Source organism: Salmo salar, chromosome 24 (genome assembly GCF_965601325.2).
Source record: "Salmo salar chromosome 24, fSalSal1, whole genome shotgun sequence".
Taxonomy (NCBI): Eukaryota; Metazoa; Chordata; class Actinopteri; order Salmoniformes; family Salmonidae; genus Salmo; species Salmo salar.
This window is the reverse complement of record NC_138314.1, coordinates 39,800,001-39,940,000: the sequence shown is the minus strand read 5'-3', so window position 1 is coordinate 39,940,000 and position 140,000 is coordinate 39,800,001. Positions and strand designations below refer to the sequence as shown.

At 44.3% G+C, this 140,000-nt stretch overlaps 5 protein-coding genes across 10 annotated transcripts in view; 4 read left to right on the top strand and 1 right to left on the bottom strand.

Moving 5' to 3' along the window:
* The window catches only part of LOC106585833 (histone H1), a 906-nt gene extending 405 nt beyond the window's left edge, over positions 1 to 501 (top strand). The window contains exon 1 of the mRNA XM_014172504.3: positions 1 to 501. This exon is cut by the window's left edge and continues 405 nt beyond it. Coding sequence (XP_014027979.1) covers positions 1 to 208 — 208 coding nt within the window. The 3' untranslated portion in view covers positions 209 to 501.
* A 24,352-nt stretch (positions 502 to 24,853) lies between these two features.
* On the top strand, positions 24,854 to 27,975 carry mpeg1.1 (macrophage expressed 1, tandem duplicate 1). The gene is made up of 2 exons (XM_014172502.3): positions 24,854 to 25,421; positions 25,767 to 27,975. Exons 1-2 carry the CDS (start codon positions 24,957 to 24,959, stop codon positions 27,465 to 27,467), a joined length of 2,166 nt encoding a protein of 721 aa, XP_014027977.1. The 5' UTR covers positions 24,854 to 24,956; the 3' UTR covers positions 27,468 to 27,975.
* Positions 27,976 to 28,570: 595 nt separating this feature from the next.
* prf1.5 (perforin 1.5) lies at positions 28,571 to 31,795 on the top strand. The gene is made up of 3 exons (XM_014172505.3): positions 28,571 to 28,986; positions 29,802 to 30,333; positions 30,700 to 31,795. Exons 2-3 carry the CDS (start codon positions 29,807 to 29,809, stop codon positions 31,721 to 31,723), a joined length of 1,551 nt encoding a protein of 516 aa, XP_014027980.1. The 5' UTR covers positions 28,571 to 28,986; positions 29,802 to 29,806; the 3' UTR covers positions 31,724 to 31,795.
* A 14,683-nt stretch (positions 31,796 to 46,478) lies between these two features.
* Positions 46,479 to 57,444, top strand: hpgds (hematopoietic prostaglandin D synthase). 5 transcript variants are annotated; one of them, XM_082968363.1, is made up of 5 exons: positions 46,479 to 46,723; positions 49,035 to 49,127; positions 50,165 to 50,274; positions 52,334 to 52,432; positions 56,127 to 56,967. In XM_082968363.1, exons 1-5 carry the CDS (start codon positions 46,585 to 46,587, stop codon positions 56,262 to 56,264), a joined length of 579 nt encoding a protein of 192 aa, XP_082824489.1. In that variant the 5' UTR covers positions 46,479 to 46,584; the 3' UTR covers positions 56,265 to 56,967.
* On the bottom strand, positions 57,441 to 86,007 carry LOC106585835 (SWI/SNF-related matrix-associated actin-dependent regulator of chromatin subfamily A containing DEAD/H box 1A). 2 transcript variants are annotated; one of them, XM_014172506.3, is made up of 23 exons: positions 85,508 to 86,007; positions 84,939 to 85,065; positions 84,564 to 84,711; positions 84,381 to 84,447; positions 84,089 to 84,180; positions 83,412 to 83,519; positions 81,270 to 81,348; positions 80,616 to 81,115; positions 76,165 to 76,361; positions 75,515 to 75,605; positions 73,552 to 73,651; positions 73,293 to 73,352; positions 72,940 to 73,015; positions 63,718 to 63,853; positions 62,678 to 62,809; positions 60,640 to 60,735; positions 60,243 to 60,360; positions 59,675 to 59,790; positions 59,304 to 59,492; positions 58,999 to 59,117; positions 58,593 to 58,775; positions 58,154 to 58,263; positions 57,441 to 58,005 (listed from the first exon to the last, which is right to left on the bottom strand). In XM_014172506.3, exons 1-23 carry the CDS (start codon positions 85,617 to 85,619, stop codon positions 57,944 to 57,946), a joined length of 3,018 nt encoding a protein of 1,005 aa, XP_014027981.3. In that variant the 5' UTR covers positions 85,620 to 86,007; the 3' UTR covers positions 57,441 to 57,943. The 2 variants fall into 2 exon arrangements, with proteins under 2 accessions (XP_014027981.3, XP_014027982.3); XM_014172507.3 differs by lacking the exons at positions 75,515 to 75,605; positions 76,165 to 76,361.
* Positions 86,008 to 140,000: the final 53,993 nt, after the last annotated feature.

The window sequence follows — 140,000 nt, the reverse complement described above, 5'->3', positions numbered from 1 at the left end:
TAAAGTCAAGAAGGTGGGGGCCAAGAAGGTCAGGAGAGCGTCACCCAAGAAGGCAGCGGGCGCCAAGAAGTCCCCAAAGAAAACCAAGAGGAAGAGTCCCAAGAAGGCCAAAAGACCTGCAGCAGCAAAAAAGCCCAAGAGCCCCAGGAAGACCAAGCGCAGAGTCGCCAAATCCACCCGGGCTAAAACTGCTCCTAAGAAGAAATAGGCCTACGGTAGATCTACTCGATCAGTTACTCGTGGAAGACCGTGGAATTTATTTTCCCTGCACAGCTTATTAAGAGGCCTCAAGCGCATTTGTACATCCGAAGAATCCATCTCATGAACTTTAATAAGTTTTCTTAGCAGTTTTTTTGTCCTGACAGTGGACTTTGTTTTTTTTTTACAGTGCTGACACTGTTACCTATCTTGCGCTAGCTTTTCATGAATGTGGCGATAGGGGAGGCTCATGGATATTATTGTAAAAAAAAAAAAAAAAATTATTTAATTTAAATTGTTGAATGTTTTATTGTGGAATCATTGAATTTAACCTATATAGGCCTACTGTAAATAGTAAATGAATGATTACAGGTTGGGAGCCTGGATTCCATTGCATTACTCAATTGCGAAATTGAATAGTACCATCTAAACCAAAATAGTCTACAACAGTTGTTCAACTATGTCAGTCAGATAATTAACACGAACATATGTATAGTGTGTTTTAAAGTTTTTAATGGCACGGAAAAGTCGTCCTACCTGATAAAACAGTTGAACTACTGCTAGGCCTAGTTCATATTTATGCACGAGATGCAACGTGTGAAGAGAGTGAAGAGTTAGGCGGGTGTTTAAACCATTAAATCATAAGTGTATTATTGTAACTAAAATAACACATTATCAATCATTATTACCAATAATTAACTAGGCATCGTAGACCTATATGATATTATCATTCATTAGGCTGTAGGTATTCGCAGTAGGCCTATTAAAAACGAGGCTACTGAAAACACTGAAATTACTTTAGGGTTTGTAACAACATACAAAAATAGCAATGTTTTATACAGTTTTGGAATACTTAAATAGTCAAAATGAACCCAAATTATTTTGGCGCCTTTCATATATTGGCATAATGTTAAATCATATTTTGCGCGCGATGCAGACATGGCCTATTCAAACGTTAGAAACATTTGCAAAGGTTGTGACTGAAATGGCTTGTATGCTGCATTGAAACCAGTTCAATGTATTCAAATGATTTGCGGGTAATTTTTATTTACGCTCCCTTTGAGCGCTTGGAGAAGATGCAATGTGTAGCTTTACGCACACCATTACGTACTTCCAAGATACGTGTTGTGCATAGGCTACGCGCAACAAGCCTAAAGACCACCTTTTGGACAGAGAATATTGCGTAAACAAATGTACACGTGGAGCATGCCAGCAGCCAATCATTTAGCAGCACTGATATTGAGTAGATGATTGCAGAGCTTAACCTAATCATGGCTGACAACATTGAGTGGGATAGGGTGTGACGCGAAACATCCGTTGGTGCTGTTATCTAATAGCAAAAACAGGTTCTCAGGGTTAGTGTGTGTGAACACATATCGTCAATATATCCTACCTCTTCACAATGTTTTACCTTTTATTGATGGCCATCAGTGTTGACATAAGATCATTGAGAGGAACGAAATCATTATCATCTCATACTCTATAAAATATGTTAAACGTCATGGCCCTGACAAAGCCGTTGATCATTGGCCTTACCTCATCTTTTCTCTCACCTCACCACCGAGTAAATACATGAAAAGTATTGGCATATAATTCGGCAAATTGACTGAAAGCGCTACACTTATAAGTTACAAATATTTAATTGTGATTTGAAAATCGGCTAATTTAGTGATATGGGTTTTATATTTTGATCGTTTAAATAAACGAATGGTTATGAAGACACAGGAGTTGCCAAATGTCATTGGGGGACAAACGTCGATTGGTGACGGGCGACTCAGCTTGCAATCTGCTGAAGTCATGAAAGCGCTTCGGCGGGATTTTCATTTGGGTGTAACCTTTATGCAACCAGATAACAATATCAATGAACAAACCGTGGACGTGACAATAACGTTTTCTGGCAAGTTGTAGGCTACAGAAATGCATTTGGCACACCCAAATGGCGCATTTTTCGTACCGTTGAGTCAGCCTAGAACCCAAAAGCAATGGCAAGATCCTCCCACTGGCTGTACCGGGGAGAAAGATAGAGGCCTAGCTTGACAGGAGATTGTTAACTCTACATAACATGTTCTTACGGGATCAGGAGCTTCAAATCAGTGACACCATTCTGAAGAGGGAATGCAATGTTGTGTGTCCATTTGACAACAACAAGCATAGGAAATTAGTTTACATGATCTGCTCAAGGTTGGCACTTGTATTGGTCATTACTGGTAAAAAAATACACTACATTACCAAAAGTATGTTGTCACCTGCTCATCTAACATCTCATTCAAAAATCATGGCCATTATATTATATAACATGTTATAATGTTATATAACATCCTCCACTCTTCTGGCACTAGATGTGAAACATTGCTTGGACTTGCTTCCATTCAGCCACAAGAGCATTAGTGAGTGTGAGCGTTACTGAGCACTGATGTTGTGTGTTTACGCCTGGTTAATAGAACAGCATTCCAATTCATCCCAAAGGTGTTCCATGGGGTTGAGGTCAGGGCTCTATGCAGGCCAGTCAAGTTCTTCCACACCGATCTCGACAAACCATTTCTATATAGGCCTTATTTTGTGTACAGGGTATTGTCATGCAGAAACAGGAAAGGGCCTTCCTCAAACTGTACCACAAAGTTGGAAGCACAGAATTGTCTAGAATGTCATTGTATACTGTAGCATTAAGATTTCCCTTCACTGGAACTAAGGAGCCTGAATCATGAAAAACAGCTCCAGACCGTCATTCCTCATCCACCATCTTTACCGTTGGCACTATGCATTGGGGCAGGTAGCGTTCTCCTGGCATCCGCCAAACCCATATGTGAATATGAATTAACATGTTCACAAACACACCATATCCTAAAAACAGGACAGCTCAAAGTAAAATGGACAGTAGCCTATGGAATGAAATTAGGCTACTCATGACTGTTGTCTGGGAGTTTCCCTCATTGGGCTAAACTGTCATGATAATTAGCGATTTCAAGTTTGTAGGCCTATTGGTCAATTCCTGATCTGATCATGAAGAAAAATACGAACTGCACTTTCCAAGAATGCCGGGGACGCTAATCATTTCCCCGACCATTTCTACCGATTTGCGTGCCAATTATGATTTTCAGTTTCATTTCAATAATAACATTTCTCAAAATCATTGTCGAACGGTTACAGAAATAACTTAGAAGCTCAGCTTATTATTAGTGGGGGTCAGAAATCAGACAACGTTTCCACGTCGACAAAGAGAACGGTTAATGACTAATTAATACACGCATTAACAAATGAATGTAACCAAATAATGGCACATTTACTACTGGTGACGTAGGTAATGGGGAATTTACAAAAATCAAAGAGCAAACAATTCACACCATGCAACAATGAATTCACACCATGCAACAATTCATTCACACCATGCAACAACTCATTCACACCATGCAACAATTAATTCACACCATGCAACAATGAATTCACACCATGCAACAATTCATTCACACCATGCAACAATTCATTCACACCATGCAACAATTCATTCACACCATGCAACAATTAATTCACACCATGCAACAATTCATTCACACCATGCAACAATTCATTAGCAATAATTGTCAGGAGTCAGCTGAAGGCATTCTGGAGAGCGGAGTGCTTTCCGGAAAGCTGAGTGGATTCTCCAGAGAGATGTTCCTAATTCTTCGCCACCCACCTTTCCCCTTCTTCTTGTCTCAACTTTCCAAATTATAATCAAGACACATTATGTTTACACATATTTTAGATCCTTTTCACTGAAAAGCAACTCAACAATCAGCTAGGCCTACGATCCTCTGTGGCTAAGTCATGCTCTCTGGTCAAGTATTTTTAATGATTTTATTTACACTTAACACAAATGTAAACGAGACATGTTAATGAGCTGAAATAAAACATACCAGGAATGTTGCATAGGCACAAAAAGCTTATTTCTCTCAAATTTTGTGCACAAATTGGTTTACATCCCTGCTAGTGAACATTTCCCATTTGCCAAGATAATCCATCCATCTGGCAGGTGTGGCATATCAAGAAGATGATTAAACAGCTGGATCATTACGCAGGTGTACCTTGTGCTGGGGACAATAAAAGGCCACTCTAAATGTGCTGTTTTGTCACACAACACAATGTCACAGATGTCTCAAGTTTTGAGGGACCGTGCAATTGGCATGCTGACTGCAGGAATGTCCACCAGAGCTGTGGCCAGAAAATTGAATGTTCATTTCTCAACCATTAGCTGCCTCAAATGTTGTTTTAGAGAATTTGGCAGTACGACCAACCGGCCTCACAACCGCAGACCACGTGTATGGTGTCATATGGGCGAGTGGTTTGCTGATGTCAACATTGTGAACAGAATGCCCCATGGTGATGGTGGGGTTATGGTATGGGCAGGCATAAACTACAGACAACAAACACAATTGCATTTTATCGATGACAATTTGAATGCACAGAGATATCGTGACGAGATCAGATCCTGAAGCCCATTGTCGTACCATTTCAACACGCCGCCATCACCTCCTGATTCAACATGATAATGCAAGGCCTCATGTCGCAATGGTCTGTACACAATCCCTGGAAGCTGAAAATGTATGCAGTTCTTCCATGGCCTGCATACTCACCAGACATGTCACCCATTGAGCATGTTTGGGATGCTCTGGTTCAACGTGTACGACAACGTGTTCCAGTTCCCGCCAATATCCAGCAACTCCTCACAGTCATTGAAAAGAAGTGTGGACAACATTCCACAGGCCAGAATAGAACAGCCTGATCAACTCTATGTGAAGAAGATGTGCAGCGTTGCATGATGCAAATGGTGGTCACACCAGTTACTGACTGCTTTTCTGATCCACGCCCCTACCTTTTTTTAAGGTATCTGTGACCAACATTCCAATCTGTATTCCCAGTCATGTGAAACCAATAGATTAGGGCCTAATGAGTTCATTTCAATTGACTGATTTTCTTATATGAACTGTAACTCAGTAAAATCGTAGAAATTGTTGCATGTTGCGTTTATATTTTTGTTCAGTTTATTTCTGTAAAGACAGGAGTTACACACCGCCTATGGTAGCTGATATTCAGAGCTTGAATAGCCAAAATTATTAGACTTAAGTCTTCGTCAGGTATCAGGACTATAAAGCCAATACAACTGCCTGTTTAACAAAGGTAGGCTACCACATGGATAGGCATTCATCAAAGTACATTGTGGGCCTCACACTGTATAGCCTAGGCTACTATTGTACTTTGTGGAGACAGGAGAGAGGCTATATGTTTGTCTCACCTAGCGCAGCATATACACAACTGTCCAACAATTCATTTCTAACTGATCATTATTCAAAGATGCACCCTCCTGAACAGCCACCATATGTCATGGCATGAACCATAACATTTTACATCCGACTGGAATTCACTATTCATTCAAGATAAGCATGAATACAGTTTAGAACTTCCATTCAGAATGTGAAACAAGACCATTGCAAACTTGATATATGTTAGGAAAATGGACAGTAGGCCTCTGCAGGGTTTTGCTACCATCTATTGGACAGTATTTGGGTCATATCCTGATTCAGCCATTTAGGGTGGTATAGTTGTCCTGATTAGGTATGTACTGTACGAGCCAACACATTGGTTTCCAAATGTAGACATCATCTTATTTGGTCAATCATGGTGATCAGATTAATAGCCATTTCATATGGGCACCAACAGTATTAAAGAGTCAGCTGGTTTAGCATCCAAAATCAAACTGAAAGTGATCAGACTACACTATAATTCACACATATAGCAACAACACATACTGTAACTGCTAAAAACCCTTACAATTATACACTTTACCTTAATTTAACTAGGCAAGTCAATTAAGAACAACTTCTTATTTACAATGACAGTCTACCCCAGCCAAACCCAGGCCAATTGTGTGCCGCTCTATGGGACCCCCAATCACATCTGGATATGATGCAGCCTGGATTTGAACCAGGTACTGCAATGACACCTCTTGCAGAGAGATGCAGTGTCTTAGACCACTGAGCCACTCAGGAGAACCAGATGAAACCAGATAAACAACACCAAGGCCTGATCTCTTGTTATTGAGTATGGCTCATACCACAATATGACATACTGTAAGCCTACAGTTTGAAGAGAAAATCAAACAGCTAAGGAGCAATCTGCAGTCAATAACAGTAACAAAGCAGATACCCCGTCACTGTTTCGGTAAACAGCTAAGGGGCTGGAAAAAACTTAACCACTCCCGTATTCATAGACAGGGATATAAATGCAAGGACTAACCATACATGATATCATAATTATAGTTTTACAAACAATGGAGTAAAACTATATTATATTATGTTTTCTGACAACATTTGAACTAAGTTATATTGTTCAAGAATCAGTAGGTATAATTCATTAAAAGTCCAAAATCCCCTTTAACTTTTTTATATTTGATTTTCAGCATACATCCAGTATATTTTTTGGGGATTGGGCAATGATTGATAAGACTACATGTTGTTATCTCACCTTGTCACATATCTTTTATAGTAGGCTAAATTATTCATTTTTACTGGACCACTGTGAAATCCCCTATGAATCAAACCTGAATTACTGTTCCAAACATGCATGAAACTCCTTTACCAAGATTGGTTCCTCTTTCACATCCTAGTTTCATATCTGCAAATCAAGTCTGATATTTTCTCTGCAGTGATCTTTAAAATAGTTATCAAAAAACATTGTTCCTCTTTGACACAATGGTCTAGTTCATTATATTTTTATTTTTATTTATTAGCGATCCCCATTAGTTCCTGCCAAGGCAGCAGCTACTCTTCCTGGGGCTGACAAAACCAAGGCAGTTATACAATTTTAAAAGCATTACAATACATTCATTACAGAATTCACAACACACTAATAAGTGTGTGCCCTCAGGCCCATACTCCATTAACACATATCTACAACCCAAAATCCATGTGTACGTGTATGAATAGTGCGTATGTTATCATGCTTCACAGTCCCCATGTTCCATAAGGTGTATTTGTATTTGATTTTTAAATCTGAATCTACTTACCTGATGTGGAATAGAGCTCCATGTAGTCATGGCTCTATGTAGTACTGTGTGCCTCCCATAGTCTGTTCTGGACTGTAAAGAGAACTCTGGTGGCATGTCTTGTGGGGTATGCATGAGTGTCTGAGCTTTGTGCTAGTCATTTAAAAAGACAGATCTGTGCTAATGTCAGAATATCAAATAATGTGAAAAGCCGCACTGAAGTCTAACAAAACAGCCCCCACAATCTTTTTTATCATCAATTTCTCTCAGCCAATCATCAGTAATTTGCAGTACATTTGCAGTCAGACTTATCTCGCATTCCTTTTCCCTCATCCCTCTCAACCATACCATCTTTAAATTCCTCGTCAATCCAAGAGGATTTAAACGTTTTTACAGATGGTGTCCAAGATGGAGTAGCAGTCGGACTTGTGTTTTGTCTTGTCCCATCCTGTCCCGTGTATATATCATTTTCTTCGTATATATTTCGTATATACACTGCTCAAAAAAATAAAGGGAACACTAAAATAACACATCCTAGATCTGAATGAATGAAATAATCTTATTAAATACTTTTTTCTTTACATAGTGGGAATGTGCTGACAACAAAATCACACAAAAATAATCAATGGAAATCCAATTTATCAACACATGGAGGTCTGGATTTGGAGTCACACTCAAAATTAAAGTGGAAAACCACACTACAGGCTGATCCAACTTTGATGTAATGTCCTTAAAACAAGTCAAAATGAGGCTCAGTAGTGTGTGTGGCCTCCACGTGCCTGTATGACCTCCCTACAATGCCTGGGCATGCTCCTGATGAGGTGGCGGATGGTCTCCTGAGGGATCTCCTCCCAGACCTGGACTAAAGCATCTGCCAACTCCTGGACAGTCTGTGGTGCAACGTGGCGTTGGTGGATGGAGCGAGACATGATGTCCCAGATGTGCTGAATTGGATTCAGGTCTGGGGAACGGGCGGGCCAGTCCATAGCATCAATGCGTTCCTCTTGCAGGAACTGCTAACACAATCCAGCCACAAGAGGTCTAGCATTGTCTTGCATTAGGAGGAACCCAGGGCCAACCGCACCAGCATATGGTCTCACAAGGGGTCTGAGGATCTCATCTCAGTACCTAATGGCAGTCAGGCTACCTCTGGCGAGCACATGGAGGGCTGTGCGGCCCCCCAAAGAAATGCCACCCCACACCATGACTGACACACCGCCAAACCGGTCATGCTGGAGGATGTTGCAGGCAGCAGAACGTTCTCCACGGCGTATCCAGACTCTGTCACGTCTGTCACATGTGCTCAGTGTGAACCTGCTTTCATCTGTGAAGAGCACAGGGCGCCAGTGGCGAATTTGCCAATCTTGGTGTTCTCTGGCAAATGCCAAACGTCCTGCACGGTGTTGGGCTGTAAGCACAACCCCCACCTGTGGACGTCAGGCCCTCATACCACCCTCATGGAGTCTGTTTCTGACCGTTTGAGCAGACACATGCACATTTGTGGCCTGCTAGAGGTCATTTTGCAGGGCTCTGGCAGTGCTCCTCCTGCTCCTCCTTGCACAAAGGCGGAGGTAGCGGTCCTGCTGCTGGGTTGTTGCCCTCCTACAGCCTCCATCACGTCTCCTGATGTACTGGCCTGTCTCCTGGTAGCGCCTCCATGCTCTGGACACTACGCTGACAGACACAGCAAACCTTCTTGCCACAGCTCGCATTGATGTGCCATACTGGATGAGCTGCACTACCTGAGCCACTTGTGTGGGTTGTAGACTAGGTCTCATGCTACCACTAGAGTGAAAGCACCGCCAGCATTCAAAAGTGACCAAAACATCAGCCAGGAAGCATAGGAACTGAGAAGTGAAGGTGTTTGAGTGAGAAAGAGGAGAACCTGTAGTGAGGTAACTACGTTGTGAAGATGAAGGTGAATCTGTAGTGAGGTAACTACGTTGTGAAGATGAAGGTGAATCTGTAGTGAGGTACACAGGAGTACACAGGAGACAGGACACACAAGAGACAGGCAACACAGGATACAGGACACACAGGAGACAGGAAACACAGGAGACAGGAAACACAGGAGACAGGATACACAGGACACACAGGATACACAGGAGACAGGAAACACAGGAGACAGGACACACAGGAGACAGGACACACAGGAGACAGGACACACAGGACACAGGAGACACAGGAGACAGGACACACAGGACACAGGAGACACAGGAGACACAGGAGACAGGACACACAGGAGACAGGACACACAGGAGACAGGACACACAGGAGACAGGACACACAGGACACAGGAGACACAGGAGACACAGGAGACAGGACACACAGGAGACAGGACACACAGGAGTCACAGGATACACAGGAGACAGGAGATAGGACACAGGACACACAGGAGACACAGGAGACAGGAAACACAGGAGACAGGACACACAGGAGACACAGGAGACAGGACATGGCAGGTAGCCTAGTGGTTTGAGCGTTGGAAGGTTGCAAGATCGAATCCCTGAGCTGACACGGTAAAAATCTGTCGTTCTATCCCTGAACAAGGCAGTTAACCCACTGTTCTTAGGCCGTCATAACGATTTGTTCTTAACTGACTTGCCTAGTTAAATGAAGGTAAAATAAAAACACACAGGAGACAGCAGACACAAGAGGACAACAACAACGGAGGTAAACAAATCAATCAAAATAGGGCTGCTCTGTTTCCACTAGATTCTCTGCAATGTCCAATTATCTGCCAGTGAACGGTAACCATTATTCTGTTGCCATCAAAGCATTTCTCCTCTCCAGAGAGACGGATGAAAGCCATACTTAGGGTTTTTTCCATGAAAACCATTATATTAAAAGCTTGGGTATGCACTAAAGACTGCAGCGATGTGAGTAGTTCTTAATCTTGTGCTCTTGTTTTCCTCATCCTGTTTTCCATGATCTACTAGGCTACATCTCTCTCTTCCCCCATACGGTCCCAGTAGGCTACATCTCTCTCTTTCCCCATACGGTCCCAGTAGGCTACATCTCTCTCTTCCCCCATACGGTCCCAGTAGGCTACATCTCTCTTTCCCCATACGGTCCCAGTAGGCGACATCTCTCTTCCCCCATACGGTCCCAGTAGGCTACATCTCTCTCTTCCCCCAGACGGTCCCAGTAGGATACATCTCTCTCTTCCCCCATAGGGTCCCAGTAGGCTACATCTCTCTCTTTCCCCATACGGTCCCAGTAGCCTACATCTCTCTCTTTCCCCATACGGTCCCAGTAGGCTACATCTCTCTCTTTCCCCATACGGTCCCAGTAGGCTACATCTCTTTCCCTATACGTTCCCAGTAGGCTACATCTCTCTCTTTCCCCATACGGTTCCAGTAGGCTACATCTCTCTTTCCCCATAGGGTCCCAGTAGGCTACATCTCTCTCTTCCCCCATACAGTCCCAGTAGGCTACATCTCTCTTCCCCCATACGGTCCCAGTAGGCTACATCTCTCTCTTCCCCCATACGGTCCCAGTAGGCTACATCTCTCTCTTCCCCCATACAGTCCCAGTAGGCTACATCTCTCTTCCCCCATACGGTCCCAGTAGGCTACATCTCTCTCTTTCCCCATACGGTCCCAGTAGACTACATCTCTTTCCCCATACGGTCCCAGTAGGCTACATCTCTCTCTTTCCCCATATGGTCCCAGTAGGCTACATCTCTCTCTTTCCCCATACGGTCCCAGTAGGCTACATCTCTTTCCCTATACGGTCCCAGTAGGCTACATCTCTTTCCCCATACGGTCCCAGTAGGCTACATCTCTCTCTTTCCCCATACGGTCCCAGTAGGCTACATCTCTCTCTTTCCCCATATGGTCCCAGTAGGCTACATCTCTCTCTTTCCCCATACGGTCCCAGTAGGCTACATCTCTTTCCCTATACGGTCCCAGTAGGCTACATCTCTTTCCCCATACGGTCCCAGTAGGCTACATCTCTCTCTTTCCCCATACGGTCCCAGTAGGCTACATCTCTTTCCCTATACGTTCCCAGTAGACTACATCTCTCTCTTCCCCCATACAGTCCCAGTAGGCTACATCTCTCTCTTTCCCCATAGGGTCCCAGTAGGCTACATCTCTTTCCCCATACGGTCCCAGTAGGCTACATCTCTCTCTTTCCCCATAGGGTCCCAGTAGGCTACATCTCTCTCTTTCCCCATAGGGTCCCAGTAGGCTACATCTCTCGCTTCCCCCATACGGTCCCAGTAGGCTACAGCTCTCTTCCCCCATACGGTCCCAGTAGGCTACATCTCTCTCTTCCCCCATACGGTCCCAGTAGGCTACATCTCTCTCTTTCCCCATACGGTCCCAGTAGGCTACATCTCTCTCTTTCCCCATAGGGTTCCAGTAGGCTACATCTCTCTCTTTCCCCATAGGGTCCCAGTAGGCTACATCTCTCTCTTTCCCCATACGGTTCCAGTAGGCTACATCTCTCTCTTTCCCCATAGGGTCCCAGTAGGCTACATCTCTCTCTTTCCCCATAGGGTCCCAGTAGGCTACATCTCTCTCTTTCCCCATAGGGTCCCAGTAGGCTACATCTCTCTCTTTCCCCATAGGGTCCCAGTAGCCTACATCTCTCTCTTCCCCCATACGGTCCCAGTAGGCTACATCTCTCTCTTCCCCCATACGGTCCCAGTAGGCTACATCTCTCTCTTCCCCCATACGGTCCCAGTAGGCTACATCTCTCTCTTTCCCCATAGGGTCCCAGTAGGCTACATCTCTCTCTTTCCCCATAGGGTCCCAGTAGGCTACATCTCTCCCTTCCCCCATACGGTCCCAGTAGGCTACATCTCTCTCTTCCCCCATACGGTCCCAGTAGGCTACATCTCTCTCTTTCCCCATACGGTCCCAGTAGGCTACATCTCTCTCTTCCCCCATAGGGTCCCAGTAGGCTACATCTCTCTCTTCCCCCATAGGATCCCAGTAGGCTACATCTCTCTCTTCCCCATAGGGTCCCAGTAGGCTACATCTCTCTCTTCCCCATAGGGTTCCAGTAGGCTACATCTCTCTTCCCCCATAGGGTCCCAGTAGGCTACATCTCTCTCTTTCCCCATAGGGTCCCAGTAGGCTACATCTCTCTCTTTCCCCATACGGTCCCAGTAGGCTACATCTCTCTCTTTCCCCATAGGGTCCCAGTAGACTACATCTCTCTATTCCCCATACGGTCCCAGTAGGCTACATCTCTCTCTTTCCCCATATGGTCCCAGTAGGCTACATTTCTCTCTTCCCCCATATGGTCCCAGTAGGCTACATCTCTCTTTCCCCATACGGTCCCAGTAGGCTACATCTCTCTCTTCCCCCATAGGGTCCCAGTAGGCTACATCTCTCTCTTCCCCCATACGGTCCCAGTAAGCTACATCTCTCTTTCCCCATAGGGTCCCAGTAGGCGACATCTCTCTTTCCCCATAGGGTCCCAGTAGACTACATCTCTCTTTCCCCATACGGTCACAGTAGGCTACATCTCTCTCTTCCCCCATACGGTCCCAGTAGGCTAAATCTCTCTTTTCCCCCATACGGTCCCAGTAGGCTACATCTCTCTCTTCCCCATACGGTCCCAGTAGGCTACATCTCTCTCTTTCCCCATACGGTCCCAGTAGGCTACATCTCTCTCTTCCCCCATAGGGTCCCAGTAGGCTACATCTCTCTCTTCCCCCATAGGGTCCCAGTAGGCTACATCTCTCTCTTCCCCATAGGGTCCCAGTAGGCTACATCTCTCTCTTCCCCCATAGGGTTCCAGTAGGCTACATCTCTCTTCCCCCATAGGGTCCCAGTAGGCTACATCTCTCTCTTTCCCCATAGGGTCCCAGTAGGCTACATCTCTCTCTTTCCCCATAGGGTCCCAGTAGGCTACATCTCTCTCTTCCCCCATACGGTCCCAGTAGGCTACATCTCTCTCTTCCCCCATACGGTCCCAGTAGGCTACATCTCTCTCTTTCCCCATAGGGTCCCAGTAGGCTACATCTCTCTCTTTCCCCATAGGGTCCCAGTAGGCTACATCTCTCTCTTCCCCCATACGGTCCCAGTAGGCTACATCTCTCTCTTCCCCTATACGGTCCCAGTAGGCTACATCTCTCTCTTTCCCCATACGGTCCCAGTAGGCTACATCTCTCTCTTCCCCCATAGGGTCCCAGTAGGCTACATCTCTCTCTTCCCCCATAGGGTCCCAGTAGGCTACATCTCTCTCTTCCCCATATGTACGATATGTTACAGTCTAATGAATTCATATGGGAATGTGTGGTTGCCTTTGTGTGTGTTTAGCCTATTACAAACGTCATGTGTTTCTGTGCACCTGTGTAGTATTTTACTATTAGGCTGCCAAGGCAACGACTCCTCTTCCTGGTGTCCAAACAGGAAACCAATACAACACATACAATACATAACGTCTTGTTTAGTCTCGGATATCAAATCAACGTTTATTTGTCACGTGCGCTGAATACAACAGGTATAGACCTTACAGTGAAATGCTTACTTACAGGCTCTAACCAACAGTGCATAAAGGTATTAGGTGAACAATAGGTAAGTAAAGAAATAAAAAACAGTAAAAAGACAGGCTATATACAGTAGCGAGGCTATAAAAGTAGCGAGGTTACATACCGACACCGGTTAGTCAGGCTGATTGAGGTAGTATGTACATGTAGATATGGTTAAAGTGACTATGCATATATGATGAACAGAGAGTAGCAGTAGCATAAAAGAGGGGTTGGCGGGTGGTGGGTGGGACACAATGCAGATAGCCCGGTTAGCCAATGTGCGGGAGCACTGGTTGGTCGGCCTAATTGAGGTCGTATGTACAGTGAGGGAAGAAAGTATTTGATCCCCTGCTGATTTTGTACGTTTGCCCACTTACAAAGAAATGATCAGTCTATAATTTTAATAGTAGGTTTATTTGAACAGTGAGAGACAGAATAACAACAAAAAAATCCAGAAAAACGCATGTAAAAAATGTTATAAAATGATTTGCATTTTAATGAGGGAAATAAGTATTTGACCCCTCTGCAAAACATGACTTAGTACTTGGTGGCAAAACCCTTGTTGGCAATCACAGAGGTCAGACGTTTCTTGTAGTTGGCCACCAGGTTTGCACACATCTCAGGAGGGATTTTGTCCCACTCCTCTTTGCAGATCTTCTCCAAGTCATTAAGGTTTCGAGGCTGACGTTTGGCAACTCGAACGTTCAGCTCCCTCCACAGATTTTCTATGGGATTAAGGTCTGGAGACTGGCTAGGCCACTCCAGGACCTTAATGTGCTTCTTCTTGAGCCACTCCTTTGTTGCCTTGGCCGTGTGTTTTGGGTCATTGTCATGCTGGAATACCAACCCATTTTCAATGCCCTGGCTGAGGGAAGGAGGTTCTCACCCAAGATTTGACTGTACATGGCCCCGTCCATCGTCCCTTTGATGCGGTGAAGTTGTCCTGTCCCCTTAGCAGAAAAACACCCCCAAAGCATAATGTTTCCACCTCCATGTTTGACGGTGGAGATGGTGTTCTTGGGGTCATAGGCAGCATTCCTCCTCCTCCAAACACGGCGAGTTGAGTTGATGTCAAAGACCTCCATTTTGGTCTCATCTGACCACAACACTTTCACCAGTTGTCCTCTGAGTCATTCAGATGTTCATTGGCAAACTTCAGATGGGCATGTATATGTATTCTTGAGCAGGGGGACCTTGCGGGCGCTGCAGGATTTCAGTCCTTCGTGGCGTAGTGTGTTACCAATTGTTTTCTTGGTCACTATGGTCCCAGCTGCCTTGAGATCATTGACAAGATCCTCCCGTGTAGTTCTGGGCTGATTCCTCACCGTTCTCATGATCATTGAAACTCCACGAGGTGAGATCTTGCATGGAGCCCCAGGCCGAGGGATATTGACAGTTCTTTTGTGTTTCTTCCATTTGCGAATAATCACACCAAATGTTGTCACCCTCTCACCAAGCTGCTTGGCGATGGTCTTGTAGCCCATTCCAGCCTTGTGTAGGTCTACAATCTTGTCCCTGACATCCTTGGAGAGCTCTTTGGTCTTGGCCATGGTGGAGAGTTTGTAATCTGATTGATTGATTGCTTCTGTGGACAGGTGTCTTTTTTACAGGTAACAAGCTGCGGTTAGGAGCACTCCCTTTAAGAGTGTGCTCCTAATCTCAGCTCGTTACCTGTATAAAAGACACCTGGGAGCCAGAAATCTTTCTGATTGAGAGGGGTCAAATACTTATTTCCCTCATTAAAATGCAAATCCATTCATAACATTTTTGACATGTGTTTTTCTGGATATTTTTGTTGTTATTCTGTCTCTCCCTGTTCAAATAAACCTACCATTAAAATTATAGACTGATCCTTTCTTTGTCAGTGGGCAAACGTACAAAATCAGCAGGGGATCAAATACTTTTTTCCCCCACTGTGCATGAATGTATAGTTAAAGTTACTATGCATATGTGATGAACAGAGAGTAGCAGCAGAGTAAAAAGAGGGTTTGGGGGGAGGGGCACACAATGCAAATAGTCCGGGTAGCCATTAGATTACCTGTTCAGGAGTCTTATGGCCTTTTTGTCCTAGACTTGGCACTCTGGTACCGCTTGCCATGCGGTAGTAGAGAGAACAGTCTATGACTGGGGTGGCTGGGGTCTTTGATAATTTTTAGGGCCTTCCTCTGACACCGCCTGGTGTAGAGGTCCTGGATGGCAGGCAGCTTAGCCCCAGTGATGTACTGGGCCGTACGCACTACCCTCTGTAGTGCCTTGCGGTCAGAGGCCGAGCAATTGCCGTACCAGGCAGTGATGCAACCAGTCAGGATGCTCTCGATGTTGCCGATATCCGGATATCCGGAGCTTCGTAAAATAGACAACGGCACAAGGCACTGGGGAGGATGTCGACTTCTCTCAGACATTTTTGAAAGGGGAAAATCAATTATTCCAGGGAGGCTCCTCTTCAGACAGACAACTCTCCCAACAAATCACACGTTTGGGTAGACGGGGCTTTAAATGCGGGTGGGAATTATGCTCAGGATTAGCTAGGGCAGCAAGCGGGTACGGCAGTGACTTTACCGACGTGCTTTCCATTTTCGACTTGTCCTCTCTGTCCCAACTGACGACGCAACTTGTGCAGATGTATTAAGCTGCAAACCGTCTGTCTAGAGTGACGTATTGCTCATGTTTTGTTTGTGTGTGTTTGGATGTATACACTGTGTACCTTCTCTGTGCGTAATGTGTACAAACGAGTGAATTGAAGTGTCCAAGTAGTAGCCTGTGTTCCAGAGATGGAGCGATGCCTACAGCTGTGTGTGTGTGTGTTGTGGGGTGGCAGGTAGCCTAGTGGTTAGAGCGTTGGGCCAATAATCGTAAGGTTGCAGGATCTAATCCCCACGCTGACAAGGTAAAAATCTGTTGTTCTGCTCCTGACTTGCCTAGCTAAATGTGTGTGTAAATTTTTAATCAAGTTATATTTGTCACATGCTTTGTTAACAACAAGTGTGGACTAACAGTGAAATGCTTACTTATGGGCCCTTCCCAACAATACAGAGAGAAAGATAATAGAAAAGTAAAACAGGTAATAATAAATACACAATGAGCTGGTAACTTATACACAGGGTACTGAGTCAATGGTAGCTTGGCTCCTTACACAGGGTACCAGTACTAATGCATGTTAACATCAGAAGCCTCCTCCCTAAGTTTGTTTTATTCACTGCTTTAGCACACTCCGCCAAACTTGATGTCCTAGCCGTGTCTGAATCCTGGCTTAGGAAGGCCACCAAAAATCCAGAAATTTCCATCCCTAACTATAACATTTTTCCCGACAAGATAGAACTGCCAAAGGGGGCTGAGTTGAAATCTACTGCAGGGATAGCCTGCAGTGTTCTGTCATACTATCAAGGTCTGTGCCGAAACAATTTGAGCTTCTACTTTTAAAAATCCACCTTTCCAGAAACAAGCCTCTCACCTTCAGCCCCTAGCTGTGCCCTGGACGCCATATGTGAATTGATTGCCCCCCCATCTATCTTCAGAGTTTGTACTGTTAGGTGACCTGAACTGGGACATGCTTAACACCTCGGCCGTCCCACAATCTAAGCTAGATGCCCTCAATCTCACCCTAAATCCGTAACCATGGGCACCCTCATAGATATCATCCTGACCAACTTGCCCTCTAAATACACCTCTGCTGTCTTCAACCAGGATCTCAGCGATCACTGCCTCATTGCCTGCGTGAGTAATGGGTCCGCGGTCAAACGACCACGCCTCATCACTGTCAAACACTCCCTAAAACCCTTCAGCAAGCAGGCCTTTCTAATTGACCTGGCCCGGGTATCGTGGAAGGATGTTGACCTCAGCCCGTCAGTAGAGGATGCCTGGTTGCTCTTTAAAAGTGCTTTCCTCAACATCTTAAATAAGCATGCCCCATTCGAAAAATGTAGAACTAAGAACAGACATAACCCTTGGTTCACCCCAGACTTGACTGCCCTTGACAAGCACAAAAACATCCTGTGGCGTTCTGCATTAGCATCGAATAGCCCCTGCGATATGCAACTTTTCAGGGAAGTCAGAAACCAATACACTCAGTCAGTTAGGAAAGCTAAGGCTAGCTTTTTGAAACAGAAATGTGCATCCTGTAGCACTAATTCCAAAACGTTTTGGGACACTGTAAAGTCCATGGAGAATAAGAGAACCTCCTCCGAGCTGCCCACTGCACTGAGGCTAGGAAACACTGTCACCACCGATAAATCTACGATAATCGATCATTTCAATAAGAATTTTTCTACAACTGGCCATGCTTTCCACCTGGCTACCCCTACCCCAGCCAACAGCTCGGCAGCCCCTGCATCAACTTGCCCAAGCCCCCCCTCCCTGCTTCTCCTTCACCCAAATCCAGACAACTGATGTTCTGAAAGAGCTGCAAAATCTGGATCCCTACAAATCAGCTGGGCTAGACAATCTGGACCCTCTCTTTCTAAAATTATCCACCAAAATTGTTGCAACCCCTATTACTAGCCTGTTCAACCTGTCTTTCATATCGTTTGAGATCCCCAAAGATTGGAAAGCTGCCGCGGTCATCCCCCTCTTCAAAGGGGGAGACACTCTAGACCCAAACTGTTATAGACCTATATCCATCCTGCCGTGCCTTTCTAAAATCTTCGAAAGCCAAGTTAACAAATAGATCACCGACCATTTCGAATCCCACTGTACCTTCTCCGCTATACAATCTGGTTTCCGAGCTGGTCATGGGTGCACCTCAGCCACGCTCAAGGTCCTAAACAATCGATAAAAGACAGTACTGGGCAGCCGTCTTCATCGACCTGGCCAAGGCTTTTGACTCTGTCAATCACCTCATTCTCATCGGCAGACTCAATAGCCTTGGCTTCTCAAATGACTGCCCCGCCTGGTTCACCAACTACTTCTCAGATAGAGTTCAGTGTGTCAAATCGGAGGCTGTTGTCCGAACCTCTGGCAGTCTCTATGGGGGGTGCCACAGGGTTCAATTCTCGGGCCGACTCTTTTCTCTGTATATATCAATGATGTCGTTCTTGCTGCTGCTTGTGATTCTCTGATCCACCTCTACGCAGACGACACCATTCGGTATACATCTGGCCCTTCTTTGGACACTGTGTTAACTAACCTCCAGACGAGCTTCAATGCCATACAACACTCCTTCCATGGCCTCCAACTGCAAGTAAGAACTAAATGCATGCTCTCCAACCGATTGCTGCCCACACCCGCCCACCCGACTAGCATCGCTACTCTGGACGGTTCTGACTTAGAATATGTGAACAACTACAAATACCTAGGTGTCTGGTTAGACTGTAAACTCTCCCTCCAGACTCACATTAAGCATCTCCAATCCAAAGTTAAATCTAGAATCGGCTTCCTATTTCGCAACAAAGCCTCCTTCACTCATGCTGCCAAACATACCCTCGTAAAACTGACGCAATGTAATTTACAAAATAGCCTCCAACACACTACTCAGCAAACTGGATGTAGTCTACCACAGTGCCATCCATTTTGTCACCAAAGCCCCATATACTTGATAAGAGAATTATCTATATAGAGGTAAATGAATCAATAAACCATGATGAATTATTAGTCATACAGCATGGTTAATGAATAATCAATGTAATGATCAATTGTCACGACACCTACGGAAGGTGTCGCCCCTCCTCGCCCGGGCGGCGCTCGGCGGTCGTCGTCGCCGGCCTACTAGCTGCCATCGATTTATGTTTCACGTTCTGTTAGTTAGGCCTAGGTTAGTTGCGCACCTGTTTTGTGTTAGTTGTTAGTGGGGAGGGGTATTTAGGCTAGTTAGTTAGGTTTGTTGTTTGTGCGGGATTGTTCGTTGGTCAGGGTGTGTTTTTCATGTGGTTCTGTATGTTTGGAGTTACGCTATTCCTTTTGGGCTGTGTCCCTGGTTACGTTCTTTTAAGGGTGGTGCATTACTTTTGCACACCTTGCACTCCATACCTTGCATATTTTTCCGTGTGGATATTTTTATTAAATTCATTAACGGAATCTTTCTGTCTCCTGCGCCTGACTCTTCGGAATCCACAAGCCACCCATTGTGACATCAATGTAGCGATCTATTGGTCTGATTAGTTCCAGAAAGTCCAGGAACCACTGGAGAGGGAAAGAAATGTGTGTATGCAATTAGTATAGAGAGCAGGGGACAGATGGTAAAGGGAGTAAAACTTCAAAGGGTTCCTAACCTTGAGGGAAAGGAACAGGCTGAGCTAGGCAGTGATAACAGTGTGAGAAGTCAATGGGGGATGCAGGTCACCAACAGTTTGTGTGTAAATGCATGTGCGTAAGTAAGCAAGAACTATAAAATGACTGTTTTGTTATCCTGACCTCAGAACGTTCTCTGAATAAAGCTACAGAAATCTTTTGCAGAAAGCTGAGTCCTTGCCTAATTATTTAACCCATTGTCTTACAAACCTTGGCCATTAGTCAAGGCGAATTGATTATTTATTATTATCATTAAGATATTAAATTCCTTTAACAATACTACCCACCATTCGACCTGTATACTCTCGTTGGCTGGCCCTCACTACATATTCGTCGCCAAACCCACTGGCTCCAGGTCATCTATAAGTCTTTGCTAGGTAAATCCCCACCTTATCTCAGCTCACTGGTCACCATAGCAACACCCACCCGTAGCACATGCTCCAGCAGGTATATTTCACTGGTCATCCCCAAAGCCAACACCTCCTTTGGCCGCCTTTCCTTCCAGTTCTCTGCTGCCAATGACTGGAACGAATTGCAAAAATCACTGAAGCTGGAGTCTTATATCTCCCTCTCTAACTTTAAGCATCAGCTGTCAGAGCAGCTTACCGATCACTGTACCTGTACACAGCCAATCTGTAAATAGCACACCCAACTACCTCATCCCCATATTGTTATTTATCCTCTTGCTATTTTTCACCCCAGTATCTCCACTTGCACATCATCTGCACTTCTATTACTCCAGTGTTAATGCTAAATTGTAATTGTTTCCACCTCTATGGCCTATGTATTGCCTTACCTCCCTACTCTTCTACATTTGCACACACTGTACATAGATTCTTTCTATTGTGTAATTGACTCTACGTTTGTTTATGTATAACTCTGTGTTGTTGTTTTCGTCGCACTGCTTTGCTTTATCTTGGCCAGGTCACAGTTGTAAATGAGAACTTGTTCTCAACTGGCCTACCTGGTTAAGGTGAAATAAAATTAATCAGTCATTTTCTTAATGAATGCATGCTTATTAGTAACTGGGATAAACAATTTCATAAATGTGTCAAGTGCAACGTCTGTTTGCTCCTCATTACACACCACGGACCAACAAATATTATTTACATCAACAACATAGGATTCACTACAAAACATATTGTATGACCTCTTATACACTATATTAGGCCCAGCCTTTGGAACTTTGGTTTTCCTAGATATGGCTACTATATTGTGATCACTACATCCGATGGATCTGGATACGGCTTTCAAGCACATTTCTGCAGCATTTGTAAAGATGTGATCAGTACATTTTGATGATTTAATTCCTGTGCTGTTTGTATCTATCCTGGTGGGTTGACTGATAACCTGAACCAGGTTGCAGGCATTGGTTACAGTTTGAAGCTTTTTCTTGAGTGGGCAGCTTTATGAAAGCCAGTCAATATTTAAGTCACCCAGAAAATATACCTCTCTATTTATATCACATACATTATCAAGCATTTTCACACATTATCCAGATACTGACTGTTAGCACTTGGTGGTCTATAGCAGCTTCCCACAAAAATGGGCTTTAGGTGAGGCAGATGAATTTGTAGCCACATTACTGCAACAGTATTTAACATGAGATCCTCTCTAAGCTTTACAGGAATGTGGTTCTGAATATAAACAGCAACTCCTCCACCACTGGCATTTAAGTATTTTCTGTAAATGTTATAACCTTGTATTGCTACCACTGTATCATCAAAGGTATTGTCTAAGTGAGTTTCAGAGATAGTCAGATTATGAATGTCATCTGTTATTAGCAAGTTATTAATTTCATGAACCTTGTTTCTTAAGCTACATATGTTAACGTGGGCTATTTTGAGCACTTTTCTGGGATGCTTGCTTGTTTTCATTGGTTTACTGGGAAGCTTAGCAGAAGTAGATATTCTTATGTTATTTATGTTAGTGCAGGGTGAGCTGCACACAGTGGACTTCCTACTAGGGCACACCACCTCATTGCTGACAGCATAAATCTACTGTAGTTCATAGACAAGTGATTGCTGCATACAATAGCTGTAGGATCAGCAGAGGCTTTCAGGGCAGTTAGATGGACATAAATTAGGTTACTTACATTGTGTCTACCAACGCCTCTGGTATAATGTACATTTGGTAAAGCATTATGATGACAGCGACACAATGGTAGAGATTAACTGAGCTGGGCTTGGGTCATTGATAAGTCATTGTCTCAATGCAGCCTTATAATGCTGTGAAAGGATCCAGGAGCCTAAATAATTTGGGTGGATCCCATCTTCCTTATGAAAACATGTTTTGTTTTCAAAAGGTATCAACATTTTCAACAAAAGTTATGCCCATTGAGCTGCAATAATCACATAGCCAGTTGTGAAGAGAAAGAATCCTACTAAAGCGTTCAATGTCACAATTCAGAGAGGACACAGGACCAGATATGATTGGTCTTTTAATAGTGTCTAGCAGAGAGTCAATCAGCTCTTTGAAATCCAGTTTCAACTGTTCTGAGCTGCCCTTCATAATGTCATTAAAACCCACATGGACTACGATAGAATCGATATCCATGTCCTGGCGTAGTACATTCGGGAGCAGTTTGGTAATGTTGTTTGTATCCGCTCCAGGCCTCTCGTTGGGAGTTTAGGCTGCTTAGCAGTAGGCCGCTATCTTCGGCTTCCACCGCTTGAAACATGCGACCATCATTGATTGTCATGCTCCTCTTGCTGTGCTCCTTCGACTCCGCTATCAGATGGGGGAGGAGAGGCAGGAGATGGCTTCCCTGGCGAACGAACTCCGGGCAACACCGGCCAGTTGTATAACGACAAACGACAAGACGGAGATGCATCCAACCTGCTCAAACGCCGTCCAGCCACCAGCGTAGAAAAGGTAAATATTCCACTCCGCGTTTTCCGAAGTTTCTTACATAGGCTGGCTAAGTGTGTGATCAAGGAATTCTCCTCAAATCTATAATCCTCTGCAACCAAACAATTGCCTCATTGAAAATCTGAGTGATCCAGGTTGTCCCGAAACAAAGCGTAGTAGATACAGTTCTTACAATGCTGGAACCATTCATTTACCTCTCCAGATGAAGAGGGCTCCATTGGAAAACTCATCTATGACTAACTTTGTTAGCTTGATGACTAACGTTAGCAGCTTAGCTAGGTTAGCGGCTCTTTCAAGCAGACTTTAACCTGTCAGTTAAGCAGGATTCCGGGATAAGAAATAGCGGTCCTAGCTGTTAAACGCAAACTGCGTCGCGGAATCCATGCAAAACAAATGAGGTATTTAAGAGTGTTTGTTTTAGTTAAAATAACAAACCGAGTGTTTCCAGTATACAATGTTCAGCTGCACGCACAGGTAAACACACAGCATAGACTTTAGACCATTATATAAACTATAGTCCTTCAATCAATGACAGATATACAGTCAGGTCCAAAATTATTGTCACCCTTGATAAAGATGAGCAAAAAAGTATGTATAAAATACATAATACAAATACTGAGCTTTATTGTGTGCTCATAAAAAAGGGAAAATTATACATTACTCAGAGAAAGAGAAGTAATACTCTCAAAAGAGAGGGGTCAACATTATTGGAACCCCAGTTTTCAATACCTTTTAATACCTTACCTTGTGAGGATAATGGCACTGAGCCTTTTTCTAAAATGTTTTATGAGATTGGAGAACATATTGGGGGATCCATACAGATACATTCCTCCATACAGATACATTCCTCCATACAGATTGTTTCCAGATCCTTGATAACCTTTGTCTGCGCATATGGACTGCCCTCTTCAATTCATACCACAGGTTTTCAATGTGGTTCAAGTCCGAAAATGTTGATTTTGTGGTTCATTAACCGTTTCTGTGTGGATGTTGATGTGTGCTTGGGGTTATTGTCATGCTGGAAGACCCACCTGCAGCCAAGTTTCAGCCACCTGGCACAGGCAACCAGGTTTCTGGCTAAAATGTCCTGGTACATGGTAAAGTTCATGATGCTGTTGATCTTAACTAGGGCCCCAGGACCAGTGGAAGCAAAATAGCCCAATACAATCAAATATCCAGCACCATAATTTACAGTAGGTATGGGGCGCTTATACAGTGCATTCGGAAAGTATTCAGACCCCTTCCTTTTTCCCACATTTTGTTATGCTACAGCCTTATTCTAAAATTGTTTTGTTTTTTAAATGTCCCTGATCAATCTATCTCAATACCCCATAATAACAAAGCAAAAACAAGTTTTAAGAAACTGAGATATCACTTTTGCATAAGTATTCAGCACTTTGTTGAAGACCCTTTGTCTTCATTTGTATGATATTACAAGCTTGGCACACCTGTATTTTTTTAGGCAAGTCAGTTAAGAACGAAACCTCAAGCTCTGTCAGGTTGGATGGGGAACATCGCAACACAGCTATTTTCAGGTCTCTCCAGAGTCTGGGCCACTCAAGGACATTCAGAGACTTGCCCTGAAAGCCACTCCGTATACAATTGTATTAGTATAAAATAATATAATTTCCCATTTTTTTGCATACAATATAGCTCAGTACTTGTATTCTAGATTTTATAGTCTTTTTGTGCTCATCTTTATCAAGGGTGCCAGTCATTTTGGACCTGACTGTATATGCTTGTGCATGACTTGATTGATCATAATGATGGTCAATTTAATGATGGTCAATCTGAGGTACTATGTTTTTTTTCAGAATGATTAACATTTTGTGATGGTATCATTATCTGCTTTTAGTGTAAGTTAAATTTCACTTAATTGATTTAGATGATAGCAACTTACACACACACACACACACACACACACACACACATATACACCTTTCAGAAAGGGGAAGTTTTTACCAGTAAATAAGGCAATTATTCAGACTGGCAGTGGCTTATCTGAAAGCTGTTGTGATTGTTCTGCATTTTATTTGAGGAAACTGAAAGTCAAGTTAGCACTGATAATGTGACCGAAACCTACTATTACCACATCCGCTATTGAGAATCATCATATTCTTTCAACTTGTTCTCACAGCACCCACATATGACATAGCTATGGCATCTGACATAGCCCTGGGTCTGACAGCGTTCACCTTGCTAATACTCTCTCTGCTCCACCAGTGTGTCCCTCACCCACTCACTCCTCCGAATAATGGACTTCGTAAGTGCCGCACCAACTTGTCCATTCCAGCCCTGGAGGTGCTCCCAGGCGGGGGATGGGACAACCTGAGGAACATGGACATGGGACGAGTCATGAACTTCAGCTTCTCCCAGTGCCAGACCACGGAGGACGGATTCTACCTCATCCCGGATGAGGTTTTTGTCATCCCACAGAAGCTCACTGGTGTGGAGACCAATTCTGAGATCATCAACACTTGGCTGGAACAGCGCAGCTCTACGTCTTTCTCCATCAACTCGGACGTGTCCTTCCTCTCCGTGCTCAATGCGAAGTTCTCCATTGAGAATCAGCGGGTGAAGACTCACCAGGTCCAAGGGAGCTCTGTCACCGCTCGTGTACAAGTGAGTTTCTCCATAAAGAAACAGTACTTTTTTTAAACAATTATTTATCTATTTAATGTCATGTACATTCATCTCGGCAATGATAAAATCATTTATGTTTTGACATAGTTTGTAGTAAGTCTCCCTTGAAAATAGATTTTTAAAAAGAGAGAGTGGAATATCCATGTATCCATGTCATGTTATTACAGTAATCCTGTTCCTTTAAGGCTTTCTGAACAGTCAGTACTAGATAGTGTTCCTTATCTTAGTATAGTTTGATCTCTAGATTAGCAATTGAGGACACCTAACCTCAAGGTTATTTCCTGGTTAAAGGTGAAATAAAAAAACCTGATTGCTCCCTTCCAGGTGCGTAACTTCCTATACACGGTAAAGGCTCACCCTGACTTCACTCTGGATGGCCGCTTTGCCCACCAGGCTGAGGAGATCGCAGATGCAATAGAAAACAACCAGACTCGACAGGCAGCGTATTTATCTGAGAAGATGGTGTTGGACTATGGAACCCATGTGATAACCAGTGTTGATGCAGGGGCCGCCTTAGTGCAAGAGGACTATCTCCGTTCATCTTACGTGTCCGACAGTGAGACGGCAAAGTTCTCTGTTTCGGCATCGGCAGGTCTTAACTTCTTTGATAAAGTCAAATTTGACATTGGCAGTAAGGACGCACAAGAGACATCCGAGTCACATAGTTATCAGGGCAACATCACCTACTCCATAATACAGAGCCATGGTGGTGCTCCCTTCTACCCAGGCATCACTTTGCAGAAGTGGCAAGAGAGCACCAAGAACAACCTGGTGGGCATCGACCGGGCAGGACTGCCTCTGCACTACTTCCTCAACCGGATGACCTTCCCCGATCTCCCTGAACCAACCATTGGCAAACTGGCACTGTCTGTTAGTCAGGCCATCCAGCGCTACTATAGCATTAACACACACCCTGGCTGCGTTAAACCAGACTCCAAGAACTTCAACTTCCAAGCCAACATGGACGACAGCTCCTGCGAGGGTCCGGCCACCAACCTCAGCTTCGGTGGGGTGTTTCAGCAGTGCACCATGCTCACTGGGGATGCAGACCCAATCTGCCAAGCCCTGGCACAGAAGAACCCAGACACAGGCTCTTACTCATGTGGTCAGCCCTACAAAGCCACCCTGTTACGCTCTGAGGTGAAAGAGGAGAGCTACAGCACGTATGAGTGCCACAGGCATTGCCATGGCTGCTGGCTGCTTTTAACCTGCTGCGACAACGTCTGTGGAGATGCCTACCATGTCCGCTCCGCTCGCATTGACACCTACTGGTGCTCCACCAATGAGGCAACCCCAGAGTACTCAGGATACCTCTTTGGGGGACTCTATAGCCCATCCCTGTTGAACCCTCTGACCAAAACTAAGAGCTGCCCTCCAAACTTCAACATTCAAATGAAGCTTCTGTCCAACGGTCTGATGATCTGCCTGAGCAATGACTATGAGACTTCCACCAGGTTTTCAGTCCCCTTTGGAGGCCTGTTCAGTTGCCAGTCTAACAACCCCCTTGCACAGGATCAACCCCGTTGCCCTCCCCAGTTCAGCCAGCACCTGGCTACTGTTAGTGATGGCTGCCAGGTGCTCTACTGTGTCCAGTCTGGCTTGTTCACAGGTGGCCAGCTGCTGCCTGTACGCTTGCCACCTTTCACTCGTCCTCCACTGATCAGCATGACTGCCACTAACACGGTGGCTGTGATGACCGAGGGAGATCGGGCGTGGGTCAGGGTGGGACAGACCAAGATGTGGAAGCTGGCCAAGGTGACAGAGATCCAGAGTATGGTGCAGGCGTTCGATCCAGCCTCGGGACAGATGACAGGGGGGCAGAAGTCTGGTGTGGCCTTTGGAGTAATTTGCTTGGTTGCCTTGGTGGTGGTTGGGGCTGTGCTGCTGGTGAGACGGAGGAGGGTCTCAAGGTTTGGGAGGGGGAGAGGATATGAGGAGATCCACAGCGAGGGGCAGAGTGAGGGAGGTGTGGAGAGTCAAGAAGAGCAGGGCTCTGAGACAATGACCCAGACCCTGTTGCCATGAGACCACATTCCACACAGTTGACATATTAAGAAGAAAACAGCTTTGAGATAACTGTGCTGTATTGTATAATGAACCTCTCATGCTTGCTTTCCCTTTACGATCAATAATCTAAAATACCGGATAGGTATAAGGTGGAAAATGCACAAATTTACTGCGACGCAAATTATTTAGTAAAAGACACCAACTTCCTGCCTTCACCAGGGTTTTACTACACAATACATTAGTACACAACACCATACAATACAATACAACACAATACAATAGAACACAATACAAAACAATACAACACAATACTGTTAATGAATGTATGGCAAAAAGGGTGAAAAAAATCTATTGACCTATTTTTGATGTTTTTAGTTAAATTTTTATCCTGTGGTTATGCTTTCATGCTTTCCATTGAGAATGTTTTTACTGAAATCTACTATGATTCAATAGCGTTATTGTTTTCTGTTATAACATTTTAATTTGTGTATGATTTGGACATGAAAATAAAACAACTAACACAATATTCATTGAAGTTACTCATCTTGTCAAATGTCACAGCTGTACTTTAAAAGACGCCAACAAGGGTTCACTATAGGACATTATAGTCTGGTGACCTCTAGCGTGTTTTGACAGACATCGCAGTCCCCTCAGAATATTTATTCTCCTTAAAGTATTGTGGTGGGGAAGTGGAATACATGAATATACATGTAACCAAAGCAGGTCACATGTATCTTGATAAACTGTATAATCTCTCAAGACTCTAAGTGAGACTCATCATTGTAATTTTTTATTTTATTTTTGTAAAATACAATTGCCTAATTTGCTACCACAACACATATCATCTTAAATCTTCCTCAATAAAGCCTTCCTAATTTCCCCCTGAACATAAAAAGACAATGAAGAAGCTGAGGACAAGGAGTTGATTTTGTTGTTAGTACACAGACAGACATAAATATACAGTCACATACAGACACACACACACACACACACACACACACACACACACACACACACACACACACACACACACACACACACACACACACACACACACACACACACACACACACACACACACACACACACACACACACACACACACACACACACATTGAGCTTCCTGTAAAGAGGCAGAATGCCCATGCCACTCTGAGTCTTGTGAAAACCTTCCCCCACACTCATCTGGGATTCATACTGTCAGCTTGTGCACATCAAAACAAAACCACTCAGCCGTGGAAATCTGACCAACCTCAGGAAGAGAGGCCTGGAGAAGGGGAAGTCCCTTAGCCACACAATGGCCTTGACATTCAGCACAGCGAAGAAGCATTCCCCACAGAACCAGATATAGGACCAAGTGTTATTCGGTTCATAGTTTCTTATGGATGTCAGGAGGAAGCAGCAAAACAACATTTTGTGCAGAAGCAGGCAGTTTTTACAAGAGAAGACAGGTCTCGTGAAATTCCAAAGGCAAAGCACTACTGCTGACTGAGAAGAGCGGGTGAGACGAAAACAAACACAGTTGGATGATTTAAAGGTAGGAGTGCGTTTCGGCGAGTGTGCACGGTTCTATTTCCACTACAGCTGCAGGCAGAGCTGCAGTGAGATTCTGTGCTCCACTTAGCCTTTCAGTGTGGAGGAGGTTATTGGTGTGCCCTCATTTAGACACAAAACAAGTGTAGAACAATATACAACAACACTGTATATTATCTTTGATCTTTGGTAATCTTTGCCCCGTTTGTGAATCCGTATGTAATGTATGTTATTTGTAACACTTTTCTAGAAGGAGCAGAGGGGCTATGGCAGAGGGGCTATGGCAGAGGGGCTATGGCAGAGGGGCTATGGAAGGGAGGCTATGGCAGAGGGGCTATGGAAGGGAGGCTATAGCAGAGGGGCTATGGCAGAGGGACTATGGAAGGGAGGCTATGGCAGAGGGGCTATGGCAGAGGGGCTATGGCAGAGGGACTATGGAAGGGAGGCTATGGCAGAGGGACTATGGCAGAGGGGCTATGGCAGAGGGACTATGGAAGGGAGGCTATGGCAGAGGGGCTATGGCAGAGGGGCTATGGAAGAGGGACTATGGAAGGGAGGCTATGGCAGAGGGACTATGGCAGAGGGGCTATGGCAGAGGGGCTATGGAAGAGGGACTATGGAAGGGAGGCTATGGCAGAGGGGCTATGGCAGAGGGGCTATGGAAATATTAAAATAGTTATGTTTTGATTTAGAAGATGTCGTGAAACATCACTCAACATCCCATTGCATTGTGGAGGCATTTAGATTTTTTAAAGAATGTAGACTGTTTGCAGTACAAGAAAGTTTTCCATTCCTGATAATAACCTCTGTAAATTCCAGGAGCCATGGCATTCCGAAGTCTCTTCCTTTATACCTTGAGTCTGCCCGTCCTGGTGCAGATGCCCAGCAGCAGAGCCTGTAGGACTGGATCGGGGTCAGAGTGTGAGAAAGCCCCCTTTGTGCCCGGCTACAACCTGGCAGGGGAGGGCTTCGATGTGGTCAGGATGCGTCGTAAAGGGGCCTACGTCATCAACGTCAAAGCCCACCTGTCTGACAACCACACATGTATTCTCTGTGAGAACCGCTTCCAGAAGGGACAGGTCCAGAGGTTGCCTTCTGCCGTGCTGGACTGGCGTCCATTGAGCAGCTGCAGCAAGCAGCTGTCCAGTGCCCTGCACCACTCAGTGGACTCCCTACTACGTAGCTCTAGCTCCCTCATAAACAACAACTGGGGTATGGACCTGAGGCTAGAGACTTATGGCAAGGCAGTGCTGGGGGGCAGCCGCTCCGAAATGGCCAAGTTTGCCAGATCCCAGCACAGTGTGGACAAGGCCACCTTTGCCACCCATGAGATCAGCTGTACATACTACAGGTAGGGAAGGGCTTTATTGTTGACAGCTGTTTTCTATAAACTAATCTATCTCAATGTCACTAAATAGATTAAATATCTATGCTAAGGTTAATCTGTGTCGTTCTATTCGCATGAATTATTACAACGCATATGACAACATTATGACAACTTACTGAATCACTAATCATTGCAGTATACAGTATCGTCTATCCTGGTCCCAGATCTGTTAGTGCTCTATAGCAAACACCTATGGTGAGTGTCATGCCAAACATGACAATGACCATGGGAGTTGGCATGAGACAGCACAAGCAGATCTGGGACCAGGCTGAGTATTGTCAATGAAAAGGGGTTGATGTAGATCCACATGCCCCGTTGTTGATTTTCCAGTTACAGGCTGGTAGACCATCCGGACCTCAGCGCTGAGTTTGCTAAACATCTCAAGAGACTGCCACAGGGGCTTGACAACAAGAGCAAATTGCTGTACCGGCGGATGATCGACACGTACGGCACTCATTACATCCGTCAGGTGCAGCTGGGTGGTAGGGTGAGGCGCGTCACTGCCTTCCGCACCTGCCTGGCCACCCTGAAGGGCTTCTCAGAGTCCGAGATAAAGACCTGCTTAAATGTTGAGCTGAAAATGGCCTTAGGCTTCCTCCCAGCAAACGCGTCCTTCTCCAACAAATGTGACGACCTCCTAAAGGGGAACATGAGCATGGGCTTCTACCAGGGGTTTATGACCCACAAGATTGAGGTTCTAGGAGGGGAAAAGTATTTTCCCGATATCTTGTACCATCAGGACCCATCCCAAGCATACCATAGCTGGATGAACAGCTTGCATGATAATCCAGGTGTGGTCTCCTATGCTATATTCCCCCTGCACAACCTGGTTGATGATCCAGAGGTTAGTGCCAACCTGAGGAGCATGGTGGCAGAGTACATTGACGAGAACAAGCTTCCTGTAGACCAGGGGGAATTTAAAACCTGCTCCCCGGCCCCTAACCTGGATCACAACTGTTGTCCTCTACGGGCAGGCCGCGGGACTCTCAGGGTAATGGTCCACAGAGCTGCAGGTTTGAGAGCAGATACCTTCACAAAGACTGATGGCTATGTTAAAATATGGTACAATGGCATGTATGAGGAAACAGATACTGTCATGGATGATAATGATCCGGTATGGAATGCCACGTACAACTTTGGCTCAGTGGAGTTTGGTCATCAGCTGCTGTTTGAGGTTTGGGACAGAGATGTGCTTTACAATGACATGGCAGGAAGATGTTTGGTCTTCCCTGAACGAGGAACTCATTCACACAGCTGTCAGCTAAAGAAAGGGGTTCTGCACTTCACTTACAGCTCTGAATGTGACGCCCACTTAACAGGCTATAGGTGTGGACGGTACTCTCCTAGTACATAAGGTTTTGGATCGAAAATACACCTGGGTCGTATTCATTAGTGCACACCGTAGCAAAACATTGTGCAACGGGGGGGGGGGGGGGGGGGGGGGGGGGCACAAGCGTTTCTTATTTGACAATAATAAGAGTGTTAGTCAAAATGTTGACGTGTTCCAACCCTGGCCTGTATCAATAATTGGTGTTTATTTTAGGATAAGGCCGGGATTCAATACAAAGAGCATTTTGGAGTGTCGCCATTAAAGTCAATGATCCAGTTTCAGTTGACAGAGATCACATTATCGGCAATAGCTGCAAATGTCCGCTAATTTGGAAATAACCTTAAATGTCAAGCGAGCTACAACGTGCTTCGGGGTTGAATCCCGGCCTTGGTCAGCCTTTCTTTATTCCTGTATCTATTATATACTTAGAAATCCATACCAATAAAGTAGATGAACAAAAGTATTCACGTCTCAGGTTTTTTTTCAGTAATGAACACAACAATTATTTCTTGTTTGGCCATCTCCAGGTGAATCAGTTACAACAAATATTGCCATATAATATTTTTTTCATGCTCTAAATTCACATGCACCATCAGGATAAATCCATTTGATTTCAATCACTTCTTGACAGCACCCCTTTCGATTTGAACGAAACCTTCCATACATATGTACCCATTGTAGAAGTGCTCAGTAAGTGACTCTTTGGACCTGAATGAAAAAACATTCAAGACATAAAGGAAAAGGTTGATATAATTTAAAGCTTCGAAACAGGGTTGTCAAACTGTTTAATACATTATTGAAAAAAAAAATACATATATTTTTTTTTAAATTTCATTTTGTAGCCTTAAATGTCAATTAGGCTGATCTAAAAACGCGGTAAAATTCGCTTTTGTATCTTCATTTGTTTTTGTGTTTGAGGGGGGGTTTGTATAATCTGAGGTTTTGAGACGTGCCCACCATCGGCTGAGACAACATGCCCTTCATGTTTTGGCTGATAACTGTACAAAATGGTAATCAAATATAAATTTGGACTTTCAAATGGTACCACAAAGATGGTTGGAGGACCACACATCAGAGAATGTTGACTTGAATGGGAATATCTGTTGTTTTACAATATACAGTCAATCCTCCATAGGAAACCTATTGAAATCCTAGAAATATAGATAATAGAATAGAGATGACCATTTAAATTGACATTCGACAGTGGGTGGACCGGCAGCCATTTTTGTGGTAGAAATTAGAAGTTAAACTGTAAATTATTTTATTTCTATGATTGAAATGACACCAATCCTGCACTCAAGTTGTGTCTCTCAACCAATGTCGGGCACAAAAACCTCAGATTATGTAAAATAGGTAAACTACAACATATGCGAATATGAAAAAAATCAAAGTTGATGAGATTTTAGATAATTGACATTCAAAGGTTAAAAAACTCTTTATTTGGGGGGGGGGTTTAAGTGCCTTGCTCGTGGGTACAATGTCAGGAGATGGTACATGGGAGAGTTCCAGCTGCCAGTTCAGTTCCACACCCATTTTTGTGTCGCCCTAGGTCTGAATCATTGTAGTCATGGCAGCAGACCCATTCATTACTCCTGTAAGAGTCCTAGAGCAGTGCTTCCTGATCCTGGTCCTCCTAGGGACCCAAAGGGGTGTGCACATTTTTGTTTTTGCCTTAGCACTACACATCTGAATGAAATCATCAAAGCTTGATATATTGATCATTTGAATCAGCTGTGTAGTGTTATGACAAGCATAAGAATGTGCACCCCTTTGGGTCCCCAGGACCAGGATTGAGAAACAGAGGCTGGAGAGGCAGGACAGCTGCTGGAAGGTTGCTGGTTTAAGCCCCGGGCCAGGCAACACAAAAATGGGAGTGGACTGGAACTGTCAGGTGGAAGGCTGCTGGTCATTGATCACATGTACCATCTCTTGACATTGTGCCCTTGAGCAAGGCACCTAACCCTCCAAAATTGTTCTCCATCCAGGGGATCTGCACTGCTGCTGACCCTGTGTCAACTTGTGTGTATATCTTGGTGTTGGGAGAGGACACATTTTCCTTACAACCAATGGATTGTAAAGTGGTATTAAATTCCTTTTTGAAATCATCTACATCTCTATCCTGCATATTGTCCTTCTAGAGAGGGATAGACAGCACTGAGAACGTAAGCTGGCTCCCCATGTAGTCCACTCCAGGAACAAATATGTCTATCATCAAAAAAAAAAAAAACGAGAACAAATTAGATTCCCCTGCACAGGCATTTGTTGAAATATATCAGCACAATGTTGGTGGGAAAACATTTCACTTTGTTAATGACCCACAAACCCCCAAGATGAATTTAAATTGCTGGCCTAGGTAGCCGATAGTGTATGAGTGGCTAATGAATTGCCAAATCGTGCTCGAAGTTACTCGACCTTATGCATGCCACTTTCCCCCCCCAGATTTCAGTCTTAAATAGCTCGTAAATAAGATCTACATTTCAATAAAAAAAGGTGTGGATTGTTCTCAATCCACCCCTGATTCAGAATATACAATTTTCGTAGTAATGGCATGCTTGGTTCAATAGTTATTGATGAGAGGAAACCGAGTATCCAATGTATACCATGGCATTGTTGAATATTAGTTTCTGATTGGCTTGAAGGACATTCTAGAGAGAGCATTATTTCCCTATAATGCACGGTATAATTCAATGGCTATGAAGTTCATTCTTGGTCAGTGTATGTTTTGTTATTTTGATTTCCGAATCAAAACAGAGAATTGAAAAACAGCTTGTTTTATTTTTTATAGTGTCAAAATTGGACATGGAAATAATGGAAAAAAAATATCAACGAAATGTATTACATTTTAGATTTTAGTTTTTTTTCGTTCATACCCGGAAGTACACACCCCCTCATAGGATATCCAGAGGTTTAGGGGGGGTGTCTACAGCCTAGGTTGGCAACACAAAGAATGGATTACATTTACGTCATTTAGCAGACGCTCTTATTTATCCAGAGCAACTTACAAACTGGTGCATTCACCTTATGATATCCAGTGGAACAACCACTTTACAATAGTACATCTACATTAGACTGTGGGAGTGTGACAGGAAGATAAAATACTCATGTTAGCTAAGAGGAAGAACTTATTATGAAGTTAGCATGCCAATAGAACAAACTCAACTACATCTGAACAAAGTTGGCTTGTTATAGCTGGCTAGTTAGCACTAACTGGCTATTGACTCACTGGCAGGCTGGCTAGCTAGCTAGCCCTACCTGGTTACTGGCTATAGTCATGCTAGCTAGTAGTACCTTTACAAAGAAGATTGCAGTTTTGAAACTGCAGTTGACTGTGGTATGTTGAATGCAGTGATTGCAGAATAACTGCAGTTATACTGCACTCAAACTACAGTTACACTGCAAAGTACTGCAGTAAAAAAAAGTGTTATTTTAGACGCAGTATTTGCAGCATACTGTAGTTATACTGCACTCTTTTTTTCGTAAAGGTAGCTAGTGGAAATAAGTTAGACCTTGAACCTGCTACAAGATGATGCTGCCCAGCCAGAGCTACCTGCTGCAGAAACGTCAGATTTCTCCATGACTTCCTCTAACTAACTTAGGTAGCTCTTTTGTCGGCTGATGGTGTTTATTGACTGTGAAATAACGAACAGCAGTTACCGTACATGGTTACCTATCTGTCACTTTGCATAGCTAAACTAGCTATTGCTTACACATACAACAATGTCCAATTAAGATATAGACAATGCTGATGTATGTGAGTTCTGATTGTTCCCTCAGGAGAAAAGCACAGTATGGCATCTGAGCAGATCATCATCAACTTGATGTAGTTACATCAGCCAATACAGTAAGTTAAATAAGCTTTTTAATTGGTATGGGTATACTTCACCAACATCCTTTCCTGATCAATGAAAAGCAGAAGTAGGCTATACTCTTCAGTTGTGAACACGACTATTACTGTGACAATTGCCCTACTTCTCTGAATGTATATACAGTAGTTGTAGAATTTTAATTTGATCACACTGTTGTTAGATGAAATGTCCTGTACAGCAGGAAATGCAAACTTGTAGATGTATTCTAGGTTTTAAAAGGCTTCTAAAGTTTTGTAATTTCCACGTTAAAATGTCAGTTGATTTTCCCTAAAACTAAAAATGTATCAATCCTCACAAAACATGTAGTTAATTATACTGAAAGAAAATATAAACACAACATGCAACAATTATAATGATTTTACTGAGTTACAGTTCATATAAGGAAATCAGTCAATTGAAATTAATTAATTAGGCCCTAATCTATGGATTTGACATGACTGGGCAGGGGAGCAGCCACGGATGGACCTGGGAGGGCATACTTGGGAGCCAGGCTCACCCAACTGAACAAAATTGGCTTGCAACAGCTGGCTGGCTAGCTACTCGTGTGCATGCAATTAAGGTGTTGGCTTGACAGTTGCTGGATATGGGTTCGAGTCCCGGTCGAGGCTACCCCCAGAATTCGCTACAAAATACTTCCATTGTTGGTTTCATTGACCCTCCCCTTTATCTGCCCCTAATTGACCCATTTTTAGCTACAACTACTCGTGTAAAGGCAGTCAAATATGGCTGAATTGTAGTGTATGTGGGTCTTTTTTTTGTTAAATAAAATGGCCAATGTGTGTCATCAGGGTCAATATTTCTAAACGGTTTGATATAAATTTGCATATGATTTTCATGCAGCTTCACACAGTCTCAGTCCTGGCCAATATGCCACCCTAGGCAAAACATTTTTTTTTTATAGGCTATACAGTGTCGGCCCACAATGCTCTTTAATGCCTGTCCATGTGATAGCCTACCATTTGTTAAACAGGATGTTGTATTGGCTTTATAGTCCTGATACCTGACAAAGACGTAAGACTAATCATTTTGGCAATTCAAACTCTGAATATCAGCTACCATAGGCGGTGTGTAACTCCTGTCTTTACAGAAATAAATCAAAATCATTCAAAATACTTCACCAGAGAGCATGACTTAGCAACAGAGGATCGTTAGCTTCTTCATATTTTTTTTGCGGATTGTTTCAAATCACAAGTGAGTAGACCTATGTCGCAATTTGGGCAGCACTTGTAGCATACAGGTGTGCCAAGCTTGTGGCGTCATACTCAAGAAGACTAGAGGCTGTAATCTCTGCCAAAGGTGCTTCAACAAAGTACTGAGTAAAGGGTCTGAATGCTTATGTAAATGTAATATTTAAGTTTGTATATTTTTAATACATTTGCTAAAATTTCTAAAAACCTGTTTTTGCTTTGTCATTATGGGGTATTGTGTGTACATTGATTACATTTTTTTCCCCACTCATCAATCTGGAAAAAGTCAAGGGGTCTGAATATTTTCCAAATGCACTGTATCTCTCGTCTAGCAATAGATACTGTTGTTTTGGCTGTATAGGATCATTTAATAAGATTACCAATGGTTAGCTAGGTTAGCTAGGATATATCAGTCAGCGAACCATTTACGGTAACAGCAGTTCATTAATAAGTCAATGCACACTAAATCTTATAATTGAGAAATCGGACCCTTTCTTGGTACTGTTGCACGGTATGGGCAGCTTTTAATCAATGAAGTAATGGATAATAGATTCATAGAATGGAGTTAGAAGGGTGGCCTGCTTTGAAAGGACAGGAAGTGTTGTCTGTGCACTTCACTAGGCGTTCCATATTTAAGCCCACTCACATTTGAACATCAAAATATCATGTTGTTATGTGGTTTTATATTGAAAAACAACTAATCAAGCCGTTTTCACGTTCCCCATTGCTCCATTTTAACTCGGAAAACAAAATATCAAAACATACATGGACAGTAATTTTACCTCAGGAATCTTGATTTAATGTTGTCCATGGAGAAGGCTAATTATCCTGACTGCTGTAACAACATAAATTCCTGCACTCTGACTGTTGTTAAGTCTCATGCAGTATCACACAAGCTCTTTATCACTTGAGTGTCATTCAGAAAATTATTTCCTGAATCAGACAATGTTGCGGGATAATGTCTCCACATAACTAAACAGCTAGACATCAAATACGCATCAAACAACTATTATGCATGTTTATTGAAGAACCCTGTTAACGACCTTTTCAATATTCTTTTATTAATCGTATTGAAGTTACTCAATCACATATATTATTTTGGATATGTGTGCCCATGAAAATTGTTTTCACACCGTAACATAGGGAGATAGGAAATGTTACAGTACACTTTAGAGATCTCCATACAAAAGAGTCCAACAGCAATGTCCAGGAATTTCACAGGATCAAGGTCAGTGTGTAATTGAAATGTTAAATGCTTAGTATATGATATAACGACAAACAGCAGTATCATAAATGTAAGGAAAGGTAGTGTTTTATGTTACCCGATTTTTGCCAATCTGCGAAGACCAAGCATGAGAAAGGGTTGATTCAACTCATACTTTTTATTGAATGTATCTATACTGAACAAAAATATAATTGCAATATGGAACAATTTCAAAGATTTACTGAGTTACAGTTTATATAAGGAAATCAGTGAATTGAAATAAATTCATTTGGCCCTAATCCAGGGCTGCCCAACCCTCTTCCTGGAGATCTACTGTCCTGTAGGTTTTTAGCCCAACCCTCTTCCTGGAGATCTACTGTCCTGTAGGTTTTCAGTCCAACCCTCATTTAGCATATCTGATTCAGCTAGTTAAGGTCTTGTTGAGCAGCTAACTAGTATAATCAGGTGTGTTAAATTAGGGTTGGACTGAAAACCCACAGGACGGTAGATCTCCAGGAAGAGGGTTGGGCAGCCCTACCCTAATCTATGGATTTCACATGACTGGGAATGCAGATATGCATCTATTTGTCACAGATACCTTAAAGAAAAGGTAGGGGTGTGGATCAGAAAATCACCATTTGCCTCATGCAACGCGACACATCTCCTTCACATAGAGTTGATCAGGCTGTTGTATTGTGGCCTGTGACATGTTGTCCCACTCCTCTTCAACGGCTGTGCAAAGTTCCTGGATATTGGCGGGAACTGGAACATGCTGTCGTACACGTCAATCCAGAGCATCCCAAACATGCTCAATGGGTGACATGTCTGGCGAGTTTGCAGGCCATGGAAGAACTGGGGCATTTTCAGCTTCCAGAAATTGTGTACAGGTCCTTGCGACATGGGGCCATGCATTTATCATGCTGAAACATGAGGTGATGGCGGCGGATGAATGGAACGATAATCATGGGATCTCTGTGCATTCAAATTACCATCTATAAAATGCAATTGTGTTCGTAGCTTATGAATGTTCAATTCCCTGGCAACAGCTCTGGTGGATATTCCTGCAGTCAGCATGCCAATTACACGCTCCCTCAAAATGTGAGACATCTGTGGCATTGTGTTGTGTGACAACTGCACATTTTAGTGGCCTTTTATTGTCCCCATCACAAGGTGCACCTGTGTAATAATCATGATGTTTAAACAGCTTTTTGATATGCCACATATGTCAGATGGATGGATTATCTTGGCAAAGGAGAAATGCTCTCTAACAGGGATGTAAAACAGTTTGTGCACAAAATTGGAGAGAAATACACTTTTTGTGCGTATGGAACATTTCTGTGATCTTTGATTTCAGCTCATAAAACATGGGACCAACACTTTACAGGTTGCGTTTATATTTTTATTCTTTATCTTAATGAATTCACATGAAAATAAAAAGGCTAATTATTTTGAATGACTTTGTAGCAGCTCTATTACAAGAACTTGTATCCCAGTATATAGAAAGACCCATGCACAGAATACCCCTGTTGTCCACTTTTTAATCCACTAGATGGCAGTCATGTGCTACCACCTCTACTGAAAGTTGACAGATGGATTTTGCAGTTTCAAAGGGTAACGTGAGCATAAAGCCCATTTCCCAGTATTTTTTTATTTTTTTTAGCCTAGAGTAAAACGCACCAATCCCATTCCTAATTTAAATGTAGTAAATCTCGCTCATTTGCCCCTGGTCATGAAAATGAGCCATATAGGTTGACCTATTTGCAACTTCAAATCAAATGTTATTAGTCACATGTGCCGAATACAACAGGTATTACAGTGAAATGCTTACTTACGAACCCCTAACCAACAATGCTGTTTCAAAAAAACATATACGAGATAAAAGTAACAGGTAATTAAAGAGCAGCAGTGAAATAACAGTACCAAAATGTTCTTGCTGCTCCAACAGGATATCCTAACGATAAAAGTGTACACCGCTAAAAGTAGAGACTGGGTTAAAAAGCTCTCGTACGGTGTTTGACATCAATTTGGTGGGTGCTATGGTGGCCCAAAAGTTCCATGGCCACAATAAAACTAAATGATGAATGAGAATGTAATGGTAATTTTAGTGCCAAGTTGGAGAATAGTTTGCCCCACTATGGCTCTGTCCTTACCTAGACCTACTCAGTGTAATATTTCTGTTGCTGCTAATGGATTTAAGGCTGGTTTCCCAAACACAGATTGAGCCTAAAATCAAGATCAATGGAGGTTATTGATTGAAAGGGCTTTTTAGTCTAGGACTAGACCTAACCTGTGTCATGGAAATCTGCCCTTAGGTAGCCTTTAATTGCATCTAGTTGTCTTCTTAATTTTCTATATTGTTGTATCTGTTCTCGTCATTTTACGGTTGTATTGCTCGCTTCTTGAGAGAATAGGTTCCATGTACTAACACTACATTTAACACGTGTTCTAGTAGAGATACATCTATAATATGACTTGTACTATCGATTTATTTTTATCTCTGTCAGTGTGACATCTAGTGGCTTTTTTGGGTACTTCAATTATCCACTGATAATCTCTTACTCTTATCTCTTACTCTTTGTGTGGCCTTGTCTGTCCACTATTGTTCGTGGAGGTACACTTAAAAACGACCACTGCAGTGCTATAATATAATGAAATGTGGGGTTTCAAGTAACTAGGGGCGGCAGCTAGACTAGCTGTTAAGAGTGTTAGGCGAGTAACCAAAAAGTCGCTTTTTCTAATCCCAGAGTAGACTAGGTGAAAAATCTGTCTGTGTACGTGAGCAAGGCACATAAACATAATTGCTCTGGTAAGTCGCTATGGATAAGTGCTGATATTTATTTTCTAGTTCTTTAATGTAATTCATACATCACATCCGTCCAGAAATGATGAGAACACACACACATCGGGATCTGGCTTTTCCTGCCTCACCATAAACTCTCATCATTGGCCACACAGCCTTCTTTAATGATCTTCATTGGAGCAAATAGAGGATCAGTTTTGCTTTTACTATTTTGTGTTAACAAGGGAGACCTGGTCAGTGATCCTCAATCTGCACTGCGCGTCTACCGTGCGCTTCGAGGAATGCACACACCTACATTCCGCCCCTCGCCATAACTTTTATGTGTAAGTGTTTGTTGGTTGTGCCTGTAGGTTTGTAGCCTGGCTGACGCGACCCACGTGACCACAAAGTGAGGAAGAGCTCTGACTCACTGGTCTGGACAGGAGGCTGTTTGTTAATGCAATATTCGCTCAAAAATTGTGCGGACACATTGATTGGTTCTCTCAAATTATTTTTTTTGTCTGAGGGGTTGAGACCTCTCGTTGTTTGGATTTGAAAATCCAACAGTTGTATTGGAAAGGGGCGATCGGGGCCTGTGTGTGGCTCTGCTTGTGGGTGTTTGAGTGAGAAAGAGGAGAACCAATCAGTAAAAAGCAAAGCCCTCTTCATTATTGACATATCTTGCCTACAACATCATGGAGCCTTTCCAGACTCTGAAGTCAGAAGGACTTCGAGTTTAGGTGTTAGCCAGACTAGTAGGTTCGGGCCCTTGGCTATGAATCTCTTTCATTCTACTCCATAATCATACAGAGCTGCAGCAAACCTCTCACATTAGACCTCTTTGGAAAAGGCCCAGTGAGACAGTGTAATGACAATTTATTTAGGTTATACTATATTAGTGGCCTACAGGATTAATCTGTTAAGGCAAGCATAATAATACAGCCTGTCACATTTTCACACTTCATCCAAAGTGCTTTACTTTAAGATTTACAAACAGGCAATGCTAGCTGAAGTGGATTGTGAATCTATTTGGCAAGTCGTGAATAGATGTGTAAAGACAAAGTAAATGTCATGAAATCTCATTTTGTTTTGCTTTTAACTTATAAAATATTACAATTGATTCGATTTTGGATCGCCAGGTCAAAATGCAGCAATTACATTCACTTTTGTTACTCATCAAGAGAAGGAGGGGAGGTCAGGGGAGAGTTAGTTTCTTCAACCAAACCCATCTTTCCACTCTCTCTCCCCACACCCACATCCATTCATAAAGTGCCTTGTCAACTTTCAGTAAAAAACACACTTGAAGCACATTTTAAACATTGAATTAAACTGATTTAATCAAAGAGTAGTTGAACAAGAGTGAGCAGAACTTAGGATGAAGGGGTGCCATCAACAAAGCAACTTCAACCTCATGTATCCTGGAGAGAGAGAGAGAGAGAGAGCACAGGGCAGTTCTGTGAGAGGGGAGCAGTATTTTAAAAAGGTTACAAGTAAATAGCCTGACAGTGGACAACCATTCACAGGCAAACTATTTGAAAGTGTCTTGGAGACATCTATAGATAATAACACACAACATGAGAGAGACACTTTGAGAGCATCATGCCTAACCGCAAGTGTAAAGAAGGGGCTTTCCTTTGAAGGACGGGAACAGAAAGAACGGTCTCAGCTGAGGTCCAAGCATTCTGAGATGTTCTGTCCAGTTGTCCCTCAAACAGGCCTGCAGGTGCCATCACCCAGCCTACACACCATCAGTGAGTGAACTGTGAGTATGGTAGAGAGAGGAGGGGTCAATAATGACTGTTGAGCAATACATTTAAAATAGTGTAAAAGTGTTCTACAGTCATATTGTCTCAGTACAGTAGGGTACAGCAAGGTTAGAGAGATATGCAGACAGTCATGAGGCCAGTCTTATTGCTTCTCATCAGGGTGTTGTAGGAAGCGGTAGAGCAGGTCTTTGAGAGCATCATGTCCACTGGATAGGGCTGAGTGCCTGAACTGTGTGAATGGTTCTGTGGGTGTGTGTGAATGGGAGGGGGAAAGGGAGAGAGAAATACAGAGAGAGATAAGGGGGAGGGAATCAGTAATCAAGTAATATCAGACTGGCTCCGTATAACTGATCATCAGCCCCTCAGACAGGGGGTATGTACACATTCAGAGAAGTAGGCCAATAGTCGTGTTCACATCTGAAGAGAATAGCCTACATCTGCCTCTCAGTGAGCAGGAAATTATGTTTGTGCAGTATACCCATACCAATTAAAAGGCTTATTTTAACTTACTGTATTGGCTGATGCACCTACACGAAGTTCATGATGACCTGCTCAAATGCAACACTGTGCCCTTCTCCTGCGGGAACATTCAGAACTCACACACACAAGCAATGACTGTAGCTTAAATTGATATTGTTGTGTTAGATGTGTAAGCAATAGCTAAGTTAGCTATGCAAAGTGCCAGACAGCTAAACATTTACAGTAATTGCAGTTAATTATTACTCAGTCAATAAGCACCATCTGCCAGCTAGAATATCTAGTTAAGCTAGCTACATCAATTAATGGAGAAATCTGACTGTAGCTGGTAGCTTTGGGACTAACTTACTTCCACTAGCTACTACTAGCTAGTATAACAGGGTTGCTTATGTTTCCACTTGACACTGCAGAAAAAAACTTTACAAAAATATAAACGCAACATGTAAAAAATGTTGGTCCCGTGTTTCATCAACTGAAATAAAATTAAAATCACAGAAATGTTCCATACGCACAAAAAGCTTATTTCTATCAAATTTTGTGCACAAATTTGTTTACATCCCTGTTAGTGAGTGTTTCTCCTTTGCCAAGATAATCTGGTGTGGCATATCAAGAACCTGACTAAACAGCATGATCATCACACAGGTACACTTTGTGCTGGAGAAAATAACAGGCCACTTTAAAATAAAATAGTATTGGTCACAATCACATATTTATCGGTGTAGCAAAATGCTTGTGTTTCTAGCTCCAACAGTGCAGTAGTATCTAACAATTCACAACAATACACACAAATCTAAAAGTAAAAGAATGGAATTAAGAAATGTTAGGATGAGCAATGTTGGAGTGGCATTGACTAAAATGCGCTGGGAAGAAACACCACCCTCTGGAGAGCCCTGAGGTTGCAGGCGGTGAAGTTGCCATACCAGGCGGTGATACAGCCCGACATGATGCTTTCAATTGTGTAATAGGGGCTAAGCTGAATTTCTTCAGCCTCCTGAGGTTGAAGAGGTGCTGTTTTCACCACACAGATTGTCAGTGATGTGTACTCCGAGGAACTTGAAGCTTTTCACCTTCTCCACTGCGGTCCCGTCGATAGGAGTGTGCTCCCTCTGCTGTCTCCTGAAGTCCACGATCAGCACCTTCATTTTGTTGACATTGAGAGAGAGGTTATTTCCTGGCACCATTCCGCCAGGACCCTCACCTCCTCCCTGTAGGCTGTCTCGTCATTGTTGTTAATCAGGTCTACTACTGTTGTGTCGTCTGCAAACTTGATGATTGAGTTGGAAGTGTGCATGGCCACGCAGTCATTGGTGAGCAGGGAGTACAGGAGGGGGCTGAGCATGCACCCTTCTGGGGTCCCTGTATTGAGAATCAGTGTAGTGGTGTTGTTTCCCACCTTCACCACCTGGGGGCAGCCCATCAGGGGGGGGGGGGTTTCAGACCCAGGGGCCCGAGCTTAATGATGCGCTTGGAGGGTACTATGGTGTTAAAGTCTAAGCTATAGTCGATGAACAGTATTCTTACATAGGTATTCCTCTTGTCCAGATGGAATAGAGCAGTGTGATGGCGATTGCATCGTCTGTGGATCTATTGGGGGCGGTATGCAAATTGAAGTGTCTCTAGGGTGTCACATAAGGTGGAGGTGACATGATCCTTAACTAGCCTCCCATGGCACTTCATGATGACAGAAGTGAGTGCTATGGGGCGATAGCAAAGGTAACTGAACTAAATGACTATCTTGGTTACAGGGACAATGGTGGACATCTTGAAGTAAGTGGGGACAGCAGACTGGGATAGGGAGAGACTGAATATGTCCGTAAACACTCCAGCCAGCTGGTCTGCACATGCTCTGAGGACGCGGCTAGGAATGCAGTCTGGGCCGGCAGCCTTGCGATGGTTAACGCGCTTAAATGCCTTACTTACGTCGGCCACGGAGACCAAGAGCCCACAGTCCTAGGGAGTGGGCTGTGTCGGTAGCACTGTGCTATCCTCAAAGCGGGCAAAGGTGTTTAGCTTGTCCGGGAGAAAGACGTCGGTGTCCGTGTCATGGCTGCTATTCCCTTCATAATCCGTGATTGTCTGGAGTCCCTGCCACATGCGTCTCGTGGCTGAGCCGTTGAATTGCGACTCCACTTTGTCATCCCTTATACACTTCCTGATGAACTCAGTCACCGTGTCCGTCTCTATACGTCAATGTTATTCTCAGAGGCAACCCGGGAACATATCCCAGTCCGTGTTATCAAAACAATCTTGAAGCATGGATTCCGATTGTCAGACCAGCATTGAATATACCTTAGCACGGGTACTTCCTGTTTGAGTTTCTGACAATAGGAAGGGAGGAGCAGGATGGAGTCGTGAACTGATTTGCCGAAGGGAGGGCCTTGTAGCCATCCTGGAAGGGGGAGTAACAATGGTCAAGTTTTTAATGCATGAGTACTACAGGCATGTGTTGATAGAACTTTGGTAGCGGTTTCCCTATTTGTTTTCTTAAAATCCCCAGCTACAATAAATGCGGCCTCAGGATATGTGTTTTCAAGTTTGCACGAAGTTCAATGTAGTTCCTTGAGGGCCGTCGTGGTATCTGCTTACATGGCTGTGACTATAACCGAAGATAATTATCTTGGGAGGTAATATGGTTGGCAATTGATTGTGAGGTATTCTAGGTCGGGTAGAGAAAATGACTTGATGAGTTCCTGTACGTTATCACAATCACACCATGAGTAGTTAATCATGAAACATACACCCCCGCCTTTCTTCTTCCCGGAGAGTTCTTTATTCCTGTCTGCACGATGTACCGAGAATCCAGCTGGTTGTATGGCCGGGGACAGTATAGCCGGAGACAGCCATGATTCCGTGAAACAGAGTATGTTACACTCCCTGATGTCTCTCTGGAAGGAGATCCTCACCCTGAGCTCGTCTACTTTATTGGCCAGGGACTGAACATTAGCGAGTAATATACTCTGAAGTGGTGGATGGTGTGCACGCCTCCTGAGTCGGACTAGAAGTCCACTCTGAATACCTCTTCTCCGCCGGTTGTGTCTTGGAGCAGCCTCTGGCATAAGTTCAATTGTCCTAAGGATCCAATTAGGGAAAGTTGTATTTCAGGTCGTAATGCTTGTGAGTTACGGCCGCTTTGATATCCAAAAGTTATTTATGGCTGTATGTAATAACACAAAAAACATTCTGGGCTAATGTAAGAAATAAAACACCAAAAAAAAGAAATACTGCAAAGTTGCTTAGGAGCTAGAAGCAGAGCTGTCGTGTCTGTCGGCACCATCTTCATTCATGTGCAAGCCAACTTTGTTCAGTTGTAGTTGAGTTTGTTCTATTGGCATGCTAACTTCAGGATAAGTTCTGCATTTTAGCTAACATGAGTATTTGTATCTTCCTGTCACACTCACACAGTCTAATTCATTGTTTTTGCTGCCAACCTAGGCTTTTAATAAACTCGTGAATATTCTATGAGGGGGTGTGTACTTCGTTTTTTCTGAATTCGCCTTATTCATACACATATGGTTCACCAGGTCTCAGTTCAGGGGTGGAACCTTTATCCTCACTCAGAATTGTACTGGATAATCTTTCAAACTGCATTCCAACTCAGCAGGAGCAATGACAATGCAATCCTACAAGCTCACCTATTTCAACATGCGAGGTAGAGCAGAGCTGCCTCGGTATATCTTTGCCTATGCTGGAATAGCCTTCGAGGATCGGCGGGTAGAGTGGAATGACTGGCCATCGATTAAGAAGAGTGGGTAATGTTTAGTAACCAGACCACTTCAACAACATTGACAGACAATTAGCTACTGAGCAGTTATGCGCTAATAGAGGAGCTATAAGAAAAAAATCGGTATGCGACTGTATGGACTTGATGAACCCAACCCTATTTACCCTGGTATGGCATCCATTTCCAGTGTTATAGGTACCAACTTGGGGGGAAAGTTTGAATCAAGGGTGGAAAAGTCACCAACGTAAGGGAATTTAGTATTTTCACCCAACTTTTAACTTAAATGCAATAACATGGTGAAATATTTGTTGAACTCACATTAGTTTACAACTCAAGCAAATGTACATCAACACTAAACGTTGAACTGACGTCTGTAACCAGTGAGACTCGGTCTCAATCTCGTTGTCGGATACATTTTTACTCAGTTTTCATGAGAGTGAAGTCATATCGTATATATATATTTAAAAAAAATGAAGACAGCAGTGATGGAAACAGGGAAGTTTCGGTACAATTTTATAATTTTCCTACGGATAATTTGTTCATTAGACATGGTGGGATCTTTTTGTGTTAGTAAAATGAAATATGCGAGAAATAGCGTTGGAAACGCCTTTTTGCGCAAATAATGATATTGTAATGAAACAGCATGAACGACAGAGTCGACTTCCGCGCTTATAAACCCAGGGTCGTTTCAATATAATAACCATTATATCGAAGCAAACCATATGGTGTGTGGTCCTACCACTAGGACTCCGGAAACGATGCAGTTTATTAGGCTACAGATTAAGTACTTTATGAATTTGACAGGGTGTTGAAAGTGCACGCTATGACCTTGATGCTGCTTTCCAATAAATATCGAGGGCCTTAATTCTGGTGACATGATGGTCGATGTTTTCAGTCCTTTGTGAAGCACCTTTGGCAGCAATTACAGCAATTGTCTTCCCTGTGGCTCAGTTGGTAGAGCATGGTGTTTGCAACGCCAGCATGGTGTGTGTGCAACGCCAGGGTTGTGGGTTCGATTCCCACGGGGTGCCAGTACAACAAACAAAAAAAGGCATGAAATGTATGCATTCACTACTGTAAGTCGCTCTGGATAAGAGCGTCTGCTAAATGACTAAAATGTAAATGTTTGACTGCCGTTTGACAAATACTCTCGCTCTTATCCACAATCTCATAATGTAGACTACCATTCCTGCACTGTATCTGCGAGCTGTTGGCTAGAGCGCATCGACCAGAGTCGGCATATTTGGTATTTAACGCAACCTTTTTTGGGGGGCGACACCGAGGTTGAAAATGCGATGGAAACACATTGAACTTTAGATTTGTATTCGGTACAAATCAGTTTGGTGGAAACACACCACTGGAGGGAAAATTGGCATATTTTCTTTATGCAGATTTTAGAATATTCGCATGAAAATCTGTCGTCAATTGGATGGAAACCTAGATACTCCTAATTTCTTCCAGAGACCAGCCCAGTAAAAAAACTAAGAATTATCAGCTCCCATTCAGTTACTTCTTAAAACCGTTAGTCAAAATATCCTCAACCCTTAAATTACGAAAAAAGATTGCAGTCAGAGTGCAGTATAACTGCAGTTTGCGGCACATACCGAGTCCAAAATAATGTATTTTTACTGCAGTAATTTTGCATTGTAACTGCAGTTAGAATGCAGTAAAGCTTCAGTTCAACTGCAGTTATTCTGCAATTACTGCGTCCAAAATACCAGTCAACTGCCGTTACTGCATTTTCAAAACGGCAATCTTTTTTTGTAAGGGTTTTATGACATATCTTTTGGCCTATTGAAACTGGACCTGGACTTACTTTACTCATAGCATTAGGTCGCAGTTGTAAATGAGAACATGTTCTCAACTAGCCTACCTGGTTAAATAAAGGTGAAATAAAAACAATACAAATTACTGCACTTGGGAAATTGTTTGAAAGTTGCATACTCACTATTAGTAAGGGGAGACTGGGGGAAGTTGTAACATGTTTGGTCTTTTTTTATCTATTATAGACCCGTTTGAGTCAGTGATCCTTTGTTAAGTGACTATTTGTCCCCAGCATGCATTTTTTCACCATTCTGAATGTATAAAGAATCCATATGTTCTTTTGAAATATGAACACAGAAATATTAGACATTTTTACCTCTTATGGTGGCGATTTGACAAAATTACAATCATGGTCTTGAATTGGACTCACATTTTTCTGGTCTTGACTCGGACTCGGTCCGTCTTGAATCGGTCTGACTTTAGGTGGTCTCGAACACAACACTGTTATTTTCTATCTTCTGGTTAGAAGTGTTGATGATGAACAACAGCATACTTATTAACACTCTCTCAGCCTTTCCATTAGGAAAGCTCCCAGTGCTAGAGGTGAATGGGGTCCCTCTGACCCAGAGTCTGGCCATTGCACGGTTCCTGGCAAAGGAAGCAGGTATATAATAATAATAATAATAATAATAATAATAATATAAACCTAATACATTTAAATTGTAAATTGCTTTTCATTACAGTGTTCTCAAAGCTCTGCATAGGCAAAAATAATTATAAAAAAAACAACAAAAAACATTTTGAATAAAAGGCAGGAAATAGCAATAATAGGTTAGGTGCTAAAAGGATTAGGACTATAAGAAAGAGTCTGTAGAAATGTGTTTTATGGCCTGTTTTTAAAAGTTCAGATTGATGCAGTGACTCTCAGATGGCCAGGGAGAGCATTCCATAGACTAGGGGCAAGGGAGCAGAAGGCTCAGTCCTCCATAGTGACGGAGATGTGTCTTATATTATAATCCTGTATTTCAACGGTAGCCAACTACTGTATGCTAGTAATGACTAGTATTCCCCAACATGCACATCTCAGATCTTAAAGGCCCCCTACTGCACATTTTTATCTCAATATCAAATAATTTCTGGTTAACAATCGAGTACCTTAATCCGATTGTTTTCAATCAAAATTGTGAAAAAGAAAGAAAAATAGCTTCTTAGCAAGACCAATTTCTCAAGCAATAATTTAGCTTGGACTAGTCTGAGTGGGGGGAGGGAAAACTAGCTGTTATTGGCAGAGAGGTTTGGAACTTTCTTATTGGTCTATTAAATCATTTACCACCTGGGGATGACTCCAGGCAGGCCAAAACTCCACCCCACCCCCCCCCCAAAACAGGGTGACATGTCAGGCAGTCTTTTCAAACAGCTCTTACACTAAAAGGGCATTATCATGAATTTTCACAGTATTATTGCAGCCTTATTGTGTGGAAATATATATACACACAACACAGGAAACTGCACTGGATCTCTAACAATATATTTAATAAGCTTGTTATGGTGAAACAGGTCAAGTAGCAAGAAGTAGAGGATATTCCAGAGCATTCTGTTCTCCTCTTGCATTTAATGAAATTAAAAGGCAAGAGAGGAACATAAAATGCTTGGGAACTCGGTAGCCACTGTGCTTTAGTAACAACTGTTTTTTTCCCCCAGGGCTTGTGGGTAATAGCAAACTAGCCGAGGCCCAGGCAGACGCTCTGGTTGATACCCTCAACGACTTCACCCTCTTAATCCCATGGAGAGAGGACAACCCACAGATCAAAGTAGGAAAGGCACAGACACCCAATCCCAAATGGACACTTACAGTGAATTCGGAAAGTATTCAGACCCTGTGACCTTTTCCACATTTTGTTACGTTACAGCCTTATTCTAAAATTGATTAAACCGTTTTTTCCCTTACACACAATACCCCATAATGACAAAGAAAAAACTGGTTTCTATACATTTTTTTCTAATTCATAAAACTAGAAATATCACACTTACATAAGTATTCAGACCCTTTACTCAGTACTTTGTTGAAGCACCTTTGGCTGCTATTACAGCCTCGAGTCTTCTTGGGTATGACGCTACAAGCTTGGCACACCTGTATTTGGGGAGTTTCTCCCATTCTTCTCAAGCTCTGTCAGGTTGGATGGGGAGCATCGCTACACAGCTATTTTCAGGTCTCTCCAGAGATGTTAGATTGGGTTCAAGTCCAGGCTCTGACTGGGCCATTCAAGGACATTGAGACTTGTCCCGAAGCCACTCCTGCATTGTCTTGGCTGTGTGCTTAGGGTTGTTGTCCTGTTGGAAGGTGAACCTTTTCATCAAGGATCTCTCTGTACTTTGCTCCGTTCATCTTTCTCTTGATCCTGACTAGTCTCCCAGTCCCTGCCGCTAAAAAACATCCCCACAGCATGATGCTGCCACCACCATGCTTCACCGTAGGGATGGTGCCAGGTTTCCTCCAGATGTGACTCTTGGCATTCAGGCCAAAGAGTTCAATCTTGGTTTCATCAGACCAGAGAATCTTGTTTCTTTTGGCAAACTCAAAGCGGGCTGTCATGTGCCTTTTACTGAGGAGTGGCTTCCATCTGGCGACTACCATAAAGGCCTGATTTGGTGGAGTGCTGCAGAGATGGTTGTCCTTCTGGAAGGTTCTTCCATCTTCACAGAGGAACTCTGGAGCTCTGTTAGAATGACCATGGGGTTCTTGGTCTTCTCCCTGACCGGGCGTCCAGCTCTAGGAAGAGTCTTGGTGGTTCCAAACTCCTTTCATTTAAGAATGATGGAGGCCATTGTGTTCTTTGGGACCTTCAATGCTGCAGAAATGTCTTGGTACCCTTCCCCAGATCTGTGTCTCAATACAATCCTGTCTTGGAGCTCTACAGACAATTCCTTCAACCACATAGTTTGGTTTTTGCTCTGACATGCACCACTGTCAACTGTGGGAGCTTACATGAGTGTGCCTTTCCAAATCATGTCCAATCAATTGAATTTACCACAGGTGGACTCCAATCAAGTTGTATAAACATCAAGGATGGTCAATGTTAACAGGATGCAGCTGAGCTCAATTTACAGTCTCATAGGAAAGGGTCTGAATACTTACGTAAATAATAAGGTATTTCATTTATATATAAATGTGCAAAGATTTCTACAAGTTTTTTGCTTTGTCAATATGGGGTATTGTGTGTAGATTGAGGAAAATGTTCTATTTAATCCATTTCAAAATAAATCGAACTTAACAAAATGTGGAAAAAGTCAAGGGGTTTGAATACCTTCCAAGTGCACTGTATGCCCTATGCAGTTATGAAGATCTGAGAGGATTTGATATGCGAAAACCTCCATCTAGTGCTAGCCTATCAGAGGGCAAGGTAGAGCTACTAGCTAATTCTCCCAGATCTCAACAAGTGCATATGGTCTAGTGGTCCATTTTGGATTGGACCAGAGGTGTGTTCATGAAGTGTTTGACAATGCATTTACATTTAAGTCATTTAGCAGACGCTCTTATCCAGAGCGACTTACAACTTGACAATTATTCATAACAATCTGTGTCTAGGACACTGTACACTTACGACCACTCCTCGAATAAATAGCATTCTCAATGGAGAATCTCCATTTGTTTTTTTCCAGGACAGACGTTTTTTTTGTCAGGGAAACCCATCCCAAGAAATCAAGTCATTAATAGTGACTTTAGTTTAAACCACAGTGGGGCTCAGCCTCTGCATGATTCACAGTGCTCATCTGAGTGAGAACCCCGTTGTGTTCTGCAGACACAGAGTGGGGCTCAGCCTCTGCATGATTCACAGTGCTCATCTGAGTGAGATCCGTTTTGTTCTGCAGACACAGAAGATTGACATGCTTTTCCAAAGCCACGCCCCCAAGTTACTGGACCATCTCCAGTGCCATTTGGGAGACAGGGAGTGGTTAGTGGGTGATTCGGTAAGTTGAAAGGAGGGGGGCTCTCCACTGTCATTCAGTCCCATAATTTTGGCCAATGACATCGGTTTGTTAACATGACTCACGAGACATCTAAATAGTGTGAGGAGCTCTAGGATGACGGGCTCATTGTAACGGCATCAATGGAACAGAGTTATTCCCATGTGTTGGATGTTTGGTACCATTCCATAGATTCCATTCCAGCCATTACAATGAACCCGTCCTCCTAATGTTTGGACACACCAACTCATTCAAGGGTTTTTCTTTATTTTACTATTGTCTACATTGTAGAATAAAAGTGATGACATAACACTTCATGTAGTAACCAAAACAAGCGTTAAATCTAAATATATTTGAGATTCTTCAAAGTTGTCACCCTTTGCCTTGATGACAGCTTTGCACACTCTTGGCAAGAACAGCTAAAATAAGCAGAGAGAAACAACAGACCATCATTACTTCAAGACATGAAGGTCAGTCAATCCGAAATGTAAAAAGAAAATACAAATAACCTGAAATGAGTAAGTGTCCAAACTTTTGACTGGTACTTTTTACTCAACAGTGGATGTTGAGATGTGTCTGTTAAGATATAGATAGATCTATATCTATCGATCGAGAGAGAGCGAGAGAGAGAGTTGAAGTCGGAAGTTTACATACACTTAGGTTGGAGTCATTAAAACATGTTTTTCAACCACTCCACAAATTTCTTGTTAACAAAGTATAGTTCTGGCAAGTCGGTTAGGACATCTACTTTGTGCATGACACAAGTAATTTTACCAACAATTGTTCACAGATTATTTCACTTATAATTCACTGTATCACAATTCCAGTGGGTCAGAAGTTTAATACACTAAGTTGACTGTGCCTTTAAACAGCTTGGAAAATTCCATCATGGCTTTAGAAGCTTCTGATAGGCTAATTGACATAGTTTGAGTCAATTGGAGGTGTACATGTGGATGTATTTCAAGGCCTACCTTCAAACTCAGTGCCTCTTTGCTTGACATCATGGGAAAATCAAAAGAAATCAGCCAAGACCTCAAAAACAATTGTAGATCTCCACAAGTCTGGTTCATCCTTGGGAGCAATTTCCAAACACCTGAAGGTACCACGTTCATCTGTACAAACAGTACGCAAGTATAAACACCATGGGACCACGCAGCCGTCATACCGCTCAGGAAGGAGACGCGTTCTGTCTCCTAGAGATAAACGTACTTTGGTGCGAAAAGTACAAATCAATCCCAGAACAACAGCAAAGGACTTTGTGAAGATGCTGGAGGAAACAGGTACAAAAGTTTCTATATCCACAGTAAAATGAGTCCTATATCGACATAACCTGAAAGGCCACTCAGCAAGGAAGAAGCCACTGCTCCAAAACCGCCATAAAAAAGTCAGACTACGGTTTGCAACTGCACATGGGGACAAAGATCGTACTTTTTGGAGAATGTCCTCTGGTCTGATGAAACAAAAATATGACCTTTTTTAAATTGTCTTTTTACCCCCTTTTTTCTCCCCAACTTAGTGGTATGTAATTGGTAGTAGTTAGTCTTGTCTCATCGCTGCAACTCCCGTACGCACTCGGGAGAGGCGAAGGTCGAGAGCCATGCGTCCTACGAAACACAACCCAACCCAAGTGCACCAGTCTCTTCTGCAGCAAAGTACCCCCACAACATGATGCTGCCACCCCCGTTCTTCACGGTTGGGATGATACAATGCACATCCAACCCGAAAGTCAGCCGCACCAATGTGTCAGAGGAAACACCGTACACCTGGCGACCTGGTCAGCGTGCACTGCACCCGGCCCGCCACAGGAGTTGCTAGTGCGCGATGAGACAAGGATATCCCTGCCGGCCAAAACCTCCCTAACCTGGACGACGCTGGGCCAATTGTGCGCCGCCCCTTGGGCCTCCCCGTCGCGGCCGGCTGCAACAGAGCCTGGGCTCGAACCCAGAATCTCTGGTGGCACAGCCTTCGACCACTGCGCCACCCGGGAGGCGCTAAAAATAGAACTGTTTGGCCATAATGTATGTATGTATGTGTAAACATGTATACGCAGGGACCAGCTGTAAAAGAAACCTTGGTCTCAGTCTGTGTTCCTTGTTGAAATAAAGGTATAATAATAATGACCATTGTTATGTTTGGAGGAAAAAGGGGGAGGCTTGCAAGCCAAAGAACATCATCACGGGGGTGGCAGCATCATGTTGTGGGGGTACTTTCCTGCAGGAGGGACTGGTGCACTTCACAAAATAGATGGCATCATGAGGATGGAAAATTATGTGGATATATTGAAGCAACATCTCAAGACATCAGTCAGGAAGTTAAAGCTTGGTCACAAATGGGTCTTTCAAATGGACAATGACCCCAAGCATACTTCCAAAGTTGTGGAAAATGGCTTAAGGACAACAAAGTCAATGTATTGGAGTGGCCATCACAAAGCCCTGATCTCAGTCCCATAGAAAATGTGTGGGCAGAACTGAAAAAGCGTGTGCGAGCAAGGAGGCCTACAAACCTGACTCAGTTACACCAGCGCTGTCAGGAGGAATGGGCCAAAATTCACCCAACTTATTGTGGGAAGCTTGTGGAAGGCTACCCGAAACGTTTGACCCAAGTTAAATAATTTAAAGGCAATGCTACCAAATACTAATTGTGTGTATGTAAACTTCTGACCCACTGGGAATGTGATGAAAGAAATAAAAGCTGAAATAAATCACTCCTATTATTCTGATATTTCACATTCTTAAAATAAAGTGGTATTCCTAACTGACCTAAGCCAGGGAATTTTTACTAGGATTAAATGTCAGGAATTGGAGAAAAACAACGGAGTTTAAATGTATTTGGCTAAGGTGTATGTAAACTTGACTTCAACTGTGTGTGTGTGTGTGTGTGTGTGTGTGTGTGTGTGTGTGTGTGAGTGTGAGCACACACACACACACACACACACACACACACACACACACACACACACATATATACACATATATATATACACACATACACGAGATCTCGTAACAGACACATCAACTGTTCAGAGGATACTGCGTGAATCAGGACTTCATGGTCGAATTTCTGCAAAGAAACCACTACCTTTCTTTGGCCAAGAAACACGAGCAATGGACATTAGACCGGTGTTAATGGGTCCTTTGGACTGATGAGTCCAAATTAGATTTTTGGTTCCAACCGAAAAGAAGAGTATGTGAACAGATGATATCCACATGTGTGGTTCCCACCGTGAAGCATGGAGAAGGTGTGATGGTGTGGGGGTGCTTTGCTGGTGACACTCAGTGATTTATTTAGAATTCAAGGCACACTTAACCAGCATTTCCACCACAGCATTCTGCAGCGATACGCCATCCTATCTGGTTTGCGCTTAGTGGGACTGTCATTTGTTTTTCAACAGGACAATGACCCAACGCACCTCCAGGCTGTGCCAGGGCTATTTGACCAAGAAGGAGAGTGATGGAGTGCTGCATCAAATGACCTGGCCTCAACCCAATTGAGATGGTTTGGGATGAGTTGGAAAGCAAAGTTAAGGAAAAGCAGCCAACAAGTGCTCAGCATTTGTGGGACCTCCTTCAAGGCTGTTGGAAAAGCATTCCAGGTGAAGCTGGTTGAGAATGCCAAGTGTGCAAAGCTGTCAAGGCAAAAGTGTGGCTACTTTGAAGAACCTAAAATATATTTTGATATGTTTAACACTTTTTTGGAGAACAAGGAGAAACACAGACAGAGTGACAGCAGAGACCGACTGCACAACAGGGAGGTAACAGAGGCTCAGTTAGTGGTGAGTTTTATTTGTCTTAAACATCAGCTGGTTAAAAAGAGAGGACTATGCCTTTACTGGTAAAGTAAAAGTTGAGAAATGCTGTAGTATAGTGTACTGGAAGGTGTGGGGGTGCACGACTTACTGTATAGTAGAGAAATGAACATTCTCTGGCAATAGTTCTGGTGGACATTCCTGCAGTCAGCATGCCAATTGCATGCTCCTGCAAAACTTGATCTGTGGCATTGTGTTGTGACAAAAATGCACATTTGTGGCCTTTTAATGCCCCCAGCACAAGGTGCACCTGTGTATTGATGCTGTTTAATCAGCTTCTTGATATGCCACACCTGTCAGGTGGATGGATTATCTTGGCAAAGGAGATATCCCTGTTAGTATGTCAACAAATGTGCACAAAATCTGAGAATAATAAGCGTTTTGTGCGTATGGAACATTTTTAGGATGTATTTCAGCTCATGAAACATGGGACCAACACTTTACATGTTACATTTATTAGTGTGGAGTTACCTCGCATACCTTCAAAAGTGTACAGCAATAATTTGAAAATCAGTTTCCATAAGATAAAAATGTAGATCTTTAGAAAATGTCTCATCTGCCGTCACAATTGTTTTCTTTGTTGCGACATTGCTTTTGTAGAATAAACCCGGGTCAATGGAAACCTGCCAATTGTACTGTTTGAGTTGACAGGATAGCATACACAGAACTGGGACCAAGCCATGTCAGTTTCCCCAACTGCCCTGCTCAATGTGGCCACCATAGTCTGACATACCTTACCTTACTCTGTTTGGTGCAGGAGACCTGGGCTGATCTGTACTGCCATGTGTGCTTCACTACCTTCAGTGTGCTGAGACCGGGCTTTGCTGATGACCATCCTGCCCTGTGTGGCCTGATTGACCGGGTGGAGGCCATCCCGAACGTCGCTAAGTGGATCCAGAGCAGACCTACAACAGAGTTCTAAAACCTGGGCCCAGTTCAGTAGGGACAAAACAGGATAAATGATCTGAAGCTTAGAATTGGTCCAATAACAATTCTCATTTAAATGTTTGTTTCAAATGCGTTTGCATTTCCGTGCTTACTGAACACAAACCACAACTTACCCCGCAATGAGGAATGTGTATGCAGAAAGTACTGATGTGAGGCACAAGGGGGTTGATTATTCCCTTCTTACTGTAGAAGTATAGCCAGACATGACAAAATGAAGATTGCAAATGTACTTTTAAAATAAACCATTGAAACAAAAAATAAATATTAAAATCTTTATTTAATGTTTCGACAAACCCAGTTGATGTCGCAACAGGGACATACAAAAAAAATTACAAACGGCCAAGTTACAGCTTTGACATGGGTTTTACAGCACAACCATAGCAAAATATTTTGCAGCAGGAAACGATTTGCAAAAAAAACGAGCATTTCTTAAAATGGACAAGTTCAGGTTAGTCCTTCCCCATTTTGGCCCTTTTGCTTTCGTTTGGTTCCTAATGAATACACTCCAGGTTCTGCACAGAGCAGAGTGGCCTATGGCCTCAACGACACTGTCAGCAGAGGCAAACAATCCATTCAAGACATTCATATCATCTCTATTCCAGACTGTTGGAAGTGCACAGCTACGTCTCAGTCATGTCTCATGGGTAGTGTGAGCAGGGAAACCCACAAAGTTCCAGAAGGAGGATTCAAGTATCAGTGGCAAGTTTCAGTCAATCGGTGGTGCCTGGGGTGTGATGCTCCAGACTGGATCCCCCAGATCCTCACAGGCCCAGTGATGCTTTGAGCAGAGAGGCCATGTCCTCGGGTATGGTGCCCTCGTCACCTGGGTACAGACACGAAACAATTAAGTGATGATTCCATTTCTCAACATGTGATACTGATTTATTACATAAAGAAGAGACCATGGACACGGGGTTGAGCATGTGGGAGTGAGAGTCACGCGGGCGTCTGTATGTATGCTAGGTCCTTACCCTCCTCGGCAGCAGTCATGTCCTGCTCCAGTTTGAGTTTCTTCTGACCCAGCTGCAGCATGCAGCCCTCTATGGTGTCCTCCTGGATCAGCTTCATCACCTGGACTGTCCTGTAGGAGGACATGGACAGACACTGACCACCAGTCATTCATCACAAGAGTCCATTCCCTTAGCAGTAGTATTGTCTCATAACTTGCCAGGTTTTTTTGTGTGACCACATGGCAACTCTTATCGTCACTACTTCTAGAGACTTGTCTCTAAGCAAGCCATCTCTCACTACTGACCCAAACCAAATAATGCAGCCCAGCCCTCTCCTTCCTTCCTTCCTTCCTTCCTTCCTTCCTTCCTTCCGTCTGCATTATGTGGTTAGGGTCAGTAGGGGGGGGGGGGGGGGGAACTGTCTCACCTGACCCTGGCCCCTGGTTCTCATGTCTCTCACCTGGTCTGCCCTAGTCTGTGGCAACGGTCCTCAGCCTGTTTGTCGTTGTAAGGGTTGTAGTCGATGTCGTGCATGATGACCACGTTGGCCGAGGTCAGGTTGATACCCAGGCCTCCGGCTCGCGTCGACAGCAGGAACACAAAGATTTCCGGGTCCGTGTTGTAGTCGTCAATCAGCACGATCCTGCACCAAACACAGGTGGGCCCGGGGAGAACAATGGCTTTCTGCTTTTCCTGTACCAGCGCTACATACACTACTACAACACTAACATCAGTCTCTGAATATTGGCCACTGCCAGTTAGGAGCTTTATGTGATGAATTACCATGGCTCCAGTTACACACTCTGCCAAAAGACTACATACAATGTTGGACGGAAGCCATGGAGTTGAACCCAACTGAAGCTCACCTGTCTGCTATGGGCGTGGAGCCGTCCAGTCTGATGTAGCGGTGGCCCAGGTGTTTGAGCAGAACCTCTACGATGTCCAGCATCATGGTGAACTGACTGAAGAGCACTACTCGGTCTCCCTGCAGAGACAGCATGTTTAAGTCTTTGAAAAACGCTATAGAAATCTCATGTATTATTGTTATTAGAGCACAGCAAGGCACAGATCAGGACTGTATTCAGTGATGTGAAGAGACCATGACATTTCACCCGGAGCTAAAGCATGGTCCCCCCTCTTCTATCCTCCCTCCCCCTCTTCCTCTCATTACCTTGGTCTTGAGCGTGGCAAGTAGTGTCTGGAGCAGGTGAAACTTCCCAGAGTCCAGTAGAAGGTCTTTGTCCAGCTGGTATTTGTCCAGGGACGAGTACAGCTGGCACAGCCTGTGGAGCTCAAAGTCAGACATCACAGCCATGTCCTCTTGGATCAGCACTGGGTCCGCATCAAAATGGGTCGGCTCCTGGGGGGGTGGGGGCATAAAGAACAGTTATAGAGAGAGGAAACAGGAGACGAATATAAACAGAGAGCAGATTTAACAGGTAAGAGTGGTAACAACAGGGGTACGTAGGAGAGGGACTTTTATCTATTATTTACTGAATAAACCTGAACAGACAAACACAAAATGGCCAATGAAGCAACAACCTTGAGCATGAGGAGACTCATGGCCTCCAGCCTCTCTGTGGTGTAGTACTGTCGGTGGAGCAGAGGGTGGTTGGCCATCTTCCTCAGCTGCATCATCACGTTGCACAGCTCTCTCTCTACACACGTGGAAAGAATGAGAGCGAGTGGGTAGGTGAAAGATGTATTGAACAGAATTAAATGTATAAATTAATGTAACTGATCTATTCAATTGCTTTACTGTACTATAATTGCATTGCTTTGGCAACAACGGTACCCGTGTGTGTGAGTGAGTGAGAGAAACAGTTTAGTTAAACGGAGGACACAGGATGTAAGACACCGACCACACGAAGCGTTGTTATCTCATCCGTTATCTCATCTGCTATCACATTGTGCTAGTTACGAGGCACCAATTTGTCACGGCACTGCTGTAACATGCAGAGTAGGGTGAAGCTGCCACTAGATCCTGACTTTGTGTCAATTTTACATTTTCCCCACTAATGGTTGGAGTTAGGAATAGGGAGGGGAACTGATCCTAGATCTGTACTTAGGAGAAACTTCATCCTAGAGTCCCCTACAGTTCAGTACGTACTCTCTCCGATGGCAGACTTCTTGAACTTGTCCACCATGGTCTGGTAAAGCTGCTTCTGCTTCTCACTCATTGGGCAGAATAACAACTTCTCCTCCTTCGCTGGCAGCAGCTTAAGAACCTGAGACACGCACACTTACATTTAAACTTTATTTAACTAGGCAAGTCAGTTAAGAACAAATTCTTATTTACAATGACGGCCTACCGGTTAAATGCCTTGTTCAGGGGCAGAACAATAGATTTTGACATTGTCAGCTCGGGGATTCGATCCAGCAACCTTTTGGTTACTGGCCCAACGCTCTAACCACTAGGCTACCTGCCGCCCCATACAGATATCTTTAAAATGTAACATTGTGAACCATCCAACATTTCTAAGTTTAACCAGTCACTGAGTCCTTACCTCACTCTTGACTCGTCTGAGGATGAAAGGTTTCATGATGAGTTTAGCCTGGGAGATGCGGTCCCTCTCGAAACTACTCTGCTCCTCATAGGATTTCTACCACAGATCAAAATATAAACACCATCAAAACACATTCTACAGTACGAGTCTGACTAAACATGAAGAGTGGGACCAAGGTCCGTATTCACAAATACCTAATTTAGACAGCATCGTTGGTATGTTACCTGTGAAAGGGGATGATTTCCCCCCCACATTCTAAGCCTTTTATATCTCCCCGCATGCTGAGTGGGAATAGGGGCGTGCATCTATTTGAATAAATCCATTGTATACACATTCTGAATTGGTTTAGGCAGGTCTTCAGAACGATAAGACAAAAGGAACGAGTCATGGACACCCTGGTCTACAGGAAACATGACCACCAAATTAAGTCAATAGTTTGTTCAAACTAAATTTACGACACACTTACGTACTGCTGATCAGTCAACACACATATTTTATAGTAAGAATAATGAAATATAATATTTTTCCCATCAACTTGAGTGTCATGGGAACCTGTCATAAAAAAAAGGTGCCTTTTTAAAAATGTATTTAACTTTTAAGCAGTTAAGAACAAATTCTTATTTACAATAACGGCCTACCGGGGAACAGTGGGTTAATTGCCTTGCTCAGGGTCAGAACGACAGAGTTTTACCTTGTCAGCTCGGGGACTCGATCTAGAAACCTTTCGGTTACTGTCTCAACGCTCTAACCACTAGGCTACCTGCCGCTCCACTTTGAAACAGAGCGCATGCCCTCTTCCTGAGAGTTTGTATGTGCGTTGGAAATAGCAAATTGTAAGGTTTCTAAATCATGTAAAACATGCAAATCTGACCTGGATGACCTCTGTAGGAGCATTTGAAAAAGTCGTTTTTTTTCATCAATGTTTCATCTTTGTTTCCTACCATCACTCTGCTTTGTTAGATACAGTATCATGCACATTGATAGCTGTGATGTTTTTGCAGCAAGCTAACTGTTTTTTTAATAGTAGCAGACAGTTAACTAGGAATAATCGTAGTAAAACATGCTCAACATAAATGTCCAAGATACTGTTACCTATAGCTTCTGGCTCCAGGAGAAGAGGACTAGTGCAGCAGCTTGCATAATCGTGCATTATTCCTTGGATAAATATTAGGTGTAATACTGAAGTAAATGTATCATCACCAGCCAATGTGATCACACCATCGCTCTCTCTTTTCAAAGTCCCCACCAGCTATTTTGGCTGAAGACCGATAAACTACAAATCGCATTCATATTACCCATCATTTTTAAGCTAAATATAAGGGCCTTTAAATATTTACCTGTCAAAGTCGAGAACAAAATATTAAATGGTTAAAAGGCAAAGCATTACTGTGACAAGCATGAACAGCTCAAGGACCAAAATACCTCAATTTATATGGAGAGAGTAAATGCATTAAAATGTATTGTGACTGAGGAGTTTGATGTCAGATAAGAATGTTCATGATTTAATGAGGGCCAAAGCCAGTAAGATGAATGGAGACATTTTATACTGAGGCGTTGGTGGGACTTTTAAACATAATACCGCAATCATGATTACCTCAGTTGGCGGAAATAAAAAGTACCTTTCAGATAAAGATAAGGTGGTAAAAAGCTGAAGTTGGCAGGTTTTTGTCCTGGCATGATAATGTCTCCGAGTAGGAGCACTGATCAAGGGTTAGTTGTTACGATTTAAAAGGCAAAACTGATCTTAGATCAGCACTCCTACTCAGACGCTTTGCGAAGACAGGCCCTGGTCTGAGTGTGGTACAAGCTTGGTTTGAAACCCAGTTTTGATCCCCATCCGCTCTATCCAAGCTTCTGCCAGCCTGACTAGTGTTGCAAAATTCCGGTAACTCCCAGTTTGTCTATAAATCGTGGTTGGAGGATATTAGATTTCCTGCTTATTTCCTCCAGATTACGAGAATGTTCAGACTGTCTTCAAATCTTCCAACCCTGGGAATTTGGGGAAAGCGAAATATTTCAACCCTAAACCTGACCTTACCATGGAGAACATCTTGGCTATCTGCGTGGTGCTGCTGGAGAACATGGAGGGCATGATGAAGTTGAGCAGCGACATCAGCTCCAGCAGGTTGTTCTGCAGAGGGGTGCCAGTCAGGAGCAACCGGTGCTCAGCCTGGGGACACACAGAGACAGGTAGTCAGGGAGATGTAAACACAGGGAGTTAGGAGCCACCGGTGCTCAGCCTGGGGACACACAGAGACAGGTAGTCAGGGAGATGTAAACACAGGGAGTTAGGAGCCACCGGTGCTCAGCCTGGGGACACACAGAGACAGGTAGTCAGGGAGATGTAAACACAGGGAGTTAGGAGCCACCGGTGCTCAGCCTGGGGACACACAGAGACAGGTAGTCAGGGAGATGTAAACACAGGGAGTTAGGAGCCACCGGTGCTCAGCCTGGGGACACACAGAGACAGGTAGTCAGGGAGATGTAAACACAGGGAGTTAGGAGCCACCGGTGCTCAGCCTGGGGACACACAGAGACAGGTAGTCAGGGAGATGTAAACACAGGGAGTTAGGAGCCACCGGTGCTCAGCCTGGGGACACACAGAGACAGGTAGTCAGGGAGATGTAAACACAGGGAGTTAGGAGCCACCGGTGCTCAGCCTGGGGACACACAGAGACAGGTAGTCAGGGAGATGTAAACACAGGGAGTTAGGAGCCACCGGTGCTCAGCCTGGGGACACACAGAGACAGGTAGTCAGGGAGATGTAAACACAGGGAGTTAGGAGCCACCGGTGCTCAGCCTGGGGACACACAGAGACAGGTAGTCAGGGAGATGTAAACACAGGGAGTTAGGAGCCACCGGTGCTCAGCCTGGGGACACACAGAGACAGGTAGTCAGGGAGATGTAAACACAGGGAGTTAGGAGCCACCGGTGCTCAGCCTGGGGACACACAGAGACAGGTAGTCAGGGAGATGTAAACACAGGGAGTTAGGAGCCACCGGTGCTCAGCCTGGGGACACAGATCCAGACAGGAAGTGAGAGCGTCAGACAGAGACAGGAAGTGTTAGGTAAACTAACGTTGATGGCCATGAGGTGACGGTAACGGAGGGACTTCATGTTCTTCAGCATGTGGCCCTCGTCAAACACGGCGTACTTCAGTCTGAGCTTGCGGAAGAGACTGCGGTCGTTGTCGTTGCCGATGGCCAGGTTGTACCTGCAGAGAGGAATGACAGACATCAGCATCTATAGTTGAACGTTCATTCCCTATGTAGGGCCTACATCAAAGTGGAAGGGCTACAGGCATGCAAGCGCACACTGTATGACCACTGGGGGGGGACAATGAAGTTCTATTTACCGTCAGATACGGTCAGCTTTCGTGTGAAGCTGTCTCCTAATGTCTGTTGGGGGCCTGCGCTGCTGCCAGCAACGGTCTGGGTGTCACGGTGCGTTGCTTTCAGATGGCTAGGAACCTGCACTACCATTACTGTACCTCAACTCCACCTCACAAAGTTAGCATTTCACCACCATCTCATTTAACATCTCAAAGTATTGCCATATTGAACTTCACAGCTGTTGCTTGCCATTCTCTGCCATTTTCCCAACTGTTAACAACGATAGCATGCTGAGCACTTTATATCTGCGGCAAATCATTTGGATGATGGATATCTCCTACTAACAGTACAGCATTGTTGCGTTAGGCATTTCACTTTTGCTCTTGATGATCGGGAGCAGTTATTTTATCATTTACATTTTGTGAAGAAAAAAACCCTAAACTTTCAGTTAGCGATTTTCTCAAAACATGAACGTTTAATCATTCACACCCCTAGCACGCACACTAAGCAAAGTCAAGATGCCAGGGCCTTTAAGTTCCAGTCAATTCCTGGTACCTATCGAATTGACTCATGTGTGCCGGCTTAATGTCAGCTAACAAGATTGGAGAAGACGTACCAAGGGTGGACTCGGTGCCTTCATTTTCCATATGGCCACCTCATACACTGGAACCATCCCAAATAGCACCCTCTTCCCTTTATAGTGCACTACTTTTCACCACAGCTCATAGGGCTCTAGTCAAAATATGTGCACTATAAAAGGGAAGAGGGTGCCACTTGGGACAGCCACAGGACGTAAAGCTCTAATATCATTCATTAATGCATAACAAAGTGCTTTTCTGGTTCACACAGACACCTAGGCCATTAAAACACCCCTTCACAGCTTTAAGGGTGTAGGGCGACGTTGGCCTTAGACCGGGGGGAAGAGAGAGCAAAGTACGGCCCGCCGGACACTTCAATCCGTCCCGTGAGACATTTAAATAGAAATTATATTTAAATTACGATTTTTGCCCTAAAATAACTCATTCCATGATATACAAACCACCAATAGATGGCGCTGTAGCCTGGCAGCGCTCTGTATTTGGGCCTACAGTCAGATTCAGAATGCGCTCAGTCATCATAGCTACTTCATTGCTTGGCGACTTTTGACGTGAAAAATTAGTTCTGCGAAAATGAGAAAAGTGGACTCTGAATGTCGTGTGTTTAAAGAAGAATGGACAGCAAAATACTTTACTAATATTGGACATAAGGCGGTATGTCTGATATGCCAAGAAAGTGTTGCCGTTTTTAAGGAACATAATCTCAATCGTAACTTTTCAAGCAAGCATGCTAACAGGGTGTCTGCCTGCTTAAAAAAAAATGAATCAACCATGGAGCAAACGTCACAACAGACGGATCACCAAATCTAACTGGTAAAAAGATTACAAGACAAAGTAAGAGAAGAAAGCACCAACTCAGAGGAATTTATATTTCTTCACTGTATTATTCACCAGGAAGCCCTGTGTAAAATAGTGTGTTAAAGCTGGAAAGTGGTTGTGAAACTTGTCAACTTTTTACGGGCAAGGGGGCTTACCCATCGTCAGAGCAGCAGGACCTGGCTAAGCATGGGGAAAGTATTATTTCGCCATGTGTGGGAACTGAGAGGGGAGATCGGTATGTTCCTTGATACGGTTGGTAAAGCTGACGACTTCTACGAGTTGAAAGACAGATTGGCTGGGCGACTTTGCTTTCGGTCTGGCCATATTGGGGCATCTGAACCATCTGAATGGTGTTTTTGTGCATGGACTGTATTCTAACGTGAACGCATTCAAGACCAAACTTATGTTGTTCTCCAGACAAATGAGCAGCCGGTCGCTCGACGATTTTCCGACGCCAGCCGCACTGAATGTGCCCACATCGCAGTGCTGCACAGACATAGTCGTGGCCAAAAGTTTTGAGAAAGACAAATATTAATTTCCACAAGGTTTGCTGCTTCAGTGTCTTTAGATATTTTTGTCAGATGTTACTATGGAATACTGACGTATAATTACGAGCATTTCATAAGTGTCAAATGCTTTTATTGACAATTACATGAAGTTGATGCAAAGAGTCAATATTTGCAGTGTTGACCCTTCTTTTTCAAGACCTCTGCAATCCGCCCTGGCATGCTGTCAATTAACTTCTGGGCCACATCCTGACTGATGACAGCCCATTCTTGCATAATCAATGCTTGGAGTTTGTCAGAATTTGTGGGTTTTTGTTTGTCCACCTGCCTCTTGAGGATTGACAACAAGTTCTCAATGGGATTAAGGTCTGGGGAGTTTCCTGGTCATGGACCCAAAATATCGATGTTTTGTTCCGAGCAACTTAGTTATCACTTTTGCCTTATGGCAAGGTGCTCCATCATGCTGGAAAAGCATTGTTCGTCACCAAACTGTTCCTGGATGGTTGGGAGAAGTTACTCTCGGAGGATGTGTTGTACCATTCTTTATTCATGGCTGTGTTCTTAGGCAAAATTGTGAGTGAGCCCACTCCCTTGGCTGAGAAGCAACCCCACACATGAATGGTCTCAGGATGCTTTACTGTTGGCATGACACAGGACTGATGGTAGCGCTCACCTTGTCTTTTCTGGACAAGCTTTTTTCCCGGATGCCCCAAACAATCGGAAAGGGGATTCAGAGAAATTGACTTTACCCCAGTCCTCGGCAGTCCAATCCCTGATGTTTTTCCTGGAGAGAAGTGGCTTATTTGCTGCCCTTCTTGACACCAGGACATCCTCAAATTCTTCACCTCACTGTGCGTGCAGATGCACTCACACCTGCCTGCTGTCATTCCTGAGCAAGCGCTGTACTGGTGGTGCCCTGATCCCGCAGCTGAATCAACTTTAGGAGACGGTCCTGGCGCTTGCTGGACTTTCTTGGGCGCCCTGAAGCCTTCTTCACAACAATTGAACCGCTCTCCTTGAAGTTCTTCATGATCCGATAAATGGTTGATTTAGGTGCAATCTTACTCGCAGCAATATCCTAGCCTGTGAAGCCCTTTTTGTGCAAAGCAATGACGGCACGTGTTTCCTTGCAGGTAACCATGGTTGACAGAGGAAGAACAATGATTCCAAGCACCACCCTCCTTTTGAAGCTTCCAGTCTGTTATTCGAACTCAATCAGCATGACAGAGTGATCTCCAGCCTTGTCCTCGTCAACACTCACACCTGTGTTAACGAGAGAATCACTGACATGTCAGCTGGTCCTTTTGTGGCAGGGCTGAAATGCAGTTGAAATGTTTTTTTTGGGGGATTCAGATAATTTGCATGGAAAAGAGGGACTTTGCAATTAATTGCAATTCATCTGATCACTCTTCATAACATTCTGGAGTATATGCAAATTGCCATCATACAAACGGAGGCAGCAGACTTTGTGAAAATTAATGTGTGTCATTCAAAACGTTTGGCCACGACTGTACAGTAGACATTTGGCAAGATTGAGACTAAGCTGGAGGTTGTCTCATGAGAAAGCACTACCAGACACCCAACTGGAGCTCATTGACATCCAGTGTGACAGTGCTTTGAAGCAGAAGTACAACACAACCACAAAATACCAGTTTTATGGCTCACTGAATGAAACCGTTTCCAAACATGAAAAAGCATGCGCAGAGGATGCTGCTTTTATTCAGGTCGTGTGTGTGAACAAACTCTCAGTAATTTAAAGCATGAGCAGGGCCACTACAACAAATCCCATCACAGGTCAAATTTAACAAACCACTTGTCAGCTGTTCTGAGGATCTACTTTAGAGATGACACCAGACTTCAACACCCTTTCCAAGAGAGCTGACCAGGCCCATTGTTCACATTAAGACTGAAATCACCAAGAGTGGGATAGGCCAGGGTTCTCTTTCCCCGTTTTCAACACAGTCTTTTTAAAATGATTATGGTGATGGTTATTGCAGTGAGAATTATCCAGAAATGCACTTGGATACTGGCCTTGTCCCCATTCATTTGACATTACTACAATAGCTCAGATTGTACTTTATTTGGGCTGAGATGATTTGACAACTGTTCAGTAATCTGCTTTAATATAAAGAGTTATAGACCAACTGCATATCAACATGAAGCCAAATGTTGTTTTGTGTATGCGATTTTACAATGTTCTTTTTTAGGGTGGAAGGGAAATGAGAAGTGTTCTATAATATGCTGTCATAAACAGGCCATTCAATATGAACTCAAATTCTTTACCTTTTTGCTCTTATTTGCGTCACTCAGATTGTACATCAGGAACAGAGATGATCTTTATCAGATGTCTGCTGTTTCCAGTGATACAAACATGTTTTTTTTCATATTTCAAAAGTTTGCACTTTTTGTGTCTGAGTCTGATTGTGGTTAGAGATAGTACAGTGACATCGTTGTTCTGCAATCTGCAGCATATGAACACCTACAGTACACTACTACATTTACATTTACGTCATTTAGCACTACTACTTGTGTGTCAACGTGAACAATAGGCTTCATATGTTTTGTCACACATATAGTATGTGTCCCTTCACTTGGTTTCAAAAGCTGAATGTGGCCCTTGAGCCAAAGTTTGCCCACCCTTGCCCTAGACGTTGATCTTGGGTCAGTACACCCCTGCACAGCTGTAAGGGTGTAGAGTAAAGTTGGCCTTGGTGCTGATCTTGGGTCAGTTTGAAAATAAATAATAAAACACATTAAAAATGTTATGCTCAGAAAACTTGGAAGGCCAAATAAAACCACCCGCAGGCAAAATTCTGCCCGCAGTCCGTCAGTTGGGGAACCCTGCACTAAGGGTTATTGTGGTTCCACTGACAGACTGAAACCTCTCTGACAACATGGCATGCATGTGTCTGTTAGACAACTCTAGTTCCCAAAAGCCATTTAAAGAAAGCATGGGCAGCGCCATTAAGTACTTTGACCATTTTGAAGTAATCAACTGGGTGGGACTTCATATGGGTTAAGGAAGGATCACATAATTCCATCCAGGTCCTAAGCCAATGATTTATACTTGTTCACAAACATTCCATAACGGCAGGTGGCAGTAAATAGCCAACCTTGGCTTTATACCTGTTCAAACAACATACTCCAGGTGGCAGTGTGCACCCTTTCAGTTTGTTTACCAGCTCATAAAAAGTTGTAGAAGAAAATGGACTACTTCAAAATGGAGATGGCCTCATTGGCATTATCCGTACATTCACAGACGCCATAATCTCACAGACGCCATAATCGGACAGACACAAAGATGAGTCATCTAAGTCTATGGTGTGTACAGTTGAAGTCAGAAGTTTACATACACTTAGGTTGGAGTCAAGTTTTAATGTTTTTCAACCACTCCACAAATTTCTTGTTAACAAACTATAGTTTTGGCAAGTCAGTTGTGTCATGCACAAAGTAGATGTCCTAAGTCATTTTTCCAACATTTGTTTACAGACAGATTAATTCACTATCACAATTCCAGTGGGTCAGAAGTTTACATACACTAAGTTGAATGTGCCTTGATGTCATGGCTTTAGAAGCTTCTGATAGGCTAATTGACATCATTTGAGTCAATTGGAGGTGTACCTATTAGAGGTTGACCGATTAATCGGAATGGCCGATTAATTAGGGCCGATTTCAAGTTTTCATAACAATCGGTATTTTTGGCCACCGATTGGCCGGTTTTAATGTAAAAAAATTTTTTTTTTTTTAAAAACCTTTATTTAACTAGGTAAGTCAGTTAAAGAACACATTCTTATTTTCAATGACGGCCTAGGAACGGTGGGTTAACTGCCTTGTTCAGGGGCAGAACGACAGATTTTTACCTTGTCAGCTTGGGGATGCAACCTTAAGTTAACTAGCCCAACGCTCTAACCACCTGCTTTACGTTGCCAAGGTAAGTTGCTAGCTAGCATTAAACTTATCTTATAAAAAAACAATCAATCATAATCACTAGTTACACATGGTTGATGATATTACTAGTTTATCTAGCCTGTCCTGCTTTGCATATAATAGATGTGGTGCGCATTCGCGAAAAAGGACTGTCTTTGCTCCGACGTGTACCTAACCATAAACATCAATGTCTTAAAATCAATACACAAGTATATATTTTTAAACCTGCATATTTAGTTAATATTGCCTGCTAACATGAATTTCTTTTAACTAGGGAAAATGTGTCACTTCTCTTGCAAACAGAGTCAGGATATATGCAGCAGTTTGGGCCGCCTGGCTCGTTGCGAACTGTGAAGACTATTTCTTCCTAACAAAGACAGCCGACTTCGTCAAACGGGGGATGATTTAACAAAAGCGCAATTGTGAAAAAAAGCACAATCGTTGCACGACTGTACCTAACCATAAACATCAATGCCTTTCTTAAAATCAATACACAGAAGTATATATTTTTAAACCTGCATATTTAGCTAAAGGAAATCCAGGTTAGCAGACAATATTAACCAGGTAAAATTGTGTCAGTTCTCTTGCGTTCGTTGCACGCAGAATCAGGGTATACAGAATCTGGCTCGTTGCGAACTAATTTGCCAGAATTTTACGGAACTATGAAATAACATTGTAGGTTGTGCGATGTAACAGGAATATTTAGACTTATGGATGCCACCCGTTAGATAAAATACGTAACGGTTCCGTATGTCACTGAAAGAGTAATGTTTTCGAGATGATAGTTTCCGGATTTGACCATATTAATGACCTAAGGTTTATTATATTATAGTTAAGTCTATGATTTGATATTTGATAGAGCAGTCTGACTGAGCGGTGGTAGGCAGCAGCAGGCTCGTAATAGTCAAAGGTATATGGTTTAGAGAGAAATAGTCGACGCGTCATAATTCCTGTAATAACTTGCGGCTGAACTTGAAAGGGGTTCCTTCATTATTTTACCGTTCATGTCTTCCATAGAGAATGTCTTGATCTACTTCAAATAAGGTCTGTGTTTTGTGCTTAAACCGCCTCGGCGTTTTGATACCCGTGTAAATCTCACTAGGTAACGTTTGTCAACATATCTTCATAAATCCACTCTACAAAAAAAATGATCTTCGCTTATATTGATCAGAGTTATATCCTATGGATATCTACAGTTATAAAATTGGCAAGGTGGTGTAAGCCTAAACCAAACACAGACCGTAAGTTAATCTAAAAATATCCTATGGAATAAATGAAGGAACCGCTTTTCAGATTTTGCTAGAAGGTGTCATGGGAATTATGACTCACACTTTGGTAGTCAATTCTTACCATGCCCATTATTAAAATAGGATTTCCTGCATATAGAAATTAGTTTTTGTTTTCAGCATTCATCACAGGTAACTTAAACTCTATTTTTATTATTCAAACAGTTGAGTATTTGTCTCCTAAGCAGACTCTTCAGTATCGTTGTCACTTCAGAGCTGTGTGTGTGTGTGTGTGTGTGTACGTGCATACACACACACACACACACACACACACACACACACACACACACACATATATACATACACACACAAAAACCATAACAATAATTGGCATCGGATTTTTTGGCCCTCCAATAATTGGTATCGGCATTGAAAAATCATAATCGGTCGACCTCTAGTACCTATGGATGTATTTCAAGGCCTACCTTTAAACTCAGTGCCTCTTTGCTTGACATCATGGGAAAAATGTAAAGAAATCAGCCAAGACATCAGAATTTTTTTTTTTTGTAGACCTCAACAAGTCTGGTTCATCCTTGGGAGCAATTTCCAAACGCCTGAAATTACCACGTTCATTTGTACAAACAATAATACGCAAGTATAAACACCATGGGACCACGCAGCCATCATACCGCTCAGGAAGGAGAAGGGTTCTGTCTCCTAGAGATGAACGTACTTTGGTGCGAAAAGTGCAAATCAATCCCAGAACAACAGCAAAGGACCTAGAGAAGATGCTGGAGGAAACAGGTACACAAGTATCTATATCCACAGTAAAACGAGTCCTATATCGACATAACCTGAAAGGCCGCTCAGCAAGGAAGAAGCCACTGCTCCAAAACCGCCATAAAAAAGCCAGACTACAGTTTGCAACTGCACATGGGGACAAAGATCTTACTTTTTGGAGAAATGTTCTCTGGTCTGATGAAACAAAAATAAAACTGTTGGGTCATAATGACCATCGTTATGTTTGGAGGAAAAAGGGGGATGCTTGCAAGCCGAAGAACACCATCCCAACCGTGAAGCACGGGGGTGGCAGCATCATGTTGTGGGGGTGCTTTGCTGCAGGAGGAACTGGTGCACTTCACAAAATTGATGGCATCATGAGGCAGGAAATTATGTGGATATATTGAAGCAACATCTCAAATCATCAGTCAGGAAGTTAAGCTTGGTCGCAAATGGGTCTTCCAAATGGACAATGACCCCAAGCATACTTCCAAAGTTGTGGCAAAATGGCTTAAGGACAACAAAGTCAATGTATTGGAGTGGCCATCACAAAGCCCTGACCTCAGTCCCATAGAAAATTTGTGGGCAGAACTGAAAAAGGGTGTGCGAGCAAGGAGGCCTACAAACCAGACTCAGTTACACCAGCGCTGTCAGGAGGAATGGGACAAAATTCACCCCACTTATTGTGGGAAGCTTGTGGAAGGCTACCCGAAACGTTTGACCCAAGTTAAATAATTTAAAGGCAATGCTACCAAATACTAATTGTGTGTATGTAAACTTCTGACCCACTGGGAATGTGATAAAAGAAATAAAAGCTGAAATAAAACATTCTGACATATCACATTTTTAAAATAAAGTGGTGATCCTAACTGACCTAAGACCGGGAATTTTTACTAGGATTAAATGACAGGAACTGTGAAAAACTGAGTTTAAATGCATTTGGCTAAGGTGTATGGAAACTTCCGACTTCAACTGTATGTACGCATGTGTCAAATCAAATTTTATTGGTCACATACATGTGTTTAGCAGATGTTATTTCGGGTGTAGCGAAATGCTTGTGTTTCTAGCTCCAACAGTGCAGTAATATCTAACAAGCATGTGTTGAACAACTCACGTGGACACGATGACGTTGAAGTCCACCTGATTATTAAGGATGTCACGTCGCAGGTACTGCCGGTCCTCCACAGAGCCTGAAAACATATCAGGGTTTACGCCATAGAAATATAATTACCATCCAATATGGCCTCATTGATTACAATGGGGACACCCTTTCTAGTAATAATATTTCAACGGTTTACACATCAGCTTAGACTCAAAGCAAACAACCAATCGCTTTATCCTGGACCTGAACAGATAAAAAAGGAAGAGATGGGACAGCAACCAAAATAAGTCAGATGTTATTGCGCCAGTCATGTAAAAAAAAAAAAAACATTTGACAAATAAAGTCACCCAATCAAAACGCCTCACCGTAATAGACTAGCACCTTGAGTCTGGGGCACCACAGCTTTAGCTCCCGAACCCAGTTATCTGGAGCAAAGGGAACACATTTCAGACCACTTTAATACAATTAACTCAGACAAAACCTGACATTATGCCACACAGATATTATTAAAAGGCCAGTCATTTTTAAGTGAAATGATCAAACAATACTCCTTTGTTCGTGTCATGTTATAAACACACTTAATTGGTAATAAAGTGAGTGGATTGACAAGAGCAGAGCCCTTACCCAGGGTGGAGGCGGGCACAGTGATGAGGTGGGGGCCTTTGATGCCATCCTGGTACAGTCTGGCCAGGAAGGCTATGGCCTGGATGGTCTTTCCCAAACCCTGTCGAGTAGACGACCAAGAGAGTAAAAAGAGAGATGAGAGAAAGAAAGAAAGAGTGAGAGAAAGGGGGTGAGAAAGAGAGCAAGCAAGAGAGAAAATAGAGATCAATATCTGCTCTTCAAAACAAGTATGAGTTAAAAACAGCATCACGGAGCCCCAGGTCTCGTCAGGACTTGAAGCACCTCCTGGCAACCTAACAGTATTTCAACCAAACAAGACACCACTGGCAACCTAACAGTATTTCAACCAAACAAGACACCACTGGCAACCTAACAGTATTTCAACCAAACAAGACACCACTGGCAACCTAACAGTATTTCAACCAAACAAGACACAGCCTTTCCTTTAGAATGTTAAAATAACAGATCTCTCCCACCCATTCCTTTAGTTCTCTCTGTATTCACCTGCCGTTGCTCCACCCACACTCACTTATCTAGAGCCTTTGTAAAAACTGTTGGTCGCTAAATCCGTCTAGAAGGACCACGTAAAAACGATTGGCTGGTATGCCCTCATCCGTCTGAGCGGTCAGCTGTGAATGCCCTCACCCGCTGTATACTTATAACTGATTGGTTTGGTTCTGCCCACTATAGTGCTGTCCAGTGACAACATCACTGTACTCTTGACAGTCACCATTACACACACACACATTTCCATTTGAGGATGTTTATATGATTCTGGTAATCCAAATGACTTGGAATCTTATTGTGGTTGTAGAAGACAAAGATAAACACATGTAAACAGTATTAGTTAAGTGTTATAACTATGCAATATGTACATTAAGGGGCAAATGTCATTACAAGTATAACCTGTCTATAATGGGTTATAAACACAGCATCAATATAGACATATACATTCACCTCTTGGAGAGAGAGAGAAACTAATTACTTGGATTGAAAAAGGGTCAAGATTTATGGCACCATCTCGCTCCAGCCTTGTGAGACTTTTTCCAGGTTGAGAACTTTGAGATCAGCTGTGCCCTGGTGCCACAGAGTCGGAAATGACTCTGGGCATGAGCAATCTCCAAGAACTGTCTGGGATGACGCTAGAAGCTCGCTCATGGCAGTACAATAAAACCCCTTAATAAAAGACCACTACAGAAAACACTGGAAGCGTGAGCAGACAAAACACTTTATTAATATGACAATTAAACCACTTCCGCAAAAGTACTTGTGCAACCGATGCAATAACACTTCTAGCAGTAGGGAATAATACTACATATGATAGACAATCCATCAAGTAGTATTAGCAACTCTAACATTAATGAATAGTAACAGCCATACAGTAGAACACACATGGCTGAAACGTATCAAAGTAACATGAAGTAATTAGTGGTAATTATCTATTATTACCCAGCATGTGAAAACCCAGATAAAACTCTTGCAACTTCTATTTTGATGCACGCACAACATTCAGACATTCCTGTTAATGTTGACAGTAAAAACATGCGTCTTCTCCCTTCGGATGATCATAAGGCTCTGACCGGAGCTGAGCGGGTGCAGTGTCCGGGTGCGCATTTTCAAGCGCTCTGATTGGTTAGGAATGGCAGTGCTATGATGAGAGAGGGATAATGAAGGTAGGCTGAGCAGCCAAACTGACGGGACTGTGAGTGGAAGGTAAGTCGACAGGAAAGGAGCAGGACGGCCTTTACAGCCGTTGTGGCCATTTTATACTTGCCATTGTTTCGGTTGGTAACAGTTCTACAATACAGGGAGGGGTAATCCACATAATTAAAGAACACCATAGTATGTGGCAAAGTCTCAAATGGCACCCTATTCCCTATGGGCCCTGGCCAATAGTACACTAGAGAGAGAAAAGGGTGGCATTTGGGAAACAGCATGCATCTGTATTGGGTAGTCAGCTCACCATCTCATCAGCCAGGATTCCACTCAGCTTGTGTTGGTGCAGCAGGAGAAGCCACTTCAGCCCAATCAACTGGTAGGGTTTCAATTTTAACCTGCATGGCAACCAATCACGATGTAAGACATTTAGAGACAAACCAATCACAATACAATATATTTAGAGGCAAAAAACGAGACATCCAGTATCTGACAGACGTGTAGCATAACATTTATCTAATGATGCGATACATATTTGTTTAATGGGGTCAAAAAGGTTTATTCCTTTATTATTTCTAGACAATAAGTCATAGCAGATGTGGGGATAACTGTTTTCAGAATACATCCATTATACCATGGTAAATGGATGAATGAATTACCATGGCATTCACTTAGCATTTGGGATTTTTATGTTTGTTACCAGTGAGGATTTGTTCTCTTAATAAAGGGTCTATTGGGCGGTCCTTCAATACCTTTTATTTCCCCAGTCGGAATATAAAATAACTACATCAGATTAGATGTAATCTATGGTCAGTAGGCAAACGTTGAACGTTTCAGATAGAAATGCCATTACTCCTTGTCAGAGAGGCATATTTGTTCTAATATAACATATTTCTATCCGAACGGTTCCAAAAACGTTGCGTCCTGCCGAACGGCGCCTCCGGACATTTCACTTACTTTCTGTTGAGGATGGAGGGCTGGGTCACGGAGCCCATGCCCTTGTCGATGACCTGGTTGACTCCCTTCGCCATCTTGCCCGAGATGTTCTGGCACTTGGACATGAGACCCTGGACCACGGCTCTCTCCCTCAGCACCGCCCTGCAGCCCAGCAGCAGCTCCACAGACAGGCCTTTCTCCTTGTGAAACAGCTCCTTCTGAGAAACGGACACCCATTAAGTAGTGTGTCACCAACCGGTCATAATGCCTCATCTTTTTCATCTGACATGATATCAGTTACGCAATTGTATGGTTGCACAACGAAGCCCAAGCCGTGAATTAAAGATGAGGCTATGTCCTGGTCGTTGAGGACTACCATACAGTGGGCCAGCTGAATTCACACCACATTCAGATAACATCTTTCAGCTGCTGGTTCATGTGGTGGTGGAGGAGCCGGTTCAGGTTTAAAGTGCCTTGTGGCTCTTCAATTTACACCTGCATATCCAATGATCCTGCTTAGAGCTGTGTGGGAGTGACAACCCTTCATGTCCAATGACCCTTCCTGTTTAGAAGCGGAAGCCGAAACAGTAAGTAACCGTGATTTGCTCAGTTGAGAAATGGTCACCAGAATCAGAAGGTATGCTTCTGGACTGCTTTGCTAGCGCCGATTGGAATGTTTTGAGGCTCCGCCGATAACGTCGACGAGCAAACCACCACCACCTTCATTAGAAAAGGCATCGGCGGCGTTGTGCCCATGGTGAGGGTTCGCATATTCCCCAATCAAAAGCCCTGGATTAACAGAGGTTGGCGCTAAACTAAACAGGGCTACCGCACGCAGGGCTACCGCACGCAGGGCTACCGCACGCAGGGCTACCGCACGCAGGGCTACCGCACGCAGGGCTACCGCACGCAGGGCTACCGCACGCAGGGCTACCGCACGCAGGGCTACCGCAGACAACCCTGAGGCTACGGCTGAGGACAGGAACAAGTACAAGAAGAACCTTTATGACCTCTGCAGACTCATCAAACGAGCAATAAGACAATATAGGAATAAGGTGGAATCATACTACATAGGCTCCGACGCCCACCGCATGTGGCAGGGGCTACAGTCTGTTAAAGATTACAAAGGAAGACCCAGCCGTGATCTGCCCAACGATGCTGCTCTACCAGACAAACTCAATGCATTTTATGCACACTTTGAACACAACATCAAGCCGGGTGTGAGGGCTGTCACTGACCCAGAGGATTGGGTGAGCTCACTCTCTGAGGCTGACGTGAGAAAGGTCTTTAATCAGGTCAACACCCGCAAGGCCGCGGGCCCCGACGGTATCCCATGCACATTCTCAGAGCATGCGCAGAAAAGCTCGCTGTTATATTCACTGCAATTTTCAACCTCTCCTTGTCCCAGTCTGTATTCCCCACGTTTTAAACTGACCACCATCATTTCTGTTCCCAAGAACTCTAAGGCTTCATGACTCAATGACTACTGCCCTGTAGCACTCATTTCTGTAATCATGAAGTGCTTTGAGAGGCTGGTTATGGCACACATTAACTCCATCATCCCAGACACCCTAGACCCATTCCAATTTGCATACCGCCACAACAGATCACACAATCTCAATTGCTCTCCACTGCCCTCACCCACCTAGATAAGAGGAACACCTGAGAATGCTGTTCATTCAGTACAGCTCAGCGTTCAACACCATTATCCCCTCCAAGCTCGTCACCAAGCTTAGGACTCTGGATCTACAGCTGTACCATTCAGAGCATATTGACTGGCTGCATCACTGCTTGGTACGGCAATAGCACCGCCCTTGATCACATGGCACTACAAAGGGTTGTGCAGACAGCCCAGTACATTACTGTGGCCTGAGCTCCCTGCCATCCAGGACCTCTAGATCAGGTGTCAAAGACCCCAACCACCCAAGACATAGACCATTTTCTCTGCTGCCACACAGCAAGAGGTGCCAGTGCATCAAGTCTGACACCAACAGGCTCTTGAACAGCTTTTATCCTCAAGCAATACGACTGTTAAACAGCTAACAAAATGGCTGCACAGACCGAATTCACCTTGTATGTTCACTGACCTTTTATTTTAACATTTGCACCATCTCTACACACACACACACAGGGCCCTACACACTCCATCTGATCACTCACACTTACATTTATACTGACTCCACTCACATACAAGCTAATGCTACTCTGTTTATCTACATACTGCCTAGTCTGTCACGCCCACGCCAGATACCATCACAGATGTCAGGGCCTTTATTTATAGAGCATCTCACGGTTTGAAGTACCGATAGGTTCCCCTTCTGTCCATGTAATGATATTCATTAGGTCCTAAAAGGCCATTTTATTACAATGTAACCAGAACCGTACACAATGCCCATCCACTGATAATTACCAACTTTCAGTTTCATTTAAGGACCAGGATGTTGACAGCTGTGCCATACAGATTTTCTATGTACCGATTCCATTGCAAAGGGTGTATGACTTGATATATAAAAACGACACAAGATTCAAGACTTCGTTGCTTTTAAACTAAAAACTAAAATTGTACAGAATTCTTGCCACAAACAAAATGTTGAATATTTGGGGCATAAAAATCATTGTAGCTCTGCAGATTTAGTTGTGAGGATACAGAATCATGACCATTTGTTCTGATATTGCCCTCAGGTAGCCTGTTTCTGGTCTCAGGATGAGGAATGGCTGAAAAAGCATAACATGAATCCAAAGTTAACTCTAGAAATAGAACTGTTGCGATATCTGGAGAGACCTGGTTAGTCAATTAAATAATACTCATACTCTTAGTAGAAGTATTTCTTCAACTCGCAAACGGTGGATTCTATTCGATTAGATATATTCAAATTGTATGTTAAACATCATAGCATAGTAGAAAGATATATGGCACGTAGAAATCTGAAGAGGGTGGCCAGCAGAGATAGGTGGGATGGGCCGAGGGAAGCTGAGGGTTGGGATGTGGAACTGGAGACAAGTGGGAGTGGAGATGCTGGGCGGGGGATAGAATGACGGTCAAAGATTTAAAAAAAGAAAGTCAAAATAAACCCCCCCCAAAAAGTAAATTTGAATGACACCGAGGGACAACATTGTTACAGCGAATGCCTGTTTGCCTGAGGCTGACTCCGCACAGCTACACACACACATAAATAGTTCCACACATGCACTCCAACAGGTCCCTGGTCCGGGTCCTGGTTAGACTTAGTGGGAGATGTGTCGACGTGCCCTTGGGCGGGCTGCTTGACCCTGGTTGCTCCTGTGGGTCTCTCTGGATGGGAGTGTCTGCTAGATGACTAACGGAATGTAAATGTTGAGCGGCTTCACTGCAGGTAGATTGTATGTTAATAGTAAATAAAAATGAATAACCAACTTCTTGTGGCAGGCATTATAGAAAATGAATACAGGACTCAAACAATGTAAAGCACAATCCCACCCACGCGCTAGTGAGCAGCCAGCTAATCTTTAGATTTCAAGTCTAGACAATTTGGGCTCCCGAGTGGCGCATCTGTCTAAGGCACTGAATTTCAGTGCAAGAGGTGTCATTACAGTCTCTGGTTCGAATCCAGGCTGTATCACATCAAGCCGTGATTGGGAGTCCCATAGGGTGGCGCACAATTGGCCCAGCGTCATCCAGGTTTGGCCGGGGTAGGCCATCATTGTAAATAAGACTTTGTTCTGAACTGACATGCCTAGTTAACTTATTCTGACAACTTTTTATTTATCTTTTGACTTTGTTGCGAGTGGCAGGGGCTTGGGCTCTGTGTGCGAGAGGGAAGGTCCACAGTGCACACAGCACAGAAGGAGAAGAGATAAGCCAGAAGGCTCATAAAAAATAAATTCTTGTGATAGAGATTTGGAACACCCCCCCCCCACATCGAAAATACAAACGAGATCTTTAGCTTACAGCAGTGTTTCCCTGCTGTCGCTCACTTTGTGACTAACAGGCTCATGTCCTATGAATACATCGCTAGAAGATGCATATCATTCATTCTAGGGGGAGAGGGCTCAGCTGACTGGGTTTCTGACTAGAAAATTGTAAAAAAGAAGCCTTTTTAATTTAAGTGGAAAAAGTACCCAGCTGAAAGTGTGTGTAAAAGGCTATATAGCTGATGCTAGTGGAAAACACTGCTAGCCTATATTTCTCTGCTGCCAGCATGAGTGACATTGGCAGCAGCCAATGAGCTGGGGTTTCCATCATTCCACAACTAGTCACATGGTTTGTCATAGTAGGCCATTGGCTCAGAGAGACGGTAGAAACCTAACATGGCTAAGGAGGCCAGGCACGAGTCGTAGACTGAGTAGAACACACCTCCACCTAAAACCATAATCAGTGTACAAGGCAAAAAGAACAAGAGACACAAATGGAAGAAAATGCCCCTGAGTACAGTTGGAGGGAGCATTGAGGCTCAGTGACACAAGAGCATGCAGATAGGTGGGTAATCTCTTACCAGGTTGTGCCAAAAAGCAAAAGGCCGTAGCGCCACGATCTTCTTGGCCTTCTTCACCGAACAGCCGGCGATGAGGGACAGCTCATCCAGCGAGGCCTCCTGGAAGAAGAGCAGGATCTGTCCTTGGAGAGTGGATGTGCCCTCGTCTTCCGCCCCAGAGTCCAGCTCCTCATCCTCGCCCTCAAACTCGCTGCTGGCCGACTCCTCGTCCTCGCCCTCCGAGCTGCTGGCCCTCTCGTCAGAGGTGTGAGCCTTCCTCTTCCTCTCCACTGCCTCCTTTTTAGCCAAGCTGGTCCCGTTGGACATATTCAGGCTCAGCGAATTTGAACAGGAGGAGGTAGGTTTAGATTCAGGTGCAAATTTCTTGAACATCCATTTCAGATCAGAAGCTTTGCTTGGCTTGGCTTCCTCCATGCCGTCCTTGGACTCTCTGCTCGGCTTGGCGTTGCTCTTGGCTTTGGGTTCCTTTTGCTTGACTTCTTGGGAGCTGGAGTATTCCTCTTCAGAAGAAATCAGTAAAAAGGGCACGTTGATAAATATAATGAGTACAGTAGTAACAAACACACTAGATGGTAAGAATAGGTGAAACAGTCACATGACTGTAGCAACACTATCAGTGATGTTTCAACTGGATGAGGACAGTGCCATGATCACCTGGGTCAGAGAACATGCGAAGGACCTCCAAGGCGTCGGCCACGTTCCACTCATGTTCCTGGAGCACATCCCTGAGTTCCTGTAGGATGTGACAGAGGGGTAGAAGAGGTCACTTGTCACACTCCAGTCACCTCTTAAAAAAGAAAATCACCCGATTTACTTACCGTAAATTCCGGACTTTAAGCCGCAACTTTTTTCCCAGCTTTGAACCTCGTGGCTTCAACAATGATGCGGCTAATATATGGATTTTTCCCGCTTTCAAATTTTTTTTATACAAAAAAAACATTCTGTGATGTGCTCAGTTTTTTGGCGGCATGAAGCTTTCATTAGACCAATGAAATTGCCGAACGGGTTAAGGTCAAACAACTTTTTTGTTTACTGTTTAGATTAAATCGAGCGCTCTCAAACTTCCCATCATTCTGATTACGGTAGTAATTTTGTCACCCTCATCATGGCAAAGACGCGGAGAAATGCATATGATGCAGCTTTCAAGTTGAAGGCGATTGATCTGGCTGTTGGAAAAGGAAATAGAGCTGCTGCACGGGAGCTTGGTCTTAATGAGTCGATGATAAGACGTTGGAAACAGCAGCGTGAGGAATTGACTCAGTGCAAAAAGACAACTAAAGCTTACTGCTAATTTTGTATTTTTTGTTACAAGCCGTGTTTCGTTAAAGCCTATTTATTTTTGTTACAAGCCGTGTTTCGTTAAAGCCTGTGTAAAGTTCATTTGTTTCAATGTACCAGTAGGCACCTGCGGCTTATAGACATGTGCGGCATATTTATGTTCAAAATAAAAAAAATGTTTTTAATTCAGTGGGTGCGGCTTATATTCCGGTGCGCTTAATAGTCCGGAAATTACGGTAAATGGAAAATTGACTCTTTCCTCTTTTGTTCTTTATTTCTTCTCTATTGTTTCCGCAAGCGAGGGAGGAGGATGATGACAGAGGCCACTGTCAGACCAACTCTTTAAAAATGGCCTATTCCTGGAAGTTTGCAGTGAGTCTAAGAAAGATTCTCTCACCACCTGGTGTGTTATGATCATGACTCGAGGTGTGCGTGGTTGCTGTGGCAACGGCTGACCATAGAATTACATCACAGGAGATTGGTGGCACCTTAATTGGAGAGGACGAGCTAATGGAAATGGCTGGAGCAGAATAAGTGGAATGGTATCAAATACATCAGACACATTGGGGCGTTTCTCTATATGAATACTACCGTGATCAACACTCACGCTCCAAGTACATTCTCAGAAGACCTTCTCGAGTACGTTCTTGTGAGGAGAACACATTAAACATCACATTTGAGAAGCACTGGCCTCCCCCTACTGTAATACCTCACTCTGCACCTCCCCATTCACTGACCCGTCTTCCAGCCAGGACAATGGCAATAGAGACCAAACAAGATATACACAAAGCAAACGTTTTACTTCAAAACTATCAGCTAGCTATATGTGAATCTTAATAATGTACCTAACCAGATAGGATAACAGGCAAAAAATGATCTAAAACCAATGTTATCCAAGGTAGATGTCAATTCTTCATGGATAGCTAGATAATTATTTGTGGCCATCTGGCTAGCTAACAGTACTAGCTAGCCAGTTAGCTCTATTAACTTACTACGGGCTTGCTACGTACTTTGTAGGCAGGTAACCATGCCAAAATTAACACATCAAGATAAAATATTGTAGTCAGGCAACATATGAGCTGTGAATAGGCAACATTTCATTCCGAAGTTGGAGTGAATTTTCTCTCGATTCAGCTCAAACAATGGCCGCCATTCATTGAGAAAATTGTTTAATAAAATTACATGGTTGAGTCATTTCTTTGCATACTTTCCGTTGAAGTTTGCATTGATGCATGCTTCAAAATATGTACAAACTGAGTACACAATCAAGTAGTGCCCGCCCTGCCCCGTTTCGCATACTTTGATTTAGCCGACCCTCCAATTTGAGTGCTCGGAGCATGGTAGTATGCATTTTGAGAAACACCCATGGTTTCCATGTGTTTGATGCCACTCCAGTCTCTCCATTCAGGCCATTATTATGAGCCGTCCTCCCCTCAGCAGCCTCCTGTGATACATCTAGAACTGATACGTACAGAAGGTGATTTGTAGGATTTCTGTGTGGCTAACACTCTCACTCACTTCCTTATCCTGGTCAGGGAACTTCCTCTGCAGTTTCCTAACCATGGCCTCCTGTCTTTCCCAGCTGGGCTCTGCGCCCTCCTCTTCAGAGTCTTCAGAGTCTTCAGCCTGGTGAATCAGACAGCGTGTATTCATTAGTATACACTGTAGCAAAACATTTTGCACAAAAAAAAGTGAATAGTGAATACACCCACAGTGAAGGTTAGGCCCCCCCCACCGGCCTCACCAGAGACGGTCTACCCACCTCGCCAGAGACCTTCCACCCCCCCGCCTCGCCAGAGACCTTTCCACCCCCCCCCCCCCCCCCCGCCTCGCCAGAGACCTTCCACCCCCCCCCGCCTCGCCAGAGACCTTCCACCCCCCCCCCCCCGCCTCGCCAGAGACCTTCCACCCCCCCCCGCCAAAGACCTTCTACTCCCCGCCTCGCCTCAGACCTACCCCCCCCCCGCCTCAACAGAGACGGTCTACCCACCATCTTACCAGAGACGTTCTATCCCACCCCGTCTTACCAGAGACGGTCTAACCCTCCGCCTCACCAGAGACGGTCTAACCCTCCGCCTCACCAGAGACGGTCTAACCCTCCGCCTCACCAGAGACGGTCTAACCCTCCGCCTCACCAGAGACGGTCTACCCCACCCCCGTCTTACCAGAGACGGTCTACCCCACCCCCGTCTTACCAGAGACGGTCTCCTCCTCTTGCTGGGCTGCTGGACCACATCTTTGTCTCGACAACTGCTGGATCCGTCCGGTTTCCTCTTCCGCATTGAGTCTGGACAACCAATTGAGACAATGTGTGAGGAGAAACATGCCTATATTTTTCATGTTTTAGCAATGAGGTCCAGGCTATGTCATGAGCGTAAGAAGAGATGTCAAACATAGAAAACACTGGTCAAGCTGGCCATGTTTGGTGGTATAGTAGGGGACAGGCCGCAACCTGCTGTCTATGGTAGTAGTAAATGAAACAGATACCTTTGTCACCAAACATCATCAGGCATGAGGCTACGGCACCATCTAAAGTGCTTGTGCTTTCAATCACCTGAAAACAAAGCAAAATTCAATATATAAGCGATGTGAATCCAGACAATGAGCAGCAGCCGTCTTTAAGAGACTATACAATAGTTTGTGACAGAAAAGTGGTTAACATGAAAATACCTCCAGCAACTCCTTCCTGTTTCTTTTAGGGAAGATTTCCTGCAGTTTGTCCAGTCTCTCTTCCAGCTCCTTATCAACTTGGTCTTCCTTATCATATGGCTCAGTCATCTCTCTTACCTGTACCTTCACTTGTTTCTTTACTGGTTCCCTGAAAGAGAAAGAACTACAAGATTAGACTGGCATGTTAAGCAACACTTCATGGAATTAGTTATAACGTTACCTTGACGCAAGTCATGGGGGGAATTTTATTTTACCTTTATTTAACCAGGTAGGCAAGTTGAAAACAAGTTCTCATTTACAATTGCGACCTGGCCAAGATAAAGCAAGAAAAATAGGCTAGGCCTAGATATCTCATTTCAATGCGGCTGTACTTACTTCACCACTTTCGTTAATTTATCCCTCCTCGAATCACTTGCCAAATCGTCAGAATCACTGATGACATCTTCAAACACTACTCCTCGCCCAGGTTTTCCAAGGTTGGCTATAGGCGTTGTTCCTCGTGCTGTATGGGCCATAGAAATATGGGCAAAGACAGTTTAGCAATCAGATGTAATTAAAGCGAGGGCACATACTATAGTTATGCGATTGTTTCTAGCTACCAGTTCGCCACCCAAAACACAATTTGGTTGACCAACCAACTAGCTTTCTATTTAGCTAGCTAACGTTAGTGTTAGCTGTCGCCCAGAGAAAGTGACTGATAAAGCTAGCTAACGTTAGCAAGCGACTATGGTATAGCTAAATGTCAACAGTACAGTGTCAGCAAATATTATGATTAGGGTTAGCTAGTTAAGCCAAATATGTAAAGTGTAGGTCCTGCTCTTGCCGGTGAACGACAGTTACATATATCAGGTTATAAGCCATTAAGCGATGTGGCAGCTAGCGGTCTAGCTAGCTACATAATGGCTGACTACTGTTAGCTTAGCTAGTTAGCAAGCAAATCATACCTGGTTTATTCTCCTTTTCTGACTCTGGACTTACGGAACCGCTGTATTCGTCCTGGTTTGACGTTGCTTTATTCTTGTCAAAACGAAACCGGTCCAAATTAAATAAACTCATTTTCAAAAGACAAGTATTAAAACGTTACACAGCTAGCTAGCAAGCAATAGAGGTGAGCTCTTTGTCTCCGTACAAAAGATTCCTTATTCTGGCTATGGAAAACTGGCTACGATTAACCAATGAATTGGTGCCAATAACGCTATAGTCGCTAACAAGCTAGCCACGAAACGTTCCACCTTTGAAAGCGGGACTCTCAACAGTTTCAAGCTGTCAGTACTCAAACTATCCAACGACAAACTCATCAATCATACAAACCAACATATGTTCATTATTTTAGATATATGGCTAGCTAAACGTTAACACTAACTATAAAAAATCTTATACAATGAGAAAAACCTATTTATTTTCCCGCGAACTCATTCTGCCTCGAAAGACTATAACGACGGTTTCGATTGGATAAGATTTCTCAACCGCAAGAGCAATGGACCAATAGCAAAACCGCACACTAAAGCAGAGACCGACCGGCTTTCCACATCCGGCACCAATATGTAACCATATACATTTTGTAACGTAAACTAACATGCAGCTTGTTACATTTTAACGAATACGTTTGTGTAGCCAGTAACTTTGTATATATTTGATGTATTCCAGCACAACAGAAATTAATTGCAGATAGTCAAACGTTTTTCATGATTATGGTATTCTGCCATGGTTATTTCAATATTTGCTCATTTCAGTAATGTTTCAATCTGATCCATATTGCTCATTACATAATAAGAAATTCATTATATTATTGTAACAGGATAAAATGATCAAATAAGATTATCGATTAAATAAACAATGATCTTTGCAGACCAGCCGGTAAGGTTTGAAGCTGTGGTTAGAGGTGTATGCGATACGAATGTCCACTAGGTGACACACTATAACAGAGCTGCTGTTTCATCCACGTCATACATGTAGTGTCCACAGGGGGGCAACATACAAATACTCTTGCCTGGGGCTGGGACTGGAGCTGGGTAGTGAGTAGGGACTGGAGCTGGGTAGTGAGTAGGGGATGGAGCTGGGTAGTGAGTAGGGGATGGAGCTGGGTAGTGAGTAGGGGCTGGAGCTGGGTAGTGAGTAGGAGATGGAGCTGGGTAGTGAGTAGGGGATGGAGCTGGGTAGTGAGTAGGGGATGGAGCTGGGTAGTGAGTAGGGGCTGTGGTTGGAGCTGGGTTGTGAGTAGGGGATGGAGCTGGGTAGTAAGTAGGGGATGTGGTTGGAGCTGGGTAGTGAGTAGGGGATGGAGCTGGGTAGTGAGTAGGGACTATGGATGGAGCTGGGTGGTGAGTAGGGGCTGGGGATGGAGCTTGGTAGTGAGTAGGGGATGGAGCTTGGATAGTGAGTAGGGGATGGAGCTGGGTAGTGAGTAGGGTTCTATGGATGGAGCTGGGTAGTGAGTAGGGGATGGAGCTGGGTAGTGAGTAGGGGATGGAGCTGGGTAGTGAGTAGGGGATGGAGCTGGGTAGTGAGTAGGGGCTGTGGTTGGAGCTGGGTTGTGAGTAGGGGATGGAGCTGGGTAGTAAGTAGGGGATGTGGTTGGAGCTGGGTAGTGAGTAGGGGATGGAGCTGGGTAGTGAGTAGGGGCTATGGATGGAGCTGGGTGGTGAGTAGGGGCTGGGGATGGAGCTTGGTAGTGAGTAGGGGATGGAGCTTGGTAGTGAGTAGGGGATGGAGCTGGGTAGTGAGTAGGGGCTGGAGCTGGGTAGTGAGTAGGGGCTATGGATGGAGCTGGGTAGTGAGTAGGGGATGGAGCTGGGTAGTGAGTAGGGGATGGAGCTGGGTAGTGAGTAGGGGCTGGAGCTGGGTAGTGAGTAGGGGATGGAGCTGGGTAGTGAGTAGGGGATGGAGCTGGGTAGTGAGTAGGGGCTGGAGCTGGGTAGTGAGTAGGGGATGGAGCTGGGTAGTGAGTAGGGGATGGAGCTGGGTAGTGAGTAGGGGCTATGGATGGAGCTGGGTAGTGAGTAGGGGATGGAGCTGGGTAGTGAGTAGGGGATGGAGCTGGGTAGTGAGTAGGGGCTGGAGCTGGGTAGTGAGTAGGGGATGGAGCTGGCTAGTGAGTAGGGGCTATGGATGGAGCTGGGTAGTGAGTAGGGGATGGAGCTGGGTAGTGAGTAGGGGATGGAGCTGGGTAGTGAGTAGGGGCTATGGATGGAGCTGGGTAGTGAGTAGGGGGTGGAGCTGGGTAGTGAGTAGGGGCTGGAGCTGGGTAGTGAGTAGGGGCTGGAGCTGGGTAGTGAGTAGGGGGTGGAGCTGGGTCGTGAGTATAGGCTGGAGCTGGGTAGTGAGTAGGGGCTATGGATGGAGCTGGGTAGTGAGTAGGGGATGGAGCTGGGTAGTGAGTAGGGGGTGGAGCTGGGTCGTGAGTATAGGCTGGAGCTGGGTAGTGAGTAGGGGCTATGGATGGAGCTGGGTAGTGAGTAGGGGCTATGGATGGAGCTGGGTGGTGAGTAGGGGCTATGGATGGAGCTGGGTAGTGAGTAGGGGATGGAGCTGGGTAGTGAGTAGGGGATGGAGCTTGGTAGTGAGTAGGGTTCTATGGATGGAGCTGGGTAGTGAGTAGGGGATGGAGCTGGGTAGTGAGTAGGGGATGGAGCTGGGTAGTGAGTAGGGGGTGGAGCTGGGTAGTGAGTAGGGGCTGGAGCTGGAGCTGGGTAGTGAGTAGGGGCTATGGATGGAGCTGGGTAGTGAGTAGGGGCTATGGATGGAGCTGGGTAGTGAGTAGGGGCTGGAGCTGGGTAGTGAGTAGGGGCTATGGATGGAGCTTGGTAGTGAGTAGGGGATGGAGCTGGGTAGTGGGTAGGGGCTATGGATGGAGCTTGGTAGTGAGTAGGGGCTATGGATGGAGCTGGGTAGTGAGTAGGGGCTATGGATGCAGCTGGGTAGTGAGTAGGGGCTATGGATGGAGCTGGGTAGTGAGTAGGAGCTATGGATGGAGCTGGGTAGTGAGTAGGGGATGGAGCTGGGTAGTGAGTTGGGGCTGGAGCTGGGTAGTGAGTAGGGGCTGGAGCTGGAGTTCTCATGATATCCATTTGACAACTACAGGTGTAAACCACTCTTTTTAATATCATCAACGCTACTCACAAAACACTGCCCAATTTGTGTGAAAGTAGCCGACCAGATGCATTACAGCACAGCACGTCTAGACTATAGCTCTAAGGACCAAACTAATATCCATTCATCAACTTCCTTCTAGTAACTTGTCGGGAAAGCAACATTGGCATTGAGTTGAAATTAGGTGGTTTGAGCTGGCTGAACCTAAACACGTACTCATCTTACAGTACGAGACTCCCTGCTATATGGATGAAAATAAGTGAATTAATTCATGCTAAATCTAGAACATATTCCAGTGTCACTTTTCTTGGAATGAGTGATGTCACTGTGGAACAAACATGATCTTAAAACATACGTTTATTTAGGTTAACTTTCTTGTATACCTTTCATTGTATAATACTTGCATTATGTGCCCCTGCTCACCTGTATTCAATTAATTTGCTCTTCAAACTCTTAGACCTTAATGGGTTGAAGTGCTACCAATCCACCAACAATAGGAGAGAAAAAAAAACAATGTATGCATTGCTTTGCCACATACATTCATCACACTATTTAAACCAGGTTGATCGTGTTCATAGGTTCATAGGTTATAGGTTATACTGTACAGATGCAAATAAATACTAACCTGCTGTGATGGGCATGCAATGCTGTTTAAAATGCATTTACCCCTATAGCATAACGTTGACTGGATGCTTTACAGTGTACAGTCCTGGCTTGTGTCAGCACTGCAGCTCCGATCTGCCTCCCGCCACCCTGTCTCCTCTCCCCATCACTATGGAGACCCAATAACTTACACTACTGCCACGAAGACAATGGGCACACTGACATGGAGTCTGATCAGGGCCTTGACCCCACACAGCGGGAAGCCAAACCATGGCTCCTGGTCAAGGTTTCCTGCAGTCTCGGCTCGCACATGAACTTTTCGCACACCCAGTCTTTCACTCTCTCTCTCTCTGTCTGTGTGTGTGTTTACAATTTTTACTCAGTAACAGGACTCTTGTCTGGCTCTTAAAAAGAGATGAATGCCCCATTGCTACCACTGTCACCTCAAACTATACATGGGAAGCACAACAACCAGTTTACTTACGTGAGCTGGCAGCCGCTGTGTGTTTGCAGGTATGAATACTTTATGTATGCCCTTGGTTTTACCTTTGACCTTCTAGTCGCTGACGCTTTTCAGTAGAAACAGACAGTGGTGTGGGCCAGACATTAAGAGTAGTCAGGGGAGTCAGAATATAGGTGGTTGATGAAAATGAATATGAGGGTTTGGATTAGTGACTGGGTACATGATAAGACCCCATCTATAGATGATGTACACATGGACATGGGGTATCCCGTTGAGAGAGCACTTTTCAAGCTTGACCCGATATCCCAGTGGACTTGTCACTGTGTCTGTCTCTATCCGGTCGCCATGACATCCAACTTGGCCGAGACCCGACGGCGTCAGGCAGCACCTTATCTCTGTGGCAACACGTCTGGTATTTGACCCCCCCCTTCTGAAAATACATATCATCCCCTTCAACCTCCTTACTTGATATGGGGAGGGGGGGTGGTTGGCTCGAGAGTTGTCACAGTGATGATGATATTCATGATTGGAACGATCATAATACTGATTATGGTAATGAGATGTGTCAGCATTTAATTTGCATCAACAGCTTTAGATATGTTCATCATGTGATGGATAAAGCACATAAATGTGAAGTAAACATACCTCTGTACTGGCTGAGAAACAATCCCTGTTATCATTTTGATGAAATACTGTATTTTTTATTTAGAGTTGTCATGTCAACATTTGAATACTGGTATGCTATGTGCAATTCACAGGAGGCTGCTGAGGGGAGAACGGCTCATAATAATGTGCGGAACGGAGCAAATGGAATTGTATCAAACACATGGAAATCATGTCTTTGTTGTATTTGATACCAATCCACCCATTCCGTTCCAGTCATTACCACGAGCCCATTCTCCCCAATTAATGTGCCACCAACCTCCTGTGGTGCAATTAATCATTGACTTGAAAGTGCCCCAAAACAAGTGTTTTATCAAAACAAAGTCAGTAGGATATGAATGAGTAGTATTAGAGGAGGGAAAACCCACCTATCAACAAGGACTGTGACTGTCTTGTGAATTTCACTCCATCTCTCTCTCTCTCGTTCTGTCTCCATAGCCAGTAGATGTGGGAAAGGGAGGTGGGCTTTCCGTCTCCCTCCGTGGCAGGCTAGGGTTGAACCCTGGCGAGTCCAGGTCCGGGGTGGCGCAGCCTGGAGACTTTAATTAAAATGGTAGGGTGGAAGTGGAGGGGGTACTGGGGTACTACTGGGGCACTACTGGGTGACTACTGGGGTACTACTGGGGCACTACTGGGTAACTACTGGGGTACTACTGGGGCACTACTGGGCCGTGCTGCTGCTCCAGTTTCAACTGTTCTGCCTGCGGCTATGGAACCCTGACCTGTTCACAGGACGTCCTTGTTGCACCCTCGACAACTACTATGATTATTATTATTTGACCATGCTGGTCATTTATGAACATTTTAACATCTTGACCATGTTTTGTTATGATATCCACCCTGCACAACCAGAAGAGGACTGGCCACCCCTCATAGCCTGGTTCCTCTCTAGGTTTCTTCCTAGGTTTTTGGCCTTTCTAGGGAGTTTTTCCTAGGGAGTTTTTCCTAGCCACCGTGCTTCTTTCACATGCATTGCTTGCTGTTTGGGGTTTTAGGCTGGGTTTCTGTACAGCACTTTGAGATATCAGCTGATGTACGAAGGGCTATATAAATACATTTGATTTGATTTTGATTTAACTACTGGGCCACTGGCGTACTACTGGGGTACTACTGGGGTACTACTGGGCCACTGGCGTACTACTGGGGTACTGGGGTACTACTGGGTTACTACTGGGGTACTACTGGGCCACTGGCGTACTACTGGGGTACTACTGGGGTACTACTGGGGTACTACTGGGCCACTGGCGTACTACTGGGGTACTATTGGGGTACTACTGGGGTACTACTGGGCCACTGGCGTACTACTGGGTGACTACTGGGGTACTACTGGGGTACTACTGGGGTACTACTGGGGTACTATTGGGGCACTACTGGGGTACTACTGGGGTACTACTGGGCCACTGGTGTACTGCTGGGGTACTACTGGGGTACTACTGGGGCACTACTGGGCCACTGGGGTACTACTGGTGTACTACTGGGGTACTACTGGGGTACTACTGGGGTACTACTGGGGTACTACTGGGCCACTGGGGTACTACTGGGGTACTACTGTGGTACTACTGGAGTACTACTGGGCCACTGTGGTACTACTGGGGTACTACTGGGGTACTACCGGGGTACTACTGGGGCACTGGGGTACTACTGGGGTACTACCGGGCTACTACTGGGCCACTGGGGTACTACTGGGGTACTACTGGGGTACTACTGGGGTACTACTGGGCCACTGGTGCAGCCAGCGAGAGGAGATGAAACCAACCCATCTCCAGGGTAAAGGCAGTGTGGGAAGAGAATGTGACGCTCCTCTCCGTGCCTCCTGTTGGTTGTCACCACTGCTACTAATACACAATGGGAATACCCAGGGGGAGAGGGGGGTGGAGTGGAGGTGGGTGGGTCTAATGGGGGGGGTTAGGGAAACATCTTACGCCTCGATCACACCGACAGCGCCATTGCGTTTTGGTACACCATGAAATTGTACCGTAGATGGTAGATACATGTGTTAATTATAGTTGCGTAGCTATGCAAAATTGTATGCAATGACGCCGTCGTTGTGACCAAAGCGTTAGGCTTATTACCATACTAACTGTAGTAATCATAACAAACATAGATATGCACACACTTATCTAGTAGATAGTCAATGTATGCCGGTACACCCTATATATAGCCTCGCTACTGTTGTTTTATTGTTGCTCCTTAATTATTTGTTACTTTTCTTATTTTTATTTTTTTATTTTTTACTTCAGTTTATTTGAGTAAATACTTTCTTAACACTTTTTTTTCTTAAAACTGCATTGTTGGTTAAGGGCTATGACAAATACTGCAAAGTGCACAGTGAAAACCTGCGATTGTTTATTAGTGCATTAGTGTAATTTTGCTTTAGTGTCTGTGATTGTTCAATCGTCTGTGATTGGGTATGGTCTGTGATTGGGTATGGTCTGTGATTTGGTCAGTTGTCTCTGATTGGGTACGGTCTTGAATGGACTGGTCTGTGATTGGGAATGGACTTGAATGGACTGCCAGGAGATATCACAACAGGTATAGACCTCACAGTGAAATGCTTACTTACAAGCCCTTAACCAACATAATACGCTTCCAGATTAAACTGTCACTATTATAACTACCACCCATATCTCAGAACTAACCTGTCACTATTATAACTACCACACATATCTCAGAACTAACCTATCACTATTATAACTACCACACATATCTCAGAACTAACCTATCACTATTATAACTACCACACATATCTCAGAACTAACCTATCACTATTATAACTTCCACACATATCTCAGAACTAACCTATCACTATTATAACTACCACACATATCTCAGAACTAACCTGTCACTATTATAACTACCACACATATCTCAGAACTAACCTGTCACTATTATAACTACCACACATATCTCAGAACTAACCTATCACTATTATAACTTCCACACATATCTCAGAACTAACCTATCACTATTATAACTACCACACATATCTCAGAACTAACCTATCACAATTATAACTACCACACATATCTCAGAACTAACCTATCACTATTATAACTACCACACATATCTCATAACTAACCTATCACTATTATAACTACCACACATATCTCAGAACTAACTTATCACTATTATAACTACCACACATATCTCAGAACTAACCTATCACTATTATAACTACCACACATATCTCAGAACTAACCTATCACTATTATAACTACCACACATATCTCAGAACTAACCTATCACTATTATAACTTGATATACGGATAAGGTCCATGGAGCTAGAAAGGCAACATATGGACAATGTCAATGCTACATTCAGGCAGCCAGTAAAGAAATTCCCCTTTGCCACAGCTAATGCTAATACTACAGCCAACTCTGCAGTAGACAACCCCAATACATGCCGATATTGTGGCATTTCTCATGGACGAGGAAAAGAACACTGCCCAGCCTATGGAAAAATATGCAAATCCTGTGGTACAGCTAATCACTTCGCAAGGGTCTACATGAAAATCAAGAGAAAGGAGGGTAAAGTGCACTCCATTGAAACAAACACAGATGAAGGGAACAACAGCACAGAGGATGTATATGCTAGCGAGTGCATAGGGGCAGTGATGGCAAAAGGACAAAAGTGGTTTGTCAATCTGCTACTTAATAATAAACCACAGCAATGCCAGCTAGATTCAGGGGCCACATGTAACGTTATGAGCCTTAAAGATAAAAGGAGGTTCGCACACAGAGACAAATTCACACAGAGTAGCACCAAGCTGAAACTGTATTCAGGCCAGTTCATGACCTCTTTAGGCCTGTTTGTGACAGAGTGTGTTTTACGTGGCCAGAAACACACCCTTGAGTTTGAAATAGTTGAGGCTAGTCAACAGCCATTACTGTCAGGTTCTACATGCGAGCGCCTTGGGCTTATTAACTTCACCATCCCAGCTGATCTTAACATTATAGACAATGTCCAGGCTGGGCCCCTGAGCAAGGAGACACTCCTAACCAAGTACCATGATGTCTTCAACGCACCGGTTGAGTCAGTTCACGTCGAAATCCACTTTGAGTTGGACGCAGCAATCCGCCTGTCCAGTGTGCACCCCGCAATGTACCAGTGGCCATGAAAGCAGCTACAAAGGCTCAGCTTGACAAATACGAAGCAGATTGCCACATGATATCCGTCACCGAGCCTACAGACTGGATAAGTAATATGGTCATCGTCAAGAAACCAGACAAGCTACGGATATGCATTGATCCTAAACACCTCAACCGGGCTCTGCGACGCTCACATTACATTATGCCCACGTTGGAGGATGTTCTTTACAAGCTCACAAAGGCCAGAGTCTTCACGCTCGTGGACGCCAGAGATGCCTTCCTGCAGTGCAAGCTCGACGAGCCCAGCAGCTACATGACCACCTTTTGGACACCCTGGGGCAGGAAGAGGTGGTTGAAGCTCCCGTTTGGTGTCTCCGTGGCTCCAGAGGTGTATCAGCGGAAACAGCATGAGCTGTTGATGGGACTCAGTGGCGTGGAACCCATAGAAGATGACATCCTCGTAGTGGGCTGTGGGGACAGTGATGAGGAGGCAGAATGTGACCATGACGCCAAGCTGCTGGCCCTGATGGTCAGATGTAGACAGGTCAAGCTAAGGCTAAGCATAAAAAAGCTTCAGTTTAAAGTGCCAGAGGTTTGCTTTCATGGGCACATCTTGTCCTCCACCGGATTAAAGGCGGATCCTGAAAAAGTGAAGGCTGTCTTGGAAATGCCCCACCCATCTGACGTGAAGGGAGTGCAGCGCTTCGTCGGATTCGTCACCTACCTGGCCATGTTCCTACCGCGGCTCTCTGAAGTGTGTGAGCCACTAAGGAGGCTCATGGACAAGGACACCATCTGGCATTGGCTCCCAAAACATGACGCAGCGGTGAGGGAAATAAAACAACTGCTCACCCAGACACTTGTACTGCGATACTACGATGTGTCAAAACCTGTCACGATTCAGAGAGACTCAAGCCAGTATGGACTTGGCTGTTGCCTCATGCAGGAGGGCCAGCCTGTGGCATTCGCCTCTAGGGCACTCACCCCAACAGAGCAGAACTATGCCCAGATAGAGAAGGAGTGCCTCAGCATTGTGTTTGCATGCCAACGCTTCCACCACTACCTGTACGGGCGCGACAATATTACTGCAGAAACAGATCACAAGCCCCTTATTGCTATATTCAGCAAGCCTCTCCTGAATGCTCCGAAACAACTGCAGAGCATGCTACGGGCCCTACAAAACTACAACCTCAAGGTGGTGTATAAGCCAGGGCCAGAGATGTATGTGAGTGACACGCTCAGCAGGGCTACTGCATCAGACACTCACACACGCTCCATGCATGAACGACACGCAGTGTGCAGCTTACAAACAGAGCAAGTGGATGTTGAACACATCAACCAGGCTGACTACCTCAATGTCACGGACCAGCGCCTTATACAAATCAGACAGCACACAGACAGGGACGAGCAACTCCAGGCATTGAGGTCTGTGATTCTGATGGGCTGGCCCGACTGCAAGGAAGAAACTGCTTTAGCAATCAGAGATTATTGGCCAGTCAAAGAGGAGCTCAGTGTTCAAAACGGAGTAATATTCAAGGGTCAGAGAGTCGTTATTCCCCGGTCTCTGCGCCTTGAGATGTTGACGCACGTGCACTCAAGTCACATAGGAGGTGAGGCCTGTTACAGACAAGCACGTGACACACTGTATTGGCAGGAATGCAGAGTGAAATCAAAGACTATGTCAGTAAATGCACAATCTGCAATGAATATGCCATTGAGCAACAGAGAGAGACGATGATGTCCCACGAGCTACCGATGCCCCCCTGGCAGATAGTAAGTCTAGATCTCTTCCAGTACAGTGGCAAAGACTTTCTGCTGGTAGTCGATCATTACTCAGACTTCTGGGAGATTGACCTCCTCCCCGACCTCTCAGCAGAGACAACGATCAAACGTTGCAAGGCTCAGTTTGCCCGCTATGGCCAGCCAGATAGGGTAATTTCAGACAATGGACCCCAATTCTCCGGAGTTGAGTTCCGAAAATTTGCTGCAGAATGGGAATTCGAGCACGTCACTTCATCACCACGACACCCAAAAGCTAATGGGAAGGCGGAGTCCGCAGTCAAAATCGCAAAGAACCTCTGCAAAAAAGCTCAGCAAAAAACCTCTGCGAGAGGGCAAAGATGTCTGGAAAGCAATCCTGCAGTGGCGCAATACCCCGACAGAAGGCATGGATAGCAGCCCGGCCCAGCGCCTCATGGCACGGCACTTAAAAGCAGCTCTGCCAGTAGCCAGCACTCTCCTGGAGCAATGTGTGGTGACAGACGTGCTGGTGAAGCTACGTCACAGAAGACAGGTCTCCAAGTTCATCTATGACAAATCAGCAAAAGACTTACCTGAGCTCAGGGTGGGTGAAATGGTGCGGATGAAGCCACTACCAGGGGACCGGACGGGCCTCTGGAGACTCGGATCCTGTGTACAGAAAGTGGCACCACGCTCCTACTTGGTCGAAGTGAATGGATCACTGTACCGTCATAACAGGGTTGACCTTTGGATTGCTGAGCCAGAACCCTGATGGTCAAAGGGGTCGCATGACAAAAGACAGAACCCCAGCAAGTCACATGGGGCCTGAGGCACTGGGCGAAGAGCCAGGGGATCACAGGTCGGCCGCTCCCTCGCCCATCAATACTCCCCTTAGACAGTCAGGTGACACGCCTGTGCGGGAACCCGCAGTCCTCGCAGACAAGCCCTGTCATTTCATGCTGTGGGCGTCTGTCCCAGCCACCAAAAATACTTAATCTGTAGGTTTCCCATTAGGGATTGTTGACAGACAGAAATAAAAGTGAAGAGAGTATCAAAATGTGTTAAGTTGTTACCTGAAAAAAAAAAGAAAACTAAACTGTTCATGTTGGAAATTATTACTAGGTTTGTTTTGTTAGTGAATTGACAGCTCCTGTCCTATTTTATAAAAGGAGAGATGTTATGGGTGTAAGATGGCACAGTGATGCCATCTGTTGGTAAATGTTAATTACTGCAACTCCAGTGTTTTTACCGGTGTGCTTGAAATACCCGGATGTATTGCAATATAGTGAACAAGACTGGTTACTCGCATCAATGTCTCTGTCTCGTCATTTAACATTCAAACAACTGCCTCATTGCCTGCATCCGTAATGGGTCTGCGACCAAACGACCACCCCTCATCACTGTCAAACGCTCCCTAAAATACTTCTGCGAACAGGCCTTTCTAATCGACCTGGCCGGGGTATCCTGGAATGATATAGACCTCATCCCGTCAGTAGATGATGCCTGGCTATTCTTTGAAAGTGCCTTCCTCACCATCTTAAATAAGCATGCTCCATTCAAAAAATGTAATACTAGGAATAAATATAGTCCTTGGTTCACTCCAGACCTGTCTGCCCTTGACCAGCACAAAAACATCCTGTGGCGTTCTGCATTAGCATCGAATAACCCCCGTGATATGCAACTTTTCAGGGAAGTTAGGAACAAATATACACAGGCAGTTAGGAAAGCTAAGGCTAGCTTTTTCAAACAGAAATTTGCATCCTGTAGTACTAACTCAAAAAAGTTCTGGGACACTGTAAAGTCCATGGAGAATAAGAGCACCTCCTCCCAGCTGCCCACTGCTCTGAGGCTAGGAAACACTGTTACCACTGATAAATCCACTATAATTGAGAATTTCAATAAGCATTTCTCTACGGCTGGCCATGCTTTCCACCTGGCTACCCCTACCCCGGTCAACTGCCCGGCACCCTCCACAGCAACCCGCCAAAGCCCCCACCATTTCTCCTTCACCCAAATCCAGATAGCTGATGTTCTGAAAGAGCTGCAAAATCTGGACCCCTACAAATCAGCCGGGCTAGACAATCTGGACCCTCTCTTTCTAAAATGATCTGCAAAAATTGTTGCAACCCCTATTACTAGCCTGTTCAACCTCTCTTTCATATCGTCTGAGATTCCCAAAGATTGGAAAACTGCCGTGATCATCCCCCTCTTCAAAGGGGGTGACACTAGACCAAAACTGCTACAGACCTATATCTATCCTACCCTGTCTTTCTAAGGTCTTCGAAAGCCAAGTTAACAAACAGATTACCGACCTTTTCGAATCCCACCGTACCTTCTCCGCTATGCAATCTGGTTTCAGAGCTGGTCATGGGTGCACCTCAGCCACGCTCAAGGTCCTAAACGACATCATAACCGCCATCGATAAGAGACATTACTGTGCAGCCGTATTCATCGACCTGGCCAAGGCTTTCGACTCTGTCAATCACCACATTCTTTTTGGCAGACTCGACAGCCTTGGTTTCTCAAATGATTGCCTCGTCTGGTTTACCAACTACTTCTCTGATAGAGTTCAGTGTGCCAAATCGGAGGGCCTGTTGTCCGGACCTCTGGCAGTCTCTATGGGGGTGCCACAGGGTTCAATTCTCAGGCAGACTCTCTTCTCTGTATACATCAATGATGTCGCTCTTGCTGCTGGTGATTCTCTGATCCACCTCTACGCAGACGACACCATTCTGTATACTTCTGGCCCCTCTTTGGACACTGTGTTAACTAACCTCCAGACGCGCTTCAATGCCATACAACTCTCCTTCCGTGGCCTCCAACTGCTCTTAAACACAAGTAAAACTAAATGCATGCTATTCAATTGATCACTGCATGCACCTGCTCGCCCGTCCAGCATCACTACTCTGGACTGCTCTGACTTAGAATACGTGGACAACTACAAATACCTGGGTGTCTGGTTAGACTCTAAACTCTCCTTCCAGACTCACATTAAGCATCTCCAATCCAAAATTAAATCTAGAATCGGCTTCCTATATCGCAACAAAGCATCCTTCACTCATGCTGCCAAACATACCCTCGGAAAACTGACCATCCTACCGATCCTCGACTTCGGTGATGTCATCTATAAAATAGCCTCCAACACTCTACTCAACAAATTGGATGCAGTCTATGACAGTGCCATCCGTTTTGTCACCAAAGCCCCATACACTACCCACCATTGCGACCTGTACGCTCTCGTTGGTTGGCCCTCGCTTCATACTCATTGCCAAACCCACTGGCTACAGGTTATCTACAAGTGTCTGTTAGGTAAAGCCCCGCCTTATCTCAGCTCACTGGTCACCATAGCAGCACCCACTCGTAGCACGCGCTCCAGCAGGTATATCTCACTGGTCACCCCCAAAGCCAATTCCTCCTTTGGTCGTCTTTCCTTCCAGTTCTCTGCTGCCAATGACTGGAACGAACTGCAAAAATCTCTGAAGCTGGAGACTCATATCTCCCTCACTAGCTTTAAGCACCAGCTGTCAGAGCAGCTCACAGATCGCTGCACCTGTACATAGCCCATCTGTAAACAGCCCATCTATCTACCTACCTCATCCCCATACTGTATTTATTTATTTATCTTGCTCCTTTGCACCCCAGTATCTCTATTTGCACATTCATCTTCTGCACATCTACCATTCCAGTGTTTAATTTCTATGTTGTAATTACTTCGCCACCATGGTCTATTTATTGCCTTAACTCCCTTATCTTACCTCATTTGCACTCACTGTATATAGAGTTTTTGTTTTCTTTTGTTCTACTGTATTATTGACTGTATGTTTTGTTTATTCCATGTGTAACTCTGTGTTGTTGTATGTGTCGAATTGCTATGCTTTATCTTGGCCAGGTCGCAGTTGCAAATGAGAACTTGTTCTCAACTAGCCTACCTGGTTAAATAAAGGTGAAATATGTATATAGTTTTTTAAAATCTCACTGGAATAAAGACCTCCTCCATTCCTGTCATTATTGAAAGAGATTGTGATATCTCACATCTCAAAATAGGGCTACTTTTGTTAGAACCCTCACTTCCAAGGCAGTTAAAGTCAATGAACTAATCACTGATCATAATCTTGATGTGATTGGCCTGACTGAAACATGGCTTAAGCCTGATGAATTTACTGTGTTAAATGAGGCCTCTCCTCCTGGTTACACTAGTGACCATATCCCCTGCGCATCCTGCAAAGGCGGAGGTGTTGCTAACATTTACGATAGCAAATTTCAATTTACAAAAAAAATACAGCATTTTCATCTTTTGAGCTTCTAGTCATGAAATCTACTCAATCACGTTTTATAGCTACTGTTTACAGGCCTCCTGGGCCGTATACAGCGTTCCTCACTGAGTTCCCTGAATTCCTATTGGACTTTGTAGTCATAGCAGATAAAATTCAAATTTTTGATGACTTTAATATCTACATGGAAAAGTCCACAGATCCACTCCAAGAGGGTTTCGGAGCCATCATCGACTCTGGGTTTTGTCCAACATGTCTCTGGACCTACTCACTGCCACCGTCATACCCTGGACCTAGTTTTGTCTTCTGGAATAAATATTGTGGATCTTAATGTTTTTCCTCATAATCCCGGACTATCGGACCACCATTTTATTACGTTTGCAATCGCAACAAATAATCTGTAAAGGACCCCAACCAAAGATCATCAAAAGCCATGCTATAAATTCTCGGACAACCCAAAGATTCCTAGATGCCCTTCCAGACTCCCTCCACCTACCCAAGGATGTCAGAGTACAAAAATCTGTTAACCACCTAACTGAGGAACTAAATTTAACCTTGTGTAATACCCTAGATGCAGTCGCACAAAAAACATTTGTCATAAGAAACTAGGTCCCTGGTATACAGAAAATACCCCAGCCCTGAAGCAAGCTTTGAGAAAATTGGAACGGAAATGGCGCTACACCAAACTGGAAGTCTTCCGATTAGCTTGGAAAGACAGTACCGTGCAGTATCGAAGAGCCCTCACTGCTGCTCGATCATCCTATTTTTCCAACTTAATTGAGGAGAATAAGAAGAATCCCACACTTATTTTTGATATTGTCTCAAAGCTAACTAAAAAGCAGCATTCTCCAAGAGACGATGGCTTTCACTTCAGCAGTGATAAATTCATGAACTTCTTTGACAAAAAGATCATGATCATTAGAAAGCAAATTACGGACTCCTCTTTAATTCTGGGTATTTCTCCAAAGCTCAGTTGTCCTGAGTCTGCACAATACTGCCAGGACCTAGGAACAAGGGAGACACTCAAGGTTTTTAATACTATATCTCTTAACACATTGATGAAAATAGTCATGGCCTCTAAACTTTCAAGATCCATACTGGACCCTATTCCAACTAAACTGCCTAAAGAGCTGCTTCCTGTGCTTGGCCCTCCTATGTTGAACATAATAAACGGCTCTCTATCCACCGGATGTGTACCAAAGTCACTAAAAGTGGCAGTAATAAAGCCTCTCTTGAAAAAGCCAAACCTTGACCCAGAAAATATAAAAAACTATCGGCCTATATCGAATCTCCCATTCCTCTCAAAAATGTTAGAAAAAGCTGTTGTGCAGCAGCTCAATGCCTTCCTGAAGACAAACAATGTATACGAAGCGCTTCAGTCTAGTTTTAGACCCCATCATAGCACTGAGACTGCACTTGTGAAGGTGGTAAATTACCCTTTAATGGCATCAGACCAAAGCTTTGCATCTGTCCTCGTGCTCCTAGACCTTAGTGCTGCTTTTCATACCATCGATCACCACATTCTTTTGGAGAGATTGGAACCACAAATTGGTCTTCACGGACAAGTTCTGGCCTGGTTTAAATCTTATCTGTCGGAAAGATATCAATTTGTCTCTGTGGATGGTTTGTCCTTTGACAAATCAACTGTACATTTCTGTGTTCCTCAAGGTTCCATTTTAGGACCAATATTGTTTTCACTATATATTTGAACTCTTGGTCATGTCATTCGTAAACATAACGTTAACTTTCACTGCATTGCGAATGACACACAGCTGTACATTTCGATGATACATGGTGAAGCCCCAAAATTGCCCTCCCTGAAAACCTGTGTTTCAGACATAAGGAAGTGGATGGGGGCAAATGTTTTACTTTTAAACTCGGACAAAACAGAGATGCTAGTTCTAGCTCCCAAGAAACAAAGAGATCTTCTGTTGGATCTGACAATTCATCTTGATGGTTGTACAGTTGTCTCAAATAAATCTGTGAAGGACCTCGGCGTTACTCTGGACCCTGGATCTCTCTTTTGACGAACATATCAACACTGTTTCAAGGACAGCTATTTTCCATCTACGCTACATTGTAAAAAAGAGAAACTTTCTGTCCAAAAATGATGCAGAAAAAGTAATCCATGCTTTTGTCACTTCTACGTTAGACTACTGCAATGCTATAGTTTCCGGCTACCTGGATAAAGCAATAAATAAACATCAGTTAGTGCCAAACACGGTTAATAGAAGCTTGACTAGAACCAACAAAAATGTATCATATTACTCTAGTGCTAGCCTCTCTACACTGGCTTCCTGTTAAGGCTAGGGCTGATTTCAAGGTTTTACTGCTAACCTACAAAGCATTACATGGGCTTGCTCCTACTTATCTTTCCGATTTGGTCCTGCCGTACATACCTACACGTACGTTATGGTCACAAGACGCAGGCCTCCTTACTGTCCCTAGAATTTCTAAGCAAACAGCTGGAGGCAGGGCTTTCTCCTATAGAGCTCAATTTTTATGGAATGGTCTGCCTATCCATGTGAGAGATGCAGACTCGGTCTCGACCTTTAAGTCTTTATTGATGACTCATCTCTTTAGTAGGTCCTATGATTGAGTTTAGTCTGGCCCAGGGGTGTGAAGGGGAACGGAAAGGCACTGGAGCGACGAATCGCCCTTGCTGTCTCTGTCTGGCTGGTTCCCCTCTCTCCACTGGGATTCTCTGCCTCTAACCCTATTACGGGGGCTGAGTCACTGGCTTACTGGTGCTCTTCCATGCCATCCCTAGGAGGAGTGCATCATTTGATTGGGTTGAGTCACTGATGTGATCTTCCTTTCTGGGTTGGCGCCCCCCTTGGGTTGTGCCGTGGGGAAGATGGTTCGTGGGCTATACACGGCCTTGTCTCAGGATGGTAAGTTGGTGGTTGAAGATATCCCTCTAGTGATGTGGGGGATGTGCTTTGGCAAAGTGGGTGGGGTTATATCCTGCCTGGTTGGCCCTGTCCGGGGGTATTGTCGGACAGGGCCACAGTGTCTCCTGACCCCTCCTGTCTCAGCCTCCAGTATTTATGCTGCAATAGTTTATGTGTCGGGGGGCTAGGATCAGTCTGTTATATCTGGAGTATTTCTCCTGTCTTATCCTGTGTCCTGTGTGAATTTAAGTATGCTCTCTCTAACTCTCACTCTCTCACTCTCTTTCTTTCTTTCTCTCGGAGGACCTGAGCCCTAGGACCATGCCTCAGGACTACCTGGCCTGATGACTCCTTGCTGACCCCAGTCCACCTGGTCGTGCTGCTGCTCCAGTTTCAACTGTTCTGCCTGCGGCTATGGAACCCTGACCTGTTCACCGGACGTGCTACCTTGTCCCGGACCTGCTGTTTTCGACTCTCTCTCTCTACCGCACCTGCTGTCTCTAACTCTGAATGATCGGCTATGAAAAGCCAACGGACATTTACTCCTAAGGTGCTGACCTGTTGCACCCTCTATAACCACTGTGATTATTATTATTTGACCCCGCTGGTCATTTATGAACATTTGAACATCTTGGCCATGTTCTGTTATAATCTACACCAGGCACAGCCAGAAGAGGACTGGCCACCCCTCAGAGCCTGGTTCCTCTCTAGGTTTCTTCCTAGGTTCCTCCCTTTCTAGGGATTTTGTCCTAGCCACCATGCTTCAACATCTGCATTGCTTGCTGTTTGGGGTTTTAGGCTGGGTTTCTGTATAACACTTTGTGACATCGGCTGATGTAAGAAGGGCTTTATAAATACATTTGATTGATTGACAGACAGAGGAGAGAGTGGGGAAGTGGACAGACAGACAGACAGACAGACAGACAGACAGACAGACAGACAGACAGACAGACAGACAGACAGACAGACAGACAGACAGACAGACAGACAGACAGACAGACAGACAGACAGACAGACAGACAGACAGACAGACAGACAGACAGACAGACAGAGGAGAGAGCGGGGATATGGGCAGAGAGAATTAAAAACTCATTAGTGGTGTCTCTTGTCTTCTTTGCTTTATGGATTGCAGAGACTGTGAGATGGCTGAAATGGGAATATGAAGATGGGAGCAACCCCCTACCAGCAAGGGCTGGTGGGCTTGTGTCTGCATTGGGACAAGCCAGCAGGGAGGCCTGGTGACAGCAGCAGAAGAGATGTGAGAGAGGGGGGCTGACGCCACGGGGGTCGATGTCTGACATGACCCCCTCAGCATGGCCCCAGCAGGCCACTGGGAGGCTATAGCCCAAGCCAGTTGCCATGGAGCACTCTCCCCCCTGTCCCAGTGTATGTCTGTGTCTGTCTGTCTCACCAAACTGCTTGAATATGAATATGATTGAATACTAAGGGGTCCCACTGTGCATGTGCACACATCACAAAGGTTTGCTTCATGTTTCTCGTACATAAACCAAATACTAAATACACCACAGTCTGTCACAGCATTGTATTATTTTCCATGACTAGAGGCAGCCGATTGATCGTTCGTGATGCCCATTAGGCTGTGTTTACACAGGCAGCTCAATTCTGATCTTTTTGTCCAATTATTGGCAAAAGAGCTGATCTGATTGGTTAAAAGAGTTGGGCTGCCTGTGTAAACCATTGTCTTAGATCAGATTCCATATGATCTGATCTGCTTGATAACTCGTAAACATTAATGGTACAGATCAAAGTAGTTTGGCAACACATTTGTTTGCTGTCATAACATTCTATAAAACTATAAACAACCCAATTCTACATCTAGCTAAGGAATTTCGAGTTGGACAGGCAGTCTAGCGGTTAAAGCGTAAGGCCAATAACCAAAAGGTTGCTGGTTCGAATATCTGGCCCGACTGCGAAAATCTGTCGATGTGCCCTTGAGCAAGGTACTTAACCCTCATTTGCTCTATGTACTACTATGGCTGACCCTGTAAAACAGGGGTGTCAAACTCATTCCAGGAAGGGCTGCAGGTTTTTGTTTTTTCCTTTCAATTCAGCCCTAAAGAACCAGGTGCCCTTGCTCAAGAGCACATCAACATATTTTCACATAGTTTGCCCGGGTATTCGAACCAGCAATCTTTTGACCTTAATTCATCAATCAAGAACATGTGAGGAGCAAAAAACCACAGACACACGGCCCTCAGTGGAATGAGTATGACACGTGTGCTGTAAAACAACACATTTCACTGCACCTACAATATATTTACAGTGCCTTGCAAAAGTATTAATCCCCCTTGGCATTTTTCCTATTTTGTTCCATTACAACCTGTAATTTTAATGGATTTTTATTTGGATTTCATGTAATGGGCATACACAAAATACTCCAAATTGGTGAAGTGAAATGAAAAAAATAACGTGTTTAAATTTTTTTTTACAAATTTAAAATGGAAAAGTGTTGCGTGCATATGTATTCACCCCCTTTGCTATGAAGCCCTTAAATAAGATCTGGTGCAACCAATTACCTTCAGAAGTCACATAATTAGTTAAATAAAGTCCACCTGTGTACAATATAAGTGTCACATGATCTGTCACATGATCTCAGTATATATACACCTATTCTGAAAGGCCCCAGAGTCTGCAACACCACTAATCAAGGGGTACCACCAAGCAAGCTTCCCAAACAGGTCAGGGACAAAGTTGTGGAGAAGTACAGATCAGGGTTGGGTTCTAAAAAATATCCAAAACTTTGAACATACCACGGAGCACCATTAAATCCATTATTAAACAATGGAAAGAATATGGCTCCACAACAAACCTGCCAAGAGAGGGCCGCCCACCAAAACTCACGGACCAGGCAAGGAGGGCATTAATCAGAGAGGCAACAAAGAGACCAAAGAAAACACTGAAAGAACTGCAAAGCTCCACAGCGGAGATTGGACTATCTGTCCAAAGGACCACTTTAAGCCGTACACTCCACAGAGCTGAGCATTACGGAAGAGTGGCCAGAAAAAAAGCCTTTGCTTAAAGAATAAAATAAGCAAACGTGTTTGGTGTTTTCCAAAATGCATGTGGGAGACACCCCAAACATATGGAAGAAGGTACTCTGGTCAGATGAGACAACATTTTTGATTTTTGGCCATCAAGGAAAACGCTATGTCTGGTGCAAACCCAACACCTCTCATCACCCCAAGAACACCATGTTTTTCATCGGCAGGGACTGGGAAACTGGTCAGAATTGAAGGAATGATGGATGGCGCTAAATACAGGGAAATTCCTGAGGGAAACCTGTTTCAATCTTCCAGAGATTTGAAACTGGGACGGAGGTTCACCTTCCAGCAGGACAATAACCCTAAGCATACTGCTAAAGCAACACTCAAGGGGTTTAAGGGGAAACATTTAAATGTCTTGGAATGGTTTAGTAAAAGCCCAGACCTCAATCCAATTGAGAATCTGTGGAAGGACTTAAAGATTGCTGGACACCAGCGGAACCCATCCAACTTGAAGGAGCTGGAGCAGTTTTGCCTTGAACAATGGTTAAAAATCCTAGTGGCTAGATGTGCCAAGCTTATAGAGACATACCCCAAGAGACTTGCAGCTGTAATTGCTGCAAAGGTGGATCTACAGAGTATTGACTTTTTTGGGGGGGGGGAGTGAATAGTTGTGCACGCTCAAGTGTCCTGTTTTTTCGTCTTATTTCTTGTTTAAAAAATATTTAGCATTCTCAAAGTGGTAGGCATGTTGTGTAAATTAAATCAATCAAATTTCAATAAAATGTATTTATAAAGCCCTTCTTACATCAGCTGATGTTACAAAGTGTTATACAGAAACCCAGCCTAAAACCCAATGCACATGTAGAAGCACGGTGGCTAGGGAAAAACTTCCTAGAAAGGCCAGAACCTAGGAAGAACCTAGAGAGGAACCAGGCTCTGAGGGGTGGCCAGTCCTCTTCTGGCTGTGCCGGGTGGAGATTATAACAGGACATGGCCAAGATGTTCAAAGGTTCATAGATGACCAGCTGGGTCAAATAATAATAATCACAGTGGTTATAGAGGGTGCAACAGGTCAGCACCTCAGGAGTAAATGTCAGTTGGCTTTTCATAGCCAATCTTTCAGAGTATCTCTACCACTCTGTCTCTGGAGAGTTGAAAACAGCAGGTCTGGGACAGGTAGCATGTCCGGTGAACAGGTCAGGATTCCATAGCCGCAGGCAGAACAGTTGAAACTGGAGCAGCAGCACGACCAGGTGGACTGGGGACAGCAAGGAGTCATCAGGCCAGGTAGTCCTGAGGCATGGTCCTAGGGCTCAGGTCCTCCGAGGGAGAGAAAGAAAGAAAGAAGAGAGAGAGAGAAAGAAAGAGAGAAAAAGCGAGAGAGAATTAGAGAGAGCATACTTAAATTTACACAGGACACTGACAGGAGAAATTCTCCAGATATAACACACTGACCCTAGCCCCCCGACACATAAACTATTGCAGCATAAATACTGGAGGCTGAGACAGGAGGGGTCGGGAGACACTGTGGCCACGTCCGACGACACCCGGACAGGGCCAACCAGGCAGGATATAACCCCACCCACTTTGCCAAAGCACATCCCCCACACCACTAGAGGGATATCTTCAACCACCAACTTACCATCCTGAGACAAGGCCGAGTATAGCCCACAAAGATCTCCCCCACGGCACAACCCAAGGGGGGCGCCAACCCGGACAGGAAGACCCCCTCAGTGACTCAACCCACTCAAGTGACGCACCCCTCCTTGGGATGGCATGGACGAGCACCAGTAAGCCAGTGACTCAGCCTCTGTAATAGGGTTTGAGGCAGAGAATCCCAGTGGAGAGAGGCGAACCGGCCAGACAGAGACAGCAAGGGCGGTTCATTGCTCCAGTGCCTTTCCGTTCACCTTCACACTCCTGGGCCAGACTACACTCAATCATAGGACCTACTGAAGAGATGAGTCTTCAATAAAGTCTTAAAGATCGAGACCCAGTGTGCGTCTCTCACATGGATAGGCAGACCATTCCATAAAAATTTAGCTTTATAGGCGAAAGCCCTGCCTTCATCTGTTTGCTTAGAAATTCTAGCGACAATAAGGAGGCCTGCTTCTTGTGACCGTAGTGTACGTGTAGGTATGTACGGCAGAACCAAATCGGAGAGATAGGTAGGAGCAAGCCCATGTAATGCTTTGTAGGTTAGCAGTAAAACCTTGAAATCAGCCCTAGTCTTGACAGGAAGACAGTGTAGAGAGGCTAGCACTGGAGGAATATGATCCAATTTTTTGGTTCTAGTCAAGATTCTAGCAGCCGTGTTTAGCACTAACTGAAGTTATTTATTGCTTTATCCGTGTAGCCAGAGAGTAGAGTATTGCAGTAGTCTAACCTAAAAGTGACAAAAGCATGGATTACTTTTTCTGCATCATTTTTGGACAGAAAGTTCCTGATTTTTGCGATGTTGCGTAGATGGAAAAAAGCTGTCCCTGAAACAGTCTTGATATGTTCGTCAAAAGAGAGATCAGGGTTCAGAGTAACGCTGAGGTCCTTCACAGTTTTATTTGAGACGACTCCACAGCCATCAAGATTAATTGTCAGATCCAACAGAAGATCTCTTTGTTTCTTGGGACCTAGAACTAGCAACTCTGTTTTGTCTGAGTTTAAAAGTAAAAAAATTATACAACCCCCCCCCAAAAAAATTATTCCAGGTTGTAAGGCAACAAAATAGGAAAAATGCCAAGGGGGATGAATACTTTTGCAAGCCACTGTATGTGACAATAAAACGTCCTTATCTGTATTTATTTTTTGGGGGTCACATTGTCTACAGAAAAAAATAACTGAGTCATGTGAAGTTCCTCTACTTACATTGAAGGACTGCACTGCTCTTTGGAGTATGCGCATGTGACTGCTCCTTGATATTGTCCTTGTTTCTGGGTGTGATTGTGTCATGCCAGTAGATCACATTGAGAAAGTAGCACAGACACATTCCCCCTATTATCTCTGTTCCACTCCAATCCCCCCCACCCCCAAAAAAATGCTTGACAGACATGACAGCTTTTGTGTAATCAAAGCTCACACAGTCACCCTATCCAAATTGTGTATCTCCTCTTCACCTTCTCCCTCGTTCTCTATTTCCACCACGTCTGCTTCTCTCTCCCTCTTCCTCTCTGTCTCGGGATAGGAATGTGAACTTGGGGAGCATTTTTCTTCTTCTCCTGCTTGTCCAGCAGACTCTCCCCTCTGCACCCCTCTCCTTTCTCATTCTGTCTGTAGTTCCCTGCCACCCTCCCTCCCTTCCACCCTCCATCCATCCCTCTCTCCTTCCCTATTCACTGGTCTCACTCCTGATAAGTCGCCACAAAGCCCCCACTGTGTCCCTGGCCTGTCCCCGGCTCCTCATGGAGCAGCCGAGCGTGAGGCCGAAAAGAGGACTCACTTATCTCTACACCCCTCCCCCTCCTCCTCATCCTCCTCCTTCTCTTCCCCCTCCTCCTCCTCCTCCCCCTCCTCATCTTCCTCCTCGTCCTCCTTGTCCTTCTCCATGTGCTCCTCCTTCTCCTCCCCCTCATCCTCCTCGTCCTCCTCCTCGTCCTTCCTCGTCCTTCTCTACGTCCTCCTCCTCCTCCTCCCCTCCTCCTCTTACCTAACCCTCCACTCAGAGAACCTTTCCTGCACAATGGCTGCCTGCTTTTAATGTCAGACAATGACACCGCCGATCTGAAAGTTAACCTGCCATGTGCTCTAACACCCCCCCCCCCCCACTACCACCATCACCATTATGGCTACTTATGCTACACCCCCCCAACCCCCCACCCCCCACCCCAGTTCCACGCCCCCAGTCCGTCCAGCGCCACCCAAAAGCCCCCAGCAGCATGCATGAAAGAGACTATAATGGTCCTTGTTAGCCACTTCAGTGGCTCCACCCATCCTCCTTATCTCCCCATCAGTGTACTCAAAGATGGCTGCTGGGGGAATGTCAGGGAGCCCAGGCAAAGGTCATGTTTTTATTCGCCCAATCGGCTGCAGTCTGATAAGACAATTTGTCAGGAGAAATCAGAGAGGGCTGTGGCCATCCGAGTTCATTGGTAGGATGCAGGTAACCTGAGGTGACTGAGGTTACAGGGTGAGTTGAGATCATGTGAGGCTGCAGCTCTCTAGCTTTGACTCCGTGGGGGGGCTATGAAGAAGAAGAAGAGTTATTAATCCATATGAGACGGAGCTATGTGTCTTCTGCTGGCCTTTATTTTATGAATCCAAGGCTTTTTTTCTACATCACTAAAAGTTGACAAATTGCTACATTTCAAGATTTCGTTGTACATTTGTGTTAACACTTGGGTCTGTTGAAAGAGGAGGAAACAGAAACTCACTTCCATGGACATGTGTTTGTTTCCTCCAGTCCCCACACCTATCCTAATCAGTATTCTCCCCCACCGCTGGGCTACTCACATCAGCCCTAATCAAATCCCAGTAGTCCCAGCATAGTGTCACCCATGACCAGAGACTCTATTCAGACCTGCCCATCTCAGCTCCTAATCAACGGGTTATTGCTCAAGATCAAATTTGCAGTGGAGAGGCAAATCTTTAGCGATGTGATTTCAGTGGCCCTAACCCAATAGGTTTACGAAAGCCTTACTTTTATTCTCAATGTTTCATCTTACAACAAGGTGATGGCATTTTCATTTTCATTCTTGTATTTCTCTTGATCTATTTACCAAGCTTTTTTTTGGTGTTTATGAACTGAGACACATGTAGGTATTGGTCATTGAAATTGAGTTTATTTCTGTCCTAGAATTCTAAGGGCTGCTGTTGGGGTTCAGATTTGATAAGGGGACCAATCACTATGGTTTACTTGTGGTTTCCCTGCTGATTGAGTAATATTTGTGGTCTATTTTGTCATGATGTGGTGGTCCCCTGATGGAAAGAAACTACATTTATTGATGTCAGTGCGGTCATCGCTTTTTTTTATTGATGGTCAATGGTACAGTATTCTTGGGTTGGTTATATAGGCTGCAACATCTCAACCCTAGCTCATACTTAGAGGAAACAACAACATCAAAGGTATTGGGTTGGCTACAGGCTGCAACATCTCAACCCTAGCTCATACTTAGAGGAAACAACAACATCAAAGGTATTGGGTTGGCTACAGGCTGCAACATCTCAACCCTAGCTCATACTTAGAGGAAACAACAACATCAAAGGTATTGGGTTGGCTACAGGCTGCAACATCTCAACCCTAGATCATACTTAGAGGAAACAACAACATCAAAGGTATTGGGTTGGCTACAGGCTGCAACATCTCAACCCTAGCTCATACTTAGAGGAAACAACAACATCAAAAGTATAGTACTGGGATGCTCCATAAATAGAAAGATAAATGAGGTCAAATGAAACAAATGAAACAAAAGGCATGTGATATTCCTATACGTCAGGCCTATATATGTGTTATATTACATGTCTAACAAATCAAGTGTCAGAAGTACTCAACAAACCATTACCAAGTAACTGTAGCATACTTCAAGATAGATTTGATATTGTTAAGAGGGGATAATAGAACAACAGAAGATACACTCTGGTTCCCAGCGGTGTGTGGTGAGTGGAGCCAGGAGAGATGGTGCTACCAGAGCTACACTGGTGGCAGGCACAGAGACAGGGGCAGACACAGCCTTAACAAGCTAATGAAACATGTCACTGTGTTATTTTCCTGCCCCCACCCCTTGCCTCAACCAGACCCAGTGTAAGGCCCCCTGCCGCCCGGGGCCCATTGTTGGCCCACTGGATTAGTTGAAGTCCCAGGGGGTCCGTCTCCATCCATCACTGTCTCCCTCAGACAGGGTCCTCACACTCCTCACACACAGTCAAGCACACACACACACACACACACACACACACACACACACACACACACACACACACACACACACACACACCACACACACACACACACACACACACACACACACACACACACACACACACACACACACACACACACACACACACTCTCTGTTCACAAGCCAAAACACTGAAGCCCAATACAGGTCTATGTCCACTCTGTGTGAGTTAACTCTCCCAAACCAACCCACATACTGTGTAGTGTGTTCTCTCATACTCACGTATGTGTCATCGTCCTCTCACTCATCATCCCAGTGCACAAAGAGAGGAGGGCCTGGTCCGCATGCTCTGATGGGGCAGGAAGGCAGGCAGGGTGGACCCCAGTGGGCTCCTGGGAGAGGAACTCCGCCCACCGGGTCAGAGTTCCTGACACAGTCTCACACTCAGTGGTAATTAACTGGGGGCCTGATTGACAGCCAGTTCATCTCTCAGAGGAGAGGTGAAGGAGCTGTCTGTTTGTCCCACAGTCACACACCCAGCCACGTTGGGACTTGGAGAGAGGGCTTGTCTTTCCCATCACAAGTTTTCAATGTCGTACCGATGGATCACATGGGGTAACATAACAACGGCATTCGCAGTATCGTAAGACCATGGATTCTTCTGGGATTCAAGTCTGGAGTCAATCAGTCGTGGGATTTTCTCATTTGGGCAAAAGTTCTCCGTCTTCTCTCCTCTGTGACCCGGAAACCGATAAGTGGTTGAGTGGTCGAGGAGTGTGTCAATTTGTTAATAGGCAAATGGAAGACGGTCCTCCCCTCTTCGATAGCCTCCTTTTGGCGAGGAAACACAAATGTATCCTACCTGAGTCCTTCACGGAAGAGTTTTGAAATTTGCCACACACCCTTTAAATCAGCTATTGGTTTCTTAAAGGAGAAAAGCATGCAAACATTTAAAAACCATATGCTACTTATGATATGATATGAAACTTATCCTTTTATCTGTAAAATATCTTGTACAACTAGCTAAATTTGTTTTTAGCACTTTATACATTTATTTTGGGATTCCACCTTGTAAACGTCACTTGACTGATGATGTGCGATTGGAGTAGGAGAGTAATTTCATACAAGCCCATTACAAGCACACTTTCCCTCTCCTCGCCTCCTCTCTTCGATGAACTTTGACCGGAGGAGAGAGGACAAAAGAGTTGAGGAAGGCCTATCTGGGATGTACAATAGTTTAACTTATAGGCATGGAATGACTTAAAACTTTGATCACCATGTTTTGACAAATCAAAACATGATTGATTTGTAAATTACTTGAATGGACATTACTGTTTTCAACACCACGATAGAATCAGCACAAAATATCAACACTGGCTTTATAGTCTTCAACTCCACTATAGAGCTATTATATCGTTGTAGAGACAGAAGCCTCTCCATACCTTTGAGTACTAAATTTCATAACTGACTAATGAGCTAGATTTCTAGTACACAAATATAAACTGCTGTCTCTGATTGTCACTGTTCCTTCAACTCACTACTTTTGTTGAACACTATTTCACAGAAATCTCTAAACAGGGTTGGTGCTGAACCCCAGAATTCTAACACAATGCACATTTCCCAGTACAAGTCTACCTGAATCTTTGCTCTTCTTGGTGCAACTCCTTTTCAGCAATTCTCTCTATTGATTTTGCAGTCGGAACACCGCAACAAAATCTATACCGATTTCAAAGAGAATTGGAGAGAGGATCTGATCCTTGGCTGTAACACAGCTCTGTTTCAGATAGCATGTTCACCTTTGAAGAATGCACTTAAAAGGGAGGAAATCTGTGGATTTAAATGGTGTCGCTCCTTGATTCCGAGGGACGTTTTCTCTAGCAGCACAAAGATCGACGGATCGGATTGCACCGGGGCATTCACCGGACCACTTTGTTTTCAAATGGTTTTGTTAGTTGTTACACTGCAGACATCCAACACCTTCCAAGTATCTGAACTGTAAAAAGCTCTTATTCTCTCCTGCAGGTAACCCAGAAAGGAGCTGTGGAGGGAGCGGAGGCCTGAGACAGTGCATCAGCAGCAGGATCAGTCAGTCCCAGCTAACTTCACCTTGGTGATGATCCTTCTCCCTCCAGGGTGCCTGGAGCTTAAGCAGCTTAACACTGCCTTAGCACCACCTAATACTGGGTTTTCATATGTTCCACTCAGCAGGTCCCTTGACCTCTGACATCCACCAAAATCTATGTACTGCACTGTACTGTACACACCCACACATTCAATGTGTAAATAGCAAAGTTGAATAATCATGGCTGTATGTTTGACAACACAGCAGCACACAAGCACTATAAAAGCCAGGATGTCAAGCGTGGACACATAACCTGTGCATCGGGGAGCAGGGGTGTGTGCTGGGGGTACAGAGACGAAAGGGGGCCAGGGGTGCAGGCAGGGAAAGACTATCTGCTACATTAACCTTCCCCACCACTGCCAGAGCCTTTCTGCACTCCTCTTTCAGCAGGACCCAAGGGAGGGTAACTCTGAGCCTGGTCCATTCTCCCAGAGAACTTTGATTTCCTATTAGGTTCCTTGTGTGGAGGGGGGACCTGGCCGTCTCACATTCAGTGGCAGGCCCTGGGCAGGACAATGGCTGGCCCCGGCCTGGATACAGGGCCTTTATTAATGGGGCCATTTGTGTTGCCCTGTCTCCCTGGCAGCTAAAGACCCTCACATCACATGGTCTTCCCCAAAGTACTTAGCCCGTTCACTGGAGGGGCAGGGGGATGATGAGCAGAGGACGGCAGGGGAGGGACACAGACTGGGTGTCTGTCTGTCTGTCTGTCTGTCTGTCTGTCTGTCTGTCTGTCTGTCTGTCTGTCTGTCTGTCTGTCTGTCTGTCTGTCTGTCTGTCTGTCTGTCTGTCTGTCTGTCTGTCTGTCTGTCTGTCTGTCTGTCTGTCTGTCTGTCTGCATACATGGGGAAATGTACCAGCATGAAAAGTCTGGGTACTTTTAGACATTTTCAATAGTGATTTTCTTTGGAGTGGTTGGTTTTTGTAATCTCTATTCCTCTTCCCCATTGTAGGCTAATTCTCCACCATTGTATTTCATTCATAGGGGGCACACCAGGCATCAACTTCATGTTTTACTGTCACATGCACAAGTACATTGACATGCTTAACTTGCAAGCTTTACCCAACAGTGCAGTAATCATTATTAAGAGGCAGCAGGTAGCCTAGCGCTTAGAGCATTGGGCAAATAACTGAAAGGTTGCTGGTTTGAATCCCTGACCTGACTAGTTGAAAAATCTGTTGATGTGCCCTTGATCAAAGCACTTAACCCTAATTTCTCTGGATAAGAGCATCTGCAAATTGACTGTAATGTGTAGATACAGTTGAATTCGGAAGTTTACATACACTTAGGTTGGAGTCATTAAAACTAGTTTTTCAACCACTCCACAAATTTCTTGTTAACAAACTAGAGTTTTGGCAAGTCGGTTAGGACATCTACTTTGTGCATGACACAAGTCATTTTACCAACAATTGTTTACAGATAGATTATTTCACTTATAATTCACTGTATCAAATTCCAGGGGGTCAAAAGTTTACATAAACTAAGTTGACTGTGCCTTTAAACAGCTTGGAAAATTCCAGAAAATGATGTCATGGCTTTAGAAACTTCTGATAGGCTAATTGACATAATTTGAGTCAATTGGAGGTGTACCTGTGGATGTATTTCAAGACCTACCTTCAAACTCAGTGTCTCTTTGCTTGACATCATGGGAAAATCAAAAGAAATCAGCCAAGACCTCAGACATAAATTGTAGACCTCCACAAGTCTGGTTCATCCTTGGGAGCAATTTCCAAACGCCTGAAGGTACCACATTCATCTGTACAAACAACAGTACGCAAGTATAAACACCATGGGACCACGCAGCCGTCATACCGCTCAGGAAGGAGACGCGTTCTGTCTCCTAGAGATGAACGTACTTTGGTGCGAAAGGTGCAAATCAATCCCAGAACAACAGCAAAGGACCTTGTGAAGATGCTGGAGGAAACGGGTACAAAAGTATCTATATCCACTGTAAAACGAGTCCTATATCAACATAACCTGAAAGGCCGCTCAGCAAGGAAGAAGCCACTGCTCCAAAACCGCCATAAAAAAGCCAGCCTTTCACAACATACTGTGTGCCCTCAGGCCCCTACTCCACCACTACCACATATCTACATTAGTAAATTAATGTGTATGTATAGTGCGTATGTTATCGTGTGTGTGTGTGTGTGTGTGTGTGTGTGTGTGTGTGTGTGTGTGTGTGTGTGTGTGGGGGGGGGGCGTGTGTGTGCGTGTGTATGCATGTGTCTGTGCCAATGTTTGTTGCTTCACAGACCCCGCTGTTCAATAAGGTGTTTTTTAATCTTTTTTTAAAATCAAATCTTACTGCTTACGTCAGTTACTTGATGTGGAATAGAGTTCCATGTAGTCATGGCTCTATGTAGTACTGTGTGCCTTCCATAGTCTATTCTGGACTTGGGGACTGTGAAGAGACCTCTTGTGGCATGTCTTGTGGGGTATGCATGGGTGTCTGTGCCAGTAGTTTAGACAGACAGCTCGGTGCATTCAACATGTCAATACCTCTCATAAATAAAAGTTACAGCGTGATTGAAATGTAAAGGCAATGTTCCGCATTTAGCGGAGACTGCATTCACTGTAAACGCTGCATATGTCGGCTCAATCTGAAAATTACCTTTAAAATTATACTACGCGATCTGTAACGCTTCAGCGATACACACTGAATAGAGCCCTATATCCCAATAAATCAATGTCCTCAAAATGGGTCATCATGGCCAAGTAAAGAAGTCTATGATTGCACAGGAACTGTAGAGATTTCCATCTGACTCAGGGTCCATGACCTCCCAAGAAGACACTATATGATCAAAAACCCAAGAGGCTTTAGTTCATCTGATCCCATTGGCTTTTCATTGTGACACCGTCATTTCTTTTAACTTCCTTTTCTTGGATTAATTATTATAATAATATATTTATTTTATAAAGCGCTTTCATTACAAAGGATTCTCAAATACGCTTTAAAAACAAAAACAAAAGAAATGTAGGGTTAACTGATAGTGTTGATATTGATAACTGATAGTGTCGATAATGATAACTAATAGTGTTGATAAGGATAACCGATAGCGTTGATAATGATAACTAATAGTGTTGATATTGATAACTAACAGTGTTGATAATGATAACCGACAGCGTTGATAATGATAACCGACAGCGTTGATAATGATAACCGATAGCGTTGATATTGATAACCGATAGCGTTGATAATGATAACTAATAGTGTTGATATTGATAACTAATAGTGTTGATAATGATAACCGATAGCGTCGATAATGATAACCGATAGCGTTGATATTGATAACTAATAGTGTTGATAGTGAAAACTAATAGTGTTGATAATGATAACCGATAGCGTTGATAATGATAACCGATAGCGTCGATAATGATAACCAATAGTGTTGATATTGATAACTAATAGTGTCGACAATGATAACCGATAGCGTCGATAATGATAACTGATAGTGTTGATAGTGATGACTGATAGTGATGATAGTGATGACTGATAGTGTTGATAGTGATGACTGATAGTGTTGATAGTGATGACTAATAGTGTTGATAGTGATAACTAATAATGTTGATAGCGATAACTAATAGTGTCGATAGTGATAACTGATAGAGTCGATAGCGATAACCAGTAGTGTCGATAGTGATAACTGATAGTGTTGATAGTGATGACTAATAGTGTTGATAGTGATGACTAATAGTGTTGATAGTGATAACTGATAGTGTTGATAGTGATAACCGATAGTGTCGATAGCAATAACCAGTAGTGTTGATAGTGATGACTGATAGTGTCGATAGTGATGACTGATAGTGTCGATAGTGATAACTGATAGTGTTGATAGTGATGACTGATAGTGATGATAGTGATGACTGATAGTGTTGATAGTGATGACTGATAGTGTTGATAGTGATGACTAATAGTGTTGATAGTGATAACTAATAATGTTGATAGCGATAACTAATAGTGTCGATAGTGATAACTGATAGAGTCGATAGCGATAACCAGTAGTGTCGATAGTGATAACTGATAGTGTTGATAGTGATGACTAATAGTGTTGATAGTGATAACTGATAGTGTTGATAGTGATGACTGATAGTGTTGATAGTGATGACTGATAGTGTTGATAGTGATGACTGATAGTGTTGATAGTGTTGACTGATAGTGTTGATAGTGATAACTAATAGTGTCGATAGTGATAACTGATAGAGTCGATAACGATAACCAGTAGTGTCGATAGTGATAACCGATAGTGTTGATAGTGATAACCGATAGTGTTGATAGTGATAACTGATAGTGTTGATAGTGATAACTAATAGTGTCGATAGTGATAACTAATCAATGCGTTTGTTTTTTATGACCGTGTTTTTCATTCTGCATGCATTTTGTATTTATATATTGATGTGTGTATTTTCTGTAATTTATGTAATTCAGGGCTTATCTGTAAAAGAAACCTTGTTCTCAGTATGACTCCCTGATAAAATAAAAGAGAATAAAAATGTGTGGGACTGTGGGAGGAGAGCAATATGAAAGAGCATGAGCGAGAAGGACAGACAGACAAAGGCTTGATTAAATCAGATCTGCTTTAGCCAACATCCGCATAGCGGTTGTTTTGGCAGTGTCACAGGTGGAACTGCATTAGAGCTGTCAAATGCACAAGCGGCTCCTGGCATTATACCTAAAGCGGACATTGCCATTGGCTTTCCCGACTATGCAGCTTTGATTACAAGTTCGGACACTGGAACGTGAGATGTAATCTACACCTCGATTAGACTGGTTGAAATCCACATTATTTAGTTGAATGATTTTCTATTTGAGAGTCATTATTTCTACATGTTTACAGTTGAAGTCAGAAGTTTATATACACTTAGGTTGGAGTCATTAAAACTAGTTTTTCAACCACTCCACTAATTTCTTGTTAACAAACTAGAGTTTTGGCAAGTCGGTTAGGACATCTACTTTGTGCATGACACAAGTAATTTTTCCAACAATTGTTTACAGACAGGTTATTTCACTTATAATTCACTGTATCACAATTCCAGTGGGTCAGAAGTTTACATACACTAAGTTGACTGTGCCTTTAAACAGCTTGGAAAATTCCAGAAAATGATGTCATGGCTTTAGAAGCTTCTGATAGGCTAAATGACATAATTTGAGTCAATTGGAGGTGTACCTGTGGATGTATTTCAAGACCTACCTTCAAACTCAGTACCTCTTTGCTTGACATCATGGGAAAATCAAAAGAAATCAGCCAAGACCTGCACAAGTCTGGTTCATCCTTGGGAGCAATTTCCAAACGCCTGAAGGTACCATGTTAATCTGTACAAACAATAGTACGCAAGTATTAACACCATGGGACCACGCAGCCGTCATACCACTCAGGAAGGAGACACGTTCTGTCTCCTAGAGATGCACGTACTTTGGTGCGAAAAGTGCAAATCAATCCCAGAACAAGAGCAAAGGACCTTGTGAAGATGCTGGAGGAAACGGGTACAAAAGTATCTATATCCACAGTAAAACGAGTCCTATATCGACATAACCTGAAAGGCCACTTAGCAAGGAAGAAGCCACCGCTACAAAACCGCCACAAAAAAGCCAGACTATGGTTTGCAACTGCACATGGGGACAAAGATCGTACTTTTGCGAGAAATTTACTCTGGTCTGATGAAACAAAAATAGAACTGTTTGGCCATAATGACCATCGTTATGTTTGGAGGAAAAAGGGGGAGGCTTGCAAGCCGAAGAACACCATCCCAACCGTGAAGTACGGAGGTGGCAGCATCATGTTGTGGGGGTGCTTTGCTGCAGGAGGGACTGCTGCACTTCACAAAATAGATGGCTTCATGAGGCAGGAAAATTATGTAGATATATTGCATTTATATTTTAGTCATTTAGCAGACACTCTTATGCAGAGTGACTTACAGTAGTGAATGCATACATTACATACATTTCAATTCATACATTTTTTTTTCTCCGTACTGGCCCCCCGTGGGAATCGAACCCACAACCCTGGCGTTGCAAACACCATTGCAAACACCATGCTCTACCAACTGAGCCACAGGGAGGAGCAACATCTCAAGAAATCAGTCAAGAAGTTAAAGCTTGGTCGCAAATGGGTCTTCCAAATGAACAATGACCCCAAGCATACTTCCAAAGTTGTGGAAAATGGCTTAAGGACAACAAAGTCAAGGTATTGGAGTGGCCATCACAAAGCCCTGACCTCAATCCTATAGAACATTTGTGGGCGAACTGTAAAAGCGTGTGCGAGCAAGGATCCTACAAACCTGACTCAGTTACACCAGCGCTGTCAGGAGGAATGGGCCAAAATTCACCCAACTTATTGTAGGAAGCTTGTGGAAGGATACCCGGAACGTTTGACCCAAGTTAAACAATTTAAAGGCAATGCTACCAAATACTAATTGAGTGAATGTCAACTTCTGACCCACTGGGAATGTGATGCAAGAAATAAAAGCTGAAATAAATCACTCTCTCTACTATTATTCTGACATTTCACATTCTTAAAATAAAGTGGTGATCCTAACTGACCTAAGACAGGGAATTTTTACTAGAATTAAATGTCAGGAATTGTGAAAAACTGAGTTTAAATGTATTTGGCTAAGGTGTATGGAAACTTCCGACTTCAACTGTACATAGGCTACACTTTCTCCTTCTGGACTTCTAACACCAGTGGGATGGGTGTGGCTTCGTGACAATGATCAGAAGAGCAGCTGTTCACCGATTTGACAGCTGCAACGCAGTTATACCTCCGACACCGCCAAAACAACAGCTATGTGGGTGTCGGCTATCACCGTTTAACGCTTGATTTGACTGAATCTAGGAGAAAAAGAGGCAGTCCCTGGGAGAAGGGACCTCCCTATAGCTGGGAAGGGACCTCTACTGTTTCTACTAGAATAGCTTAGTATAATTGTTGTTTTAATAACTTGTTGTTGGCATAGTCTTGGTTGGTCAATTGAATTTAAAAAGTACTGTCTCTCTAAGTACCTAGTTAACCATTGCTGTCTGAACAGTTTCTTGCTAACCACTTGTTCTGTGGTTGGTGTTGACAGACTGACTTAGATAAGCTTCAGGGAAATTGGTGTAGTAATTTCTGGTTAATAGTGGGTGACCTTGACCTCTCTGTCCCATAGGCCCTAGTCCTATTACTAGGCCCTTGCACAGCACGAGACAGCTCTGGTTAAAGTTACCAACAACCTACTGATGGCTGCTGGTTCTGGATGTCCTAGAATCATCCTCCTCTTAGATCTCAGTTCTGCTTTTGACACTGTAGACCACAACATCCTTTCTAAAAGCCAGTTTGTCAAATTTCTGACCTGCTAGAGCTACCCCGGTCCATTGTGAGAGATGTTATTGTGAAGTAGAACAACAGCGGCTCAGCCGCGAAGTGGAAGGCTACACAAGCTCACAGAACGGGACCGGCGAGTCCTGAAGTGCTGAAGCGCATAAAAATCATCTATCCTCGGATGCAACACTCACTACTGAGTTCCAAACTACCTCTGGAAGCAAAGTCAGCACAAGAACTGTTCATCGGGAGATTCACAAAATGGGTTTCCATGGCCGAGCAGCCGCACACAAGCCTATGATCACCATCCGCAATGCCAAGCGTTGGCTAGAGTGGTGTAAAAGGTCGCTGCCATTTCATTCTGGAGCAGTGGAAATTAGTTTTCTGGAGTGATGAATCATGCTTCAAATCAAATCAAATTGTATTTGTCACATGCACCGAATACAACAGGTGTAGACCTTACAGTGAAATGCTGACTTACAAGCACTTAACCAACAATGCTTTAAGAAGTTTTAAGAAAGTTAAGTAAAAAAATAGGTAAGTAAAATGTTTTAAATAAAAGTAACAAGTAATTCAACGGCAGCAGTAAAATAACAATGGCGAGGCTATATACAGGGGGCACCATTACAGAGTCAATGTGCAGGGGCACCGGTTAGTTGAGGTAATTGAGGTAATATGTACATGTAGGTAGAGTTAAAGTGATTATGCATAGATAATAAACAGAGAGTAGCAGCAGCGTAAAAGAGGGGTCTGCGTAGCCCTTTGAATAGCTGTTCAGGAGTCTTATGGCTTGGGGGTAGAAGCTGTTAAGAAGCCTTTGGACGAATATGGGTTTGGGGGATGTAAGGAGAACGCTACCTGCCCTAATGCATAGTGCCAACTGTACATTTTGGTGGAGGAGGAATAATGATCTGGGGCTGTTTTTCATGGTTCGGGCTAGACCCTGCAGGATACAATGACATTCTAGACGATTCTGTGCTTCCAACTTTGTGGCAACAGTTTGGGGAAGTCCTTTTCCTGTTTCAGCATGACAATGCCCCGTGCACAAAGCGAAGTCAATACAGAAATGGTTTGTTGAGATTGGTGTGGAAGAACTTGACTGGCCTGCACAGAGCCCTGACCTCAACCCAACCAAACATCTTTGGGATGAATTGGAACGCCGACTGCAAGCCAAGCCAAATTGCCCAACATCAGTGCCCAACCTCACTAATGCTCATGTTGCTGAATTGAAGCAAGTCCCCACAGCAATGTTCAAACATCTAGTGGAAAGCCTTCCCAGAAGAGGTGAGTCTGTTATAGCAGCAAAGCGGGGACCAAATCCATATTAATGCCCATGATTTTGTAATGAGATGTTGGACGAGCAGGTGTCCACATACTTAGTGTATTTAAAGCCTTGAAAAGATTGATTCCCACCTACATCAGATTCTCCGCTTCAGCCACTCTCTACTGCTTTAAATCCCCAAGACAGGTCTCCGAAATATAGGGTACCGAGCCTTCTGCTCCCTTGCCCCTCGCCTATGGAATGCTCTCCCTGACCATCTGAGAGCCTCTCCATCACTCAGAACTTTTAAAACGGGCCTTAAAATTCACTTCTACAGAAAGTATTTTTCATAGTCCTAGTCCCAATATATAATGTATTTAGCACCTAGCCCACTATTGCCTTGATTCTAAATGTATGTTGTTTTTATTATATATAATTTCTTATTTTTTTCCTCAGTAGAGGTTTGAGACAACTCTGTAATGAAAAGCGCTATACAAATTAAATGTATTATTGTGCTCCATTTATGGCTGGGAAGAGACTACTGTTTCTACAAGAATAGCTCAGTATCATTTTTGTTTTAATAACTTGTTGATATAGTCTTGCTTGGTCAATCGAAGTAAAGTGCTGTCTCTCTTAGTTACCTAATTAACCATTGCTGTCTAAACTGCTAATTGTTCACCACTTGTGGTGTTGACAATCTGACATGGATACGTTTCAGTTTGTTGTAGTAATCTCTGGTCATGTTTCACTATATTGGATCACTCCAATATATTGGTATAACTCTGCGGCGGAGGGATACATCCGAGGTGAGGATTTACAGATTCACTCCCGTGTACACCTGTGTCACGGCTGGGGTCGCCCCTATATATAGACCCCATGGCCGCGACACACATTCTCTTTCATTTTCTCTGTGGATGTCCGTATGGTTTGAGGTACAAACCTTCTGAAGTTCGCTTTGTAAGTCACTGGTAAGTGTAATATCTTGCGTGGAAGTACACTCACTGGCTGTTTGCAGCCTGGAGCAGCTGGCCAGCCCCTCCTCTTGAGTGCTCCACTCGCTGCAAACGGTTGATCTGTATCTTCCGCCCGTGATTTGTCGTGCATGTGTTTCGTTAGCGTTACACTACGACTCCTTGTGCATCCTTTATATATTGGTGGTTCTTGCTGCCGCAAACTGTATTTACCTTACACAACTTACCGACTGGCTAGTTCTGTGTGTGTTGTGAATTGTTTAACATGCTGCGCGGATTCTCTGCTAATTACCAAACAAGGTTATTTTCTTGTTCTTTCCCCTGCAGAGTGTAAGAGTATCGTGGTGGGCTTCCACTACGTTGAGACATTAACTTTGGAGTTCCTTAATGGAGTTACTCCATCATATGACTGTTTTTACTGCTTGGATATTAAACCAGCTAGGTAATATTGCTGTTGGCGTAAAACACATACATCAAATCCATTATCTTGCTGCTGTTTTTTGTCTGCCTGTTTCTCACACACAGGTCTTCCCCGCTTTTGCAGAGGTACTGGGTATGTATCCCTCACCGGGTACCGGCGATCTTATCTTATCTTGCCTCGACCACTTTCGGACAGGGGTGGATGGTATCCGTCCTAACCTGCCAACACCTGTTGGGCTTGCTGACGACAGCCTTGTTGTTGATTCCTCTGGGCCTGCTACATCTCCGGCCTCTTCAACGGTGGTTCAACTCCCACCGACTGCACCCGAAGCGACACCGTAACCGCCAGCTGCTGGTGACCGCACAGTGCCTCAGGGCATTGTTGAGGTGGCGCTGTCACACCGTTCTCTCAGGTGGGGTGGAGATGCTGAGGGTGCTGGTCTTCACAGATGCCTCCTAGTTTGGCTGGGGGTGTGTGACCAAGGGCAGGTTGGCCAGCGGCTGTTGGCTACCCCCTTGGAGCTGTACTGCTGGCCCTGCAGTCTTTCCTTCCACATCTGAAGGGAAGACATGTCCTGGTGAGAATGGACAACACCACAGTGGTGGCTTACATCAACCATCAGGGTGGACCGAGGTCGCACTGCCTCCATCTTATGGCACGGGAGCTCCATCTCTGGGCTCAGGGACGTCTAGCGTCCTGAATGTGGCAGCAGATGCCCTCGAGGGAGGGCCCGCCACCTTACAATTGGAGCCTACATGCCCAGGTAGTGCAGCACCTGTGGGAACAGTTCAGGAGGGCGCAGGTGGACCTGTTTGCCTCCCTGGACAATGCACACTGCCCCCTGTGGTACTCCATGTCGGAGACACCAGGGCCTCTGGGCTTGGATGCTCTGGCTCACGATTGGCCGGGGCTGGAGCTTTACGCATTCCCCTCTTTTCCACTGATCCAGGTTGTGCTGGACAGGACCAGATTGGCAGAGCATCGTCTGCTTCTGGTGGCCCCATACAGGCCCAGACGACCCTGGTTCAGCCTTCTCCTGTCGCTGTTGTCTGGGACATCTTGGCTACTTCCTCTGAGACTGGACCTGCTGTCTCAGGCCGGGGGAACTCTGTGGCATCCGAGGCCACACCGCATCAGTCTGTGGGCTTGACCACTGAACGCCACAAATGGTCCATGGAGGGTACAGAAGGGTGAAATGAACACCATGCAGAACGCAAGGGCGCCGGCAACAACCGCGGCATACCAGTTGCACTGGCGGTTGTTCTGTTTTTGGTGCACTGGTATTGAGGTATGTCCTCCAATACCTGCAGTCTCGCTTGGATGAGGGCTTGACAGCCTCTACACTGAGAGGGTATTTGGCTGCTATATCTGCCTGCCATGTGGGGTGGATGGACAGGCCAGTGGGGCGTCATCCCTTGGTCTCCAGGTTCATGAAGGGGGTTCGTCGCCTGCGTCCAGCTATGACCCGATCAATGGCGAGCTGGGATCTGGATGTGGTCTTGGCGGCTTTGGCAGAGCAGCCTTTCAAACCGTTGGAGTCTGCCTCCCTGAAACACCTCTTTATGAAGGTGGCTTTTTTGGTAGCGATTACTTCCATGAAGAGGGTGAGTGAGCTCCATGCTCTTTCGGTAAGTTCTGAGTGCTACCGGATGGACCCCGGTGGGAGGAGTATATGTCTCCGCCCCAATCCTTCATTCCTCCCGAAGGCTCTGTCAGACAGGCATGTGAACATCCCTTTTTTTCCTGTCTGCTTACAACCCCCCGGCAGTGGCGGGGGAGTTTGGGCCTCCCTCTGGCATGCTGTGCCCTGTGAGGTCACTGGCTGTCTATGTGGAGGGGACACGGTCAGTGAGAACACCAGACCAGCTCTTTGTCTGCTATGGTGAGAGAGTCCTGGGGCTGGGCTATCAAAGCAGAGGCTCTCTCACTGGATCGTGGAAACAATTACGACAGCATAGTGCCTGTCTAGCAGGCCAGGGCTGGGATCTGTGGTGGCACATTCAACACGGGGTCTGGCTCCATCCTGGGCTCTACTGAGAGGAATGCCCCTCGCTGATATCTGTGCTGCAGCCAGCTGGGCTTCCTCTTGCACCTCTGCTAGGTACTATTGGGTAAATGTGGCACCTCCCTCTGCGGTTGGTTCAGCGGTCCTGGGTGTCACCTCCCCTTCCGGGGAGTGTGCCGGGACCCCCCTTCCACATTGATGGCCCCTGTGTCTCGGTCCCGCGCTGGGACTTTGCCGCTGGCTGGCCAGGTCCCTCTAGCACCGACTAATATGGTATGGGTATACCAATATATTGGAGTGATCCAATATAGTGAATCATAACAAAGGTTACGTATGTAACCACGGTTATGTGAGCTATATGGATCACTCCAATCCTCTACGGTGCTAGAGGCGCCTCAAAAATGATGTAGAGAACGTATGTCACGGCCATGGGGTCTATATATAGGGGTGGACCCCAGCCGTGACACAGGTGTACATGGGAGTGAATCTGTAAATCCTTACCTCGGATGTATCCCTCCGCCACGGAATGATACCAATATATTGGAGTAATCCAAATAGGTCACATAACCGTGGTTACATACGTAACCTTCGTTATCAGTGCCTGTGTTGGACGGGGAGTGGTTTCAACTCTCCTCCAATCAGCAATTAGTGCCGGGAGGTGTGTCCTTCACCTCTGCTAGGAAAGCAGCAATTAATGTTAGTACTACAGTCTCTGCTGCTTTCCAGAGGCGTTCCGTAGCCAAAACTAAGACTATCGCCGAAACTTGTAGCGTTTTCAACCGTGTGTGTTTTCTATCCCTGTTCGCTTTTTCTCCCTGTAGGTTTTACAGACGTTCCCAGATGGTTATGAGCCATTGCAATCTTCACTCTTCCTCCCACTAGTCTCTCCTCTTCTATCCTATATTCCTTCTGCTAAATCATTCTCTCTCCTGATTCTGCCTCTTCAACCCTACTCTCCTCCCTTTCTGCATCCTATGACTCTCACTGTCCCCCTCTGCTCCGTGGCTGAGTGAGCTAACAGCATAGGGCTGCGGGCATTTGAGCGGAAATTGAGGAAAACGAAACTTCCGGAGGACCTATCATCCTTTCACTCCTTCCTCTCTACCTTCTCTTCTGCATTCGCTAGTGGTGTGCGGGTACGCTGTTTGTTTACCCGCACCCAACTGCAATTGCAAATAACAACCGCCCGACTATATGTGAAAATTTGAGGCCCACACCCGACCCTAACCTGCTAAAATAGAAAATGCGCTGTGCGCTACATTCAGAGACAGCGGAAAGGTTTTTTGACAGTGGGTGCAGGATTTTCTTTTGCCTGATTTAGATATGTTTCTGACATTTTGGTATAGGCTATTTGTTAGTCAACTTGTCTAGAATTAGATACATGCAGCTTCTCTTTTGTCATTATATGTTGCCCTAGAAAACTAAATTATACCTTGCTCACCAGAATAATGTCATAAATCGATAGGATGAATGCTTCAAACTTGTTGACATCAGTAAGGTTTTCTCTATAATCTCTGCTTCTTACGCGGAGCAAAGATGTTTAGGGACTGGGGAGAAAAAGTGTTATAGAAAAATAAAAAAAAGGGAAAGATTTTCTGTGCAAAATTTCCAAATGACATCAGTTTAACCGGTTGTAAGGAAATAGAAAGTTGTGAAAACGACCCACATGTTTCTGATAAGATTTCAGTTCAACTTGAATGCATATTTTATGTGGTTGAAATACTATCAGCACCTCTACACATGGTATCTAACTGCACATTCGCATTCTCTCAAGACACTGAAATAAATAAATCATATTTCTCCACTCCTGTTCCCGAGTCAATATTTTGCCTTCATTTGCTGTATGATTTTACTGCAAGAAATTCTTAATTCTACAGGAGTTAATATTCAGGCTATTAAAGCTATGTGAGAGGTTATAAACCTACAATCAGTGACAATTAACCCATCTGAACTACAGTTTCCTTGACCTGCTATAGGCCTACTTGAAATCCCCGGCTTGTGACTGTGGAATTTGTATAACGCCTCACAATCATCACACATAACATAGCCGGCACTGCTGTCCTCTTTTACCAATTCAACAAATCTTTCCCAAACATTACTTTTCTGGCCCTCCCTTCTCTTTATTTTCAACTCTCCATTTCACAGCTTTTCTCTTATTGAATTAAACTCAGACGTTGTCCTTTTTACCTTTTACTTTTTCTGCTTGTTCCCAAAATCATTTGACGATTGGTGTGTAGGCTATTTGGCGGGCGTACAGTTAGGCCCTAAAACTTAGGCTTACAAACTAATGCAACAGCCTCAAATAATTAAAAAAAAACTCAATGTAGCTTATAAATTGCACAAGAATAATACATTCATGGATTTATTAAGGTATTGTTTTCTCTTTATTCAACCCGCCACCCACCCGCCCTTCATCCACACAATTGACCCTAACACCCCCACGGGTTATGAGTCGGCCCGCACATCACTACTATCCGCTGCTAAAGCCGCTTTCTATCACTCTAAATTTCAAGCTTTTGCCTCTTGTCAAAACTTTTTTCACACCTTCCACTCCCCCTTAATCCTCCACCTCCTCACCCTCCCTCCTCTCCTCCCTTCCCTCCTCCTTCCTCAACCTTCCATCCTCCCTCTACTCAGACAACTTTGTCAACCAAAGAAGGTCGACGATATCCGCTCCTCATTTACTCAGCTTATTGAGTCCACTGGTCCCATTCTGGCAAAACTATCCTACGCTTTGACCTCTCTCTCCAGATGAAATCCTGTGACTAGTGAGGTCCGGCCGCCTGACAACCTGCCTGCTCAACCCCATCCCCTCCTCCCGACCATCTCTGGAGACATTCTCCCATTCCTCACTTCCCTCATCAACTCATCCCTGACCACTGGCTGCATCCACTCTGACTTCAAAATGGCCCTAGTCGCTCCCCTCCTCAAGAAACCAACACTTGACCTCTCTGACGTCAACCTACAGACCAGTATCCCTTTTTTATTTTATTTCCTAAACACTTAAGCGTGCTGTCTATGACCAACTCTCATTATCTCTCTCAGAAAGATCTTCTTGACCATAAGCAGTCAGGCTTCAAGACACAACTGAGACCGCTCTCCTCTGCGTCATGGAGGCTCTCCGCTCAGCCAAAGCTGACTTTATCTCCTCTGTTTTCATCCTCCGAGATCTATCCGCTGCCTTCAACACTGTGAACCATCAGATCCTCCTCTCCACCCACTCAGGGCTGGGCGTCTCAGGCTCTGCACACTCTAGGATTGCATCCTACCTGGCAGGTCACTCCTACCAGGTGATGTGGAGAGGATCTTAGTCTGCACCACATACTCTCACTACTAGTGTCCCCCAGGGCTCGGTTCTAGGCCCTCTCCTCTCTATACACCAAGTCACTCACCTCCGTCATATGCTCACATGGTCTCTCCTATCATTGCTATGTGGATGACACTCAACTACTTTTCTCCTTCCCCCATCTGACACCCAGGTGGCAACACACATTTCTATGTGCCTGGCAGATATCTCAGCTTGGATGTTGGCCCACCACCTCAAGCTCAACCTCGACAAGACGGAGCTGATCTTCCTCCCAGGGAAGGGCTGCCTACTCCAAGACCGCTCCATCACGGTTGACAATTCCACAGTGTCCCCCTTCCAGAGTGCAAAGAACCTTGACGTGACCTTGGACAACATCCTGTCATTCTCTGCAAACATCAAAGCAGTGACTCGGTCCTGCAGGTTCATGATTTACAACATCTACCTCACACAGGAAGTGGCGCAGGTCCTAATGCAGGCTCTTGTCATCTTCTGTCTAGACTACTGCAACTCTCTGTTGGCGGTACTCCCTGCTTGTGCCATCAAACCCCTGCAACTTATCCAGAACGCCGCAGCCCACCTGGTGTTCAACCTTGCCAAGTTCTCCCATGTCAGCATCCTCCCTTACACGCTCGCATCCACTTTAAGACCATGTTACTTGCCTACGGAACAGCAAAGGGAACTACCCCTCCCTACCTTCTGGCTATGCTCAAAACCTACACCCCAACCCAAGCACTCCATTCGGCCACCTCTGGTCTCTTAGCCCTCCCACCCCCATGAAGGGTCAGCTTCCTCTCAGCCCAGTCAAAACTCTTCTCTGTCCTGTCACCCCAATGGTAGAACCAGCTTCCCCTTGAAGCTAGGACAGTATAGTCCCTGCCCATCTTCCAGAAATGTCTGAAACCTTACCTCTTCAAAGAGTATCTTAAATTAATCTCACAGTGCCCCTCCCCACTGCCCCCACCCACTAAAAAACAAATAAATAATAATAATAATAAATAAATGTACATTTTCCTACTAGCAGTGACTTTGCTGATAACTACTTTATTGAGGGAAAATGCACTTACTATGCCTGTGATATGTGGTTGTCTCACCCAGCTACAGTATCTTAAGATGAATGCACTACTTGTAAGTCGCTCTGGATAAGAGTGTCTGCTAAATGACTAAATTTAAACGTAAAATGACAATGATTGACTGACATGATTGACGTGAGGTGGTACTGATCTCTACGGGAGCAAGAGGTGAAATAATCCAATGATGTGAAAACATGAGGACCGTGGCACTAATCTGGGAGAATGGGGGAGATAAAGAAGCCTAATGAACTTCAAGCAGGAGAGTCATTGAGCTTTTACATTTCTCATGTTAAAAATGTTGATTCTTTATCAAGGAATCTCCATCAAACCAGCAAAGTATGCCTGAAGAACCATTTTGGAATTTGTCTCACTCTCAACGTTTCGTCTTATATGTTCATATAAGGAGGGATGGAAAATGATCATTGGTTATTGATGAGATTCAACCTTTTTAATCCAATTTAAAAATACACATCCATAAACTACATGACGTTCTCTCACATAAATATTTAAGCATTGATGAAATATAATTATAGTTACAACATTGTTTCTTCATAGAACTATCTATTGTTATTATTATTATTTGTATTATCTAAGATAAAGAGCAACATAGCTTGCAGGCTGCGAGAAATAGATGGATAAGAGGTGTTAACAAAGTCATTTCAGTTGAGCAAACAGCTGGAATCTGAGAATATTGAGAATACTCTTACTAAGTAAAGCTAATTAGATGAGTTTTCCATTCTTTGTATCCCTGCGGGCCATGCTAAATCTAATACCTTGAAGAAGTGGATTGGTGTAGCTGCTGTTATCTTATTGATATCTTGTGTCTGACTAGAGAGGCATGTTGTATAAGAGTAGTTCTGTAAAGGTCACTTCTGTATTTATATGCAACTCTATACTGTTCTAGTAAGCATACCAGTATTGCACTTGTTTAAGACCTCAAGGTACCTCTTAGCTTCCCTGGTCAGGATGACCTGCCTTAGCCTTGACCTTGTAGACAGCTCTGTCTTAGATGGCGCAGATAAGTGCCACCTCTCTTCAGTTCCAATATCATACACAAGGCAGTCGAACGCCCTGACAGTGACACTATGGTTGAGGATTGATGCTGTAACAGAAGTTATTCAACACATCAGGGCATTTATGCAACTGGCCAGTGGCCTGTGTCTCTGTGCCCATGTGACTCGGGAGTCGAGACTATACCCTCCGTCTACGTCTAGCCTCGCTTTCCCCAACTCCCCCCTATTGTGAGGTGGCCTTTTTCTTTTAGAGGTGAATGGGAGATCTTGAAGAGAGAAATGAAAGGGCTAGGACATGTATCTCTAATTGGAAATAGGATGGAAAGAGGAGGGTCGGGGGGGCAGGGTGCTCTGTGCACAGAGCTGAAAGTGATACCCTTGTCTGTTCGAGCCTTACCCACTCCAGCCTGCTCCACTCCGGCCTGCTCCATCCTGAGGATACCTGAGAGTGGGGGTCTCCTGGGAAATCCACTAAGGACTTTCAACGGCCATGAAAGGGACAGGAATCAAACACAAGAAAACTCCTACAATATACAGTACCCCTCCCCAGAGCAGGGCGGCCTGATGAAATATTATCTGTACAGCCACTGTACAATGGGGAAGGACAGAGCCCTTAATATACAGAGCGGGTCTTTACAGTGAGTGGGAGGGACAGGCACTGCTCTGCTCTCAACCTCATCATTGGTATTGTAGGTATTATATCCAGGGAATCAGGAGGTCCTTCTTGGGACTTTAAAGAGGAACTCTCCAACAGATTGAATACGGGGTCATTCAGCTGCGTTCTCTCTTTGGATCGTCTGCTGTACACTTTTGTATGGTGAACAATCCTCTGTGCTCTGATTGCAATTTTGTAAGGTGGGAGCATCACACAGTTAGGACGCATTGAAAATGATACGATCCCAATCTACTTTTAGTTCCTGTTTGACTGAGTGTGCTACATCATTGATTCAACATTATCAGACAGTTTATGTGACTTTTGGGATGGATATGGCGATGGAGATTCCTACAGAGTAGCTAGCGATGTGTCAACAACATAGTCTTTATCAGTGAGGTCTTCGTCACCCACCACGTACGGGTTACTCCCCAGATTTGCATGTGCATGTATGTACTGTACATGGGTCTACTTGGCAGCTATCCAGTAGATGTTAGGCGTGGTGAACATTGCTGGGCTTCGGTGCCAAGTGTGTGGGTGGATGGGTGGGTGCGGAGGCTGTCCTGTTTAAAACACAACGCCGAAGTCCTCACCCAGGTCAGATCATTCATTTCCTGCTGAGAAGGTGCTCGCTCATGTTCAGAAGTGTGGGTGTGTGGGTGAAGTCCTCACCCAGGTCAGACCATTCATTTCCTGCTGAGAAGGTGCTCGCTCATGTTCAGAAGTGTGGGTGTGTGGGTGAAGTCCTCACTCAGGTCAGACCATTCATTTCCTACTGAGAAGGTGCTCGCTCATGTTCAGAAGTGTGGGTGTGTGGGTGAAGTCCTCACCCAGGTCAGACCATTCATTTCCTACTGAGAAGGTGCTCGCTCATGTTCAGAAGTGTGGGTGTGTGGGTGAAGTCCTCACCCAGGTCAGACCATTCATTTCCTGCTGAGAAGGTGCTCGCTCATGTTCAGAAGTGTGGGTGTGTGGGTGAAGTCCTCACTCAGGTCAGACCATTCATTTCCTACTGAGAAGGTGCTCGCTCATGTTCAGAAGTGTGGGTGTGTGGGTGAAGTCCTCACCCAGGTCAGACCATTCATTTCCTGCTGAGAAGGTGCTCGGTCACGTTCAGAAGTATGGGATTGGAAAAGGGCCTTTAACAGTCACTTCCAAATTGATGCGCTCCCTTTTCACTTCTCTGCAGTCAAACTGCACTCCATACATTTCTGAAGGGGAGCTGCACGCTGGACGTAACCCAACCCCTGTGGAGGTCAAAATGTGTCAAAAGATTAAATACCCGTACAGTGGAGCTGTTTCCTATATGGATCGGATCGGTACACACACACCCGCACATACATACAAACATACAGACACATCAACACAGACAAAACATGTAACTCATGCTCACCGAGCATTGAGCATGGGGATAATTGGGCTCACCATTGTGTGCTTTGAATTGGACGGTTACCCAAGAAGCCTCATGTTAGTCCATGTACATTTGCTTTGAAGGTGGCAGACAGAAAAATACAACCCCAGTAAGAACAGAGCCTGAGAGACACCGGTTTACCCACTAGTGTATTTTATGCTCATGCACAGAGACAAACGGACATCAGTGACATCTGCATCCAGAAACGACAGGAAGTGTGTTTGGGACTTTGGCCTGGGCTACTTTATAATGGCAACAACAGGACATCATTCACAAATATACACTGCTCCAAAAAATAAAGGGAACACTTAAACAACACATCCTAGATCTGAATGAAAGAAATCATCTTATTAAAAACTTTTTTCTTTACATAGTTGAATGTGCTGACAACAAAATCACACAAAAATAATCAAAGGAAATCCAATTTATCAACCCATGGAGGTCTGGATTTGGAGTCACACTCAAAATTAAAGTGGAAAATCACACTACAGGCTGATCCAACTATGTTGTAATGTCCTTAAAACAAGTCAAAATGAGGCTCAGTAGTGTGTGTGGCCTCCACGTGCCTGTATGACCTCCTACAATGCCTGGGCATGCTCCTGATGAGGTGGCGGATGGTCTCCTGAGGTATCTCCTCCCAGACCTGGACTAAAGCATCCGCCAACTCCTGGACAGTCTGTGGTGCAACGTGGCGTTGGTGGATGGAGCGAGACATGATGTCCCAGATGTGCTCAATTGGATTCAGGTCTGGGGAACGGGCGGGCCAGTCCATAGCATCAATGCCTTCCTCTTGCAGGAACTGCTGACACACTACAGCCACATGAGGTCTAGCATTGTTTGCATTAGGAGGAACCCAGGGCCAACCGCACCAGCATATGGTCTCACAAGGGGTCTGAGGATCTCATCTCGGTACCTAATGGCAGTCAGGCTACCTCTGGCGAGCACATGGAGGGCTGTGCGGCCCCCCAAAGAAATGCCACCCCACACCATGACTGACCCACCGCCAAACCGGTCATGCTGGAGGATGTTGCAGGCAGAAGAACGTTCTCCACGGCGTCTCCAGACTCTGTCACGTCTATCACGTGCTCTGTGTGAACCTACTTTCATCTGTGAAGAGCACAGGGCGCCAGTGGCGAATTTGCCAATCTTGGTGTTCTCTGGCAAATGCCAAACGTCCTGCACGATGTTGGGCTGTAAGCACAACCCCCACCTGTGGACATCGGGCCCTCATACCGCCCTCATGGAGTCGCTTTTCTGACCGTTTGAGCAGACACATGCACATTTCTGGCCTGCTGGAGGTCATTTTGCAGGGCTCTGGCAGTGCTCCTCCTGCTCCACCTTGCACAAAGGCGGAGGTAGCGGTCCTGCTGCTGGGTTGTTGCCCTCCTACAGCCTCCTCCACGTTTCCTGATGTACTGGCCTGTCTCCTGGTAGTGCCTCCATGCTCTGGACACTACGCTGACAGACACAGCAAACCTTCTTGCCACAGCTCGCATTGATGTGCCATCCTGGATGAGCTGCACTACCTGAGCTACTTGTGTGGGTTGTAGACTCCGTCTCATGCTACCACTAGAGTGAAAGCACCGCCAGCATTCAAAAGTGACCAAAACATCAGCCAAGAAGCATAGGAACTGAGAAGTGGTCTGTGGTCTCCACCTGCAGAACCACTCCTTTATTGGGGGTGTCTTGCTTATTGCCTATAATTTCCACCTGTTGTCTATTCCATTTGCACAACAGCATGTGAAATGTATTGTCAATCAGTGTTGCTTCCAAAGTGGTCAGTTTGATTTCACAGAAGTGTGATTGACTTGGAGTTACATTGTGTTGTTTAAGTGTTCCCTTTATTTTTTTGAGCAGTATATATTAAAATAGCTCACCCATTTAATATATATATATATATATATTTAAAGAGGTAATCTGTGATAGGTACATCCATATTTTTATCTGCAATGCCGTGGCTTTAAGACCCTCTGACCACCTCTCTCCTTATATGTTGCATCTTAGACAATCATAGAGACATTTCCATGATCTAATAATAATCACCTGCAAAGTGCAGCCCTGAGATATTTGGGAAACATGGAGTTTGCATTGATAACAACAGACAAAAGACCTGGTGTTCTTCAGAAGTCAATGCATTATTCACGCCTTCATTGGCTCATGTGACCGTTTCTATTATATCCCCTCCCTGCTTGGATAACAATCTTTTAAAAAAGGACACAAAGCATTCCCCATATCTCGCTACGCTTGCAGGTGTGTGCATGTCTCCACACAAGCACTTCACACTAGTCCACGCTTAGCATCGCGGACATTCATGTTTCAATAGCAGCACTTACAGATGAGCTGGACCAGGCTGGCGGTGTGACAGGTGCTCTCTGCATTCCAGCTGCATTATAAGGGCCTGAGTGAGGGATAATTCAAGGACCATAGACACCTGATGTTGCAATGAAGCAGCCTTGTATCAGTTCTAATGAACAAAGTGACTGAAAGAATAATATCATGACTTATTATTTAAATAGCTCCTTTAATAACATGGACCTTGTCCCTCTACATATTGTTATTGTAGCTTTTTCCTTTCCATTCCCCCCTCTCTCTCTATCTCTCTCTCTCTATCTCTCTCTCTCTCTCTCTCTCTCTCTCTCTCTCTCTCTCTCTATCTCGCTCTCTCTCTGCCTCTCTCTCTCTCTCTCTCTCCTTCTCTGCCTCTCTCCCTCTCTCTCTCCCTCTCTCTCTCGCCCTCTCTCTCTCCACCCCTCTCTCTCTCTCCCTCTCTCTCTCTCTCTCTCTCCCTCTCTGCCTCTCTCCCTCTCTCTCTCGCCCCCTCTCTTTCTCCACCCCTCTCTCTCTCTCCCTCTCTCTCTCTCTCTCTCTCTCTCCCTCTCGCTCTCTCTCTCTCTCCCCCCTCTCTCCCTCTCTCTCTCCCTCTCTCTCTGCCTCTCTCCCTCTCTCTCTCTCTCTCCCTCTCTCTCCCCCTCTCTCTCTCTCCCTCTCTCTCTCTCTCTGCCTCTCTCCCCCTTTCTCTCTCCCCCCTCTCCCTCTCTCTCTCCCTCTCTCTCTCCCTCTCTCTCCCTCTCTCTCTCCTTCTCTCCCTCTCTTGCCCTCTTCCTCTCTCTCTCTCTCTCGCTCTCTCTCACGCTCTCTTTTTCTTTCTCTCTCGCTCTCTTTCTCGCTCTCTCTCTCCCTCCCTCTCTCTCTCTCTCTCTCTCTCTCTACCCCCTCTCTCTCTCCCTCTCTTGCCCTCTCTCCCTCTCTCTCTATCTCTCTCTCTCTCCCGCTCTCTCGCTCTCTCTTTCTCTCTCGCTCTCTTTCTCGCTCTCTCTCTCTCTCTCCCTCCCTCTCCCTCTCTCTTTCTACTCATCCTGTGTTCTGTCGCTCTTCCTCTTCTTTTTTTGATGCCCCTTGCTCTCCTCTCTCCCTCAGCAGATGGGGAGTATGGCCCAGTTCTACCCTTTGTTCTGGAGTCCCCAGAGAGTACTGGCTTGTTGGACTGCTGAACTCCCCATATCTCATACAAAATTCAACAACCTCTCATTTCATTTTAGAAAACCATGGAATTCACTTGCTTCTGAATCTATTTGAATTATATTTTGACCAGTTGCTCGGCCTCTTGTTTTATTATACAACAAGGTATTGGACAGTATAATTGTTTGCATGGTTGCACATGATATCACCCCTCACTGCTGATGGGCCAAGAGAGAATGTTATTCAATATAAGTGCTTTTTATTCTAAATACAATATGTATTCTTTGGAAACTTAAAAAAAATACTACAAAGAACATTAGGCCTATATTAAGCTGGAGAGAGAGAAACGATGTTAAAATTGGGATAAGAAAAATTGAGGACCTTTTTAATTATGACATTGCACAGACCAATCTGTGTCGGTGGCAACAATCAATCAACAATCAAATGTATTTATAAAGCCCTTTTTACATCAGCCGATGTCACAAAGTGTTATACAGAAACCCAGCCTAAAACCCCAAACAACAAGCAATGCAGATGTTGAAGCACGGTGGCTAGGAAAAACTCCCTAGAACTAGCCTATAGGCTATAGTTTGCCTTCCTTTTCATCACTATAAACATATTCACTTTGTATTTAAAAAAAAAAATGTATTTCATAATGGACAGATGCAGTTATATTGGTTAGAGCATTGGACTAGTAACCGAAAGGTTGCTAGATTGAATCCCCGAGCTGACAAGGTAAAAATCTGTGGTTCTGCCCCTGAACAAGGCAGTTAACCCACTGTTCCTAGGCCGTCATTGAAAACAAGAATTTGTTCTTAACTGACTTGCCTACCACTAATAATCCACCAATTTGATTACCATTAACGTACCTCCAGACAAACTGATAGAAAGTGTGACAGCATACAAAGAGTGAAAAGATGTTTTTGAAACATGATGGTGCACACGAAGCCATAGGATACTTGCACGCGGGTTGGGTCTCGGGTTTTCTCCTAGCCCCCACCTTGTGGCAGAAGGATGGCGGGGTTGTTTTTAGTTTTTCATAACGCCCACATCTACATTTTTAATAAGAGTGAAACCTCAACCCGTATTGTCTCTCAGCTGTTTTTGAGACCATTGTTTATTTAGAATCGACATGATAATGAGTGGAGGCTATAGATATGACAGCACATAGAGGAGATAGTAGCGATATCATCAGAGTTTCGCCCATCACAGAAATGTTTGGAGCCGATATCCCTTCCAATAATAATTATTAGCAAAACGTTGAATTTCAGTGTTTTTATGAGGATTTCCAAGAAATGGTATTGCCAGTCTGGACTCCGAATCAATTAAAGTTTGTATAGCATTAACAAAAAGAATCGTGCAAGTAAGTTAAAATAGCCCCAATTATGTTGTAAAATTAGTAACGGTAAAGGCAACTTCATCGACCATGTTGGAGTTGGAAACACTAACTTCCAACAACGTTATCAATGTTTTTCCTCTCCATTAAATAAGCACGGCTATTCCTGTGATTTCGTGAAAACCAGATATAAGAGTTGGACAACTTATTGGTATGTCATTAAAGAGTGGTGTTTACAAATAAAAACAACGAAATAGAAGACATTTGGTCATATCGGCGACAGATAGGATAAAGACCAATATAATACTGGCTGGCTCTATGATAGACCTGAGCACCGCGCCAAATCCGATAATTTACCTGTTTACCAGTTATAGCGGGTCACTTGAGTCAGGCAAGTACAGATGGCTGCTTTGTTAATAATCAGATAACGGTGTGTGAATAAATACGGTAAATAATTTAACACCGCATTATATAGCCTATTATTCTCCACATTGATCGAGATTAAGGGGCACACGGTGTGACTGGTTAAAACCAGGGGGAGGGAGCAGAAGCGTCAGGTACAAACAGACACTTTCATAAATAATTTCGAAACATTTTTAGCACGCCTTTTCTACAGAGGAGTGGGCTAATCTGAACATGTACAGATGATCCTATTAGGCATGGTTCAAATGAACATGTTCAAAATTCATTGACAGTCTGCACTGTAGTTTAGTCTAAACCGAAGGTGACTGCATAAAACGAGGGTAAAAGAGTGTAAGTATAACTCATTTGGTAAGTGTGTGTGAGAGAGAGAGAGAGAGAGAGAGAGAGAGAGAGAGAGAGAGAGAGAGAGAGAGAGAGAGAGAGAGAGAGAGAGAGAGAGAGAGAGAGAGCATGCTCGCTCGCGTGTGGCTACTTTGCGAGCAAGCAGACGTGTGCGTGGCGGGTTTACTAAGAAAGTGTGTTCTATCCAGAGTCCTGAGGGACACTGATCACAGTGTGTGGAGGGGACCCGAGCGCTCACCAGCTGACAGCGCGTGCTTCAATGAGGCTATCCAACACCTTGGACCACGGGCCTGCCAACAATAGCCTGAAATTAATGCACACTCCGATTACAATTAATTTAGTAAATGTCACCAAAACTCAACATTTAACTAATGTTATGGGTAGGCCTAGAGTGAAAAGGATTTTACTCAAAGTATAACTGGTTAAAGTTAGCCTACTTATTTTTGAGGAAGGTGCCATGCACTGTTGCTCTAAATGAAACCATAGAAAATGAGTATTAAATGTATTCTAATTCCTAATTATATGCTCTAAACACTTAAGTTAGAATGCATAATTGTTGGACTAGAGGGTCCTATGATAACTATGATTGACTTACAATAAGTTACAGGGAAAATTGAGTTTCGTTTTTTTATTTGATTTGAGATATTTACATAAAGATAATACTTTTATTGAAGATATATTTTGTGCACTGTAAATATATTTTACT

Bases quoted from the DNA above. Each gene is read 5' to 3' on its own strand.
- mpeg1.1 (XM_014172502.3), top strand. From the start codon at position 24,957: ATGGCATCTGACATAGCCCTGGGTCTGACAGCGTTCACCTTGCTAATA. The intron at 25,422-25,766 runs GTGAGTTTCTCC...GCTCCCTTCCAG, and splicing joins CTGTCACCGCTCGTGTACAA to GTGCGTAACTTCCTATACAC.
- prf1.5 (XM_014172505.3), top strand. From the start codon at position 29,807: ATGGCATTCCGAAGTCTCTTCCTTTATACCTTGAGTCTGCCCGTCCTG. The intron at 30,334-30,699 runs GTAGGGAAGGGC...TTGATTTTCCAG, and splicing joins ATCAGCTGTACATACTACAG to TTACAGGCTGGTAGACCATC.
- hpgds (XM_014172461.2), top strand. From the start codon at position 46,585: ATGACAATGCAATCCTACAAGCTCACCTATTTCAACATGCGAGGTAGA. The intron at 46,724-49,046 runs GTGGGTAATGTT...CCTTTCCATTAG, and splicing joins CTGGCCATCGATTAAGAAGA to GAAAGCTCCCAGTGCTAGAG. The intron at 50,275-52,333 runs GTAGGAAAGGCA...TTTGTTCTGCAG, and splicing joins AGGACAACCCACAGATCAAA to ACACAGAAGATTGACATGCT.
- LOC106585835 (XM_014172506.3), bottom strand. From the start codon at position 85,619: ATGAGTTTATTTAATTTGGACCGGTTTCGTTTTGACAAGAATAAAGCA. The intron at 63,854-72,939 runs GTGAGTTGTTCA...TCCTCTCTGCAG, and splicing joins TTCAACGTCATCGTGTCCAC to GTACAACCTGGCCATCGGCA. The intron at 59,493-59,674 runs GTTGTTGCTTCA...CCACCCCCCCAG, and splicing joins TGAGTCTCCTCATGCTCAAG to GAGCCGACCCATTTTGATGC.